Source organism: Suncus etruscus, chromosome 19 (assembly GCF_024139225.1).
Source record: "Suncus etruscus isolate mSunEtr1 chromosome 19, mSunEtr1.pri.cur, whole genome shotgun sequence".
Classification (NCBI taxonomy): Eukaryota; Metazoa; Chordata; class Mammalia; order Eulipotyphla; family Soricidae; genus Suncus; species Suncus etruscus.
In genome coordinates this window covers 843,113-967,932 of record NC_064866.1, presented here as the reverse complement: position 1 = coordinate 967,932, position 124,820 = coordinate 843,113, and the positions used below count along the sequence as shown (strand labels likewise).

Genomic DNA, 124,820 nt, shown 5'->3' with positions numbered 1-124,820 from the left:
AACCTGTTGGGTCACATACCAAGGGCACCGAGCCTGCACCCAGAGGGGGTCTCGGTCCAAAAATTAGCTGCAAGCACCCCCCCTGTCCTGGTCCAGCCCGCCCTCTGGGTGGGGAACACGAGTGCCCGAATTCATATCTGTGGGTATGTGGGTTGTAGGAGCCAGTTAGCAGCGTCAAGAGAGAAAAATGCCAAGGGTGTTCCCACGCAGACATCGAGCAAGGCGAAAAGGCCAAGGGTGTTCCCTGCAGAAGTGGGCACAGCCTGGGAGACTGGAAGTACCTGGGCTGCGGCTTCTGTCATTCCTTCAGCTGCCTTTGGGCTGTCAGGGCAGGGAGACCTGCAGGCCAAACTGGGGTGCACAGGGGCCAAGAGCAGAAGGGCCTCCGAGGCCCTGAGCAAGCACCTTCTCTCCATCTCCCAGCCGCTGCTCCTGGACCTTCAGGCATGTCCTACTTGCCGTATTGTTTTTTTTGTTTTTGTTTTTGTTTTGTCTTACTTTTTTGGGTCACTACCCCAGAGGGCACTTAGGGTTACTCCTGGCTCTGAACTCAGAAAACGCTCCTGGCAGGCTCAGGGGGACCATATGGGATGCCAGAAATCGAACTGGGTCTGTAGAGGTTTGGCTGTGTGCAAGGCCAATACTCTAACCGCTGTGCTATTGTTCCAGCCCCTACTTGCCTCTCTGGAGGCAACAAATTTGGAGATGGTCTTCTTCCTCCAACCAGGACCCCCTGGTTTTTCCAAAAACGGGTCCCAAAAACGGCTGAGGGGGAGAATTGGCCTGGCATCTTTGAGATCTTGGGAATGATCTCTGGAATAAAAACAAAACAAAAAGGGGCCAGAGCCCAGTGGATGAGGTGAGCGTTTGCCTTGCATGTGACCAACCCAGGTTCACTTCCAGACACCCCATAAGGTCCTCTGAGCCCTGCCAGGAGGGAGCCCTGAGCACATGTCAAGCAAAAGCGGACAAAGAGACAACCCTCTGCCAGTTCTTCTCTTGAGAGCTTCTGTCATACCACTAGGGTTCTTGCTTCTCACTCATAATAAAACTCCCCTTGCTTTCCCCTCCTCCTCAAAAATAAAACACTCCCAAAAACCAAGGCATATGGCTGTCTGTGTCTCCACTTTAAGATGTGCACTTTCATACTTTTGGGTGTTGGGCCATACGGGGCGGCGTTCAGGGTTTCCTCCTGGCTCTGCGCTCAGAAATCGTTCCTGGCAGGCTCTGGGGACCATATGGCATGCCGGGATTCAAACCAGGTCTGTCCTGTGTTGGCTACGTGCAAGGCAAACATCCTACCACTGTGGCATCGCTCCGGCCCCACTTTCATACTTTCTACTTCAACTCTAGAATGCATATCTGCTACTTCCACCGCGGAGCTCTCATTTACTTCCCTTTATTGTCCTCATAAACTTGTTATACTTCAAAAGAAAAACAAAAACACAAGAACACAAAACAAATCCAAGAGACCAGAGTCTAAGTATAGCAAATAGAGTGTTTGACTTGCACCTGGCTGATTTTTGGGCTCAATCCCTGGCTGCTTATTGGTCCTCTGAGCACCACCGGGAGTGATTACTGAGGGCAGAAGAGGAGTAAACCCTTAACCCCTCTGGCTGTGGCCTTAAACAAAAAAAAACAACCACATAAAAACAAAGGCGGGCCCCAGGATGTGCTGAGGTGGGCCCATCAATTACTATTATTATTTTGTTGGTTTCTTGGGCACACCTGGCAGTGTTTAGAGGTTACTCATGTCTCATGCTCTACCCAGAGACACGCCTGGTGAGGTTTAGAGGCCCTAAGGTGCTGGAATTGAACTCAGTGACTCCCACACTCTGGTTCCTCTCTGGCCAATTGGTTAGGGGGCTCTTTGGGTTGGACTGGCAGTGCTCAGAGTCCATACCTGCTCAGGAGAGGATCCCTGACAGTGGTGACACATGCAGTCTTGGGGATTAAACAGATTAAAACATGCATGCAAACGCCCTATGGCTGTGCTACCACTCAGGCCCCACGCTATTTTACTTCACTGTCCAGCTCCTCCAGAAATCCTTTTTTTTTTTTTGGTTTTTGGGTCCACACCCCGGCGGTGCTCAGGGCTTACTCTTGGCTGTCTGCTCAGAAATAGCTCCTGGCAGGCACGGGGGACCATATGGGACACCGGGCTTCGAACCAACTACCTTTGGTCCAGGATCGGCTGCTTGCAAGGCAAACGCCGCTGTGCTATCTCTCCGGGCCCGTCCAGAAATCCTTTTCTGCTAAGGTGGGACAATGAACCTAGAAACCTGGACAGAGGGGCTGGAGTGTGTGGCATTTGCCTTGCACGCGCTGACCTAGGACGGATCATGGTTTGATCTCCGGCATTCTATATGTCCCCCAAGCCTGGCAGGAGCGATTTCTGAGCGCAGAGCCAGGTGTGGCCCCAAAACAAAAACAAAAAAGAAAGAAACCCGGGCAGAGGTCAGAACTGATTTTCATTTCTGCAAAGAGCAAATCGCTTGCTGCAGCCTGAATTCCTCTCTCTCCCCAGGAACTGGGAACCAGGACTGAACCCTTCTCTGCAGATCAAGTGACTTCCAGAGGCAGCTTGACTCCGCACAGTGGCCACACTCTGTGAGTGTTCTGACTCACTTTTCTAGCCCTGACCCTCCCAGGCCCTTCCTTAGGGTGCAGCAAGGGGGCAGTATTCTCTATTGGTGTTGTAGGGCTACATCCAGGAGCTTTCAAGGGTTACTCCTAGCATTCAGGGTTCTTTTTCATTTTTTGGGGGGCCACACCCGGCTGTGCTCAGGAATTACTCCTAGTGGTGATGTTGGGGGAACCATATGGGGTGCCGGGAATCGAACCCACATCAGCTACATGCAAGGCAAATGCCCTACCCGCTGTCCTATCACTCCAGCCCCTCAACCAACCAGATGGCCTGGCACTTCTGCTCTGCTCAGATCATAACTTTATGATTTATGACCTCTTCATCTTTATGCAGCTTCTTGAATGGGGCACTCAGAGGTCCTGTGTCAAATTTCTTGCTTCTGCGCCTAATTTTTCCATTACACAGGAGATTACTTACTGTCTTTTGGAAAACCACCCAAACCCCCTAAATGATTTATTTGGCTCTGGGACTTCCTTAATGGGGAGGGTGGGAAGGGCCTCCTGCTTAGCCTTTGGTTTATCTCAGAGACTAGGATAACACCCCTTATTTATTTATTTATATTTATTTATTTATTTATTTATTATGTTTGGGCCACACCTGGTGGCACTCAGGGATTACTCCTGTCTCTGCATCAGAAATCTGCTCCTGGCTCCGGAGACATATGCGATACTGGGGATCAAACTGGGTTCTGTCCCGGGGTAAAGGGGCAAGCGTTGCAAGCCTCAGGGCCATACTCCCCGAGATGCCAGGACCCTAGGATTGAACTCTGGCTCTTACTCCAGTCCTTTGAGCTCATCTTCCTGTATATATATTATATATATTATATATAATATATATATATATATAATATATATATATATAATATTATATATAATATATATATTTGTTTATTTATTTACTTAATTTTGGTTTTTGGGGCCACACCTGGTGATGCTCAGGGTGTTCCTCCTAGCTCTGGCGCTCAGAAATCGCTCCTGGCTTGGGGGGACCATATGGAATGCCAGGGGATTGAACCATGGTCCAACCTAGGCTAGCGCCCGAAAGGCAAACACCTGATGGCTTGTGCCACCATTTCGGCCCCTGTTTCCTATATTTCTGAATAATGTGAGATTCTGGATTCTGGATTTCGTGTTCCCCTCCTGAATGTATCTCTCCCTTTTCAGACTGAATAACCTCTCTGGAAATACTGCACAGGCCCTCCATGAGTGTCAATCGGCTTTGAAGAATCTGAACTAAGCTTGTCTTTTTTTTTTTGGTCACACCCGGCAGCGCTCAGGGGTTACTCCTGGCTCTATGCTCAAAAATCACCCCCAGGGCCCGGAGAGATAGCACAGTGGTGTTTGCCTGGCAAGCAGCCGATCCAGGACCAAAGGTGGTTGGTTCGAGTCCCGGTGTCCCACATGGTCCCCCGTGCCTGCCAGGAGCTATTTCTGAGAAGACAGCCAGGAGTAACCCCTGAGCAACGCTGGGTGTGGCCCCCCCCAAAAAAAATCACCCCCAGCAGGCACAGGGCACCGTATGGGATGCCAGGATTTAGACCACCCGCCCTTCTGCATGCAAAGCAAATGCCTTACTTACCTCCATGCTATCTCTCACGGCCCCCTAAGCTTGTCTTTTCTTGAGAATCTCTCCATGTTGGTTCTTACTCTTCTCCAATCAACCAACCTAGAAAGGTCTGAGGGCAGTATTGTCTTTTTCCCAACACCAAGCAATGCCAATGCGATAGTACAGCAGTAGGGTAGATCAACGCAGTTCCACACCGGACACCCATATGGTTCCCTGCGCACACCAAGAGTGACCCCTAAGTGCAGATAAGGATTAATCCTTGAGCACCACTGGGGTGTGTGTGCAAGGGAGACAAAACAAAACTAAACTAAACTAAACAAAACGGCTGGAGAGATAACCACAGTGATTAGCACAGCGGTTGTAGGGCGCTTTTGTCTTGCATGCAGCTACCCTGGACCGGCCTGGGTTCGATTCCGAGCATTCCCATAACGGTTCCCCAGCTGCCAGGGGCGACTTTCTGAGTACAGAGCCAGGAGTGATCCCTGAGTGCCACTGAGTGTGACCCAAAACAAACAAACAAACAAAACAAAACAAAAAACACAATGGTCTCAATATCTCTTCATCTCTAGAGCCAGAATTCTGTGACTCAGGAACTGGTCTGCAAACTGAGTGGAGAAAGGGGGGCAGGCAACAGTACAGCAGGGAGGGCATTTGCCTACCTCTGGCCAACCAAAGTTTGATCCCTGCATCTCATAATGGTCCCCCAGGTTTGCCAGATCTGATTCCTCAGGAGTAACCATTAAGCACTGCCAGGTGTAACCCAAAGCCGAAAACAAACACAAAACAAAAACCAGAATTGGTCTGTGGGTTATGAAAAGTGGAAATCTCTATGTAGTAAGCTGGCAGATCCAGTGCCTTTACCTCTCAGCAGCTGTATTCTTTCCAGTCCTATAGGTCAGTTCATTTATTTATTTATTTATTTATTTATTATTTATTTATTTTTTGTTTTTTGGGTCACACCCAGCAGCGCTCAGGGGTTACTCCTGGTTCTATGCTCAGAAATTCTCCTGGCAGGCTTGGGGGGGACATATGGGATGCAGGATTCAAACCACGCGACCCTTTGCATGCAAGGCAAACACCTTACCTTCATGCTATCTCTCCAGCCCCAGTTCATTTTTTATTTTGGGGTCATCTCAAACAGCTAACAGGGCTTCCACTTCTTGCCTGCAATGCCTGGACCAGTTCAGTGGCTCTTCGTGCTCTGCATGGGAAATGTATGCCTGTGATGCCAGTGACCTTGGTACGTACTTGTCAAGAAGCCCTGATAGCCCTGACGTGAGAGGGCCCGGAGGCTGTTCTTGTCTCTAAAACTCAGGAGTGACCCCAGCAGTTTGGGGGAAATATTTCAGCATCAACACTTAGGCAAATGAGAAACTTAATCTCTGTGCTATCTCTCTGTAATCTCTATTTTATTTGATAATTAAAGCAGCTGATTTAAGGAATTTAAAGGAGGAGGGCGGAGCAATAGCACCAGCAGGTAAGTTTATTTGCCTTGCACGCATCTGACTGGATTTGATGCCGCATCCTATATGGTTCCTCCGAGCTTCTCGAGGAGGTGGTTTCTGAGTGCAGAGCTAGGAATAAACTCTGAGCAGTGCAGGATGTGACTCCTGACTCCCCAAAAAAAGAATTTAAATGAATGAAGTAATACATAAAACAGATTACATTCGTGATGGCCAAGGCAGTATTCAACATGAAAAAAATCAAAAAAAATAATTTTAAGGGGCCAAGAGATAGCATGGAGGTAAGGGCATTTGCCTTTCATGCCGGAGGTCATTGGTTTAAATCCCATTGTCCATATTGTCCCCTGTGCCTGCCAGGAGCAATTTCTGAGCCTTGGAGCCAGGAATAACCCCTGAGCACTGGTGGGTGTGACCCAAAAACCACAAAAAAAAATTTTTTTTGGGCCAACACCAGTAACGCTCAGGAGTTACTCCTGGCTAAGTGCTCAGAAGTTGCTCCTGGCTTGGGGGACCATATGGGACACCGGGGGATCGAACCGCGGTCCGTCCAAGGCTAGCGCAGGCAAGGCAGGCACCTTACCTTTAGCGCCACCGCCCGGCCCCTCAAAAAAATTTTTTAAGTAAATGAGCAGATATAAACGAGGGGGGCCAGAGAGATAGCATGGAGGTAGGGCATTTGCCTTGCAAGCAGAAGGAAGGTGTTTCAAATCCCAGCATCTTTTTTCTGTTGTTGTTTTTGGGCCACACCTGTTTGACGCTCAGGGGTTACTCCTGGCTATGCACTCAGAAATCACCCCTGGCTTGGGGGGACCATATGGGACTCCGGGGGATCGAACCTCGGTTCGTCCTACGCTAGTGCTTGCAAGGCAGACACCTTACCTCTAGCGCCACCTTCCCGGCCCCAAATCCCAGCATCTTATATGCCCCACCCCCCATGCCTGCCAGGAGCAATTTCTGAGCGTAGAACCAGGAGACCCCTGAGCGCTGCCGGTGTGATCCCAAAATAAAAAATAATATTCTTCTGAGAACACCAAAATTCCATTTATTCTGCCAACCAACCGCCTTCTTTCCTTGATGAAAATTCTGAGTGATCTTTCTATTTTAATTTATTTTGTTTTTTGTTTTTTTTTTTTTTGGTTTTTGGGCCACACCCGGTAACGCTCAGGGGTTACTCCTGGCTATGCGCTCAGAAGTCGCTCCTGGCTTGGGGGACCATATGGGACGCCGGGGGATCGAACCGCGGTCCGTCTCCTAGGCTAGCGCAGGTAAGGCAGGCACCTTACCTCCAGCGCCACCGCCCGGCCCCTATTTTGTTTTTTTTGGGGGGGAGGGGCACACCCAATGACACGCAGGGGTTACTCCTGGCTCTGCACTCAGAAATCACTCCTGCAGGCTCGGGGGACCATATGGAATGCCGTGGATCAAACCCAGGTCTGGGGGCCGGGCAGTGGCGCTAAAGGTAAGGTGCCTGCCTTGCCTGCGCTAGCCTAGGACGGACCGCGGTTCGATCCCCCGGTGTCCCATATGATCCCCCAAAGAAGCCAGGAGCAACTTCTGAGCGCATAGCCAGGAGTAACCCCTGAGCGTCACAGGGTGTGGCCCAAAAACCAACAAAAAAAAAAAACCCAGGTCTGTCCTGGATCTTCCACATGCAAGGGAAATGCCCTGCCATCCACTGTGCTATCACTCCAGTCCCCCAATCCAGTTTATTATTTATTTAATTTAATTTTTTTCAGTTTATTTTTAAATGTATTTTTACTGGGGTGGGGCAATAGCACAGAGGGTAGGTTGTTTGCCTTTCATGAGGCCGACCTAGATTTAATACTGGCATCCCATTATGGTCCCTGAACCTGACAGAAATAATTTCTGTTGTTGTTGTTTTGGTTACACCTGCATCCCTCAGAAGTTACTTCTGGCTCTGCGCTCAGAAGTCGCTCCTGCTAGGCTCAGAGGACCATATGGGATGCCGGGACTTGAATCAGGGTTCTGTCCTATGTTGACTGCATGCAAGGCAAATGCTTACCATTGTGCTATTACTACCGCCCCGAATAGAAATAATTTTCGAGTGCAGAGCCAGGAGTAATCCCAGGAGCCTGCTGTGGTGTGGCCCAAAACAAAAAAAATTGTTTTAAACTTTATTGATTGATTGATTGATTGATTGATTGGTTTTGGGGCCACACCCAGTGGCACTCAGGGATTACTCCTAGCTCAACACTCAGAAATCGCCCCTGGCAGGCTCAGGGACCATATGGGATGTCTGGAATCAAACCAGGTCCACTCCCATTGGCCACATGCAAGGCAAATGCCCTATTAGCTGTGCTATCTCTCTGCCCCCCAAAGTTATTAGTTTTTTTTGGGGGGGTCACACTCAGCAGTGCTCAGAGGTTACTCCTGGCTCTATGCTCAGAAAATCGCTCCCTGCAGGCACGGGGAACCATATGGGGAATTCAGGATTCGAACAATGACCTTCTGCATGAAAGACAACGCCTTACCTCCATGCTAACTCTCCAGCCCCCCAAAATTATTTTTTAATTTTCATTATTTTCTTTGATTGGATCACTTCAGTTCATGAAGTACTTAAATAAGCTCAGGATCTCAGGCACTTGCTTTGTGTATTTTTGGGTGTTTGTTTGGTTTGTTTGTTTGTTTTTGGGCCACACTGGAGGTGCTCAGGAGATTACTCCTGGCTATCTGCTCAGAAATAGCTCCCTGGCAGGCACGGGGGACCATATGGAGATGCCGGGATTCGAACCAACTACCTTAGGTCCTGGGTTTGGCTCCTTGCAAGGCAAACGCAGCTGGTGCTATCATTACGGCCGGCACCGCTTTGTGTATTTTTAAAAGTCATTTAAAAAACCCATTTAAATAGGGGCCAGAGAGATAGCATTGAGATAGGTGTTTGCCTTGGATGCAGAAGGTCAGTGGTTTCGAATCCCAGCATCCCATATGGTCCCCCTGAGCCTGCCAGGAGCAATTTCTGAGCATACAGCCAGGAGGAAAACCCTGAGCGCTGCCGGCTGTGACCCAAAAACCAAAAAACAAAACAAAAACATTTAAATAAAACTTTTATTGAGACCAATGTGAATTCCAAGTCCTTTCACAGTTGTATTTCAGACACACAGTAACAGTAAACCAGCGGCCAATTCCCACCACCATGTTGACCTTCTCTGCCCCTGTTCCCCTGTTCCCAGACCTTAGCTCCCTGGACTGCTACTGTAATGGGTCCATACTGTGTAAAGCTGTTTGCAGTTTGGGCCTCTTGAGTTTTTTGTCGTTGACTTTGGTTTGGATATCTAGGTCTGACCATTCTTTATTTTCCACATCAACGCTGCTGAGACCGCTTGCGCCCCGGATCCCATCCACTTTCCTTTTTTTTCTCAATTTGTAGGAAGACATAGAAATAGAAGCAGAACAAGATGATTCATGTTTTATGGTTCTGTAAAAAAAAAAAAAAAAGGCGGGAGCCCCCATCTAGAAGTTATAAATATAGATAAGTTTAAAAGAAGAAGAAAAGAAAAAAATCTTTTAAATAATGGATGGTGGCAGATGTGGCGAGTTTTTTTTGTTTTTTGTTTTTTTTGTTTTTTTTGCATAGGTGCAATAAAAGTTGGGGAAATTAGAAAGGAAATTCCCTTGGCCTAAGAGATAGAGTGTCTACCCTTGAAGCATATTGTCAGGAGACCCGACTACAAGCTCTGGTAAGAAAAAAAAAAAAAGTTTTATTTTTTGGTTTTTGGGTCACACCCGGCGCACTCATGGGTTACTCCTGGCTCAGAAGTTGCTCCTGCAAGGCTCAGGGATCATAAGGAATGCCAGGATTTGAACACCATATATCCTGGGTTGGCCGCATGCAAGGCAAAACGCCCTAAGCTGCTGTGTTATCTCTCCAAGCCTCCTAAAAAGCTTTTCTTTTTCTTTCTTTCTTTCTTTTTTTTTTTTTAAAAAAAAAAAAGGTTTTTTAGGTTCTTTTAAGTTTTGGAGCCACACCTGGTTGTACTCACATCTTTGGGGCATCAGGGCTCTGAGCAAACACTCCTGATAGCTCGGGGGGACCATATAAGATGCTGGGAACCAGATGGGACCAAATTCATCCAGACAAGCACTCAGGAGCATGTCAGGACTAGCAGACGGGGTTTGAACCTCACGAACTCTTGGACCAGGCATGTGCCAGGGCCACAAACTATCTTCCGGCTCGATGCCAAATTCCTCAGAGGCATAGTTTGTGCAGGGCTGGTGGCCAGGCTCAGCAGATGAGAGGCCAGAGGACTTGAGAACAGACACAGAAATAGCAATTGTGTTTATATTATGGCGATTGCGAAATAAGTCAATGTTATTCATTAGATTGCTGCATGATGAAATACTTGTATGGAGGTGGAAAAGCCCTCAAGTCAGAGTTTACTATGGCATAGTGGTATAATGTTACTTGTAGCTCCCTCCAAAATTCATTCTTCCTTCTTTCTTTGTTTCTTCTTCTTCTTCTTTCTTTCTTTCTTTCCTTTCTCTTCTTCTCTTTCTTTCTTTCTTTTCTTTCTTTCTTTCTTTCTTTCTTTCTTCTTCTTTCTCTTCATTTCTTTCTTTCCTTTCTTTCACTTCCTTCCTTCCTTCCTTCCTCTTCCTTCCTCCTAACTTCCTTCCTTCCTTCCTTCTTTCTTTCTTTCTTTTCTTTCTTTCTTTCTTTCTTTCTTTCTTTCTTTCTTTCTTTTTCTTTCTTTCTTTCATTTCTTTCTTTCTCTATCTTTCTTTCTTTCTTTCTTTCTTTCTTCTTTCTTTCCTCCTTCTCTTTCTCTTTCTTTCTTTCCTTCCTTCCTTCCTCTCTTTCTTTCCTCCTCTTTCTCTTGTAGCATTAAATAATTAACGATGGAGGTGGATGGTGGATGGATGGAGAGATTTTCTTCCTGCTGCCATCCCAGGCCATGTGGCTCCGCACCCCCATCAACCCGCGGGTCTGGGGTCCAGGAAAGCGACAGGTATTGAACTCACTCACAGGCAGGATCAGGAAGCATCAACTTTATTCATGCCCTATTCACCACATGTGTGTGGCCTATATCATAACCTTTCAAGCACAGCCATTCTTAGCTACCCTGCATCTTAACTTCTTTCAGCCATCTTCCCTTTGACCTCCATACTGGCCAAAGACCAAAAGGGCAAAGACCCCAAACAGGCCCGAATCCCCTGGGTCAAAAGCTTTATCTACCTTTTCCAAGACCCCTCCCAGGAATGGGCGGGGTCTTGCAGGTAAGGTCAAGTTACCTAGGGAGAAAGGGTGGAGGATGAGGCTTCATCTCCCCCTTCTCTGAAATATAAAAGAACCTTTTGTAATCCTAACTCCATCTTTAGCCAAAGGTGGGTTAATATTTTCATGCAACAACGTAATAAAGTGAAAATTAACATACTAGCCCTTTTCAAAAACATAACATTTCTACAAAATATACTATACACCTGTAACTTAAAATTTTCTTAATGCTTTTCTACCAAGCACTATTCTGGAACTTTCATGTTCCTATACTTTTAAACTATATTGGGGGAACTTTCTGTTCCTATTAACCTTCCCTACACACAAGTACTACAGCATAAATACATAACATACATTTAAAAAAACAGGCTAAGTACATCAAAATACACCACAGTTAAAACATTTTGCAATGGAAAATATTAACTATGAATACAAAACATTTTAAATTATAAAGGAAAATGACTTAAGACAAAGATGCAGGCGGTTAGAAATCAAATCTTTAAATGGGCTAAACTGTTATTACTCCTTTTTTAAAATGTTTTACACTTATACCTAATTTTTCCCCATTACCAACACCAATTGTGAAATTCCTTCACCCTAAAACCAAATGTCCAGATGATTAATTTGTCCACGCTGTTCTCACCACATGGTTTACTTCCATAGACCCCAGGCCCCCGCAAGATGGTTTGCTCACGCTGTTGTTGACCATGTGTCCCAGGTCCCGCAGCCAGTTCGCTCGTGTTGTTACACCCTTCTGAATTGGTAGGGCGGATCCCAGGCTCGCCGCTTTGGGCCGGAATAGGCACTTTTCGCCCGCTTTTCTGCCACCAGGGTTAGAGTTCTTGGCTGATTGCAGCTGCCTTTTTTCCAGAAAGCACTTTGGAAGCCAGCTCCGCTGCCACAGCTGCTGCAACGCAACTTGTCGCAGCTTTTTCTTTAGGGCGCGTCTGGATGTTAAGAGTTCAAAGTGGTTTAAACTAAAAGTCCAGTCTGAAATTTCCAAAGTCGAAATCCAAATTCAAGTCGAAGGTCATTCTCAGAAAATCAGTCTGCTTGTAGAAGCTTTTTCTTTTCTGAACCTTTCCAATTAAGGCCCTCCATCAGTATTTGAGGAGGCCGAGGTTTTTGGAAAAAGGATTTTCGGCAACAAAGTTTCAGTCCTGAGTCTTGGATGGGAGTGATACAAGTTTTCAACTCCCCTGTTTTACTGATATTTTTGCCCCTAGAAGGGGTCGGGGCCATCTTTGGACATGGCTTCAGGTGGCCAAATACTTTGGGCTGACTCCATCTTGAAAAGAGCCAAAATCAAACAGAAGAGCAGAAATTCACCCATACTCGCTGTTTTCTTGGGTCCAGGTTTCAAGTCACTGTTCGGGCCGCCAGTTGTTGTGTTAAATAATTAACGATGGATCTGGATGAACCTTCATCCTCCACCCTTTCTCCCTAGGTAACTTGACCTTACCTGCAAGACCCCACCCATTCCTGGGAGGGGTCTTGGAAAAGGTAGATAAAGCCTTTGACCCAGGGGATTCGGGCCTTTTTTGGGGTCTTTGCCCTTCTTTGGTCTTTGGCCAGCATGGAGGCTTAAGGGAAGATGGCTGAAAGGAGTTAAGATGCAGGGTGGGGGCCGGAGAGATAGAATGGAGGTAAGGTGTTTGCCTTTCATGCAGGAGGTCATCGGTTTGAATCCCGGCGTCCCATATAGTCCCCTGTGCCTGCCAGGAGCAATTTCTGAGCCAGGAATAACCCCTGAGCACTGCCGGGTATGACCAAAAAACCACAAAAAAAATAAATAAATAAAAAAATAAAGATGCAGGGTGAAGAATGGCTGTGCTTGAAAGGTTATGATATAGGCCACACACATGTGGTGGATAGGGCAATGATATAAAGATGATGCTTCCTGATGCCTGCCTGTGAGTGAGTTCAATACCCGTCGCTTTCCTGGACCCCAGACCCGCAGGCTGATGGGGGATAAAGCCACGTGGCTGGGGCCTAAGGACAAAGGCCTCCATCCACCTCTATCCACCACCATCGCAAAGGCCTCCAATCCTTCTCCATCCAGCACCATTGTTAATTATTTAACGCAACACTCTTTTCTTTCTTTCTCTCTCTCTCTCTCTTCCTTCCTTCCTTCCTTCCTTCCTTCCTTCCTTCCTTCCTTATTCCTTCCTTCCTTCCTTCCTTCCTTCATTCCTTCCTTCCTTCTTGCTTTCTCTTTCTTTCTTTCTTTCTTTCTTTCTATTCTTTCTTTCTTTTCTTTCTTTCTTTCTTTCTTTCTTTCTTTCTTTCTTTCTTTCTTTCTTTCTTCTTTTCCTTTATTTCTTTCTTGGTGGTAAGGTGTTTGCCTTGCATGCAGAAGGTCAGTGGTTCAAATCCCGGCACCCCCATGTGGTCCCCTGAGCCTGTTAGGAGTGATTTCTGAGCTAGAGCCCAGGAGTAACCCTTGAGCACTGCCGGATGTGACCCAAAAAACCAAAAAAAAAATTTTTTTATATTACTGAAACTCAACCACAATCATGTTTGTAATCAAGGTGTTTTAAATAAAGATATTAATTAATAAAAATAAACATATGGGCCGGAGAGATAGCATGGAGGTAGGCATTTGCCTTGCAAGCAGTACAGTGGTTTGAATCCCCTGCATCACATATGGTCCCCCGAGCCTGCCAGGGGCGATTTCTGAGCGTAGAGCTAGGAGGAACCCCTGAGCGCTGCTGGCTGTGACACAAAAAAAAACACAAAATAAATAAATGAATAAAAATAAAATAAAATAGGGGCCGGGAGAGTTAGCGCTAGAGGTAAGGTGTCTGCCCTTGCAAGCACTAGCCAAGGAAGGACCGTGGTTCAATCCCTCAGCGTCCCATATGGTTCCCCCAAGCCAGGGGCGATTTCTGAGCGCTTAGCACGGAGTAACCCCCTGAGCATCAAACTGTTGTGGCCCAAAAATAAAATAAAATAAATAAAATAAAATAAAATAAAATAAAAATAAATGCCTCTAAAAAATATTATGGTGGGGTCCTGAGCAATAGCACAGTGATAGGACACTTGCCTTGCACATGGCCAATACAGGACAGATAGTGGTTTGAATCCAGCATCCCATATGGACCCCAAAGCTTGCCAGGACAACTTCTGAGCACTGAGAGAGGGGGTAACTCCTGAGCACTGCCAGATGTGACCCAAAACCACCCCTCAAAAAAAAAAAAAAAAAAGATTTATTGTGGTGGGTAGGATAGGGTGGTGAGCAGAGACCAGGAGCCCACGCCAAGGTGCTCAGGAGAGCAGTGCACGCCATCTGTCCAGAGGGCTCGTGCATCTGGATGAACTTGAGCCCACAGCCATCTGGGATAAGACACTTCTCGACCCCCATGTCCTGAGACTCATCTGAGTTAAACTTGGTAACCTGGTAAAGCCCCACTCCTTGGTGAGCAGGAAACTTGAACTTGGCCTGATGCAGAGCCTTAATCACATGTTCCATCCTTGCATCACATGGATGTGATGACTTGTCCTATATGGACTCTGGCTACAGTGCTCTGGGACTTGGAGCCCTGAAATTGGGGGCCACTGAGAGCCCATAGGAACACCTATAAAGAAGGAAGGACTCTCTCCAACGTCCCTTATTCAAGCCCATACAAGCCACAAGCTTCATCCACTCCCCAGGAAGCTGCTTCTGTCCGACCTTTACACTCGGGGTCCCCACGGGGCAGAGAGCACAGTAGACTTAATTGGCTGCATTTTTTAAAAATTTGGTTTATTCCTGGCTCTGTGCTCAGAAATCGCTCCTGGCAGGCTCAGGGGACCATGTAGGATGCCAGGAATCGAACCTGGGTCTGCTGTGGTCGGCCACGTGCAATACAATCTCTTGGGCCCCACCAAATTCTCTCTTGCCACTGCCCAACTGGCCACGAGAGGAAGTCAGGAGCCACAGAGCAGCATGTTCGAGCCCTCTAGTGGCCAGTGGAAGCGTGGAGTTTGGCTGGGGGTTCTGCAAAGGAGAGGCCGAACTTGAGATCTAGCCTCAGAGGTAGACCTGCCATGAGACCCAGGCCACCTGGGTGTTGTCTGGGAGTCCTGGGGGACCAGGGCCAGGATGGGAGCTGCAGGGTGCAGATGGCCCTTTTGGGTCCTTTCCGAGTAGCTTGTTTTTGTTTTTGTTTATTTGGGGGTCACACCCGGCAGTGCTCAGGGGTTACTCCTGGCTGTCTGCTCAGAAATAGCTCCTGGCAGGCTGGGGGGGGCGTGGGGACGTGGGACCATATGGGACACCGGGATTTGAACCGACCACCTTTGGTCCTGGATCAGCTGCTTGCAAGGCAAACGCCACTGTGCTATCTCTCCGAGCCTGAGTAGCTCGTTCTTTTGCTTTCCAAGCTGGTGCCTTGAGCCCAGCCTCGATTGCTAGGCTGTGACCTAGATTGCTCTCTGACCTCTGACTCCGGCAGCTTCAGCTTCTGGGTCTGGATGCCAAGCTGGCTTAGAGGAATAGAAAGGAGGGAGGGAGGGAGGGAGAGAGGGAAAGAGGGAGAGGGGGGAGATAGGAAGTTAGAAAGAGAGGGAGAGCAGGGCTAGAGAGCTAGCACAGCTGTAAGGCATTCGCCTTGCACACTGCTGACCCGGCACAGACCGGCATCCCATATGTTCCCTGTGCCTGCCAGGAGTGACTTCTGAGTGCAGAGCTAGGAGTAACCCCTGAGCACTACTGGGTGTGAAAAAGGAAAGAAAGAAAGAAAGAAAGAAAGAAAGAAAGAAAGAAAGAAAGAAAGAAAGAAGAAAGAAAGAAAGAAAAAAGAAAGAAAGAAAGAAAGAAAGAAAGAAGAGAGAGAGAGAGAGAGAGAGAGAGAGGAGAGAGAGAAAGAGAGAGAGAGAAAGAAAGAAGGAAGGAAGGAAGGAAGGAAGGAAGAAGAAAAAAGAAGGAAGGGGCCCGGAGAGATAGCCACAGCGGTGTTTGCCTTGCAAACAGCCGATCTAGGACCAAAGGTGGTTGGTTCAAATCCCGGTGTCCCACATGGTCCCCCATGCCTGCCAAGGAGCTATTTCTTTTTTTTTTTTTTTTTTTCTTTTGGTTTTTGGGCCACACCCGGCGATGCTCAGGGGTTACTCCTGGCTGTCTGTCAGAAATAGCTCCTGGCAGGCACGGGGGACCATATGGGACACCGGGATTCGAACCAACCACCTTTGTCCTGGATTGGCTGCTTGCAAGGCAACCACCGCTGTGCTATCCTCTCCGGTCCCCAGGAGCTATTTCTGAGCAGACAGCCAGAAGTAACCCCTGTGCACTGCTGGGTGTGGCCCAAACCAAAAGAAAGAAAGAAAGAAAAAGAAAGAAAGAAAGAGGGCCGGGCGGGTGGCGCTAGAGGTAAGGTGCCTGCCTTGCCTGCGCTAGCCTAGGACGGACAGCGGTTCGATCCCCCCGGCGTCCCATATGGTCCCCAAGCCAGGAGTGACTTCTGAGCGCATAGCCAGGAGTAACCCCCTGAGCGTCACCGGGTGTGGCCCAAAAACGAAAGAAAGAAAGAAAGAAAGAAAGAAAGAAAGAAAGAAAGAAGAAAGAAAGGAAAGAAAGAAAGAAAGAAAGAGACAAAGAAAAGAAAGAGAAAGAAAGAAAGAAAGAGGGGCCGGAGAGATAGCATGGAGGTAAGGCGTTTGCCTCTCATGCAAAAGGTCATCGGTTCGAATATCCCGGCGTCCCATATGGTCCCACCGTGCTCGCCAGGAGCGACTTCTGACGCATGGAGCCAGGAGTAACTCCTGAGCACTGCCGGGTGAGACCCAAAAACCAAAAAAAAAAAAAAAAAAAAAAGAAAGAAAGAAAGAAAGAAAAGAAAAAGAAAGAAAGAAAAAAGAAAGAAAGAAAAGGAGGAGAGGGTAGAGAAAGAGGGAGAGTGGGAAAGAGAGAAGGAGAGAAAGAGCCGGCTAGAGACAGTAGAGAGAGCCAAGAGTGAGGAGGCCTCTCCTTTTCTCAAGCTAAACTGTCAGGCCTTGGAATCAGGCCTCCAATCTAAGATCTAGATCAGTTTAATTAACATATTAAATACACAAAAAGACTATGGCGAGGCTGGAGAGATAGCACAACATTGGCATTTGCTTTGCCTGTGGCTTACGTCAGGAGGAGCCCGGTTCGATGCCCAGCATCCATATGGTCCCCCCAGCCTACCACACCCCCAAAAAATTGCCTGGTAGGTGATTTCTTGAGCGCTAGGGGTCCCTGAGTGTCACTGAGTGTGGCCCAGAAAACCAATCAATCAATCAATCAATCAAAAAGTTAAAAACAAAACCAAAACTATGACTTCTGTTTTTACCTTTCACCCCAGACCCTTAATTTTATTTGACTTTTTTTGGGGGGATTTTGACTATGTTCAGTAGTACCCAGGCGTTCCTCCTAGTTCTTGCTCTGGGCCAGAATCCAGCTCTCCTAACTCATGATTTCCCCATACATGTGATTTCCTCATGATTTCACATACATGTGAAAACTTGTTTTTTTTTCTTTTTTTCTTTTTGGTTTTTTGGGCCACACCCGGCAGTGCTCAGGGGTACTCCTGGCTGTCTGTTCAGAAATAGATCCTGGCAGGCACAGGGGACCATATGGGACACCGGGATTTCGAACCAACCACCTTTGGTCCTGGATCGGCTGCTTGCAAGGCAAACACCGCTGTGCTAGCTCTCCGGGCCCAGAAGAAACTTTTTTTTTTTTTTTTTAGTTGGGGGCAATACCTGGCAGTGCTCGGGGTTACTCCTGGGCTCTGTGCTCAGGGATCATTCTTGTCAGAGTTTGGGGGGGACCATGTGAGATTCTGGGGATAGAACCTGGCTCAGCCGCATACAAGGCAACTAACAGACCCCTGACAACGTTGGATTTAGGGGTATGTCTTAGTGACATTTGGGTGGAGCTGCTGGGGACAGACTTCAGCTTCTACTTCAGCATTTTCATTTCCTGAAAAAACTGGCACCGTATGATTTCGGAGTTTCATATCTGTTGGCGATTTGTCCTGGGGTTTTGGAGGAAGCAGAGCCAGCTGTGCTCAGTCAGGGCGTTGCTTCTCTTGGGGTTCAGAGGACCATATGGGGTGCTGGGGTTTGAACTCAGGCCAGCTGTGTGCAAGGAAAACGTCTTCCCCGTTCCTGATTCGCGCTTCTTGTCCCCAGACCTGGGACCTGAAGTCGTCTAGGCCGCCATGCTCTGCTGGCCACGCCACACCTCTTTACCGAGTAGGTTTTCTGACCTGGAGACGCTCAAGTTTCACAACTGGCACGACATCCGTGACTGTTCTTCCCAGGAACCTGCCTAGGTGTCTTAATATCTCCTCCTCCAGAAGGCGGCTGCAGTCAGTGATCTGACACTTTAGCAGTCCCTACAGAGGAAGTGACTCAGGCGGTACTGGCACTACTGACTGTCTCCTGACTGTGGGCACCATGGGTGCAGCTGTGCATGTTGGTTGGGGTGCTGGGAGGGCTGGTTGGGTGAAGTGGGTCACAGAGGGTTGCCGTCTTCGGAACTAGCTGACTGACTCCCGAGACCTTTGGCCCTTATCTATCTTCTCTTTAGTGCCTGGGGAGGAGTGCTCTTGCTCTCTTGCTCTCTCTCTCTCTCTCTCTCTCTCTCTCTCTCTCTCTCTCTCTCTCTCTCTCTCTCTCCTCTCTCTCCCCCTCTCTCTTCTCTCTCTCCTCTCTCTCCCCCTCTCTTCTCTCTCTCCCCTCTCTCCTCTTTCTCTCCCCTCTCTGTCTCCCTCTCTCCTCTCTCTCCCCCCTCCTCTCTCTCTCTCTCTTGGTATATCTCTTCTCCTCTCTCTCTCTCTCTCCTCTCTCTCTCTCTCTCTCCTCTCTCTCCCCTCTCTCTTCTCTCTCCTCCTCTCTCTCCCCTCTCTTCTCTCTCTCCCCTCTCTCCTCTCTCTCTCTCCCCTCTCTGTCTCCTCTCTCTCCCTCTCCCCTCTGTCTCCTCTCTGTCTCCCTCTCTCTGGTCTCCTCTCTCCCCCCCCTCCCTCTCTCTCTCTCTCTCTCTCTCTCTCCTCTCTCTCTCTCTCTCTCTCTCTCTCTCTCCTCTCTCTCTCTCTTTCTCTTATCTTTGTTTTTCAGGTTGGGGCTATCTGACTTCTAGCTTCTACCCCAAAGCTTTACCACACAGGCTTTTTTTTTTTTTTTTTTTCCTTTCTGTTTTTGTGTGATAATCAGAACTGTTCTGGGGATACCCCCTGACTCAGTGCTTGCTTCTGAAGGTACTTGGAAGGCCACATGATGTCAGAGAAAGAACTGGAACTCCTGCAGGGCAAAGCATGACTTCTACTAGTCCTTTCAGCTATCTCCTTGGCACTTCCCACTACTTTTTGTTTGTTTGTTTGCTGGCCACACCCAGAGGTGCTCAGGGTTGCTACAGGCTATGAGCTCAGAAATCGCTCCTGGCAGGCAAGGGGACCATATGGGATGCCGGGATTTGAACCACCGTCCTTCTGCATGCAAATCAAACACCCTACTTCCATGCAATGTCTCCGGTCCTAGGTACGGTTTCTGAGCACAAAGCCAAGAGTACCCCGAGTGTTGCTGGGTATGGCCCCCTCTCCAAAAAATTTAACTGGGAGGGCTCCAGTGATAGCCCGGGTCCACCCGAGTTCCACCTCTGGTTCTGCGTCACTGGAGTCCCTGCAACATCCCTGGCTGTGACCTAGTGGTCCCCAGATCTGCGCATCACCGCATTGGCCTACACATGTGTGTTGAATCTCATTGGAAGTGACCCCTGAAGAGCATTGATTGAGGCCCCCCACTCCATGTTAAGTCGCCCCCAGTTTTCCCGAGGAATCATTCAAAAGTGGAAGGGAGAGGCCCAGAGACATAATTCAGTGGGGAGAGCACTTGCTTTGAGTAATCCCTGGCTGACTTGGATTTCATCATCTTTTTTTTTTCTTTTCTTTTTTTTTTTTTTTTTTTTTGGTTTTTGGGCCACACCCTGTGACGCTCAGGGGTTACTCCTGGCTATGTGCTCAGAAGTTGCTCCTGGCTTCTTGGGGGACCATATGGGACGCGGGGGATCGAACCGCTGTCCGTCCTAGGCTAGCGCAGGCAAGGCAGGCACCCTTACCTCCAGCGCCACCGCCCCAGCCCCCTTTTTTTTTTTTTTTTTCTTTTCTTTTGTTTGTTTTTGGGTCACACCCGGCAGCGCTCAGGGGTTCCTCCTGGTTCTGTGCTCAGAAATCGCTCCTGGCAGGCTCAGGGGACCATATGGGATGCCAGGATTCAAACTACAGACCTGCATGCAAGGCAAAACACCTTACTGCCATGCTATCTCTCTGGCCCCCAGGATTTCATCATCTTATATAGTCTCCAAACCTTACCAGGAGTAATTCCTGAGCACAGAGTCAGGAGTAACTCCTGAGCATCACCAGGTGTGGCCCAAAAAACAAACAAAAAAGTGTAGGGGAGGTTTGAAGTGATTGTACAGGGTTAAGATTTCCCTTGCGTGTTGCCAACTTTGATGCATTCATTCCCCAGCACCCTTTTGGTTCCCCGAGTTCTGTCAAGAGCGATCTCTAAGCACAGAACTAGGAATATAAGCCAGAAGAACCTTGGAGAATGGTCCTCAGTGCCTGCCAGGAGCAATTTCTGAGTGCAGAGCTAGGAGTAAACCCTGAGCACCACCGGGTGTGACCCCAAAAAACCAAAACCAAAACCAAAAAAAGAACCTTGGAGGATGGACCCCCTAAGTCCCCCCCATATAATCTGCTAAAAGGCTGCCTGATATGTATGTGGTCTTGGGTTCAATTCTTAAAACCCCAAATAAGCAAATGGGGTGGGACTAAGAGATAGCACAGCAGTAGGGCGCTTGCCTTGCGTGCAGCCCAGCCGATCTAGGATGGAGGGTGATTCAAATCCTGGCATCCCATATGGTCCCCCAAGCCTGCCAGGGGTGATTTCTGAGTGCAGAGCCAGGTGTAACCCCTGAGTGCCACCAGGTGTGATCCAAAAACAAAAACAAATAAACAGAAAGCAAATAGTACCTGCTAGGGGCCACAGGAAGCTTGGAAAACTGCCCAAGAAAAGGCAAGGGGTGGGGTGTGGTGAAGGTGGGACAGTTCAGGTAGGTGGGTCCCAAAGGCACAGGTCTTCTCTTTAGGGCGTGGGGAAGGGACTCCGGAAAGAGGTGGTGGTGAGGAGCCTTTGGAATTGAAAGTCTGCCGGAGGTCACAAAGGACTGGTGAGGCCAGTCCAAGATTATCTGGTAATGAGGGCGCAGTCAGCCTGGGGCCAAGGAAAGAAAGCAGGCCGAGGTTGGTGGACAGAGACTGGCCCGGCCTGAAAACAGACCCTTGGGGCCCGGGCAGCCAGGCAGGGCTGGGGAGGCCACTTTTCCAGAACTAATGAAGTGCTTGCATGTCCTGGCTTTTGCATATGGGACCCCTGGCTGGATTCAATCCAGAAACTGCACTGCACACCCCCCTGTTGGAAGGGACCCCCAGAATTCCACCGGCCGGGCTCAGCAACAACAAAATCAAGACTGCGTAAACAAACTGGAAAGCTTATCATCCTTTGAGGCTTCAAACACCAGTTGTCCAGAATAAACATGCCATAACCAGAGTGGAGGAAAAGCACTTTTTTTTACTGACCATTTCCCTCCTTCTCTCCTGTTCTTGGGGGGGGGGGTGTCTCACAGCCACAGGCACCCCACTCTCCTCCAGCCTAATTCAGCTCCAGGCCAGGAGCTCTTTCTCCCTTGGATTTTTATTTATGAATTCCTAAATAAAGGAAGTGAAGGGCGAATACAAACAATCACAAATTCACCAAATAAAGTGGGGTGTGCGTTTCGGCGCGCGGCCAAGAGGGGGGGGTCCTGGCGCATTTTTGGGGTGCACAAGCATGCTTCTGGGATCAGAGAGCGGGGAGGGAGGGAGAGGAGTCTCCCGCACAGGGACAGGAGGTCCCTGGGGTGTGGGGTCCCCCCGTGGGGCGCTGGAGGGAGTCCCCCACTGGGTGCGCCTTGGGGGCCTGGGAGGGCCGCGCGCTCTAGGCCGGGTTCCGGGGCGGTACATCTGGGCCGGGCCGGTGCGTGCGGGGTCCGGGGCGGTGCTGCAGGCCGGGCCCGGCCGGGGAGGAGGAGGAAGGAGGCGGGCGGAAAGGGGGAGGAGAGGCCGGAGCCTTGCTGGGGGGCCCCAAGCTCGGCGCCCAGACTTGGGAGCAGCGGCCCTGCCCGGCCCGACCACCAGGTGAGTGTCGCCCTGGTCCAGTTCGGGACCCCTGGGGTGCCTTGGGGACCCCTGGGAGCCGGGGATGGGTGCGGCGGGGAGGGCCCCGGGCTGAGTGTCCGGCTGGGCAGGCGCGCATGGCGGCGGCCGGGTGGCAGGGCCGGACCCCAGGGTGCGGCACCCCAGCCTCCCCACTCCCTTGTACTCACCATCAGGGTGAGCAGGTCGGGGTCCAGCAGGTCCCCCGGAGGCCTAGGCCCCGGCACCCTTTGTCTGGGCATGGGGGACTTAGGGGGGGTCTCCAGTGGCACCCCCAAGTCAGGACTCCAGAAGCCCACTTTGTGCGCCCTGGGCCTTTCCGCGTGGCGGGCTGTGGTCCTGGGTCTCCCACCAGGCCGGGTTCTGAAGGCCCCGGCGTGTCTCTATGCTGGTTGGGAAACAAGGGAAGGCCTAGCCTGGCCCCAAAGGGTCCCCAAGGCCCGGCCCGGACCGTTATGGGGTGTGTGTGTGTGTGCATATATGTGTGTGTGTGTGTGTTTGTGTGTGTGTGAGCATGCCCGGCCTTGGAGGGGTTGAAGCTGCTGGTGAAACTGGTTTTTCTGTGTCCCAAATGGGGTAATTAGTGACCCGAGGCTCCTGCTGGCACGTAGTTGGCTGCAGGTGTGTGCGTCTCTGATCTTTAACCTGATTTGGGGGTTCCTCTCCCCAACGGTTAGGCTCCCTCCCCACGCTCCATGCTCAGGTACATCTCCGCTGCACTGCAGGCTCCAGGCACCCTTGGCTGTACTGGGGAAAACCTCCAGCCCGGCCCTCAGATCTGCACCGAGGTTCCCAGCCAGGTTTTGGGGGGCTGGAGATGGGCACCTAGCTCCAAGAGTAATTGCAGAAGCGTCCCGTGGTCCCTTGTCACCTCTGTGTCTCCAGCCCTCCTCTTCCAGGGTTTCTGTGCAGGCCCCTGTGGATGTCCCTGGCTAGGTCTGATTTGGCTGTGGCCTTTCTGCCTTGCCCACCCATCCCCAGGTCCTGTCTTGAATGCGGTGTCAGGAGCAGCAGGGGTCCTTGGTGGGGCCCCCCCCCCAGGCGACCCCATCTTTGGTGTGTCTGTATCCTGTACCCCGACACTCCTCTGGTTGTCACTCTTATTCATTCGCAGGCTGCTGACTGTTGCCTGACAAACTTCTCAACCTGAGAGATTTCAAGCCCACTTCCACTTTATTTTATTTTGTTTTTTGGGTCACACCCAGCAGCGCTCAGGGGTTCCTCCTGGCTCTACAGTCAGAAATCGCTCCTGCAAGGCTTGGGGGACCCTATGGGATGCCGGGATTCCAACCACTATCCTTCTGCATGCAAGGCAAACGCTCTACCTTCATGCTATCTCTCCGGCCCCACGCTTTTTATTTTGGTTTTTAGACCACACTCTGAGGTGCTCAGGGTTACTACTCCTGGCTCCAGAAATCGATCCTGGCAGGCTCGGGGGATCATAGGGATGCCAGGAATCGAACCTGGCTCTGTCCTGTGCAAGGCCAACACCCTGCTGCTGAGCTATCGCTCCTGGTCCCCTCTTTATTATTTGGGAGGGGGGCACATCTGGTGCTGCTCAGGGCTTATTCCTGGCTCTGCACTCAGGGATCATTCATTCCTGGTGAGGTTTGGGGAACCATGTGGTGCCAGGGACTGAACCCACGCAGGTTGAGTGCAAAGGCAAAATTCTATTCTTTAGTCCCTTTTGTGGAGGCTGTGTGCCTGCAGGAATGCCCACACCCCACCCACCCACCCCTCTTTATTTTTTTTTTGGGACACAGACACACACCACCCACCCTTCTTTTTTGGGTTTTGGGTCACACTGGCAGTGCTCAGAAATCACTCCTAGCAGTGCGTAGGCACTACATGGGAATGGGAACCAGAGTCAGTTGTGTAAGGCAACGGTCGCACTGTGGCACAGGCCCCCAGACCCTCGTTTCCACTTTCTGACCCCGTTACAGTGTGGCCTCCAGGCCACGAGCCAAGGGACTGTTAGGGTGTGAGAATCCTTGGCCCAGGCTCCCTTTTAGGCCCTTCCATCCCCATGTGTCTCCACCTGGAAGGTCTGGGACCGAGCATGGGGCTGGCCGGGGCCCCTGCTCACGTTCCCAATGCCCGTGAAATCCATCCGACTCTGCTGGCCCCGCTCCAGCCTCTCCAGTGTCTCTGCCCCCCCCCACCTCTTCTCCCCATTTTCTGTATGTAGTGTGGTATGGTGTGGTGTGGTGTGAGGGAGTGGTTTCTGTGAGTGGAAAATATCTGCCGTGATTTTTTTTTTGCCACCAGAAAGAAAATCAAGTCATTGTTCTTCTGGGCACCAGGGCAGAGAAGCGCAGGGACTGTCTCCCTGGGCCTTTAGTGGGGCCCTTTTTTGTGCCCCAGCCTTTGTTCTGAGATTCCCTTGCTGGGCCTGGCCTTTTGGTGCCAAGGCGCTCCAGGACAGCCACTGAGAGTGCATACCTTGACTGTCTGTGCCCACAGGAGCCCCCCTCTTCCTGATGCTGTTGAGCAGGGGGTGTTAAGTGTTTGCAGCCTCCATCTCTTTGAGCTCTCTCCCCGGCTCTTTCCCAAGTTTGCTGGACAAGAAGAAGGTGGCTAGCTCCTATGGCCAGCAGGTCCGAGAGCTCCCTGTCTGGGGGGCTTGCTCTTGGCCATGCTGGCTTTCTGCCTCCCTCTTTAGGGGTAAAGACAGGCCAGGACGTTCGGGATTTCCACCAGCTCTGAATCTTCACCACCCAAACCCCCTAGTGAAAATCTCCTGTGGCCAGGGTGGGACAGACCAGTAGTGTAGACAACTTTGTCAGTGACTTGAAGCCTGGGGGCTAAACCTCAGGCCTTGTTAGGTTAAGGATACGCAGAAAGAACAGAACTGCAGAGCCCGCATTTCTTTTTTGTTTTGGGGTCACACTCCTGGCTTTGCACTCCTGGCACTCAGAGGACCAGAACTCAGGGATGCTAAGGATGGAACAAAGGTTGGCTGTGTGCAAGGCAAACACCGTGCCCACTGTACCATCGCTCTGGTCCCTGAAGGACCAGCATTTAGGCCTTCGGCTTCCTTGACTTGCTTTCATTCTTTTTTTGCCACACTTGGCAGCGCTCAGAAATCACTCCTGGCGGGGCTCAGGGGCATATGGGGTGCTGAAAGGCAAGCGTCCTACCCGCTGTATTCACTCCAGGCCCTGCTTGTCTCCATTTCTACAACTTTTCACTTGGAAAGTTTGAGTAGGGGAGCTACAGAGACAATACAGAGGGTAGGACACTTACTTTGCATATAGTCAGCCCAGTTCCAATCTCTGGTCTCACTTATGGCCCCTGAAGTCACCAGGGTGCTTCCTCAGAGTCAGGAGAGCCCCTGAGCACTGCCGGGTGTGCCCCCCCCCCCAAAAAATTAAAAATTCTGATGGCAGTGGTGTGGGGCGTTTCCTGTTGGAGAGCCTTGTTTAATGTAGTTCCTTTTGCAAGGTTTCCCATCTCTTCACTGGTTCAATATTGATTCTGGCCGAGTTTGGGGCAGGGGCAGCACTTCAGCAGTGCGGCCTGGAATGTGTGTGTGGGATCTGGGAGAGCTGACCTCTGATTTCATCAACGCTAGGTGGAACAAGAGGGTAAAGTCCTCGAGCTGGAATACAAACCCGTTGACAGACCCAGCGGGATTGCGCAATGCTCCGGGTTGGGGGTAGTGGTGGGTGTTGGTGGAAGAGCAGCTGGAGGGGCCTTCTGCTCTGGCCAAGAGGGGACCCTCACTTTGTGCAGTGTCAGCCTGCTGACCCAACAGTGTGGTGCAGCTGCAGTGGGTGTAGCTCATGCCAGCTGCTGAGGTCCAGGGTGCAGGGCCTGGATAGAAGCCATTGGTTCCACCCAAGCAGATCTTCCCCCTTGGGCAGGTCTGGATCCTCCATCGTTCCGTACAGAGCCATCTCTTGAAAGGCCCCTCACCACCACCCCCCCATCTAAAGTTGAGTTGACCCCCTTCGTAAGAAATCGCTCCTCATCTATCAGACGTCTTGATCTGCCTTGTCATCTTCACCCGTTTTTGGTGTGGAGCCACAGGACATAATCCTGGCTCTGCACGCAGGAACCACGCCTGGCAGGTGTCCGGGAGGCCACCTGTGGTGCTGAGATTTGAAACCTGGGTCAGTGGTGTGACTGATTAGCTAGTCTCCTGCGGGTTGCTGCTTTACTCCTGGATTTTCCTTGGGAACTGATGCCATGGTTCTCCACAGCAACCTGGGCTGTGCAGAGGGATGGAAAGGTTTGCCCAGCAGTGGAGCTTCCGTTCCTAGAAATCTGTTAGAATGTTGGAGCTGCCTTAGAAGAGGGAGTTGACTTGTCACCTCCTTGGATATGTGACTAGGTCCAAACCCATTCTTGGGGTATGGCCCTGCACCTTTGTCGGGCCAAGAACATGCCTGTCTCATGCCCCGTACGTAGTTTGTGATGCCCCCTGACCGTCTCCCCTCTCTTACCACGTCCAGGATGCTCCAGACCTTGTACGATTATTTCTGGTGGGAGCGGCTGTGGCTGCCCGTGAACCTGACGTGGGCCGACTTGGAAGACCGAGATGGCCGCGTCTACGCCAAAGCCTCAGACCTCTACGTCATCCTGCCCCTGGCCTTGCTCTTCCTCATCGTTCGCTATTTCTTCGAGCTGTGAGCACTCACTGCTTCTTCCTCGCCTTGGCTGCCCCTGCCACTGACCTGCTCTCTCGTTGGCTCTGGTGGCCGGACTTCTGCTGCTGTGTGTCCCCGAGTGAAGGCAGCATTGTCCTCCTGCAGTGTTGGCACCCCCAGGCCCTTCCTTGCCATTGTTGTTTGTTCTCACCCTCTGCCCTGCCTGGTCACTAGTGAACACAGGCAGCTTTGTCACAGCAGTGGGCAGCGGGAGGGAAGTCCAGGGAAAACTGAGGCCCAAGCAAGGTTGTCTGAGCTCGTCCGTAGGCCTTTCCCTTCCCGGCTGAGGGGTTCCCACCAAGGTGCCTCGGAGGAGTAAGCTCCTCTTCTCCCTTCCCCAGATACGTGGCCACGCCACTGGCTGCCCTCCTGAACGTGAAGGAGAAGACCTCGGCTTCGGGCCTCTCCCAACCCCACCTTGGAGCACTTCTACCTGAGCATCGGCAAACAGCCTAAGCAGGTGCGAGCTGAGCCGGGCCTGGGGTCAGGAGGGGGAGAGAGGGCTGCGGAGGATTGCAGGGATGCTGCCAGGTTTTGACTAGGAGCGCACACGAGTGCCAGGCAGCGCCCTGTCCCGGGGCTAAAGCGAATGGTCTTCACCACGTCCAGGCCGAGGTGGAGCTCCTGGCCCGGCAGACCGGGCTCTCTGGCCGCCAGGTAGAGCGCTGGTTCCGCCGCCGTCGCAACCAGGACCGGCCCAGTCTCCTGAAGAAGTTCCGAGAAGCCAGGTGGGACAAGTTGGGGGCCAAGGCAACTGGGGGTTGGAGAATATGCCCCCCAGAATTGCTGGGTGGGCCTTAGAGTCTGTATGTCAGCAGAGGTGGACTCTGGCTAAATGGACACCATGACTGCTCTTGAAGGAATGACTAGGTGGTACTTGGGGGCTCTGGGGAAGGCTGTGCCATTCTCCCCATCCTCCAAGCCCCATCTCCCCTTTTCCAGTTGGAGGTTCACATTCTACCTGGTTGCTTTCATCGCTGGCCTGGCTGTCATCATGGACGTGAGTAGGCTAGGAGGTGGAGTATGTTCGCTGGTGAGATGGGTCAAGGCGACGGAGCTAGGATCCCATTAGGGCATTCAGCTTGGTCTCCCATCCCCCAAGACCCTCAAACCTGCCAGGAGTTATTTCTGAGTGCAGAGCCAGGAGAAAGTAACCCCCCGGTCATCACCAAGCGTGGCCCAAAACAAAACAGAAAGGAAAATTAGGATCCCATGTTGTTTGGGGGCCAAGGCTTTACTACTGGATCTGTGATCAGAGCTCACGCCTGGTGGAGCTTGGGGGTCCCTAAGACCTGTCAGGGATGACCCTCAAGCATGTTCCCCACTATAGAATGGCTCCAGCTTGGACCCCTCTTTTAACCTCTCACCTTCTCTGTCTGCAGAAACCATGGTTTTACGACCTGAGGAAAGTCTGGGAGGGCTATCCCATACAGGTATGATGAACACCCCGATTCCTTAAACAGAGGGTGATTTAGGGAATATTACTGTGGGGCAAGGATTTGTCCCAGGAGAGGGCCTGAGATCTATGACACAAGGCAGAGGGTTGAAGCTGGGGCACGACATCAACCTGGACATATAGGCTGGGGTAGAGAAGTGAGGCTCTGGGGTCCTGAACGCCCCTCTCTGCTCTTCCTCAGAGTACCATCCCTTCCCAGTATTGGTATTACATGCTCGAACTTTCCTTCTATTGGTCCCTCCTCTTCAGCATTGCTTCCGATGTCAAGAGAAAGGTAAGTTAGGGAGTGCACCGATCAGCCTTGGAGCCCCAAAGCCAGTCTTGGGATGGAGGGTCCCCGGTTTCTGGGTACTGTGGAATGTGTGAACTGGGACGGGGTACAGGAGTTTCCTGTGACTCTTCTGCAGGATTTTAAAGAACAGGTCATCCATCACACGTGGCCACCATCATCCTCATCAGCTTCTCCTGGTTTGCCAACTACATCCGTGCAGGGACTCTCATCATGGCTCTGCACGACTCCTCCGACTACCTGCTTGAGGTCAGGCTTCTGCACCTCCCACTAAACCTGGGGCCCTGGTGCAGGTTCTCCTGTGGCTTTTTCCTGAGGGATAGAAGCTGGGCTTCCAGCAGGCACACGTATCATCTGTCCCGGACTGTTTTGTGGGTCACCATGGTTTCGGACCGCTGGTCCTGAGGCTTGCATCTGGGGCTCCCGCATGCAAAGATTGTGTTGCATCTGAGCTGTCTCCTCAGACCCCCTCTTTTGCCACCGGGGCTGGGTGTTGGCTGGTGGGGACCGACTAGGGACAGTGCTGGAGGGTCAACGTCCTTGGTGATGGCGGGACTATCTGTGCAGTCAGCCAAGATGTTTAATTACGCGGGATGGAAGAACACCTGCAACAACATCTTCATCGTCTTTGCTGTTGTCTTCATCATCACTCGCCTGGTCATCTTGCCCTTCTGGTAAGTGCGGGGATATCCACTCACCTCTCCATGTGAAACCTTCTGCACTCTTTTTTTGGGGGGGGGCCACACCTGGCAAGTGCTCAGGGGTTCCTCCTGGCTCTGCGCTCAGAAGTCACTCCTGGCAGGCTCGGGGGACCACCGTTCGTCCTAGATCGGCTGTGTGCAAGGCAAGCGCCCTGCTGCTGTGCCATGGCTCTGGCCTGCGTTGACTCGTTTCCTTTCCATCCCCAGGATCATGCACTGCCACCTTGATTTACCCCTTGGACCCTCTATCCCGCCTTCTTTGGTTATTATTTCTTCAATGCCATGTTGGGAGTGCTACAGCTGCTGCATATCTTCTGGGCCTACCTCATTCTGCGCATGGCCCACAAGTTCATAACTGGAAAGGTAAAGCTGTGTCTCCAGATTGCATGTTCACGTGCAACACGACTAGAATTACCACAGGCCCCTGGAAGTCGGGCGGGCAGAGGCGAAGTTCAGGGGTCTCAGGGACGCGCAGTAATGCTGTTTCCCTTTGTACAGCTGGTAGAAGACGAACGCAGTGACCGCGAGGAGACAGAGAGTTCGGAGGGGGAGGAGCCTGTGGCCGGGGGGAAGGCGAAGAACTGGCCCCTCGCCAACGGCCACCCCGTCCTGCACAACAACCACCACAAGAAGGACTGAACCCATCTTCCGGAGGGAAGGAGAAAGCTGAAGATTCCAGGACCGATTGAGTTCTTGGGGCCCCAGCCCTGCCTCTTTGTCACCTAGTTGCCTTTAAGCCAAATGGTAGCCACCCTGTCCCTGGGCAGAGGAGAGGCTGGCTACATCCTGCCACAGGGCGGAGGCCTTGCTGGCCTCTCTCCACCCACTTGTCCTCTATTGCTTTAAGTCTCCCCTGCTCCTGAGGTGAGCTTACAACTGACATTCCTTATTCGAAATTGGCCCAAGCTGTCTGCCTTCAACTCCCCGACTGACTCCAGAGCCAGGATCAAGCCTTACTGTCCCACCCGGGGCCCCATTCTGCCAAAGCTGGACCAAGGCTCACTTCTCTGAGGAGCCCGAAGCTGAGTCGATGCTTCGATGCTAACGAACCAAGGGTAGGAGGGCACGCACGACTGGCCCTGCCCTACCTCTGCCAAACAGTGGGACCTTCGCGGGGACTGTTCATCAGGCCCCCTTCTCTGCCAGCACCCCTGGAACCACGGGCCCAGTAACCCACTGCCTCTTCCTTTGACCACTTCCCCTAGGCTAGCTAGTTTGGAGTAGAGAGGCAACTAGTTTTATTTATTTAAACGTTCGGGGGTTGGGTTTTAAAGCCGGAATGACAACTAGCACCTGGCATTCGGTAGAGGGACCACTTTAGACCAAAACGTATTGTCGACGTTTTTAAAAAAAATTAAAATATATTAAAGATCCAAGAAAAATACGGCAATAAGTGTCCGAAACTCTTAGGAACTGAAAAGGAAGATGAACTAATAAACTGAGTCTTCCTCACGTCTTCCTCACAGTTCTGACATTTTTATTGGTGTGTATGAGAGTGTGAGTGAGATTTTGGGCCACGCCCGCCCCTGGGTGGCTCGGGAGTCATTCTCAGGGATGACGGGGGACCAAACTGTGGCCTCCCACATGCAAAGAAAACACCCAGCCCTCCTGAGCCATCTTTTGGACCTTATATTTCTCGCTTTGTATGCCAATGGGAGAAGAGCAAAGGCAGAGAAGGTCTGAGATGCGTGCCCCACGAGTGAAATGGGAAGTGGGGATGGGCAGGCCCGTCAAGCAGAGGATGGAGCCCAGGGAAAGGAAATCAAAATGAAATCGGTTTTTGTTTTAACATCTTGTTAAAAGACTGAGGAAACAATACAAACCAGGTATAGTAAATGCACAGCCCTCGTTCTAGGATTCGTCTGTGAGACACATGAACACTGGAACAATGGGGATGGAGAGATGAGCAACAGGAGGGCTGTGGGGAAGAAATGTCTCCCCACCTGCCAGCGCTGGGCAGCAAGGAAGGACTCGCCTTCTAGCACCACACTGGAAGAGGTCTCCTGTCCTCGCTACTGGCACTAGGCAAGTAGCGTGACTGGAGACAGGAAGACCCAATTCCTGAGGAAAGGACAGTTCTGGGGGGGTAGAGGAAGACCTGGAAGGAGGTGGGCCCCTAGAGAAGCCGTCCTCTGCACTCGATGGCCCCACAGCAGCAGAGCAGCTCCTTGCCCTCCACACTGCCCACCTCGTAGTTGTAGTCCCACGTAAGTTCTGTGCCAGCTCGAATTCTCCTGAGGAAGGGAAGGAAAGGATGAGTGTGAAAGGGGGTACATCAGCCAGGCCCCCCGGACCCCAGATGCAGGAGGGACCCGGGACTTGCTACCATCCCTGTCCCACGCCAATCCTGGGTCCCTTCTACCCAGTCCCCCATTCCTACTCCCTCTTACTTACTTGCTGGCAAAGAAGGCCACCCAGGGGAAGCGAAGATCATGGGTATCCACGAAGACGTTCTGGACAAACAGGTTAGGGCTGCAACTATGCTGCGGATTTAAGGGCAGGATGGAATAAGAACCAAGGAAACAGAATCTGGCCTGTGGGGTGAGAACTGGAAGGAAAACAAGGGCATCTGATCCTTCCCATCTTAGGAGAGAGTGTGGAAAGAAAGCTAGTTCTTTCCTTGTTGTTGCTTTTTGGGCCACACCCGGTGACGCTCAGGGGTTCCTCCTGGCTATGCACTCAGGAATTGCTCCTGGCTAGGGGAACCATATGGGACGCCGGGATCGAAATGCGGTCCGTCCCAGGTCAGCCACGTGCAAGGCAAATGCCCTACCGCCTGCACCACCGCTCCGGCCCAGAAAAGCTAGCTTTTTTTTTTTTTTTTTTTTTTGGTTTTTGGGCCACACCCGTTGACGCTCAGGGGTTACTCCTGGCTATGCACTCAGAAGTCGCTCCTGGCTTGGGGGACCCATATGGGACACCGGGGGATCGAACCGCGGGTCCTTCCAAGGCTAGCGCAGGCAAGGCAGGCACCTTACCTCTTGCGCCACCGCCTGGCCCCAGAAAGCTAGCTTTTTAAGATTCTTTGAAAAACACGTCTAATATGAAAAAGTGGGTTTCTACAACTGCTAAAAAGAGTCAGAAGCTTGGTGGCCCTGGGAAACCTCAGCAGCTGGTGGGGAGCAAAAGGGTCTCACGTTGAGGTAGCGGCCCAGGTTGCCCTCAAGCTTTGGCGTCGATGATGTAGCAAGATTCCTCGCCGTCGTAGAACTGGCGCGTGTTCTTGCGAACAGGGGTGCTCTCCCCCCTTCTCCGCAGATGCCAGGTTGGTTGATTTGATGGCGATCCCGTGGGTTGACTTCAGAGCGAAACCCCGGGTTGACTTCACCGCCACTTGGCGCTTTGTCTGGCCTGGACAGTCAAGAGAATGGGATCAGGCCTGTTCCCACTCGATTCCGGGTCCAGCCCTCCCACCCCCTGCAGTGCAGAAGCTGGGATTCTGAAGATGAAGCAACTGTACAGTGGGAGTGGTAGGGCCCTTCTTGCATTCAGCTGACCCAGGTTTGATCCCTGGCATCCCGAGCGCCAACTGGTGTGGCCCTAAACGATTGGGAATGTTGCTACGAACAGTACTGGATACGTCAGATAAAGAAACTGAGGGCAAATAGGGAGCTAGGAAGAAGAGCAGATGGGGATTTATGTAAGATGTCGCCAGTCTCGGAGAGCGGCTAGAATGCCACCCAGGCGATGCTCCAGCTGACTCAGATTCCCCTGCCCAATGGCTTCCCAACGTTTGCTCTATCTCTGAGCCACATGCTTGGCCCCCTGACCTACTTCTATGATCCTGAGAAGGACCCTAACCTAGTTTGCCCACCGTTCTTATTCCTAGAAAAATGCGGCCCGTACTACCGGACATGTTCTTCTTGTCCTCAAAGTCCTCCCCTTCGGACCCAGAGGAGATGGTCTGGATGTCATCGCTGTCCACCGCAGTGGCTGAGGTCTGGCCAGTAATCTGTTTTCGGCTGGTTCCACTCTCACCCTCACTTTCTGTGCTGCTGGAAAGTGTCAGAACGTCCTGAGGAAGCAGAAAGGTGAGAAGGAAGAATGAACACGGAGAGGCTCATGGCCTTGCTCTTACCTAGGGCCAGGTAAGAAGGGGTGGGACAGGAGCAGAAGATTCGCTGCTGGATGACAAAGGAAGCAGAGATGCCAATGCAATTAATTACTACGGTGGAGCTAAAGACTGGGAGGTGAAGAAAGGTTCTTTGACTCAGGACTCTGCATAAAGCAACCTGAGAGGGGCCACTCACATCTGGGTGAGACCGAGCAGAGGCCAGGAGCCTTCGGCTCTGGTGCAGGCTCGTCTTACTAGGTGGACGGCGCAGGTCCTTCGGTCTTCAGCGGAGCAGGATTATAACCATAATTTCTAGAGTTCTCAGTAACTCTGGTTAGAGAAGGGGGGGGGGGGGGCAAAGTTACTGTCCTTCTTTTAAGCTTTTTTTTTATAAGTCCAAATGCTGGTTGTAAAAGAGGTAAGAAAGAGACACTTACAAAGACATCTTGCTTCGGTCATCGGGGGTCCTGGGAAAGAGAGCAAGTGAAGGTTTCCATGTTTCAAATAGTTTTCCAGGTCTTGGGCAACAAATGCAGTTATTAGATTTAATCTCAAACGCCCCCACCAAAGATGCCAGCTAGTGAGAAGGACACTAGAGGAAGTGTGGCACATGCAGACATTACCCTGCAATCTGGCAGCAACCATTCCAGTCCCTTCTGGGATTCCTAGGTAGGTGTCCTTTGACTCTTTCTCAAAGACAGGGCATAAACATGCTTGAGGAAAGCACTCGGCAGAATCTTAAAAGGACAAGGAGTCCAACATATTAATAATGATTCAAGTTTAAAAGAAATAATGATAAATTGCATTGACAATTAGGAAAAACAACAACACAACAAAACATCCATAAATCTTTTGCTCCAAAATTAACCGGATATGTCCACCCCCACAAACATCCTTGCTAGGTTGATTTTAAAATGATCTGATTCTTGGGTCAGAGAGTACTTCAGTTTATAAGCTACAAGCCCTTGCACGTGGCTGGCCCCTGAATAATACATACAAACGTACAGTCCCCCAAAATACTGCCAGAAAATGATTTCTGAGCTGTCCAGATAGCAAGCAGTTTAGCCACCCCCTCACTCCCTGCTCAACGCGGTTTTCTTTTTTGGGTTTTGGGGTCATGCCCAGCAGTGCTCAGGGCGTTACTTCTGGCTTTTGTGCTCGAAATTACTCCTAGCAAGGCTCAGGGGAACCAACCATGTGGATGCCTGGGGATCAAACACACGTCGGTCTAGTGTGTGGCAAGAGTCTCTACTCACGAGTGCTCTTTGCTCTGATCCCTTCTAAGCTTTTTCTTTGAGGGGGGACCGCGGGGATGGGAATGGTGTATTACATACATGCTGTGTCTCTCGGTAGGGCTCAGGGGCCCTTGGGTTGGCACAGAGGCAATCATCTACCTGCTGTTCTACCTTCCCGACTCCCAAACTTTTGTTTTATAAGGTTTTTTTTGGCTGAACAGATTTAATCTTCCAGCATACCCATATGGCCCCCAAGAAAGCGGCACCAAAACAAAAAAAGACCGGTGAAGACTCCAAGTGCGATGGTGTCAAGTGTGGTGTCGTAACACACAGTCTACACAAGAGAAAAGACACTGATGTGGGTCTCCTAGCCACTGCTGGCTTACCTCTTTCTTGAATGGCTTGAGGTCTCCGTCATCCTTGAAGACTTTCTCTGCCTCCCCTTTACCTCCCCCGCCTTCACTGGTCTTAAAGGAATGACCGGCTGTCAGAGTCACCGAAGCCACTTTCACTGACATTGTTGCAGCTCAGCCACGAGGCCACCTTGTTCTTCGGAGTGTCTTCGGAAGAAAGGTGGCTTGCAGCCACCTGCAGGAACTGCGGAAGGGATGGGGATATGCGGGGGACCAAGGTCTGGGGGACGGGAGTCCTTGGACATCGTCTCTGACGATCCGTTTTCCTTCTGGCCTCGGGTCTGGCGCCGGGTGGCGTAGCTGCGCCACACCGAGCTGGTGCTGAAATCTTCGTCCTTACAGAAGTTATCATCTGAGCTATCATCGTTGGACTCTTCGGGGATCCTCCGTGCCACTATTGCCATCCTCCTGGTCCTTTAAGTCGACCCCGCTGCTGTCCGAGGAGCAGGGGGCATCGCTCTCGTAGCCTTCCTTGAAGTTCTCTACGCTCTCGATATGGTCCAGGTTGGCGAAGTATTCATCACCTCCATTTCCAGGCCCCTCCTTGTCAGCAAAGTCATCCGTGAGGATTTTACCTAACACGGAAATTACGAAATTCTTTTAAAAATAAGGATTACGGGCCCGGAGAGATAGCACAGCGGCGTTTGCCTTGCAAGCAGCCGATCCAGGACCAAAGGTGGTTGGGTTCGAATCCCGGTGTCCCATATGGTCCCCCGTGCCTGCCAGGAGCTATTTCTGAGCAGACAGCCAGGAGTAACCCCTGAGCACCGCTGGGTGTGGCCCAAAAACCAAAAAAAAAAAAAAAAAAAAAAAAAAAAAAAATAAGGATTACACAGCCAACCACCTCCCTACCAGCCCCAGGCATAATGCCTCTACGGTGGCCTTGACCCCCGCTTCTCTTCCCCAGAGTCTTAACTCTAAGCAGAGAGCTCACTTTTTGTTTTAGGGCCACACCAAGTGATGCTCAGGGATCACTCCTAGCTCTGTACTCGGGTGTCATCCTGGCGGTGCTCGGTAGGGACCATCTGTGGGTGCTAGGGATTGAACCCTGGTTGGCTTATGCAAGGCAAGAGCCCTACCCCCTGTACTACTGCTCTGGCCCTAAGAAATCACACTGTCTCCAGCCCTCTTCTCTTTCTTGTCCTTTCAAACACTCCAGTCCGTTCCTTTCCCACCTGACAGGCATCTCATGTTCTCTAGAGAAGAAAATTTTAGCTTCTTCCTAGTCCTAACTCCCCAGTTCAAGCATTTTATATTTACCCTCTCAGCCTTCTCACCCAACCTGCATAAATTACAGACAAAGGAGCCTTTCGCGATGTCATCCAGGCAGCGGATCCCCCAGCCCCTTGTTCTGCGTCTTGAACAGCTGCAGCCGGACCTGCAGTCCATGCTGCACCAGTCGGTTTGTGCATATGTTTGGAATCGCAGTTGCAGCGCTTGTTGCACTCATAAACTCTGGGAGGTCAGAATAAAATCAACCACGATACGATTATTTATTAAATTCACAGAACTGTGAAAATTCTTAAGACATACATGTTTTTAATGGTAGTAACTTAAGCAATGATCTAAGTAAGCAGACATAGAGAACTATTTCTGTGTTTGATTTGGGAACAAATCAAAGAAAAATAGTTCAGAAGGAGAGAAAGAAGCTAGAGTCCTACGGTTACTGATAATGGATACCAGGCTGCCTAACACAGGAAAGGCCAAGCAAACTAATGCAGACCCATATGAAAGCTCAGTGCTCAGTACTCCACGGCCAATTCCCACAGCACCCCCCTCCCTCCATCAGTGATATGGGCCTATGAAACAAATAAACAAGCAAAAAATAAAGGGACAAGAGACAGGAAGAACTGGTACTCAAGTTCATGAACTCAAGTTTCTTTTGGGAAAGTGGGGTTTTCACTGTTTGGTTTTTTGACCCACATCCGGTTGGTCTTCAGGGTGACTCTCGGTTCAAATGCTGGAGGGCACCTTTGTAGTACTGGGAACTGAACCCAGGCAGCCTGGACCACAGCACACAGCAACCACTTTCTCAGCTAACTTTCTCTCTGGGGGTTTCGGTCACACCCACCAACACTCAGGGGTTACTCCTGGCAGGCACGGGAGACCAAATGGGATGCTGGGGATTGAATCGGGGCCGGCCTGCATGCAACACAAATGTCCTACCCCCTGTGTTTATTGCTCTGGCCTAACAATTATTTTGAAAGTAAACTGATCAGAAAAGTCTAGCCACACATCAATATCAAAGATAAAATTCAGATTAGATGAAAATTCATAAATACTTATACATTATAATAAAAGTATTCCCTTATTTTAATATATCTTAATAAATTTTAATATAAACGTAATATAAATGTATTCACATTAATAACGGGAAAATAAAAAATAAAAAAATATATAAAAACTCAAAAATTTTGTTCATTTTGGTGCCATACCTGGCATTTGCTTAGGGATCACTCCTACCAGCTGTCCTATCTCTTCAGTTCCCTTCCCTCCAGGGCTTCGCTTTTTGGGTTTGTTTTTATTAAATTATTTTGGAGGCTATACCGGGCTCTGCTCAGGAATTACTCCAGACTCTGGCACATACGGATCACTCCCTGGCAGGGCTTGGGAAACTACCCAAGGATGGTTGGGGTGCTGGGAAAAGAATCTGTGGTTAAAAGCTGCAAGTTCCTTATCCATTGAACTACCCCTTGGGCCTCCAGGGCGTGTTTTTATTTATTATTATTATATTTTTTTTTTTTGGTTTTTGGGCCACACCCGGCGGTGCTCAGGGGTTACTCCTGGGTTATCTAATCAGAAATAGCTCCTGGCAGGCACGGGGGACCCTATGGGACGCCGGGATTCGAACCAACCACCTTAGGTCCCTGGATCGGTCTGATTGCAAGGCAAACACCGCTGTGCTATCTCTCCGCGCCCATTTTTTATATTTTTTTTTTTTTGGTTTTTGGGCCCACCCGTTTGAACACTCAGGGGTTACTCCTGCTATGTGCTCAGAAATCGGCCCCTGGCTTGGGGGGACCATATTGGGACGCCGGGGGATCGAACCGCGGTCCTTCCTTGGCTAGCGCTTGCAAGGCAGACACCTTACCTCCAGCGCCACCTACCCGGCCCCTCCATTTTTATATTTTTAAGCTCGAAAATGATCAAATCAAGGTGGAGCTGGAGCACATGCTTTGAAAATGTGAGGCCTGGGGCCCGGAGAGATAGCACAGGTGGTGTTTGCCTTGCAAGCAGCAGATCCAGGGACCAAAGGTGGTTGGTTTCGAATCCTGGTGTCCCATAGGTCCCCCCTTGCCTGCCAGGAGCTATTTCTGAGCAGACAGCCAGGAGTAACCCCTGAGCACCGTTGGGTGTAACCCAAGAGAACCAAAAAGAAAAAAAAAAAAAAAAAAAAAAAGTGAGGCCTGGGGTTTAATATCTGACACCAAGATACGAGGCAACTTCAGGTGCAGTCCATAAAGCCCAGAGGAGGGGCTGGAGCAACAGCATCGTGGGTAGGGGGGCTTTGCCTTGCACACGACAACCAGGGTTTCAATTCCTGTCCTGCCACTTAGTCCCCAAAACCCTGCCAGGAGGTTTTTCCTGAGTGCAGTCAGGAGTAGTCCTTGAGCATTGCCGAGTGTGGCCTAAAGACAAAACAAAGCAAAAATCCAGAAAATAAAACACACACTGAGAAAAGTAGATCACAGATGAGTCTACCCGAATTTCATAGCATTGAACTAGCACAGTGGGTCCCAAGAATCCTCAGGGCTGGGTGAGGAATGTTATCAGCACCACCCGGTTTCATAGCTGATAAAACAGATCAGACTGGGGCTAAGGGATGCGTAGATTAGACGCTAAAGCTCCTGCCTTTCAAGCCCGAGTGCTGGAAGTCTGATGGGTGTTGCTGCCTCCTTTGTCCCTACAGCACTGCAGTCTGAATGAAACCTTGTGGGTGCTAGAGCTACCATGTCTGATGTTCCAACCAACTTTTGCTCTGGCACACAGTAAACAGACGTGAGCTAGGAGGTGCACCATGGCCAGGGACTGTGGCACCTGGTAAGCATAGGTGAGTGTGGAAACACCGCAAGAATAAAAGCCTCACTTGGGGCTGAGAGAGATAGCATGGAAGGGAGGGCATTTGCCTTGCATGCAGAAGGACCGGTGGTTCGAATCCCGGCATCCCATAGGGGTCCCCTGAGCCTGACGGGGGCGATTTCTGATCGTAGAGCCAGGAGTGACCTGAGCGCTGCCGCGTGTGACCTAAAAACCAAAAACCAAAAAAAAAAACCCACAAAAAAAAAAAACCTAAAAAAACCAAACCAAACCAAACCAAACCAAAACAAAAATTGGGCCCGGAGAGATAGCATGGAGGTAAGGCGTTTGCCTTTCATGCAGAGGTCATCAGTTTGAATACCAGCGTCCCATATGGTCCCCTGAGCTGACGGGGGCGATTTTTGAGCGTAGAGCCAGGAGGAACCCCTGAGCGCTGCCGGGTGTGACCCAAAAAACAAACAAACAAACAAACCCAGAAAACCAAAACCAAACCAAAACAAAAATTGGGGCCGGAGAGATAGCATGGAGGTAAGGCATTTGCCTTTCATGCAGAAGGGTCATCGGTTCAAATCCCCAGCGTCCCATATAGTCCCCCATGCCTGCCAGGAGCAATTTCTGAGGCATGGAGCTAGGAATAACCCCTGAGCACTGCCGGATGTGTACCCAAAAAACCACACACACACACACACACACACACACACACAAAAAAAAACCCACAAAGAGAAGAGGCAAAGAAAACAAGAATCCAGGGTCAGAGTGATAGGCACAGCAGGGTAGGGCATTTGCCTTGCACACAGCCAATTGGGTTCAAATCCCTGCCTTCAATATAGTTCCCAGAGGCCTGCCAACAGTGATTTCTAAGTGCAGAGGCCAGGAGTAATCTGGGAGCAACACTGGGGGTGGCTCCCCAAACCAAACCTAATCACCCTTCAAAAACACAAGTATCAAGGTCTACAGATATATCAAGTCACATGCTCTAAAGACAAAACAATGGCCAGAGAAAAATCTAGGGCTTAGAAATGATTTAAAGTGGGGCCCGGAGAGAGAGCACAGCAAGCGTTTGCCTTGCAAGCAGCCGATCCAGGACCAAAGGTGGTTGGTTTGAGTCCCGGGTGTCCCATATGGTCCCCTGTGCCTGCCAGGAGCTATTTCTGAGCAGACAGCCAGGAGTAACCCCTGAGCACGCAGGGTGTTTAAAAGAAAAGAAGATGATTTAAAGTTATTAGAGAAGGTCTCTGTGATGTGAGATTAAAGCTGAGATCTTGCAGTAAAGAAATTACAATGTAAAAAAACAGGGGATGGGGCAGGAACAATAGCACAACGGTAGGGCATTTGCCTTGCACACTGGTTGACCCCAGGATGAACCTGGGTTTGATCCTCAGCGTCCCATAAGGTCCCCCCGAGCCTGCCAGGAGCAATTTCTGAGCACATAGCCGTCAGGTGTGGCCCCAAAACCAAACCAAACAAAAATGATAAAAAAAAAATTAGTAAATGCCAAGATTAAGGTATAGAACAGGACAAAGGCTCTTGAGGGAAGTGTGCAGGCTAACACAGGGTGAACTGGATTTAGGAACTAGAGAGCATAGTGCTAGAACAATTTTGGGGGGCTGGAGAAGATAGCATGGAGTTAAGGCGTTTGCCATCCATGGTCCCCCGAGGCCTGCCAGGGCGTGATTTTCTCAGAGCAGAGCCAGGAGGAACCCCTTAGTGCTGCCAACTGTGACCCCAAAAACTAAAAAAAAAAAAAAAAAAAAAGAACAGTTTTTGGAGGAAGAGGTAAGAAAGAGCCACTTACGGGGCTGGAGTAATAGTACAGTGGGGTAGGTCGTTTGCCATTCACACGTCCAAACGAGGTTCCACCCCCAGTATCCCATATGGTAGATTGAGACCATCAGAGTGATTCCTGAGTGCAGAGCTAGAAGTAACCCCTAAGAGCCACTGGGTGTGACCCAAAACCAAACCCCCCCTCCTAAACAAAAAAGAAAAAAAAAGGGACTCACTTAGGTCTTAATGGCTCAACAATCCAAAACAGGTTTTTGGGCCCTTTTTTTTTCCCTTTAGCTTATAGGTTTTTTTGGTTGGTTTGTTTTGGGCCACACTGCAGTGCTCAGATTTTACTTCTGGCATGTTCAGGGGACCATACATTATGCAGGGGATCAAATCCAGGCCAGCCAGTTGCAAAGCAAGCGCCCTACTGTTTTTACCCCAATTTGAAAATATTCTCACAGAGCAAATACTCTTGGGGAAGTAAGTATTGAACCAAGGAAAGCAATATTGAACCCTGAGCTTTTTTTTTTTTTTACCACTGAGTCACATCCCAAGCCTTTATTTTTTTAGGCTATACCAGGCAAAGCTTGGGGAGACCATGACAGAACTGAGACTCCAGCACAAACTCACACTGCTGTCCTACCCACCATGCCTTCCTCCCTTTTCTGCTTTTTGGTTCTTGTTTTGGGGCCACACCCAGCTACGCTCAACCGCCACTTAGGGCTGGGGAGGGGCACACGCAGTGTTGGAAAACAAACCCAGAGCCTCACAGGCACAGCTACTCTAATAGAGCTCCATTCCTGACCGCAGTTATTTTGTTTTTGCAAGGGGCTGCTCCAGGTGGTGTGGGGTCCCAGGGATCAAGCCCAGGCCTCTCTGGTTTGCAAAGCATGTGCTCAGGTCCGTAGTCATCACTTCAGGGCCTTTCCTTAGTTTACCAGGAGTATCAACAAGAACGGTTTGGGTTCCCCCCATCACAGGCACATAAGGGTTCCTACTAGATCCATCTCCCTCCAGAAGTCCTCCAGGTAGCCAGGCCTACCCTCTCCCACACTGGTTGCTGACAGTCCCCGGTGCTATGGTCACTGGGGATTCTCATGTCAGAATTAGATCCTCTCTAACTGGGTCACTAAACATTCCTCTCTCCTCACCCAAACCTGCCTTCATTTCCACTATCTGAGATTATTCCCTAAAAATGGGAAATGGGCATATCCAAGTATTAATATGATCAACTCAACACTTGCAGGACAACTTGAGCTCAGAACACCAGTTAGAAATCATTTTTCCTTGGCCAGAGATGGCTCAAGAGGCTAGGTACATGCGTGTGGAAATCTCTTGAATGTACCTGAGAGTAACCCCTGGTCACATAGCCTGGAGGAATCCCTGGGTGCTAGCGCCCCAAAATAAACAAAAGAAATCACCTTCTCTGGATTCTGAACAGATCCCTCAACTGCCACTTAAACAGGTTTATTGGTGTCCTTTTTTATGACTGAAAACCCAAGAACAAACATGTTTGTAACCATGGCGCTTAAGTAAAGATACTAATAAAAAAAAAAACCCAAACATTTTATTGGTGGGGCCACACCTACCAGTGCTTAGGCTACGCCTCACTATGCTCCAGGAATCGCTCCTCATGGGCTCAGGGGACCATCTGAGGTAAGCTGGAGGGAAAGGTGAGTGCTCTACCTGCTGTGCTATTTTACCAGACCTTGAAGTCATTTTGGTGTGTGTGAGTGTTTTTGGTTTTTCGGAGCCACACCATTTGATGCTCAAGGGGTTACTCCTGGCTAAGTTGCTCAGAAATTGCCCCTGGCTTGGGGGGGGGACCATATGGGACGCCGGGGGATCGAACCGTGGTCCTTCCTTGGCTAGCACTTGGAAGGCAGACACCTTACCTCTAGGCACTACCTCGCTGGCCCATAATTTTTGTTTTTTCTTATGTTGTCTTTTGATTTTTTTTGTTTATGGCCACACCTGGCGGTGCACAGGGGGTTACTCCTGGCATCTGCACTCAGGAATTGCTCCTGGCAGACTCAAGGGACCCTATGGGATGCTGGGGATAGAACCCATGTCCGACCGATCAGCCATGTGAAAGGCAAACACCCTAACGCTGTGCTATGGCTCTGGCTTCTCTTCTGTCCTCTTAATCTTTCTTTTTGAACTTAGTTCTATATTAAGTTCCTCCTCCTTTCTCTTCTTCTTTCAAATAAACTTTTCTATCGTCTAAAAAAGCGATGCTTGTTTGTTTTTACTTTTTTGGGTCAAACCTGTTGTACTCTGTGCTCAGGCCCTCTCAAGAATCTCTTATTCTATCCTTTTAGACATTGTGGTTTGCGATATTGTTACCGAAGGGATATTATGCCTATCACTTTATCTCCTCTTAGCACTCAGTACTTGCCCAGTGATCATTTCCAAACTATTCATAGCGGTCCCTTCTCTGCCCTTTGTGGCAAGCTTTCTACCATTGGAAGCTTCCTGGCCTTCATTCTATGGGTCTGCTGATTATTAAAACCATGCTACCCTCTTTTGTTTATATCTCACAAATGAGTGCAATCATTCTATGTCTCTCCTTTCCCATATGAACTCATTTTGCTCAGCATAATCATAACTCCATAGTCATCTGTGTGTAGAAAATTTCTTGACTTCTTTTTTCCTAACAGGTATTGTTGTATTCCATTGTGTAGATGCATCCACAATTCCTTAGCCACTCATCTGCTCTCGGGCACTTGGGGTTGTTTCCAGATTCTGGTTATTGTGAGTGGCGCTGCAATGAATGTACTGGTATAGATAGATGCCTTTTCTGAAATGTATTTTTTTGGGTTCCTAGAATATATTCCTAGCAGTGGTACTGCTAGGTCATATAAAAGCTCAATTTCCAGTGGTTTTTTTTTTTTTGGGGGGGGGGGATGTTTTGTTTTTGGGTCACACCCAGTGCCACTCGGGTTATACTTCCTATTTTTTGTTTTTGGTGGCCACACCCGGTAGCACTCAGGGGTTACTCCTGGCGCTGTTGCTAAGAAATTACTCCTGGCAGACTCGGGAGACCACAGGGAAATGCTGGGGAGCGAATCCGGGTCCTGTCCTGGGGTTGGCCATGTGCAAGGCCGCTCAGGGGTTACTCTTGGCTCTGTGCTTAGAAATTACTCCTGGGTAGGACCATGTGGGACGCCGGAGATTGAACCCGGACTAGCTGGTGCGCAAGGCAAAAGCCCTACCTGCTCCAAATTCTAGTGTTTTTGATGAACAGTCCTATGTTTTCTAAAAAGGCGGTACTGGTTCCATCCCCACCAGCAGTAAATGAAGAAAAATGTCTGCCGGAGACAGGCAAAGGAGAGAGCGGGAGGGTAACTGGGAACATTGGTGGTGAGAAATGTGCACTGGTGAAGGGATGGGTGATGGATTATTTGACTGAAACTCAATTATGAACAACTTTCAACTGTGTGGAAAAATAAATAAAAAAAAAGAAAAGTTTCTAAGGAAGGCTGTCCCAGCAAGCCAGGAGTAATTCCTGAGTGCAGAGCTAGGAGTAACCCCTGAGCCATAACCAGATGTGGTTGTGGGGGGATAAAAGAAATCTCTTGATGGGGCGAGGAAGGGACAGGGGTTCAACAGTTTTGCTTTGCATACAGCAGACCAACATCACATAGGGTCTTCAGAGCACCGTGGGAGTAATCCCAGAGCATAAACTCAGGGACAAGTCCTGCACACTGCAAGGAGTGGCCCCAAAAGAATCAGAAAAAGCCTTTAGGGGTCTTTTCCCTCTGTGTGGACACACGATCACATTATGCATTTTAGTGGGGATGTTTTCACTGACTCAGCTGGGACATCAATCAGTCTTCTCAATTAGGAAACTCAACCACTTTGAGGGAGGGAAATTTCTGATCATCTCGTGTGCTTTTCTCCTCCGTTCTGTCCAATTCTGTATCATTCATTATTCATTTATTAACTGGGACTTTGGGTCACTCCTGAGGTCTCCTGAGGAGACCACGTGTGCCGGGATCAAGTCTGGGTTTGCTTGCATGCAAGGCAAGCAGCCCACCTGCTGAACTACCCTGTTCCACAATTAAGTGACTTGAGCAGTGGGTTTGTAGTCGAGTTCACATTTAGGGTGCTGGAACCTAACCTGTCTTAACACAGCAGGTAGGGCATTGTTTACCTTCGATACGGCTGACCCTGGGGGGGTTTTGATCCTTGGCATCCTATATGGTTCCCCAAGTTCTGTCAGGAGTGATTTCTGAGCACAAGAGACAGGAATAACCAGAGAGTTGACGACAGTATGCCCCCAAACAAACAAACAAAAATCCAAAGAGTTCATACTTAACCAATTTATCATGGGATATGTGCCTTTTCATTATTTTCTTCTACTCCTGTCACTTTCCTGGCTTCTTCTGTTGTGTCTGTTTGGTTTGTATTTGGGGCCACACCTGGCAGTAGTGTTAGGGGTTACCCCTGGCTCTGTGCTCAGAAGGTACTCTTGGGCAGGCTCAGGGACCATATGGATGCTAGAGATAGAACATGGCTGGCCACGTGCAAGGCCAACACCTTAGCCACTGTGCTATCACTCCAGTACTGTTCCCTGGCTTCTTTCTCTGGATGAATCATCAGACTTCATCCAGCAGATCGATGTCTCTCTCTCACTGCTGGGTGGGCCGAGTTTACAAGGCCCCCTTCTCTACTAACAGTATTTCTTCGTAGGTGAACTTATTCCAGGCTCTAACACTTCACTGACACTGATGACTAATTTCTATGTCCTTCATTTTTCTGCAGAAACATCACTGACCCATCTCCAGAGCCACACACGGTTCCCAAGAGCACTGCCGGGAGTGAAATCTCTTGACATTTCCACTTCCACTGCCTACTGGCACCTAAAACTTAACCTGTCCAAAACAGAAGAGGCACTTTGCTCAGACCTAGAGCCCCAGTGACATTCCACACCTGTGAAAAGCACCAACATCTACTTTATAAAAAACAGGATGCTGAGCAAATCTCCTGGACTCTCAGTCTCTTTTCATTCCACAAACCCATCCTTCCTGTCTACTACCAACCTCCATCTAATGCAAGACCCAGCAACTACCAGCAGCTTACCTGTTTTTCAGTACTGATTTGGTCTTCCAAATTCTACTTCTGCTGCCTTAAGAACTTCCATATAGGGCCAGAGAGATAATAGCACAGCAGTAGGGCATTTGCCTTGTATAAAGCCGACCTGGGACAGCCATGTTCGATTCCCAGCACCCATATGGTCCCCCAAGCCTGCCAGGAAGAGTAACCCCTAAGCGCTACTGTGGTGTGGCTCAAAAACCGAAAAAAGAACTTCCATATAGAAGCCAACCTTCCAAGGGCAGACCAGATCATTTGCTGAAAATTCCAAGTTTCTATCTTTCCTTCCTTTTTTTTAGTTTTTTGTTTCTGGGTCAAACCAGCGACACACAAGGGGTTACTCCTGGCAGGCTTGGGGGACCCTATGGGATGCTGGATTTGAACCGGGGTCTGTCCTGTATTGGCCGTGTGTGAGGCAAATGCCTTACTGCTGCTACCGCTCTGGCCCCAACTTCCAGGTTTCGTATCAACCCATGAATTTGATTCCAATTTTTATTTTCACCTGCAAAGCTCCATATAACTAGATCCCTGTCTGCATCTCACTTGCAAGAGTAAACACGGTATGAGATCAAGGTCACTCTGGTTTGCAGGCAACCCCCAGGAGCGATGTATCCAGGGGCTGCACACACCGCGCCAGGATCTGAACCAGGTTTGTGGCTTTAGCATCACACTAAGCAAGTGTCCCAATCCTTGCACCATCTCTCTGGTTCACACGTATTTACTATAATAAAAACCTGCTAGATATTACTCTATGATTGTGTCTTCATTTCAGGAAAGCCGACAGAAGGATTATGTTCAGTCAACAGGTTTAACTGATACTGTGATTTTTTTTTTTTTTTTTTGGTTTTTGGGCCACACCCGGTAGTGCTCAGGGGTTACTCCTGGCTATCTGCTCAGAAATTGCTTCTGACAGGCACGGGGGACCATATGGGACACCGGGATTTGAACCAACCACCTTAGGTCCTGAATCGGCTAATTGAAAGGCAGACGCCGCTGTGCTATCTCTCCGGGCCCGATACTGTGATTTTTTTCACTTCTCTATTTTTGGTTATAAGTTTCAGAGCTCTCCCACAAGGATAGGAACACAAACTTGAGCTCTTGGGTCTAAGAGGCTTCATTTATCTCGATGACTTACCCTGTCGGCAGACACTCTTCCAGTCTCTTGTATTGGTAACCAGAATTGGGGTTAACTTGGCCCCCCGGGGTGCAGGCTGTAGCCTGGACAGTTAGCTGGTGGCAGGCACATTTGGACCTGTGTGAGAGAGTAGGTAGGAGGACAGTTAAGGCTGGGAGATGCCCATCATCTTCAAAGTGAATTTTTTGGTCAGATACTTAACTGAAGAGAAAAGACAAAGTAAGAATAAGCCAGTGGGGCCAGAGAGATAGCATGGAGGTAAGGCATTTGCCTTTCATGCAGGAGGTCATCGGTTCGAATCCCGGCGCCCCATATGGTCCCCCGTGCCTGCCAGGAGCAATTTCTGAGCCTGGAGCCAGGAATAACCCCTGAGCACTGCCGGGTGTGACCCAAAAACCACAAAAAAAAAAAAAAAAAAAAAAAAAAAAAAGAATAAGCCAGTGAGAAAGTGATGGGACACAATGAAGTCAGGTGGCAACTGGGAGCACAATTCGGCTTTCCACCTCAGAGCAGGAGCTCTAGCTAGGGCAGGAGAGGGAAGTGGTGAGGGGCAGGAATACAGACGTAGGGTAAACAAAGCAGAAGAGCAGGCAAACCCCAGCGACTGGAGGGAGGGAAGCGCTTCCAACTCACTTGTCGCGGCACCCGTCTTTGCAGTCACAGCCCACCAGAAACTCGGGGCCCGTGTTGATGAAAACGCCCTTGCCGGGAATGCGCTCCTTGCTGTAGGCCACTTGGGGCGGGGGCGTGGAGTCGATCTCGTTGACGCAGGACAGGGGGACATCTTCCTTTCCGTAAGTGATGTCCAGAATGTAGTAGAAAGGCTTATAGGGCTGAAACTTGCGGTCGACCAGGACATAGGGGTCCAGGCAGAACATCTCCAGGAAGAGGAAGTCACAGCCGGTCTCGAAGAGGTAGCGCTCGATCTCCTGCATGGACCGGAGGCAGAGGCCGCAGGGGGTCTTGTAGATGACGTGGAAGCCCATCTTGCGGTTCACGCGGCGCCTCGCTGTCATCCGCCGGAAGTCATAGAGCAGGGGGACCAGCAGGGGGTTCTTGCCCCGGTACTGCTCCTTCCTCATGGGGCGGATTCGAGACAGGCAAGTGTAGCTGCAGACGTGAGGTAAGTAGAAGAGTTTCTCCATGGGGGCCCGGTAGGGGGGCTCGGAGGGGGCCCGGTCCAACATGCCATGGAAGGCAGGGGCTGCGAGAGTTCCTAGTATCCCTGGGGGGCCTCCAGGGACTGTAGGTGCTGCCGGGGCGACGGTCGCCATCAGTGTCACAGGTGCGATCAGTGTAGTTGGTGCAAGTGGCACTGGGGGTGCGGGGCAGAAGGGACTAGGGTGACGAGGGGAACAGGGGTAGAAGAAACTGGGATTGCTGGGATAGAAGGTGCGGTGCCAAGAGGTGACCTGCAAACGAGAGACAAGAGGTCAGCTAAGAAAGTGCAGGCTGGCTGTGACACACGCCCTGAAAGTCACTTCTTTGACCTTCCAAGCAGCTGAGCAGCTCAACAGGCATTACATCTTCCCCTGGCCTTACTAAACCTCGACAGTGAGATGCCTTGATTACTCACCGACAGATGAATCGACCCACATTTTCTTGCCTATGAATTATAATAGTCTTCTACGACTACTATTTGTTCCTTAATGTGTCCTAGAAAGGCACTTCCTAAATCTTGATGCAAGAAATCACAGCGTTTTCTTTTGAATATACCAAAGATGCCGAGATTCAAGGCTGTTTCCACATATGGCAGTGCTCAGGGGTCAAACACGAGGCTCCCGTATACAAAACATGTGTTCCAGTCCAGGCCACTGAACTATCTCTCTGGTCCTCTTCCAGCTAAGATTTTCTTTCTTTTTTCCTCTTGTTGTACTAAGGATTGAAACCTGACATACACAAGGTACTCTATCACGGAGTTATATATATTCCCAGCCCAAATGATGTCCTGACGGCTACCTATTTCTAGGACTGAACTTCAAGTCAAATGACTTTTATGCTGTATTTCCTTGAAGTTTGCGAGATTAGAGATTTCTTTTGAAGTCTAACCACCCTGCCTCACTAGCATACCCTTCAGTCTCTTGAGCCCAGGGACCTCCTTAATTCCAATGACCACAGGTCTATACTCCAACAGCATTTTCTCACCTGTATGTCTGACTGATCCCAGGTTTCCCACCAAGGATGTTCTCACTGAGTGCAGGAGAAGGAGGGGAGGAGTGACCAGAGCCCACAGATCCTGGCCGGAACGACGTGCTCTTTTTCGCTACCTGCTTCCGTGATTGGGCAAGTTGGCTTTCCAAGGATCTAGGATATTAGAAATCATATTTTGAGGGATTAAAAAAGGTAGATATTATTTAAAAAAATAAATAAAGGGCAAAAGAGAAGGACAAGCACTCACTCATTGTCACCTTCTTGGGGGACTGAGGTGGTGGCGGTGCGGCCGGTGGAGTGGCTAGAGTGAGCAAGGCCGCCGGGGCAAGTGGAGCTGTGGGCTGTGGGGACTCCACTAGCTTGAACTGAGAGCCAGGACCAGTAAGGTCTTGGGTATATTGTACCACAGGGCCTTTGCTCCTCACAGCACCTGGAAGGAAAAGGAAAGTCACCACCGAGTAGACAATCGGGTCTATAGACACACACAATCCTCTTACACTAATCTAAAAGCAGCCCCTGCCAGAACAATAGCACAATGGTAGGGCGTTTGCCTTGCATGCTGCCAACCCGAGAGAGACTCAGATTCGATCTCCGGCATCCCAGATGGTCTCCCAGCCTGCCAGGAGCAATTTCTGAGCTCAGAGCCAGAAGGAACCCTGAGTGCTGCCAGGCGTGACCAAAAAAGAAAAAAAAAAAAAAAGTTAAAAAGAAATGGAGGGCCCGGAGAGATAGCACAGCGGCGTTTGCCTTGCAAGCAGCCAATCCAGGACCAAAGGTGGTTGGTTTGAATCCCGGTGTCCCATATGGTCCCCCGTGCCTGCCAGGAGCTATTTCTGAGCAGACAGCCAGGAGTAACCCCTGAGCACTGCCGGGTGTGACCCCAAAAAAAAAAAAAAAAAAGAAATGGAAACACCGAGTAAGTTTAAGACTACCAGTTCCCACGACTTAAGCCCCTGAGCGGAAATGCTGACAGATGCAAACTTCTGCTTAACATCAAAGCTAACTTTAATTTTGTTTTTTTTGGGCCACAGCCAGCAGTGTTCAGGGGATTGCCCCTGCTTGTGGTGCTCAGAAATCACTCCTGGCAGGCTCAGGGGACCAGTATGGGATGCTGGGATTGAACCCAGGTTGGCAGTGTGCAAGGCAAATGCCTACCAGCTGTGCTATTACTCTGGCCCCTAAAGGCTAACTTCGTTTTTTGTTTGTTTGTTTTGGGGCCACACCCAATGGCGTTCAGCGGGCACTCCTGGCTCTATGCTCAGGAAGTGGCTCCTGGCAGGCTCGAGGACCATCTGGGATGCCAGAGACTCGAATCTAGATTTGTGCCTGGGTCGGCTGCATGCAAGCCAAATACCCTACAGCTGTGCTCTGGCCCCTAACGCTAACTTCTCGTCTCATAAAGGTTCAAAAATACACTTCTTTTGATCAACTATTCTGATCTAGAAATAAACATCAGCCTAAAAAAGCGAGCAGTAGCAGGGAACATATTAAGACAAAGTTGGGTAAGTTAAGATCGGAGGCTATGGAGACTGACAATGGTTCAAACCCAGCATTCCAAATAGTTCCCCGAGCCTTCGAAGTCCTAGGGTTGGGCTCTCCCTTCCACAATGGTTTAGTGGCGTTTGCTTGTTTCTTTAAACTAGGGGAAGGGAATTGTACCTAGCACTGCTCAGAGGTACTTTTTCGGTGGGCCATAAGTGCTAGGATCCTACCAGGCCCTCCCACAATCCTCCCATCTCACGCCACTACCTCTCCGAATCAGAAAATGGTTCTCCCCCACAATTTTTTTTGTTGTTGTTCTTGGGTCCCACCCGGCAGCACTCAGGGGTTCCTCCTGGCTCTATGCTCAGAAATCGCTCCTGGCAGGCTCGGGGGACCATATAGGATGCTGGGATTCAAACCACCATCCCTCTGCATGCAAAGCAAAGGCCCCACCTCCATGCTATCTCTCCCACTCCAATTTGAGATTTTTTTTTTTTGTTTTTTGTTTTTGGGCCACACCCGGTGCTCAGGGGTCACTCCTGGCTGTCTGCTCAGAAATAGCTCCTGGCAGGCACGGGGGACCATATGGGACACCGGGATTCGAACCAACCACCTTTGGTCCTGGATCAGCTGCTTGCAAGGCAAACGCCGCTGTGCTATCTCCCCGGGCCCAATTTGAGATTTTTTTTTTTTTTTTTTTTTTTTTTTTTTTTTTTTTTTTTTTTTTTTTTTTTTTTTTGATTTTTGGCCACACCCGGTAAGGCTCAGGGGTTACTCCTGGCTATGTGCTCAGAAGTCGCTCCTGGCTTGGGGGACCATATGGGACACCGGGGGATCGAACCGCGGTCCGTCCAAGGCTAGCGCAGGCAAGGCAGGCACCTTACCTTTAGCGCCACCGCCCGGCCCCCCAATTTGAGATTTTTAACTGGCTTTTTAGAACCAGTTAGAGCCACAGCACAGGAGTGAGTACCTCAAAACCATCAACAAACATTCCTGGAAATAACCCCAGGGCAAACCAAGCTGTCCCCAGGATGGTCAGCAGTGCTGCCTGCAAATATACGAAAGGCACTGTCTTGACGCTTCCCTGCTGAGTGGCCCCACCTCTTTCTTTCTCCCCACCACGTACCCCATATTTGGACGTGTCCTGAGCTGCCCCCCTTGCTTCTTCTCTAGGGCAGAAGCCGATGATGTCTTCATGCTGAACATGGGTTCTAGGACGTGTAGAGCCTCGATAGATCCACTCACACCTTTTGTCATCCTGAGTCATTGGAGAAAGGAAGGTTTGGGTTGGGGGAAAACGAGTTAGATGTCAGAATCTCTCTGTACAAAGAATGTACTAACTGATTCAGGGAATCTCCCAGGTGACCCCAAATTCCCTTTTGAGTCAATAAATTTACATGCCAGCATCAGGAGGATAAAGAGAAACAGCCATTTTATGTTACAAATGAGGGCTGGATTAGAAATTTAGAAATGTGGGCCCGGAGAGATAGCACAGCGGGGCGTTTGCCTTGGCAAGAAGCCGATCCAGGACCTAAGGTTGGTTGGTTCGAATCCCGGTGTCCCCATATGGTCCCCCCGTGCCTGCCAGGAGCTATTTCTGAGCAGACAGCCAGGAGTAACCTGCTGAGCATCGCCGGGCAAGGGCCCAAAAACCAAAAAAAAAAAAAAAAAAAAAAAAAAAAAGAAATGTGGGGTTCAGAGAGGTTGCACAGTGGTAGGGCATTTGCCTCACATGCTACCCAACCTGGGATGGACCCAGGTTCAATTCCTGCAACCCATATGATTCCCCCATAGCCTGGCAGGGAGTAATTTCTGAGCGCAGAGCCCAGGAGTAAACCCTGAGTGTTGCCAGGTGTGTGCCCAAAAACAAAACAAAAAATAAGGAGAACTCAAAAAAGAAATTTTAAAAAATGTATACAGGATCCTAGGGATATACCCTATGAACACAAAAACACAGTACAAAAATGCTTCCTGCATACCTATATTCATTCGCAGCACTATTTATAATACTCAGAATCTGAAAACAACCCCAGATGCCCCAACAAAAAATGAGTGGCTAAAGAAAACTGTGTGGTACTTCTTCTTTTTTTACCATTTTTATTTTTACTTGTTGTGGTGCTAATATGAAGGTTCTACTAGAAAAGTCTTGCTTGGGATAAAAGCTCAGGGTCAAAACCAGGCACAGAGATTGTAGAGCCTGTCATTTTACCTCCAACATGCACCAACAATATACCGACTATGGCATCGTTCCTTTTTGCATAGGCACACTAACATGGGGAAATCTTAGGGTAAAGAAACAAGCCCTTATCTACTAGGGATAGAGAACCCATACATTTTTACAATACAGTAAGCGCCTTACAGCCTTAGGCCCTAGATGACGTCACCTAGGGACCTCATGTGATCGAACAATGACTGTTCAACCCCGAACCCCAGGATCCAACCTTAAAACTGGCACAGTGCCCTGCAGCAGCACCAGGAAGTAAAATCCCCCCTGGGGGAGTCCCTACCAACCTCTCTGGTATCAACTTGCCCCAGGGTAGGGTACATATGACATTCTGTCAGGGCTAGGAGGCGATAGCATAGTGGTAAAGACAGTTTTACCTTGCACGCCGGACTGATCCTGGACCCGACCCCGGGTCGATTCCCAGCTTCCCATACGGTCCCCTGAGCCTGCCAGGAGTGATTTCTGAGTGCAGAGCCAGGGAGTAAGCCCTGAGAGTCACTGGGTATGACGCAAAAAAACAAAACAAAACCCACAAAACTATAGGACACTCCTGTCGTCCAAGGAAACAGCAACAACTTGATCTAAGGGCAGTTGCCCTACATCATCAGAAGGCACTCAGTCCTTTTGACCTGTTGCAAAAACCAAGATCACTAATTACAGAAGACTGCCTACAACAACCATTGACTGAGCAGAACCTCTGGAACCATCAAGAAAGACCAAGATCTTGAATTACAGAGGACTGACTTTGACAACTACGACTAAGCAGGATGTTTCCTGGGCATGATAAAGAAAGACCTTGGGTGTTAGACAATGAACAGTTCTGAAGCCTATAGTTTGGTCTCATGCTTGTATGCTTCAATGGTGGAGACACCCTGCATCTCTTTTTTTTTTTTGGCTTTTGGTTTTTGTGCCACACCCGTTTGACGCTCAGGGGTTACTCCTGGCTATGTGCTCAGAAATCGGTCCTGGCTTGGGGGGACCATATGGGATGCTGGGGGATCGAACCACGGTCCTACACTAGCGCTTGCAAGGCAGACACCTTACCTCTAGCGCCACCTTCCCAGCCCCCACCCTGCATCTCTTAGGTCAAGGGAATTCCCTTTCTAATTCCCCAATGCTTAATGTGCCTATGCAAAAAATCAAGAAACAACAACAAAAACAAAACAAAACACGAAACCACAACCACCACCACCAACAAAACTTACCATACCAAGCCCCCCTTTTTTAAATTTATATTTATAGCTTCTAGACAGGGGCTCCCACCTACTTTTTTTTTTGTTGTTGTTGTTTTGTGTTTTTTTTATCTTTTTTTTTTTTGGGGGCCACACCCGCGGTGCTCAGGGGTTTACTCCTGGGCTGTCTGCTCAGAAAATAGCTCCTGGCAGGCATGGGGGGACCATATGGGACAGCGAAATTCTGAACCAACTACCTTTGGTCCTAGATCGGCTGCTTGCAAGGCAACGATGCTGTGCTATCTCTCCAGGCCCTGCCTTTTTTTTTTTTTTTTTGTTTTTGGGCCCACAACCCGTTAACGCTCCGGGGTTACTCCTGGCTATGTGCTCAGGAAGTTGCTCCTGGCTTGGGGGACCATATGGGACACCAGGGGAGTCGAACGGCGGTCCGTCCAAGGCTAGCGCAGGCAAGGCAGGCACCTTACCTTTAGCGCCACCGCCCGCCCCCCTGCTTTTTTTTTTAAATGAAAGAATATATATATTTTATTTGGATTAACAGAAAAAAGAATTACAAATCAAACTCATTGACTTCTCCAATTAAATAAGATGTTTCCCTGCTTAAGAATTCAGAACATAATATAAAATGGATAAAAATGAATAAAATTTGGGCCGTAGCAGTGGCGCAAGCGGTAAGGGCATCTCTTGCTTGTTGCTAGCCTAGGGCGAACCTGAGTCCCATATGGTCCCCCAAGCCGGGAGCAATTTCTGAGCTCATAGCCAGGAGTAACCCTGAGCATCACTGGGTGTGGCCCCAAAACAAAGGAAAGACTAAATTTTATCATGAAAATGTGACCTAGGGGGGCCGGAGAGATAGCATGGAAGGTAAGGCGTTTGCCTTCCATGCAGGAGGTCATCGGTTCGAATCCCGGGCGTCCCATATGGTCCCCCGTGCATGCCAGGAGCAATTTCTGAGCATGGAGCCAGGAATAACCCCTGAGCACTGCCGGGTGTGACCCAAAAAACAAAAAACAAAAAAAAAAAAAAAGAAAATGTGACCTAGGGGCTGGGCGGTGGCCCTAGAGGTAAGGTGCCTGCCTTGCCTGCGCTAGCCTTGGATGAACCGCGGTTCGATCCCCTCGGTGTCCCATATGGTCCCCCCAAGCCAGGAGTGACTTCTGAGCGCTTAGCCAGGAGTAACCCCTGAGCGATCACCGGGTGTGGCCCAAAAACCAAAAAAAAAAAGAAAAAAAAAGAAAATGTGACCTTAAATAGAGGTCATCAAAATACAGGTCCACCCTCGCTAAGTAAACATTTAAAATCTATTTAAACACTGGTACTTAATCATTTCCTCACTTGCTTTTGTTTTTTAACAGAATCATAGGACATGAAATTTAAGAGTCTGAAGGCCACTTTCTGATGTTATTGTAGACCAACTAGCTCAACTAACCCACTGTGCTGAGGAAGTAAAAGGAAGAAAAGGTTGAAAAAACAGAGACTACTCTGGGACTCCCCATCTTTTATAAGGTTGTGTTTTGCTCCTAGTTATTCATTCATTCATTTCTTTTTTTTTCTTTTGGTTTTTGGGTCATACTCGGCAGCACGCAGGAGTTCCTCCTGGCTCTACGCTCAGAAAATCGTCCAGGGGGCCATATGGGATGCCGGGATTCGAAACCACCGTCCTTTTGCATGCAAGGCAAACGCCTTACCTCCATGCTATCCCATGCTATCTTGCCAGCCGCCCTATTCCTTTTTTTTTTTAATTATCTTTATTTAAACACCGTGATTACAAATATGATTGTAGTTGTATGGTTACAGTCATGTGTAGAACACCCCCCTTCACCAGTGCAAGATTCCCACCACCAATTTCCCAGATCTCCCTCCTCCCTGCCCCATCCACACCTGCACTTGAGACAGGCTTTCTACTTCCCTCATTCATTCACATTGTTATGATAGTTTTCAGTGTAGTTATTTCTCTAACTGCACTCATCACTATGTGGTCAGCTTCATGTCATGAGCTGCACCTACATGGGTAAATGGGGGGAAATAAGGGTTGGGACTGAGGCAGTAAAAGATTAGAAATGGGGGCCGGGGAAGATGGGCGCTAGAGGTATAGGTGTCTGCCTTGCAAGCATTAGTGTAGGACGGACCGCGGTTCGAATCCCCCGGTGTCCCAATATGGTCCCCCCAAGCCAGGGGCGATTTCTGAGTGCATAGTCAGGAGTAACCCCTGAGCGTCAAACGGGTTGTGGCCCAAAAACCAAAAAAAAAAAAAAAAAAAAAGATTAGAAATGAGCTTTGTAGGGCAGTATCAAGGTCACAATACAAGATGGATTATATAGCATATATAAACTATATGCATACAATACTATCAATATATTTTGTATGCATGGGGGCACTAGCCCCCCCATGGTTTTTGGAATGGAGACCAAGGATAATAAATTTCCAGTGACTGTCCCAACATAAACAGTGATAGAACGGCCCGCCCTCCTCCCAAAGTGCATTCCCATTAGTGTAGGGAGAGGTAAGGGGAAAGCCTGATGATCCCTATAGAGTCCACCAGGGAGGGCCTGGAATCCAGGGGCGAAAGAGGGGAACGGCTGGGGGCCTGCGAAGACTCCCAGCACTCCCCAGGCCAGCCTCTATTCCTTCTTCCTTCCTTCCTTCCTTCCTTCCTTCCTTCCTTCCTTCCTTCCTTCCTTCCTTCCTCCTCCTCCCTCCTTCCCTCCCTTCCTTCCTCTCTCTCCCTCCCTTCCTTCTTCCTTCCCTCCCTCCCTTCCTTCCTCTCTCTCCCTTCCTTCCCTCCTCTCTCTCCCTCCCTTCCTTCTTCCTTCCTTCCCTCCCTCTCTTCCTTCCTTCCTCTCTCCCCTTCCTTCTTTCTTCCTTCCTTCCTTCCTTCCTTCCTTCCTTCCTTCCTTCCTTCCCTCCCTCCCTCTTCCTTCCTTCCTTCCTTCCTTCCTTCCTTCCTTCCTTCCTTCCTTCCTTCCTTCCTTCCTTCCTTCCTTCCTTCCTCTTTCTCTCTCTCCCCCCTCCCTCTCCCTCCCTCCCTCCAAAATTAGATATGCTCAGAAATGAGTTACTCCTGGCTCTACACTCAGGTATCACTCCTGGCAAGGTTCAGGGGATCATATGTGGTGCTTGGGACCGGATCCAGGCTGGTGGTATGCAAGGAAGGATCCTTATTCACTGTACTATTACTTTAGCTCACCCTTTGATTCCTTCTATAAGATCTTCCTGGTTCTGTGCTAGAAATAAGTCACTTGCTTGCTTTACATGTAGCAGCCTGGTCAATCTATTGCTCTACATGTGGTTCTCTGAGCACTGCCTAGGATCACTCCTGAGCACAGAACCAGGAACTTGTGCCATCCAGATGTGGCCCAAATTCCAAACAAACAAGGGAGCTGGAGGAGAAATAGCACAAATCGGCAAGGCACCTGCCTTCCTTGCATGCAGCAGACTGAGGTTCGGGCGCAGTATCTGGCTTGCGTTCCCCAAGCCCACCAAGAGTGAACCCTGAGAACAGCCAGGAGTCAGCATCAAGCAGACAGGTGTGGCCCAGAAACTAAAACGAATCAAACAAAACCAAAAGAGGGCCAGAGCTCCAGTAAGGGGAGAAGGGCATTTATCTTGCACGTGCCCACATGGGCTGCATCACTGATACATGTTTTCTGAGCACTGCTGGGTATAGACCGAAACACAAACCAGGCCCGCTCCCCAAACATAATGCAACCAACCAAATACATGCCACTTAAAAGAATGGAAGGGGGATATACTGAATAGCGGACCCCAGCCTTGGAAGCAGCTGACCTCAGCAATCCAGATGGTCCCCTAAGCACTGCCAGGCATAACCTGAGTATTGCTTGGGTGTGATCCCCAAACTGTCCCGTCCTCGTCCCACACATACCAGGAAGAGGATCCGGACCAGGCTTCCGTCCACTTCCTCCACGCGGGACTTCCACCAGGTGCCCTCCCACTCGGTCTTGATGAGCTGCCCGCTCTTGAGCAGCACCATGGGCCGGTTAGGGTAGGCGGTGATGTACTCCTCGATGAAGTCTCTGCAGGAGATGTCTTCGATGTCCTCCCACGTCTTCTTCACTGTCCCGAGGAAGAAGAGTTGAAACAGGATCGACAAGAAGATAGACAAGAAGACAAGAAGACAAGAAGGCTCTGGCGTCTGCTGCTCCTCTCCCCCTCTCACAGCCCTTCAAGATCCAGGGATCGAACCCAAAGGGTCTTCTTGTGGTTTGGGGCATACTTGGCAGCTCTCGGAGCTATTCCTCGTGGTGCTCCAGGATCACACGAGGTGCTGGGGATCATACTAGGGTTGGCTGGGCTGGTGCGATAGTATGGCAGGTAAGGCGCTGGCCTTGCAGACAGCCAACCCAGGCTCAATTCCCGGCACTACATGGGGTCCCACCAAAAGTGCAGAGCCAGGAGTAATCCCAAAGCATCACTGTGTGTGGCTCAAAAAACAAACTGGTTGGCTGTGTGCAAAGCAAGAGCCTTACTCACTCTACTATCTCTTTAGACCCCAAAAGGAACGTCTTGATAGGAAAAATATTCTGTATCAGTTTTTACTTTTTAAGTAAATGACATCAGAAGAAATATACTTCCAGAATGTGAGAGAAGAGAGATGTATTCTGAGATAACATGTGTCTCTCCAGAGCAGTTAAGTTTCTCCATCAGGCTTCAGAGAGTTCTCATTTGCAATTACTATCATGTTAAATAAAACAGAGCAGTGTTGGTTGATCTTTCTAACTTAAAACTAGTTTCTGGGGCATTGCTGGGGCATCTTTGGGGCATTTACTGGGGCAAATAGTTGCTGTGCATACTGATCAGTGGCAGTGATGGACTGCATACTGTAAAGGTTGAGCCAAACAAACTTACTTTAAAGGTTTGATCCCCAGCAACTAAAAAAGGCCAAAGCTGCAAGTATAGAAGTCTAATGGAACTTTTGTAAAAAAGCAATTAGACTAGATTGATACAAATGTTAGATGAAACATGAAACAAGAAAGAAGTAACTTTTCAAGTCTAAATTATTTTGGAATTAAATCAAAACACAGGGGCCGGAGAGATAGCATGGAGATAATGTGTTTGCCTTGTATGCAGAAGGTCAGTGGTCCAAATCCTGGCATCCCATAGGGTCCCATGAGCCTGCCAGGAGTGATTTCTGAGCATAGAGCCAGGAGGAACCCCTGAGTGCTACCCAGGGGTGTGACCACGCCCCCCAAAAAAAAATCCAAACACCAGTAATATTAAGGGTATGCTAAGGGCAGCACATTAGGGCTGGGAATGCCTCATACTCCTGTGGCCACTGGTGTTGAGCCTGTCATTTTTACCCCTAACTGCGCCAATAATATACTATTCCTTTTTGCATAGGCACACTAACATGGGGAAATCTTACGTGTAGAAACAAGTTCTTATCTACCAGGGATAAGAACCCATAAATTTTATAATACAGGGGCGTCTTCCATCTTGAACATAGGTCATGGGGGACTCGACTTAAGACTTCATGTGATCAAACATTGATTGTTCAACCCCGAACTCCAGATCCCAACGTTAGAACTGGCACAATTCCTTGCAGCAGCACCAGGAAGTAAATTCTCCCCTGGGGAGTCCCTGCTACCACTCTAGTATCAACTTGCCCAGGATAGGTACATATGACATCCAGTCGGGGCCAGAGTGATAGCACAGTGTAGGGCATTTGCCTTGCACGAGGCCAACCCTGGACGGACCCAGGTTCGATTCTCAGCAATCCATGTGGGTACCCATATGGTCCCAGATGGCAGGAGTGATTTCTTAGCCTAGAGCCAGGAGTTAACCCTGAGTGCCACAGGTATGGTCCAAAAACAAACGAAAAAACAAAAAGTGTACCACGGACCACTCAAAAACAAAAACAAATATAGTACTCCAAAAGCCATCCACCAGCTCCCAGCATCTCATTTTGGCTACAAAGACCCAGCACTAGTGTAATTTTCTGGGCCGGAGCGATAGTACAACGGGTAGGGCATTTGCTTTGCACACAGCCAACCCACGTCAGATCTCTGGCATCCAGAAGGTTCCCCGAGCACAACCAGGAGTAATTTCCCAGGAGTCACCCTGAGCACTGCCAGGTGTGGCCCCCAAATCAAACCAAACCAAATCTGTCAGGGGCTAGAGAGATAGCATAGATAGATAGACAGACAGACAGACAGACAGATAGATAGATAGATGATAGATAGATAGATAGATAGATAGATAGATAGATAGATAGATAGATAGATAGCACAGAGATAGCCTTGAACGTAGCCAACCCAGGGCAGAGGGTGGTTTGAATCCCAAAATGCCATATGATTCCCAGAGCCTGTCAGGAGCAATTTCTGAGTGTGACCAAAAAAAAAAAAGGCCCACCCCCCAAAAAAAACCCCAATCAATCTGTCTATCCCTTCCCTTCCTCCCTCCTCATGACACCTAAAACTGGCACATCCAAAACATCACAGCCTTCCCAACCATCTGACAATGAAAAGTACAAAGTAGAGAAGGCAAGGGACACAGCAAAAGAAGGGAGGTACACTCACATGGACGGCAAATGGGGTACAGTTCTGGCTGTGTGACGTAAGAAGCATAGCCATCGTCAAAGAAAATGAGAAACCTGCCAGGAAAGAGGGGGAGTCAGTCAGGGTTCAGGACACTTGACATGGCCTATAAAACTCTTATCAGTTACCTCCTGCATTCAAGATCACAACAGGAGGAAAGAATAACAAAAAAAAAATTGGGACCGGAATAATGATGCAGGCCATAAGGTGTCTGCCTTGTGCGTGCCAGCCTAGGACAAACCATGGTTCCATCCCCGGCGTCTCATATGGTCCCCCAAACCAGGAGCGATTTCTGAGCTCATGGCCAGGAGTAACTTGAGCATCACTGGGTGTGGCCAAAAATCAAAAAATCAAAAAAATTAAAATTAAAATTAAGGGACATGAAGAAGACTTGTTCACATGACTCTGTGGCAAGAAAAAGCAGGGTTCTGACTTTTGAGGAAGACCACCAAGGCTGCATGTGAGATCTTACTGTGGCTTGAACGGGACCTGCTCCTCTGCTCCCAACATCCACTCGCTTGCCAGTACCTGAGCTTGTTTTTGATGTTTGGTGTTTCCGCTACGATGCCAGCATAGAGCCAGACCTGATTGCCATCTTTGTATCTGGCCACTACTCGACTGCCCACATACAGCTTTTCAGCGAGAGGATGGTAGTCATAAGCGATATGGTTTCCCGATAATAGACTCTTTCCTTTGTTGTCAAATTTCACCTTGTATTTCTTTCCTGGCCCTGAGTAAAAAGGAAAATAAACACAATTTTTCTAAAAGTCATGAGTTTCTGAATAAATTCGTGCGTGTGTCCGTGTCCGTGTGCGTGTGCGTGTTTTGGGGATGCAATTCAAGACCTGCAGGTTGCCTTTCCCTAATCTTTCCTCTAGTTTCAACATACCAACCATCTGGATGGCAATCAGGGTGCCTTTGTGCCAGGTCTTAGTTCTCTTCTTGCCCAGAATACGCATGCCGACTACCAGGTCGCCATCTTTGCTCAATTCTCCAGTCATTTGATTCAAGGTCCCTAGGGACGAAAGTGAAGATGCTCTATAGAGAAATGGCAGGAACAATAAAAATGTACAGGGAGAAACCAGAAAAATCTGGGTCGTCTCAGCCACTTTCGATGCTCCCTTGGCCACAACTTGGCAGACTCAACTGTCTGTGATAATAGAAAAACTCGGACAATTGCTATCCACATAGGATTCACGTATATCTTGCTTCACATAAACTATCTTTAATTCCATATGCAGCATTTATAAAATATTTTTTTGTCGGATTTCTGTTAACAGTCTCTACAGGCTTCTCTAAGACTGTGAAAGCTAAACCTTCTCATTAATCTCTAGCTCGAAGAAGTGAACATGGAACTACAAAAAGAATTTGGGTGAAATCTGACTTGAAACCTGGCATCAGTGTTAACTGATGTTAATGTTTGGTTAATACCCGATAAACTATTCAATACAATGAACCTGGCATATCTCAACCAGGTAAGACTTAAGTAGACAACAAGGAAAACAAAATACAAAATCTTTCTATTGGGGCCGAAGAGATAGCACGGAGGTAAGGCATTTGCCTTTCATGCGAAGGACAATGGTTCGAATCCCGGCATCGCATATGGTCCCCGGTGCCTGCCAGGGGCAATTTTCTGAGCATGGAGCCAGGAGTAACCCCTGAGTGCTGCTGGGTGTGACCCAAAAACAAAAACAAACAAACAAACAAACAAATCTTTTTATTGACATGCATGGCTTGTGGTGTTAAATGAATCCAAAAGTGCTGGAGAAGTGTCTGAGAAGTTGAATTAAGTGGGGTATCTCTGATATCTCTGTAGAAAGTTACACATTCTTCTCATTCTCCCCACACACCCCCTTATACACAGCGGTCCTAACACTAACCTTTATGTAGATCCTGGGAATTGCTCTTCTTGTTAACAGCATCCATGAATTTCTGGACATCTTGAGCCGACCTTCGTAAGGCAGCCATAGCTTCACGGAGCTGCAAGAAAGAAAATAAGGAAGATGCTTATTTATTTATTTATTTATTCATTCATTTATTTATTTATTTATTTGGACCATACTCTGTGCCTCTCAGGGGTTACTCCGGGCTCTGCGCTCTGAAATCTCTCCTGGTGTGGGGGACAGTACCGGAACTGAACCATGATCCATCCTAGGCTAGCGCCAGCAAGGCAGATGCCTTACCGATATGCGCCGCCACTCAGGCCCCAAGGGAGATGTTTTTTTTTTTTTTTTTGGTTTTTGGGCCACATCCGGTGGTGCTCAGGGGTTACTCCTGGCTGTGTGCTCAGAAATAGCTCCTGGCAGGCACGGGGGACCATCTGGGACACCGGGATTCAAACCAACCACCTTCGGTCCTGGATCGGCTGCTTGCAAGGCAAACGCCACTGTGCTATCTCTCCAGGCCCTTTTTTTTAAATCTACTTTCTTTTGGAGCCAGACCCAGGAGTGCACAAGAAATGCTTCTGATGGTGCTAAGGGGACCATGGTACACTAGGGATTGAACCCAGGCCTTGCTTCTTACATTCTAGCATGCACTAAGGCCTTTGAGCTATCTCTCTGGTTTGGAACACAAGTTTTAAAATAGCAGCAAGGGTTAGAAATAACTTAAAAGGAAAAGAAAAAGAAACAGATTGGGCCAGAGAGGCAGTCCAAGGACTAAGGCACTTGCCTTGTATATGGCTGACCCTGGTTAGATCCCCAACACTGCATCTGGTCCCCAGAGCACTGCTAGGAGTGATCCCTGAGCACCGAGATAGAAATAAACCTTGAGCACCCTTAGATGTAGTCCCAAAACTAAGCAAGAAATGTTAGGCCTCATGATGTAGTTCAATGCCTGGATCCAGCAATGCTTGGACATGTTGGATATCTCAGTTAGCCCTAAGGGGGAAAAGAGTTTTTCTAGCTAGAAAACTTGACTACATTTTCCTAGGTGGATTATTTTGCCTTTTTATCCTTTGGTTTTTGGGCCACATCTGGCAATGCTCAGGGGTTACTCCTGGCTTAGGAATTGTTCCTGGCAGTGCTCAGGGGGCCATTTGGGATGCCAGGGATTGACACAGAATCAGCTGCATGCAAGACAAATGTCCTTCCTATTGCACTATGGCCCCGGCCCCCATTTTACATTCTTTATAACAGATATTAGAGGATTACAATCTATAGATTGATCACACCCTGAAGCTGAATGGAAAGATGATAAAATTTCCTATTTTGATATTTTAGGGGCCATATTCAGCAATGAGTGGGGGTCTGGTAACACTCAGACAAAAACTAAAACAGAAACAAATCAAATGGGGCTGAAGTAATAGGTAAGATGCTTTCTTCGAATAAGACTAACCCTGGCTCTGCAGAGTTCGCAAGGAATGGTCTCTGAGCAGAGCCAGAAATAAGTCCTGGGACCAGAGTGGTGGCGCAAGCAGTAGAGCATTTGCCTTGCATGCACTAACCTAGGACGGACCGTGGTTCGATCCCCCGGCATCCCATATGGTCCACCCCCCCCCAAGCCAGGAGCGATTTCTGAGCGGTATTGGGTGAGACTCCTGAAAAAAAAGTTTTTTTTTTGGGGGGGCCACACCCAGTGACACTCACAGGTTACTACTCCTGGTTATGCACCCAGAAACCGCTCCTGGCTTGGGGGGGACCATATGGGATGCCGGGGGATCAAACCACTCAGGTGTGGCCTCCAAACCCCTGTGCGCCTAAAATCCCCACCACAAAAACAATTGCATGAGACCGAAATGGCAGTACAATGGGCAGAGCGTTCATTTGCCTAGCATGTGCCAACCTGGGTTTGATTTTTTGTTTGTTCGTTTGTTTTGGGGCCACACCCAGTGACACTCAGGGGTTACTCCTGGCTATGCACTCAGAAATCCTTCCTGGCTTGGGGGACCATAGGGAACGCTGGGGGATCGAACCACAATCTGTCCTAGGCTAGCACTTGCAGGACAGACGCCTTACCTCTAACGCCACCGCTCTGGGCCCCCAACCTGGGTTTGATCCAAGCATCCTATATAACCCTTAAAAGCATTGCTGGGATGGCCCAAAACACAGAACAAAAAATATTTTATTTTATATACCATGCAGATATTGTGATAATGACAGGGTTTCTTTCTTTCTTTCTTTTTTTTTTTTTTTTTAAATGATAGGGTCAGAGTTATAGCATAGCAATACGGCGTCTGTACTGCATACTGCTGACCCAGGACGAACCTGCCAGGAGAAACTCCTGAGTGTCGCCGGGTGTGGCTCACAACAAACAAAAAACCTAGCATTTCTTTTCTTTCTTTTTTTTTTTTTTGGGCCACACCCGGTGACGCTCAGGGGTTACTCCTGGCTATGTGCTCAGAAGTCGCTCCTGGCTTGGGGGACCATATGGGATGCCGGGGGATCGAACCGGTCCGTCCAAGGCTAGCGCAGGTAAGGCAGGCACCTTACCTCTAGCGCCACCGCCCGGCCTCTTTTTTTTTTTTTTAAAAGCCATTTCATGTAGGAGAACACAAAGAAATTCTCTCTCTTCAGATCAAGGCAATTTACTTTATCCCAGAAACACAGCCACTAAGCAGATGGAAAAGCCAGCACCCATTTTCATAGCTGTCAGTCAACCTTAACTTACCCACACCAACTCACCTTCTGGTCCTTTGGAGTTCGACTCCCATTATCACCTATGGATTAGAAACACAGTCATGAGCTTGAGATAAGTACACATAACAATTTCTTCTTCATTTTTTTTTGTTTTTGTTTTTCGGCCACACCTGGTGACGCTCAGGGGTTCCTTCTGGCTCTGCGCTCAGAAACTGCTTCTGGTTGGGGGACTATATGGGATGCTGGGGGATCAAACCGCAGTTCCTCCTAGGCTAGCATGGCATGAAAGGTGTCTTACCGCTTGCGCCACCGCTCCAGCCCCCCATAAGAATTTCTAAGTGGGGCCAGAGTAACAGTACAGCAGGCAGGGTGCTTGTCTAGCATGCAGTTAACCTGGGTTCTATCCTAGCATTCCATAGAACTGCTCCAAGCACTGCCAGGAGTAATTCCTGAGTGAAAAGCCAAGAGTAAACCCTGAGCATCAACGGGTATGGCCCCAAGACAAAACAAAACAAGACAAAAATGTAAGAAAAAGTGTTACACCCCACTCAGGAAGAGCACACATCAGAAGTGTTGCACTCCTGAAAAAGAATTATTTGCCAAAAAGGCCCGCGTAGAGTAGTCAAATCAGTTGAGTGGATTGTTTGGCTATAATTCTAAACGTGGCTGTAACTATCTCTCTCTTTATTTTTGACCATTATTAGAAACCAGGCCTCAGTATTTCTAACAAAGAAAATACAGTTGCAAAAGTCTCCTGCTGAGAGCTCCTTTGTGATCTCTCTCTCCCCTCATTTTTTTTTAACGGTATCTGGTTTCCTTTACCAGTCTCTTCATATGCTAATTCTAGCTCTGATCTCATTGGTTCATCCCCTTTCCCTTTTTCCCTGGCTATGCCCCAAATATCCATCTATTTAAGGCCCAATAAAGCCTCTGGCCTCCCTGGCTTCACCTCTTGTTTTCACCATGTAATTCTGTGTGGTCTCATTTATTTCATATTTCATAATTCATATTTCATATTCGCCTCTTCGTGCTCCCGCTTGATTCCCAGTGGGAAAAAGAACCCACTAAGGTTTGCTTAGGGACTTTTTATCTCATTAGGATAAAAGGTCCGCAGCAAAAAAGAAGTCAGACAATTAAGCAAAAGAACTTCTGAGCAGTGCTGTTCAACAGAACTTTCTAACCTGGGAAGAAAACGAACTTATTAGCACATCGGCCCCTAGAACATACATTTCTTTATAGAAAATCTGTCCAAATCATAGCAGAGAAATTGAAAACGAAAACGGTCTGCCGGAGACCTGTGGGATAATGCCAAGCATTTCACAACATATATATTAGGCCCGAGACACCACCATGAGCCTTGCAAGCAGACCCGGGGCTCCATCTCTGGCACTATTTGGTCTCCTGAGTGATGTCCTCACAAGAAGCCAGGAGTTAACCACTGAGAGCGGCCAGGGGTAGCCCAAAGTAAGAATAAGAAAACAGGGCCCGGGGGGCTGGAGTGATAACCTAATGGTAGGGCCTTTGCCTCGAACACAGCCGATTCCGGACAGAATCCCTCCTGAATCCTGGCATCCCATATGGTCTCTGGAGCCTGGCAGCAGCGTTTTCTGAGCTCAGAGCCAGGAGTGCTGCTAGGTGTGGCCAAAGAAAAGGGAGGAGAGGTAAGGTAAAGGGGAGGAGTTAAGGGGAGGGAAGGGGAAGGAAAGGAAGGAAAAGGAAGGAAAAAGAAAAGAAAAAACAAACAAACAAAAAAAGAGAAGGGAAAAGAAAAGAGGGACCTGAGCGATAGCACAGTGAGTAGGGCTGAGTAGGGCATTTGTATGGCACGTGGCAGACCCAGGTTAGATCCCGGCATCCTATATATCCCTGTGTGTCATCCCCCCACCCCACCCCAACCTGCCAGGAATAATTTCTGATGCAGTCAAGAGTAACCCGAGTACCACTGGGTGTGGCTCAAAAATCAAAGCCAAAATAAACAAGCACACACAAAAAATAAGAAAACAAAATATCCAATGGGAATTCCCAAAAGCAAGAGGCGAGAAAAGCTCCGAGAAACGTGGAAAGAGAAAAATACTTTCAAATTTGAGAATATTCAACCTAGAGATCCAGAAAAGTGAAGAAACCTGAGGGGCGAGTAGATCCCAGACCGCAGGGCATGGCCAAATGAACAAACAAGAGCCAAGAGCAAAGACCAAAGTGCCGAAAGGACAGTAATTTTACATTCCAGGCCAAGAGAATCCATTTTTAGATGGACTACAAAAATATTAAGACTGCTCCTCCCTCCCTCCCTCCCTCCTTCCCTTTCGCCTACACCTCTGCCCTTCCCTCCCTCCTTCCTCTCTTCCCATTTCTCCCCTCTCCTTCCTCCCTTCTCCTTCCATTTTATTTCTCCTCCCACCCTTCCTTTCATTCCTTCATTTCCTTCCTCCCTTTCTTCCATTTCTTCATTTCTTGCCTTCCTTCCTCACTTCCTCCCTCCCCAAAAGAAATATTAAAAGACTATCTTTCTGCTGAGAAAATAGATGTTAATGATGGCAACTCAGATCCAGAGAAAGAAATAATGAGTAACGGAAACAGTACCATCTGATATGTATTTTTCTTCCTGTAACTTCTTCTTCTTTTTTTTTTTTTTTTTTTGGGTTTTGGGCCACACCCGGCGGTGCTCAGGGGTTACTCCTGGCTGTCTGCTCAGAAATAGCTCCTGGCAGGCACGGGGGACCATATGGGACACCGGGATTCGAACCAACCACCTTTGGTCCTGCATCGGCTGCTTGCAAGGCAAACACGGCTGTGCTATCTCTCCGGGCCCTCCTGTAACTTCTATAAAGATAAAATTGCTCATGCATTCATTTTAACATGAAACGATCAGTTTGAACATGTATATATTGCATATTTGATAAAACTATCTAAAAGTGAAGCGGAGCTCTATTGGTATCAAGTTACTGACTATACTGACCTGGAAGATAGTCAGCTTTACCTTGCAGTAAAAAATGATCAGATGAACATATAAGCACTTCCAAAACGACTCAGTGGCTCACAGATCTGGAGCACAGGCAAGACCAAAGCTAGAGAACTCCAGAGCACCACTGGGTGTGGCCCAAATCAAACAAAAATAAAATAAATTAAAATTTGCTGAAGAACTGGTTTGGAAGAAGAAACAAATTGTGACAATTTGGGCTTAGGGGCTGGAGTAAGAGCGTGGGCAGGGCACCTGCATTACATACAGAAGACCCAGGTTAGATCCCAACACCACTATGGTCACCTGAGACACCCCAAGAATGATCCCTGAGAGCAGAGCCAAAAATAAGCCCTGAATACAACCAGGTAGGACTCAAAACAAGACAAATCCAACAAATAAAACAAATAAAAAGATTAAATATACAGACTCTTTCTCTGCGCACGCGCGCACACACACACACACACACACACACACACACACACACACACACACACACCCTGGGGGTATGACTCAAAACAAGACAAATCCAACAAATAAAACAAAAAAATTAAATATACAGACTCTCTCTTTCTCTGCACACACACACACACACACACACACACACACACACACACACACACCCCTGGGGGTGGGAACACAAAACAAATAGCCCTCATTAACACAGGTGCAAAAGTTCTTAATAAAATAACAAATATGGGAACCGGAGAGATAGCATGGTGGCAGGGTATTGGCCTTGCATGCAGAAGGACGGGGTTCAAATCCCGGCATCCCATATGGTCCCCGGAGCCTATCAGGAGCGATTTCTGAGTGTAGAGCCAGGAGGAACCTCTGAGTGTTGTCGGATGTGACCCAAAAACCAAAAAAAAAAAAAAAAAACCAAAACAAAATCCAATAGTGACATAAGTGTTTATACATGTGGGGCCAGAGCAGTAGTAAAGTGGGTAGGCATTTGCTTTGTGTGAGGCTGAACCGGGTTTGAACCTCAGCATCTCAGAGGGCCCCCAAGCAGCGCCAAAAGTAGTTCCTGAGTGCAGAACCTGTAACTCTGGAGTACTGCCCGTCGTGGCTCTCCCCGCTCCCCAAAGTGCTTATGTACTAAGGTAAAGGAGATGGGAGTTATTCCGGGAGTGTAAGGTTGGTTTAATAGTCAAAAAATAACTCAACTAGACTCATTCAACCAAGAGATGACAAATAATGGGCATACCAGCCATGCAGCTGGAAGCTGGCAACCTTGGGAGGGGAGGGGAGGGCCATTCCTGCTGCACACATCACCTACAATAACCGCTTTGCCACGGCCTTGCTTCACCACTCCTTGACAGCTCTCTGCAGAGACACCAATCTGACTAAAACTATAGGTTTGCCAGTATTTGGGTTGGGTTGATATCACCAGGACTTTTGTTTGGTTTGGGTTTTTGGGCTTTTTTGGGGCCACACCCAGTGATGCTCAGGGGTTCCTCCTGGCTGTGCTTCAGAAATCGATCCTGGCTTGGGGGACCACATGGGGCACCAGGGGATCAAACTCTGCAAGGCGCAGGGGTCCACTAGGACTTATTTTTGAATGAGTACAGCCACCCTCCCCGGCCTTCTTGTACACCCTTCCCAGCCTTCTTGTACACCCTTCCCAAAAGCAGCAGTATCAGCAACGGTGCGTGGAATTCTGGACAATCCCAATGTCTTTAAATACTGTCATCCCTGTAGGAACACACCGACTTAGATGCCAATGTGCATCTGAAGCCACCTAATGTTCAGAAACAAAAGAATGAACAGTATCAACTAGCAACAAGAGCTCATTATAAAACCTTCTGACAATGACTTAATGATCTCATTGTAACATACAATGATTTTCACAGATTTTCTTGCTGCTATACTGTTCCCCCCTTTCTTTCTTTTTATTTATTTTTTTGGGTCACACCTAGCAGCACTCAGGGGTTCCTCCTGGCTCCATGCTCAGAAATTGCTCCTGGCAGGCTCGGGCGACCATATAGGATGCCGGGATTCGAACCAATGACCTTCTGCATGAAAGGCAAACACCTTACCTTCATGCTATCTCTCTGGCTCCTCTTTTTAAGTAATTTTGCTCTCACTTACCTGGAAACAAATTTATTAAGCTCAACTATGTCAATCATGATACACAATCTTTAAGAAAAATAATTTATATATACAAAAAAGAAAGAAAAATTAATCCATTTAATAGGATAAAGGACAACAGTCATCTGATCATCTACAGATAGAGAAAAAAGAGTTGACACATCGAAATCCATTCCATCTATGGTTAAAAACTTTCAGCAAGAAGAAAAAACAATAACAAAAAGAAATAAAAACACACACACACACACACACACAAAAGAAAAAAAAAGAAACAAAAGAAAAAAAACTTTCAGCAAACTTGGAATAGGAACAACTTTCCTCAATCTTATTTTTTTTTTTTTTTGTTTTTAGGTCACACCAGCAGCACTCAGGGGTTGACTCCTGGCTCTCCGCTCAGAAATCGATCCTGGCAGGCTCAAGGGAGCATATGGGATGCCGGGATTGCATGCAAGGCAAACACCCTACGTCCGTGCTATCTCTCCAGTCCCAACTTTCCTCAATCTTAAGAAAATATCTACTAGAACTAGAGGAATAATCCAATGGATAGGTGTTAGAGGAAGCAGTTTTCAACCAATTCAGGATGTGTTGGCCCCCTTCCCTACCTGTTCCCACCCATGCAGGTGGTCCTACTCTTCCCAATAAAGACCCCGGGTCAGAGAGACTGCTGGCTTGGGTCCACAGCTTGTTGCCTGTCTGCCGTTGGCAGAGAGTTTGTGTGGAATCCCCAAACCTGTTTTATCTCCCGAACCTGTGTGGATTATTTCCTGTGTCGCCATTACTTCCAGACCCACGTATTCCAATCCTCCCAGAATTGGGGTCTGAGGCTTCTTCTACAAACAGGCACATTGCCTTGCAGATAACCAACCGGGGTTCGATCCCTATTTACCCTATGGGGTCCATGGGGTCCTCCAAGGCACTGCCAGGATAATCCCTGAGCACAAAGCTAGGAGTAAGCGCTGAGCACCACTGGGTATGACCCCAAAACAAAAGAAGCAAACAAAAAAAGAAACATCTAAAGCAATGAGAGGAAAGTTCAAGGGTGGGAGTGCATGCTTTCCAGGAAGCAGCTCCTGGGATACTGAATCATTTTTTCCTCAAGTAGTGCAGGTGTGGCTCAAAAACAAAACAAACAAACATTTTCTGCAGGAGCCAGAATAACAGTACTGTGGTTAGGGTGTTTGCCATGCACGCAGCACCAGCAACCTATGATCCTCTAAACACTGCCAGGAGTAAACTCACACCAGATGTGCCCCCAAACCTAAACCCCCCCTACCACCACAAAATTCTGCCAGATCATACCAAAAACCTTAAAACTAAATGCTTTCCCCTTAAGATTAGGGACAAGGAAAGGATGTGTGCTCCCAACAACTTTATCAAAGTGTTTAAAATTCCAGTAAATACAGTAAATCAAGAAAGAGAAATTCAGATTAGAAAGAAAAATGTAAGAGAGAGGCCTTTTTAGTAATCAGGTCAAGGATTTTTTCCATTTTCCCCATTTTTTTGGACCTATGCAAACAACAGCTCTTGCTACTATCACACCTTTACTTTTTTTTTACTTTTATTCTTTAAGGAAAAAAAAATACAACTTACTGAACTTAAAAACAATTGTAGTAGAATGCCTGTCTTGAATACAGGCGAGGGATGGGAAGGGGGAAGGGGGTAATGTTACACTGGTGAAGGGGGTGTTCTGGTTATGACTGTAACCCAAATATGATCATGTTACTTAAAAAATATATTAAAAAGGGCCCGGAGAGGGGCCGGAGAGATAGCATGGAGGTAAGGCGTTTGCCTCTCATGCAGGAGGTCATCGGTTCGAATCCCGGCGTCCCATATATGGTCCTCCCGTGCCTGCCAGGAGCAATTTCTGAGCCTGGAGCCAGGAATAACCCCTGAGCACTGCCGGGTGTGACCCAAAAACCACAAAAAAAAAAAAAAAGGGCCCGGAGAGATAGCACAGCGGCGTTTGCCTTGCAAGCAGCCGATCCAGGACCAAAGGTGGTTGGTTCGAATCCCAGTGTCCCATATGGTCCCCCGTGCCCGTCAGGAGCTATTTCTGAGCAGACAGCCAGGAGTAACCCCTGAGCACCGCCGGGTGTGGCCCAAAAACCAAAACCCCCCCCCCCAAAAAAAAAAAGAAAAAGAAAAAGAAAAAGAAAAAAAAAAAGAAAAAAAAGAATGAATGAGGGAACTGGAAAACCTGTCTAGAGTACAGGTGGGGGGGTGGGATGGAAGGAGATTTGGGACATTGGTAATGGAAATGTTGCACTGGAGATGGGGGGTGTTCTTTACATGACTGAAACCTAATCACAATCATTTGTAATCAAGATGTTTAAATAAATAAAAATATTTAAAAAATAAAGAAAAATGTAAGAGAGACTTTATTTGTAGACATAATCTACTATACAGAAAATGCTTCAAGAGGGGCTGAAGGAGCCGGAGAGATAGCACAATGGTAGGGCGTTTGCCTTGTGCTGGTTCGATCCCCAGCATCCCATATGGTCCCCCCCACCCCCGAGCCTGCCAGGAGTAACCCGAGTGCTGCCAAGTGTAACCAAAAAACCAAAACCAAAACCAAACCAAAGAGGGCTGGAGTGAGTTCAGCGGTATGGCATTTGCCTTGCATGTGGCCAACTCAGGACAAACCCTGGTTCGATCCTGCCCTGGCATTCTATATGGTCCCCCAAGCCTGCCATAAGCAATTTCTGAGCACAAAGCCAAAAGTAACTTGAGTGCCACTGGGTGTGGCCCCCCAAAACAAAAACAAAAAAATCTTAAAAACTCATAAAAAGCTTTGGGGCCGGGAAGGTGGCGGTAGAGGTAAGGTGTCTGCCTTGCAAGCACTAGCGTAGGATGGACTGTGGTTTGATCTCCTAGAGTCCCATATGGTCCCCCCAAGCCAGGAGCTATTTCTGAGCGCAAAGCCAGGAGTAACTAACCCCTGAGCGTCAAATGGGTGTGGCCCAAAAACCCAAAAAAAAACCCAAAAAAAAACCACCTCATAAAAAGCTTCTATAAGTATTATACTTAGTAAATACAAGACCAGCATTCAAACATTAAACCTGATTTTGTATCTTAGCGATGAATAATCTTAAAATGGAATTAAAAAAAAAAAAAAAACTCACTCACATTACCATTAAAAAAATCTCAAAATCTTGGGTCTAGAGCAATCCACAGCAGGACAGCAGGTAGGATGTTTGCCTTGCATCTGGGCCAACCCAAATTCAATCCCTGGCATCCCACATGGTCCCCCAAGTCTGTCAGAAGTGATTTCTGGTAGATTTCAGGAGTAACGCCTGAACATCACTGGGTATGGTCAAAAAACAAAAAAAACAAAAAACCCCAACACTTCAGAGGAGTGCTTGTTCTGTATGTGGCTGGTTCTTTCCTTGGCAAAGCACAAGGTTGCCCCAAGCACTATCAGGGCTCAACACTCCTAAGCAGAGTGAGAAGAGTCCCCGACCCAACAATCTCACCCTACACAGAGAGCAATGCTTGGTTGAGAAAGAGCCAAAAGGGATAGTGCGGATGTACTGCACGCAGAAGACCCAGGCTCGATTCCTAGTGCTGCATGGTCCCTGAAGCAGTATCAGAAGCACCCTCTAGTAACGAAAGGGAGTCGTCTCTGATGAGTGAGAAAATGAGGGAAAAAAAAACAATATACTGCAAATTTCCTCCCCAAAAATTGAATTTTAGATTCAATACAGTTCCTACTAAAATAGTTAGATTAAAACTATTTTGTGGGGCCAGAGCGATGGCGCAGCGGTAGGGTTTTTGCTTTACATGCAGCTGACCTAGGACAGACCGCGGTTCGATCCCCTGGTGTCCCAGATGGTCCCCCAAGCCAGGAGCGATTTCTGAGCGCAGAGCCAGGAGGAACCCCTGAGCATCAGAGGGGGTGACCCAAGAAGGAAAACAAAAACAAAAACAAAAAAAAAAACTATTTTGTTAGAAATTGACAAACTGGAGCTGGAGCGACAGCACAGCGGTAGTGCATTTGCCTTGTATGCGGCCGACCCAGGATGGACCTGGGTTCAATTCTTGGCATCCCATATGGTCCCTCATGTGTGCTAAGAGTGATCCCTGAGTGCTGCCACTGGGTGAGGCCCAAAAACCAAAAAATAAGGAAACTGACAAACTTTTTTTTTTTTTTTGATTTTTGGGTCATACCCGGCGGTGCTCAGGGGTTACTCCTGGCTGTCTGCTCAGAAATAGCTCCTGGCAGGCACGGGGGACCATATGGGACACCAGGATTCGAACCAACGACCTTTGGTCCTGGATCGGCTGCTTGCAGGGCAAACGCCGCTGTGCTATCTCTCCGGGCCCCAAAATTGACAAACTTATTCTAAAATTTATTTCAACTATATGGAAAATGAATTTGGAGGACTTCAATTAATTTATTCTAACATTTTTTTGTAAAAATTCTGCAATTAAAAGTGTTATATATGTAGAGAATAATAATCAAATCAAACCAACCAGCCTCATTAAATTTTATTCCTTAAAAGATAATTTGTGTGTGTGTGTGTGTGTGTGTGGTTTTTGGGTCACACCCAGCAGTCACCTGACAGTGCTCAGGGGTTATTCCTGGCTCCAGGCTCAGAAATTGCTCCTGACAGGCACGGGGGACCATATGGGACGCTGGAACCGATGACCTCCTGCATGAAAGGCAAACACCTTACCTCCATGCTATCTCTCCAGCCCCTAAAAGATAATTTTAAGAGAATAAAAAATATATGACGGGGCCGGGCGGTGGCGCTAAAGGTAAGGTGCCTGCCTTCCCTGCGCTAGCCTTGGACGGACCGAGGTTCGATCCCCCGGTGTCCCATATGGTCCCCCAAGCCAGGAGCAACTTCTGAGTGCATAGCCAGGAGTAACCCCTGAGCGTCACAGGGTGTGGCCCAAAAACCAAAAAAAAAAAAAATGACATCTAGGAGTACTTCTAAACATAGCTGGTAAAGTGACATCTAAATTGTACCTAAACTAAAAGTCTTTGGAATTAATAAAAGGCAATCCAATTTAAAAATAAAGGGAAAAAATTGAGTAGATATTCCCTTTAAGTAAATTAAAAGTGTAAAAAATTAATGTCTTCAGCGAAATGCAAGCCATATCAAAATGTGACTCCACCATACCCCCATACAAAAGGCTTCACATAAGAATGGATAAAATAGGGGCCGGGCGGTGGCGCTAGAGGTAAGGTGTCTGCCTTGCCTGCGCTAGCCTAGGACGGACCACGGTTCGATCCCCCGGCGTCCCATATGGTCCCCCAAGCCAGGAGCGACTTCTGAGCGCATAGCCAGGAGTAACCCCTGAGCGTCACTGGGTGTGGCCCAAAAACCAAAAAAAAAAAAAAAAAAAAGAATGGATAAAATAAAGTTAATAATAGCAAGGCAGGGGGCTGGAGCCACAGCACAGTGGTAAGGCATTTGCCTTGCACGGGGCCAACACAAGACGGTTCAAATCCCGACATTCCATATGGTCCCCAGAGCATGCCAGGAGCGACTTCTGAGTGCAAAGCCAGGAGTAACCCCTGAACACTGTTGGGTGAAAACCAATAAAAAAAAAAAAAGGCAAGGTAATATAAAACAGTACATTCATTTTGGAAAACAGTTTGAGAGTTTCCTGTAAAAATTCTCCCTTCTCGATCCTTTTTGGGAGCGTTGGGTCGCAGCCTCACATATTCACACATGAACGGTGAGTGCTTTATTTATTGTTCAGCTACACACAACCCTGGCCCAGATCAGCAGTTTCTTCTTTATTTGAGGGGACAGGGGAGAGGTGTAAGGCAGTACTTGGGGTTGGTTCTGGATCACTCAGAGAAGTGCTCAAGGGGCCATCCGAGGTGCCAGAGATCAAACTCAGGTCAGCCACAAGCAAGAAAAGTGCCCTACATGCTGTACTATCTCTCTGGTTGTAGAATGGCAGTTTCTTAAAAGTTTAACACTTGGAGCAGGAGAGATAGCCTGGAGGTAACGCGTCTCTGCCTTCCAGGCAGAAGGAAGGTGGTTCAAATCCCAGCATCCCATATAGTCCCCGGTGCCAGCTAGGGGTGATTTCTGAGCATAGAGCCAGGAATAACCCCTGAGCGCTGCCGGGTGTGACCCAAACCCCCCCGCCCCCAAAAAAGTTTAACACTTAGGAAAAGCTCTAGCAATTCCGTCCCTTGGTGGAATGTCCCAAAGACATAAAACACAGGGCTTACAAAAATTCAATAAACAATGGGGCTGGAGAGCAAGTACAGGGGTTAAGGTGCAACTTAAAAAACTATGCATAAGGGGCCGGGGAGATAGCATGGAGGTAAGGCGTTTGCCTTTCATGCAGAAGGTCATCGGTTCGAATCCCGGCGTCCCATATGGTCCCCCGTGCCTGCCAGGAGCAATTTCTGAGCATGGAGCCAGGAGTAACCCCTGAGCACTGCCGGGTGTGACCCAAAAAAAAAACCACAAAAAAAAAAAAAAAAAAAAAAAACAAAACTATGCATAACTGGTGAAGCACGTTGTGCATTGTATGACTGAAACTGAATCATGAATAACTTTCTGTTTATCTCACAGTGATTCAATTAAAGACCTAATAAAAAGTAATAAAACAGGGGCTGGAGCTGTGGCGCAAGGGGTAAGGCATCTATCTGCCTTGCCTATGCTAGCCTAGGACGGATCCCGGTTCGATCCCCAAGCGTCCCATATGGTCCCCCAAGCCAAGAACAATTTCTGAGCACATAGCTAGGAATAACCCCTGAGCATCACTGTGTGTGGCCCCCCAAAAAACAAAAAAATAAACAAGCAGGGGCTGGAGCGGTGGCGCAAGCTAACCTAGGAAGGACTGCGTGTGTCATTCCCTCCCCCCACCCCATATGGTTCCACAAGCCAGGAGCGATTTCTGAGTACATAGCCAGGAGTAACCCCTGAGAGTCTGGGTGTGGCCCAAAACAACAACAAAAAACCATCAAAGAAATAGGGAGAATTGAAGCTCCCTCAAAGTACAAGCAAACAAAAAGAAGCATGCATAAACAAAAGCATACTTTGGAGACATTTACATACAAAGGGCTTGAATTCCGTGAACCACACAACCCTAGCAGCCGCAGCAGCAGCACATCTCCAAGCCTGGGATTCAAGTCAGCCTCCTTGGCCAAAAATTCCTGCAGACTGCCCTGGGGCCCCTTGAGCCTATACACAACGCACAAGTAAAAAGGAGGCCAGACAGCGCTGAGGTTAAGGCACTTGCCTTTGACAACCTAGCCAGCCCAGGGTCCCGCCCAACACCACGCAGGGTTCCCTGAGCCCCACCAGGAACGCCATTCATGACTACAGCAGCAACTGCCACTTGGGATCCAAAAACCAACCAAAGAAAATACAGTAACTCAGAATTGGCATTACATGCAATGTGGAAACACTGAAATTCTCTGAGCACAGAGCCAGGAATGCAAATGGAGGCATTTGTAACACCAACAGTTGTTGAGACACGGATTAAGTCTCACTGGTTTCTCCTTTTTGAAAAATTTTTCACTTTCACTTAGGCATTGTGATGTACAAATGTATCCATAATAGTTTCAGGCCTGCAGTATTTTCATGTCACTCCTATCACCAATGGCAATTTTTCTCCACCCACACCCCCAGATTCTCTCCTAGCCACTTTCTCTCCCGCAATATCTTTCATCTTCAAATTTGGAGGGGAGGGTTGGGGCCACACCCGGCCATGCTCAGGGGTTGTTACTCTGGCTCTCACTCAGAAATCGCTCTTGGCAGACACAGGGGACCATCGGGGATGCCGGGATTTCAACCGCCATTGGCCCTGGGTTGGCCCCCCTCATCTCTAACTTAATCCCGAGACATTTCCCTCAGTCTCTTAATCACCTGAATCAATACTGAGGACATCATCATCTTCATCAGGAATCTCAATGATTTCTGTAGGCCCGGACTCTTCATCGTCAGAACTACTCTCCCGGTACTGTAGTCCAATTTTGGAGTAGAAGTCCTTCACCAGGGACTCACAGTTGATCACGGCCCTAAGATCGGAACACGTGTAGGAAAGGTCAGTTAGCAGAGAGAGCAGGTCTAGGTACACTAGACCTTATATTACCGTCTTTTCCGGCATATAAGACGACTTTTAAAACAAAAAATGTCAACCGAAAATCGGAAGTCGTCTTATACACCAAGTATATCCCGAAAAATGTTTCAATATGCCGCTAAAAGAAAATTGTCACAAAACGAATTTTCCAACTCGATCTGCGCCAATCACTGCCAGGCTGCTCAAACCGCCTCTGACTCAGCCAGTCCAAGCAGACTTTTATACATGCAAATTAGACACTGTTCTGCACCAATCACTGTCAGGCTGCTCGGACCGCCTCTCTGACTCAGCCAATCCAAGCAGGCTTTTGATACATGCAAATAAGACACTGTTCTGGAACCGAATCTACACTGTCAAAAGTCTGCTCAGGTGGGCCAGAGTCCGAGAGGAAGTCTATGACAGTAGAACCTCGGAACCTTTGCTTGTTGTGATTGGCTCACTGTGGTACATACAGTTGCAGCACAGGAACATTCTGTCTGATACAGCGAATAGAGGCCTAAACCTATGTTTTAATTGCAAAATTAGGGGATCGTCTTATACGCCGAAAAATATGGTATATACTTTACTCAATTTAACAAGCCACCATTCACAGGGATTGTTCAGAAGTCTGACACATTTCCCACAGAAAAGTCTTTGGTGGGGCCAGAGTGATAGCACAGTGATTAGGGCATTTGCCTTACAGGCAGCCAACCTGATTTCAATTCCTGGCGTCCCCTACAGCAGGGGTATCAAACTCAATTTACCTGGGGGCCGCAGGAGGGATGAGGCAGGGGTGAGACAGGGCTGCATAAGGGATTTCACAAAAAAAAAAAAAAAAAAGTCCTCAAACGTCATTATTAACAGTTTTTATTATTTCTTCTGAACATGAATAGAACACTGAGTGGAGATCATGAACAGTTCTTCTGAACGTGGCATCTTTTGCCTATTCCTTGCTGCCAGAGACTTGACAGCACTTCTTCTCTCAAATCTGAACCACATTTGGCTTTAGAGAGGAAGCAGTTGAGACCCTCAGTATGGCTTGAAGATGATCATCATTAAGTCTAGACCTGTACTTTGACTTATTGAAGTTCAATGTGGAGAATAACTTTTCACACCAATATGTGCTCCCAAAAAGGCACATGGTGCGCTTGAACATTCAGGAAAGCTCAGGGAAGCTGGGGGGCAATTCTCTCCAAAATTGCCCATGCATGTCTGCTTTCCACTAATCTTCCTGAACTTGGCTTTGAGATCAGAGTTGCATTGCAGGTCAATGAACTCCATTTGAAACACAGGAGGGGCATCTTGCACATCAAAGGAAAAGGGGTCCATAAAAATTTGGAAAGTGGCTCTGTGCTTTTTGAAGTCTGCAAATCTGTAATCAAATTCCTTCTCTAGCTTAAAAATAGCATCAACATATTTCTCACCACTGAATGGTATGCCTGCATCCACAAGTTCCTTGCATGCTGGGAAATGGCAAAGGTTTGTCTGAGAGAGCTGGGATTTCCATAACACAAGTTTTGCGGAGAATGCTCTCACGTTGTCATAGGCAGCACTGATAAGCTGCCCCGGGCCTTGTAACATCTTGTTTAGTACATTCAGCTTATGTCTGATGTCAACAAGAAAAGCTAAGTCCATGAGCCATTTGTGATCACTCAACTCAGAAACAGCATTCCCATCCTTCTCCATGAAGGCTTTCACTTCTCTCAACTCAAAAAATCTTTTCAGGTCATTTCCCCTGCTGAGCCAACGTACCTCGGTGAAATAGAGCACATATCCATATTCTGACTCCATTTCCTCTAAAAAAGCACGGAACCTCCTGTGCTTTAAGCCCCTGGATCTGATTGGTTGATGCATTTTACAACAACAGACATGATACTGTCACACAGCAGGCATTTACTGCAAAGGGCCTGCTGACTGATAATGCAGTGAAGAGCAATGGCCTTCTCTACAAACTCCTCTTCAAGTTTTTTTTGAACAAAGTACCACCTGTCCATTTTTCCCCCCTGTCATCGATGGTGCTCCATCGGTTATTATTCCAACAAACCTCTTCCATGGCAAACCTGCATTCTCAATGGCATCACATAGATGCCGAAAAATCTCATTAGCAGTGGACTGGCCATGCATTGGAATTATTGTGAGCAACTCCTCTGTCAATTCAAAATTGCAATCAACACCACGGACATAAATTCTGAGCTGTGCAGTGTCTATTATATCTGTGCCCTCGTCAAGAGCAACTGAGTATGCATCAAAACATTTGGCTTTCTCACACAGTTGATGATAAATGTCACTTGACATGTCAGAAATGCGCTCTGCCACAGTGTTGGCAGAAAGGCTGATTTTGCTAAACTGACCTTTCTTTTCCGGACAGATAATACTTGCAGCCTGTAACATGCATGTTTTAACGAACTCTCCTTCTCTGAATGGTTTCCCTGCCTTAGCAATCATCTCACTAACCATGTAACTAGCTTCGACTGATGCAACATTCTCTTTGGTTCCTTTCTTGGAAGAAATCTTGTTGCCTCATTAGACATGCTTTAAGACTGGCAACCCGCTTGGCTCTCTCATTTCCTTGATATTTTGCACATTCCTCAGCATGTTTAGTTGAATAATGGCGTTTCAAGTTGTATTCCTTGTGCACTGCAACTTTCTCTGAGCAAATAAGGCATGTGGGGATACCCCGTGCTCAACAAAGAAATACTGTGACTCCCACTTTTCCTGAAATTGTCTGTGCTCGTCATCAATCTTTCTGTTCACTGCAGGCTTTGATAAAGTCATGATGAAGGTATGACAAAATCTAATTCTGTAATAAACTTCTCTCCCTTAGGCCTCCGATAATGCAAGGGACAGCAGGCAAGAGCAGTGGAAATGACGTCTACGCTAGGTGCAAAGTATTCGCAATTATTTACTTACCGAATATTCGCAATAAAAAAATCGCATTAGAAAGACAAAAAATAGGGCCCGGAGAGATAGCACAGCGGCATTTGCCTTGCAAGCAGCCGATCCAGGACCAAAGGTGGTTGGTTCGAATCCTGGTGTCCCATATGGTCCCCCGTGCCTGTCAGGAGCTATTTCTGAGCAGACAGCCAGGAGTATACCCCTGAGCATCGCCGGGTGTGGCCCCCAAAAAAACAAAACAAAACAAAACAAAAAGACAAAAAATCGCATTAAACATTTGCATACCCCAAACGGAACTGCTCGGGGTATGCGAATGTTTAATGCGATTTTTTTCTTACTAATGCGATTTTTATTGCTATTATTCAGTAAGTGAATAATCGCGAATACTGTGATATTTGAAGGCTGGCCGAGGGCCACAAAATGTTGTACAGAGGGCCGCAAATGGCCCGCAGGCCGCAAGTTTGAGACCCCTGCCCTGCAGTCAGTCCCCAGAGCATGCCAGGGGAGATTTCTGAGCGCAGAGCCAGGCAGCGCTCAGGGGTTCCTCCTGGCTCTGTGCCCAGAAATCGCTCCTGGCAGGCTCGGGGGACCATATGGATGCCGGGATTCGAACCACCGTCCTTCTGCATGCGAGGCAAATGCCTTACCTCCATGCTATCTCTCCGGCCCAGAAACAAATCTTTCTGCGGTTTAGAATCCTACTCAAGTGTGATCCCTGGAACCGTGGTGCCCCAAGCACTGCTGGACAGAGCCCTATAAACTTGAGCATCACTAAGGCACATCTTAGTAATGGGACATCTCTGGCATTACCAAGACAGAGCAACACTACATCTCTGGGCTTCCACCGAACCATTAGCACCATAGGCGAAAAATCATCTGGTGGGCTCTGGGGACCCCTGAGCATCTCCTGAGAACCCACCCAAAAACAACTGTCTGTTTTGTTTAGGGTCATGTCCCAAGTGATCAGGCTTACTCCAGGCTCTGTGCTCAGTGCTCACTCCTGGAGTTCAGGAGACAGTATATTGTGCTGAGATGGAACCCGGGTTGGTACAAGCACCTCACTTGTTAAACTCTTCAACTCTTTTGAAGTAGAGTGCAAGAGGACCAATGGGAGGGATGCAAGACACTGTATCTCCAATTGCTTAGGCAGTAGCTTCTAAGAACCCAGAACTCCATACATTAAGTGAGTAAGCCAGATTCTGGAACTCAACCTTTGAGAAAAAATAAGGCCTCTACCTGGTCAAATAAATAACTTGCTTAGAGAAACAAAAAAGGAGTAAAGAAACCAACAATAAAGAAAGAAACAGGAAAAAGAAGCAAACGGGCTAGAACGATACTGCAGTGGTTGGGAGTTTGCCTTGTACAAGGTGGACCCGAGTTCAATCTGGAGCATCGCCAGGAGTGGCTCAAGAAACAAAAAAAGAGGGGCCGGAGAGATAGCATGGAGGGAGGGCGTTTGCCTTGCATGCAGAAACAAGGTGGTTCAAACCCCAGCATCCCATATGGTTCCCCGAGCCTGTCAGGAGCAATTTCTGAGTGCAGAGCCAGGAGGAACCCAAGTGCCATTAGGTGTGACCCAGAAACAAAACAAAAAAGGAAGCCAACAGAACGTGTTTAGCTCAAGGTCAGGTGCAAGGAGCAAAACCTCTCCCGAGAAGAACTCTTACTCGGAGGCGTCGTCGAAGAGCCGGTCCACCCGGGCCACTTCCATCTCCTTCTGGATGACCCACATCTCCAGCTCCTCCAGCTGCTTCTTGCGCCGCTGCACCCACTCCATCTTCTCCAGCTCCTCGTCGATGACCAGCCGCAGGTCCTCCATGGAGATGCCCAGCTCATCCACCACGGCCTGCTGCAGCACTTCCATCTCTTCCAGCTCAGGGGAGCCCCTGGCAGCGCCGGGGTCGAAGCACTCGGGTCCGGCTGACATGGTGCAGCCTGCAGGAACGACAGAGAAGGGGAAAAAGGAGGCATTAGTGGTTAAGAATTAAGAAGATGTGGCACCCCGGGCACTTACCCTCCACCTTCCGTCCCCTGCAAAGGATCCAAGTCATGGGAGGGTCGAGTCAAGACTGGGGAGTCTGGGGGTTCCTCTGGGGGGATCTGGGAAGCTCAGCGACTTTGCCCAAGGCCAAACATGGTCCAGGGGGATGAGGCCTGGAGGATGGGAGTTTTAGGGTGGGAACCCCTCCCCTGCAAAGGATCCAAGTCATGGAGGGTTGAGGTTGGGGAATCTGGGGGCTCCTCTGGGGGGTTCTGGGAATCTCAAGACACTTTGCCCAAGGCAAAGTATGATCCAGGAGGATGAGGCCTGGAGGATGGGGGGTGGTGGTTTGGGGACCCCTCCCCTGCAAAGGATCTAAGTCACAACGGGTGGTCGAGGCTGGGGAGTCTGAGGGGTCCTAGGAAGCTCAGACACTTTGCCCGAGGCAAAGTATGGTCCAGGGGGATGAAGCCTGGAGGATGAGGGGTTTTGGGGACCCCTCCCCTGGGGGATCCTGGCAAGCTCAGACACTTTGCCCAGAGCAAAGTATGGCCCAGGGGAATGAGGCCTGGAGGAAGGGGGGTTCTGGGGACCCCTCCCCTGCAGAGTCCAAACCATGGGGGGTCGAGTCGAGTGTGGGGAGTCTGGGGGTTCCTCTAGTCTAGGGGGTCTTGAGAAGCTCAGAGACTTTGCCCAAGGCAAAGCACGGTCCAGGTGGATGCGGCCTGGAGGATGGGGGGCTTTGGGGACCCCTCCCCAGTTCTGGGGGACTCCTCCTCTGCAAAGGATCCGAGTCATGGGGGATTCGAGTCTGGGGCCCAAGCAGGGGCATGGAGGATGGGGGTTTGGGGGACCCCACCGTGGGGTCCCCAAGTCGAGCTGAGGCTGGCAAGCCAGCTAATGTGCTGTCAGGGGTGCAGCGGGTTCCCCTGGATTCCCTCCCCGGGCTCGCACAAAGGGGTGCGAGGCGCCGCGGGCTCGAGTCCCCGCCCCGGGGCTCCCGATCGCACCCGCACCCCGACCTGGAAGGGCAGCACCTCCTCCGGCGCGTCTCGGCGCCCCCGCTGCAGCCGCACGGCGCCCTCCACCGGGCCCACGTCCCGCGCCCCCGGGGAGGAGCCGAACCGGAAGCGGAAGCGACCCGACCGGAAGGCGGCGGACGTGAAAACAAGCGGTCAGCAAGCGACGCCCGGGCGTCGGGCGCAAGCACTTCCGGGTCACGCGACGGGACCCGCGAAGGGTCAAACGCCGCCGCTCCCGGCCGCTTCGCCCGCCCGATCCCGGAAAGAAGAGAATGAGAATGAGGCCGAGTTGACGACGCATGCGCGCAGCGTCCAAGGCCGGTGGGCGTGGCCGGGCGTGGCTTAGGAAGGAGCTCTGGCTCTTGCCCCACTGGGTGTGGGTGCAACCATTTTCCTTGTTCTTATATTTTTATATTATATTTTTTGTTTTATTACATATTATATATGTTATAAGCATATGTGTACATGTATGATGTATGTTATATGTATATGCACGCATGTGTGTACATGTGTGTTATATAGCATATGTTTTATATGGTATGTTATATAAAACTATAATGTAATTAATGATATGTCATTGATATATAATACATAATATAGTAAAATACGTATGAATCAAGTAAATATGAAAATATTTATAATAGATTTATAATATAAAATTAAATGAATTGAATAAGTAAGTAAATTAAGTGAATGTAAAATATAGAAAATACATTAAAATAAATATAAATTAAATAAATATAAAAAATGCGTAATACAGTGCTCGCTTCAGCAGCACATATACTAAAATTGGAGCGATACAGAGAAGATTAACATGGCCTCTACGCAAGGACGAAACACAAATTTGTGAAGCGTTCCATATTTTTAAAATATATATAATATAAAATTAAATGAATTAAATAAACAAATAAATATTTTCCTATTTTCCAGCGTATAAGACAACCCCCAGTGTTACATATTGATGGAAAAGACTTACTTTGCCATCAAGTTCTACAGGCAATTTCTGTGCAATTTTGGTCTTTTGCCCCAGTACCAGATTCTGCCTTTCCAAGTACCTAGCACTCCAGGATACAGCGGCCTTAAATCCTTTGCCGTTGTCTGGGTTAGATTTGGCCCACTGAAGTGCAAACAACCGTATTTTGTTTCCTGTCACTACTTAACCCTTTTGACGGTGCTCAAGAACCATGCCTGCTACACACTTTCGAGTTCTGGCCAACATGGGGTGCCTCTTCTTAATACACACTTACTTCTTGGCACACTCTTTAATGCATCTTCATTGGCTTTTCCATCTCGGACCCTCTTTTCTGTTACTCCATATTGTCTTGCCACAGCACAGTTATTGTGCTCCTTGGCAAAATTGACAACTTTCAATTTGAAACTGGCTTCAAATTTCTTCTTATTACTGGATCCATGATGGGTTCTTTTCTATCAGCCATTTGTAGTACACCCACTCCGGTCATCTTTTATGCCACTGTATGTGTGGTTATATAGTACTGTAGCTTCAGCTACATACAAAATGTTCTTTTTTTGTTTTTTGTTTTTTTATTTTCTGGGCCACACCCGGCGGTGCTCAGGGGTTACTCCTGGCTGTCTGCTCAGAAATAGCTCCTGGCAGGCACGGGGGACCATATGGGACACCGGGATTCGAACCAACCACCTTTGGTCCTGGATCTGCTGCTTGCAAGGCAAACGCCGCTGTGCTATCTCTCCGGGCCCACAGAATGTTCTATTATGGTACCTTTAAGGTGCTGGAGGTGCTCTACTACAGTCCACTCAGGTACTATGAATGTGTCCTGATACAGCAGCTTTGGCTGCACAGAACGTTCCTGTGCTGCAACTGTATGTCCCACAGTGAGCCAATCCCAACAAGCAAAGGTGCCAAGGTTCTACTGGAATCGACTTCCTCTCTGACTCTGGCCCATCAGAGCAGGCTTTTGACAGTGTAGATTTGGGTGCAGAACATTGTCTCATTTGCATCCGTAAAAAGCCTGCTTGGACTGGCTGAGTCAAAGAGGTGGTCCGAGCAGCCTGGCAGTGATTGGTGCAGAACAGTGTCTCATTTGCATACATCAAAAGCCTGCTTGGATTGGCTGAGTCAGAGAGGCGGTCCGAGCAGCCAGCAGTGATTGGTGCAGAACATTGTCTCATTTGCATGCATCAAAAGGCTGCTTGGATTGGCTAAGTTGAGAGGCGGTCCGAGCAGCCTGGCAGTGATTGGTGCAGGATCGAGTTGGAAAATTTGTTTCGTGACAATATTCAGACAATTTTCGTTGAGCGGCATATCAAAACGTTTTTTGGGATATACTCTGCATATAAGATGACCCCCGATTTTCGGGTGACATTTTCATTTCAAAAGTCATTCCATATGCCAGAAAATACAGTAAACAAGTAAATTAAGTGAATACAAAATATATAAGATTACATTATGATATATTATGTAGTGTATATTTTATGAATCAATGTATGCTAACTATATATTAATATAATATATTGTTTATATTATATAATTATATAATCTGAATATGTTTTTTATAATATATAATATTTTTCCTAATATTTAAGCACCATGATTACAAGCATGATTGTAGTTGGGTTTCAGTCATAAACAGAACACCCCTTTCACCAATGTAACATTCCCACGACCAATGTCCTCCATCTCTCTCCTTTCCCACCTCTCCCTGTCTGTATTCGAGACAGGCATTCTACTCTCACTCACTAAGATTGTCATGCTACTTGTTAGTGTAGTTATTTCCCTAACTTCACTCACTACTCTTTGTGGTAAGCTTCAGATTGTGAGCTGGTCCTTCTGGCCCTCATCTCTATTGTCTCTGGGCATTATTAAAGATGTTCTTAATTTTTTTGTTTTTGTTTTTGTTTTTGGGTCCCACCCGGCAGCACTCAGAGGTTACTCCTGGCTCAATGCTCAGAAATCACTCCTGGAAGGCTCTGGGGACCATATGGCATGCTCGGGTTTGAACCACTGACCTTCTGGATGCAAGGCAAACACCTTATCTCCATGCTATCTCTCAAGCCCCAAATTTTGGGGGGGGGAGTTTTCTTAATAACCCATAGATGAGTGAGACTGTTCTATCTCTCTCTCCCTCTGACTTATTTCACTCAGCATAATAGATTTCATGTACATTCAAGTATAGAAAATTTTCACAACTTCATTTCTCCTGACAGCTGCATAATATTCCATTGTACTACAGTTTCTTTCATTTTTTGGGGGGTCACACCTGGCAGTGCTCAGGGGTTCCTCCTGGCTCTATGCTCAGAAATCGCCCCTGGCAGACACGGGGGACCATATGGGATTCAAACCACTGTCCTTCTGGATGTAAGGCAAACGCCCTATCTCCACGCTAACTCCCCGGCCCTGTTTCTTTAGTCATTCCTCTGTTAAAGGGCATCTTGGTTGTTTCCAGAGTCTGGCTTTTGTAAATAGTGCTGCAATGAATATAGGTGTGAGGAAGGGTTTTTTGAATTTTATTTTTGTGTTCCTAGGGTAAATCCCTAGAAGTGGTATAGCTGGCTCATATGGGAGCTCAATTTGCAGTTTTTTTGAGGAATCTCCATATTGTTTTCCATAAAGGCTGGACTAGACAGCATTCCCACCCGCAGTGAATAAGAGTTCCTTTCTCTCCACATCCCGCCAGCTCTGATTGTTCTTGTTCTTTGTGTTGTGTGCCAGTCTCTGTGGTGTGAGATGGTACCTCATGGTTGTTTTGATTTACATCTCTTCCTGATGATTAGTGATGTGGAACATTTTTCCATGTGCCTTTAACCCATTTGTATTTCTTCTTTGAGGAAGTGTCTGTTCTTTCTTCTCCCCATGGGGAGTTGTGCCCATTTTAACAAGTCTAGATGTAATAAAAACGTGAGCTACGGGGCCAGAGAGATGGCATGGAGGTAAGGCGTTTACCTTTCATGCAGAAGGTCATCGGTTCGAATCCCGGCGTCCCATATGGTCCCCCGTGCCTGCCAGGAGCAGTTTCTGAGCACAGAGCCAGGAAAAACCCCTGAGCACTGCCGGGTGTGACCCAAAAACCACAAAAAAAAAAAAAAAAAAAAAAAAAAACGTGAGCTACCTCTTTTTTTTTTTTTTTTTTTTTTTTTTTGTTTTTTGGGGCAAACCCGGCGGTGCTCAGGGGTTACTCCTGGCTGTCTGCTCAGAAATAGCTCCTGGCAGGCACAGGGGACCATATGGGACACCGGGATTTGAACCAACCACCTTTGGTCCTGGATCGGCTGCTTGCAAGGCAAACACCACTGTGCTATCTCTCCGGGCCCGTGAGCTACCTCTTGCTCCTTCCAGGTGAGACTGACACCCTGCAGTGTTCAGGGGCTCTTCAGGGTCTGTGTTCAGGATATGCCACTTATGTGTCCTGGAATAAATTTGAACCTGGGTCGAGGCCGTGATAGATGCATCAAGGCAGAACTTGACTTTGTAGATGATCTGTGGTCAAAGTATTTTTTTTCTTTTTTCTTTTTTTTTGTAAAGAGTGCTAGAAGTTGATGTCGAGGATACATGGGTGAGGCATGCACTCTACCAATGAGCCACGTTACAACCCCTCCACTCATCTTAATTTCATGGCTTTTTTTTTTTTGGGGGGGGGCTATACCCAGGGTGCTTCAATGGTTACTCCTGGCTCTGCACTCAGAAATCACTCCTGGAGCAGAATAGTCTCACTCATCTATGGATTTTTAAAAAAAAATAAAAGACATTTTTGCAGTAATTCTCAGAGACAAAAGAGAGGAGGGCTGGCTCAGCCCACCAGATGTATCTTCAGATTTTCCTGGTGGGGAGAACTGAAATATACCCCATAGGATTCCTCAAAAGGCCTGCTGTGGACACCTTTTTCCCCTGCGTGGATGGTTGAAGAATTTCCAAAGAGATGCTAAGCATTACATTTTTGTTCATTTTAGCTATCTCTCCTTTGTAAATATCAGGCAAAATTGTGGCCTCTATCAAATAATTTGGCTCAGAAATTCCAGCACCAAAGATTACTAAGAGAACCCCTTTCCTAAATATATATCACCCTAAAAGCAAAGACAATGTTTTTCTGTTTTTCAAATATGTCCTTGCAGCTGAAGTTTCTAGTAAACAAGGGCAGACCCTAGGCTATTGACTCTGCTCAGAAAATAGGAAAACACCTTTTAGGAGATTTGGTTTCTTTCTGTGCTTGACCCCAAAAACAATGGAGCCCAGCTCAGGAAGATCAAGTTTCTAGATATTTCTTACCTCCTCCTAATCCTTGTTTTGCATTTGAGGTTGGTTGTTAAAAGCTGCCCTGAGTATTACCTTTTCTTTTGCAATTAACCTTGCCTTGTTATGGTAAACATCCTTCTCTGCACCTGGGACTGGTTTACCCCTATAAAAACCCCTGTTTGGAAGATAAACTTGTTGTACTCCTGCCAGAAGACATGTTGACCCCACATACTCTGTGTGGTTTCATTGATTTCATATTTCATCTTTTCTGTACGCCGGCCCAGGCAACCAACTCTCCCTGAAGTGAATTCATTGAAATCTCACTTGGCACTGCAAGACAGAAGCCGCTTGCAGCAAGGCATGTACTCTACCAATGGGCCACGTTATGTAAGGTTCGGTAGTCCAGATGCTGCTCCAACATGGAGAAATGAAGAGACAGGCACTCAGGCAAAAGCTCAAGTGGGTTCTTCATTCTGGCCGGCCAGGGTCCAATGCTCGTTCAGAAAAGAACAGAGGCAAAGGACCATGTGGCTTTCTTTGTTCATCCTTATATACCATAAGAAGGGGAGAGGGAAGAGAGGGGCGGGGATGACTTTCTTATAAGGGCATGACCATCCACTAAGGTAATACGAGTTCCCATTTTTTCCTGGTAGTTTTTTTTTTTTTTTTGATGACCATTCTGCTTCATATTTTTCCTAGAGATTTCATCACCCTAGAAGTCATTAAAGGGAATATGGTTGAAGATCAATTTTCTGTAGCTACTTCTGGCTGGCAAGGGACTGTAGTCTTAATTTCTATGTAGGGTGAAATTTCATATTTCCCTAAATGAGCAGTTAACTGGTTTACTTTTGCAGTCTGAACACCTGAAAAGGATCAGATCAATTATACAGGGGAATATTACTTAACCCAATCAGGCCTTGGAGCAGTAAATGGTACAACTTGAATGGCACAGCTGTTCTTATTGTCTGTAATGATAGCACAAATTAAATAGAAAACAAAGCAGTATAGCATTATCAATAAACACAGCTCTGAGTTACTTTAGCAGTTACTTTAGCAGACTAATGTTTGTATTTACAATTTATGATCCGGTTTAGTACAACTAGTAAGAACATTTTTACATAAGTTACTTCAAAGAAGTGAGTTTTAAATTAGGCCCACTAGAATTTTAATTAGCTACAAAAATAGTTTTTCTCTCCACCTTTACCTTGTACTTTACCAGGTATTTAAATAACTTGTTTTTTTCCTTTGCACATATACAGCACTGTTGGAGAAATCTCCACCTGGGGCACCCCCATTACCTACAGAGCTTTTCTGAGGATAGGTTGTAGACACAGCAGGTTTATCATCACAGTCACTCAGGTTTGGCTGATGAGTTGGTCAGTTTAGCGTGATGATCTTGAATGGCTGTGGGCATCTCATCTTCTTGCAGGAACTTCCAGAGGTGGCCTGTCTGTTCCACTTCTCTTCAGATTTGGAAGAGACTGACCTTGAATCCTCTTCTCTTGAGACTGAGGGTGGAGGATGAGAGCAGGGCTGACAGGCTGTGGCCAGTTAGTGCTGCTCTAGAATCTAGGAAATCTTCAATTTCCTTACTCAGGCCATTCATCTCGGTATCTTTCCGGTCTTTACAGCCAAATGCTTAAGGGTGCCTGCTTGTCACACCACCTCAATTCCAATTATTCCTCTGAAAGAGGGCTTTGGGGTCCATTCACCAATTTTAGGATTTCCTGTCTGCATGGGGATTACTCCTCATGCAAAGAGAAAAGCCATCTGCTTGTATCTTGTGCAAAGCAACATGATGCCATGACATAAAATGGTACTGAAAGGTTCTAGGAAAAGAGAAAAGGCAAATATTATTTAACCAAATAAAAAATAGAAGTTTACTTAGTCTTCTGGCCTCGGTTTATAGGCAGAAGGCACCAGCAATTTACATTACACAAATTAATTCTGAATACCAGGAAGAATGCTCACTACTTCTGGCAGATTTAGACTTTTAAAGAATTTATAATTAACAATCACCAATGTTCAAAAACTTTTAAACTGAACCTTAATGATTCTTTTAAATTCTTGACTATTTTTCTTAAAAATAGTTTTTATTGGGGCCGGGCGGTGGCGCTGGAGGTAAGGTGCCTGCTTTGCCTGCACTAGCCTAGGACGGACCGCGGTTCGATCCCCCGGCGTCCCATATGGTCCCCCAAGCCAGGAGCAACTTCTGAGCGCATAGCCAGGAGTAACCCCTGAGTGTCACAGGGTGTGGCCCAAAAACCAAAAAAAAAAAATAGCTTTTATTATTATTATTATTATTTTTAGATGTTCATAAGATTTATTACCCCATTCTTCATTCGGTAGCATGACAACACTATAACATGCTTAAAAACATTTACACTTCTTTTATGTTAACCTAAAGGCATATCAATAATAATCATGAATTTGATTATACAGATTCTCCCTAGTACACATTTTTAAATTTTTCTTTTGCACATTCTTTTTTTTTTTTTTTTTTGTTTTTGGCCACACCCGGCGTTGCTCAGGGGTTACTCCTGGCTGTCTGCTCAGAAATCGCTCCTGGCAGGCACGAGGGACCACATGGGACACTGGGATCGAACCAATCACCTTAGGTCCTGGATTGGCTGCTTGCAAGGCAAATGCCGCTGTGCTATCTCTCCGGGCCCTTTTTTTTTTTTTAACTTCTTCTCCACTCATCCTTTGGGAGTGGTTTTGCTGCTAAAAACTGCCACATGCACCAAACTCAGACTAGAACTTAGCATTAGGGCCCTAGGAACAGAACTTTAAATTGTCTGCTGCCAATTTGGAATTACTTTGCTGAATATTTTTGCACCTAGCAGGACCAGATTTTATTGATTCCTTTTTCTTTAGGTATTCACAACCTAATACCATCAAGATTTTCACATTAAATATACCTTAAAATCCACCATTAAGTTTGGTGAGATAAATTCAACATGGAATTGAGATACTGTAACAATAACATGCATTCACAAAGTTAACAATATTGTTTTAAAAGGCCAACCACAATAATTTGCAACCTTTTTCACCTAATTGTTCATTTTAAGAAACTTTTAGGTTAGAAATTTAAACGCTTAAAAATTTTTTTTCCTGACTTCCAAACCATTAACTTAATTTTTCTTTGATATGTAAAGGACCCACTGGGATTACTTTGCCTACACACACATTTCCCAGCCAGGTGAGTTGGGGAGGACAATAGCCATTGCCCTGGGGGCTCGGTGAATTCCTTCAGGCTGGGGAGTTTAAAAAGCACTTTTTTTTTCTTTTTCAGCTAGCCCCATTTCTTTCTGGCAGGAAAGTTGGGTGATTGCAAAGTCCAGAAATTCTCCAGGGAAAATTTATCCCCTATGGCCATTGAGAAATCTGGCATTTACAACCTCCATCACCCACTGCCATGTCCCTAGAATAACAAAGCCGGTTTAACACACAATTTTTCTGGCCTAAGGAGAGGTAGCATTTTTTTCTTAGAGTTTCCCTCCATGTTTAAATCAGACAAAGAAAACACGGAACACAGAACCACAGACAAAGATCTCCAATGAAAAGAAATAGGGTTCACCAGTCTTCCCGCTGCAGCAAATTTAAGCTCCTGGCACCTCCAGGATCATGACTTATAGTTTTTGAACCCATCAGTTCACTACCACCTGGAAACCACGTCGAGTGGGGACTTCCAAGCCCTCAGTCACACTTCCACCAATCCCCTATTTCTATTTCCAACACACACCAAATAAAAGAAATAGGGTTCACCACGGCAGTTCACTGCAACCCGGAATCCACGTCGAGTGGGGACTTTCAAGCCCTCAGTCAAACTACTATAATTCCCCTATTTCTATTTCCTACATACACCAAATCACGATCAACAACACAAGACACACTGCTAAGAACCCACCAAGTCGATTCACCACTCTGCTCCAGGCATATCAAGGACTCCTGGCTGGGTCATCAAAAATGTAAGGTTCGGTAGTCCAGGTGCTGCTCCCACATGGAGAAATGAAGAGATAGTCACTCAGGCAAAAGCTCAAGTGAGTTCTTTATTCTGGCCGGCCAGGGTCCAATGCTCATTCAGAACTGAACAGAGGCAAAGGACCACGTGGCTTTCTTTGTTCATCCTTATATACCATAAGAAGGGGAGGGGGAGGAGAGGGGCAGGGATGACTTTCTTATAAGGGCATGACATCTGCTAAGGTAATAAGAGTTCCTTTTCAGGACAAGGGTTAGATACAAAAAAGGCAGGTATAAGTGGGGGCTGGTGTAAGTAGTTGTTGACTTCCCTTTTCAGTTACAACCCCTCCACTCATCTTAATTTCATGGGTTTTTTGTTTTTGTTTTTGTTGTTGGGCTATACCCAGGGTGCTTCAAGGGTTACTCCTGGCTCTGCACTCAGAAATCACTCCTAGAGCAGAATAGTCTCACTCATCTATGGGTTTTAAGAAAAATAAAAGACATTTTTGCAGTAATTCTCAGAGACAAAAAAGAGGAGGGTTGGAAGGTCCAGCTCACAACATGAAGTTCACAACAAAGAGTGATGAGTACAGTTAGAAAAATGACTACATTGAGAACTATCCTAACAATGTGAATGAATGAGGGAAGTAGAAGCCTGTCTAGAGTACAGGTGGGGGTGGAGTGGGGAGGAGGGAGATCTGGGACATTGGTGCTGAGAATGTTGCACTGGTGAAGGGTGGTGTTCTTTGCATGACTGAAACCCAACTACAAGCATATTTGTAATCAAGCTGTTTAAATAAAGATATATATTTAAAAAAAAGGTATGAAGGGGTTGCAGGAGTGCCACAGGCTAAGCAAAAATAAAATAAAATAAAATATCTTACCTTTAAATAAAAAAGAAAAGAAATCACTCCTAGCAGACCCAAGGGACCATTTGGGGTGCTGGGGATCAAACCCAGGTAGGCCGTGTGCAGCCACCTATTCATTGTGTTATCACTCAGGTTCTACTAGGGGCATTTTTGTTTTAACTCATGGACAAAGATTGGAATCAATAAAAGGAAAAAAAAGAGGTATTTTTACCATTTGGATAATACATTACTAAGCCATACAGGCCTGCTTTGTTTTATTGTGACTTGACTGCACAAATGGAAGATTTGTGGTAACACTGCTTCAACGATATCTAGTGGTACCATTTTCCCAAGACATTTTTTTTTAAATATTTAGTACTTTTTAGAACTAATATTATCTACTTTTTGTGTTTGTTTGTTTTTTATTTTTGGACCACACCTGGCATTGCTCAGGGTTTACTCCTGGTTCTGCTCTCAGAAGTCGCTCCTGGAAGGCTCTGGGGACCATATAGGATGCCAGGATTTGAACCAATCTCCTTCCTGCGTTGGGCATGTGCAAGGCAAATGCCTTACCACTGTGCTATTACTCCAACCCCAAATAATATTATCTACTTTTTAGACATAATGCTACTGCATACTTAATTGTACACATCATAGCATAACTGTAACTTTTTTATTTGAGGTGCTCATAGCTTATTCCTGGCTCTGTGCTCAGGAATTACTCCTGGGGACCATGTGGGATGTCAGGGATTAAACCTGTGTCGGTCACGTGCAAGGCAAGCACTCTATCCACTGTACTGATCTGGCCTTGCAGTGTTTGTTTCATTGTGGCAGTTTAGAACCAAATCCATGATATCTTTGAGATATTTTTATATTTAGAAGTTTAGTTTTTGATGCCTTTAGATTGTTAGAAATGCCTCCTGTACTCCTAGCTTCTTGACCTTTCTGGTCAAGATCATCTGTGACATGTGTCGCCTCATGGAGGGCTTATGACGGCAGTCCATACCATCACTGCCACCCAGAAGACTGTGGACAGTTCCATGAAAAGCTGTGGTGTGATGGCCAAGACTGCCCAGAATATCATGCTTGCTACAGGCGCAGTTGTTCAGGAGCTGGCTGGGAAGCTGACTCCAAACGTGTGTGTCATGGGTCTAATTTGCCGCCTGGAGAAAGCTTCCATTCATAATGACATTGAGGAGGTGACACAAGCCTCCCTGGGTCCCTCGGGGGGTATCCTGAGCTATATTGAACACTGGGCACCTGCTGTGACTTTAGCAATGACGTCTGCTTTTCCACCTCCCATGCTAGGACTGACTGTCCTGGCCCTCAATGACTGCTTTGTCCAGCTAATTTCCTAGTGTGATAGTGTGTGTGGTGTAACCTGATGGGCCTCCCAGCCTCCCAGGGGAAAGAGCTGGGAACATTGGCCCCACATGGGTAATAGGGTAAGAGAAAGCCTCAGCCACAGGAAGTCCTTCCCAACTCCCAACACACACAAAAAACTCTTGACTCCCATATTTTCATCCCATGAACCCTGAAGAAGGTAGGGATTTGGGGGACTCCACCATGCTATATATCGTTAATAATTACATCATCATCAAAAATTTGGTGGGGGGGCCAGAGAGATAGCACAGTAGCGTTTGCCTTGCAAGCAGCTAATCCAGGACCTAAGGTGGTTGGTTCGAATCCTGGCATTCCACATGGTCCCCCGTGCCTGCCAGGAGCTATTTCTGAGCAGACAGCCAGGAGTAACCCCTGAGCACTGCCGGGTGTGACCCAAAAACCAAAAAAAAAAAAAATTTGGTGGGAGGAGAAATAATACAGCCATGGGGTGTTTGCCTTGTATGATGCCATCCCAGGAGGGACCTGGTTTGATTTCCAGCATCCCATATGGTCCCCCAGCCTGCCAGGGGTGATTTCTAAGTGCAGAGCCAGAAGGACCCCTGAGCTCCGTGGGTGTGGCCCAGAAACCAATCAAACAATAAATCAATCAATAAATAAAGTTAAAAAAATTTGGGGGGGTTATTTTCAGGGCTTTTTCTTGGGGGAAGGAGCCACCAAAAATACTTCTCAGAGGATCGTATATTGACAGATGTTGAATTTAGGGCCTGTAGAGGCAAAGCATGTATTCTGGCCCATTGAGTGACTTTCAGTTTTGGGAACACATGGGTGGTGCTCAGGCTCTCTCCTGCTCTGTGCTCAGTTATTACTTACTCCTGGATCTGCATTCAAGAATTATTTCTGGGGGCCGGGCGGTGGTGCTGGAGGTAAGGTGCCAGCCTTACCTGCGCTAGCCTAGGAGACGGACCGCGGTTCGATCCCCCGGCGTCCCATATGGTCCCCCAAGCCAGGAGCGACTTCTGAGCGCATAGCCAGGAGTAACCCCTGAGCGTTACCGGGTGTGGCCCAAAAACCAAAAAAAAGAAAAAAAAAAAAAGAAAAAAGAATTATTTCTGGTAGATATCAGGGGGATTGTATGGGATGCTGGGGATTGAACATGGGTCAGCTGTGTGCAAGGCACATGGGACGCCTGCGGTTGCACTCTTTCCTTGGCTAGCGCTTGCAAGGCAGACACCTTACCTCTAGCGCCACCTCGCCAGCCCCTCTTCCTTTTTTATTAGGAAAATGAGGCACAGAATGAAATAAATTTCTTAATTTTACAAAGCTAAGAGGTTTGACCCTCCAACTATGTTTTAAAGTTTTATTGGTGGTTTAGGGGAATTATTTTTAGGGCCACCAAGGGTCACACACTTGTGGTACCCAAGATTCTTGTCATATACCTGTAAAACCACCTTTTACTTTTACCTTTTCTGAGTTAATTAGCACAAGTACCCTTAATTATGTCAACCCTGATCCTCAAGTGATTTATGTAAACTTTGGCTAATAAAAGTGGCAGGGATGGGCCGGAGAGATAGCACAGTGGTAGGGTGTTTGCCTTGCACGCAGCTGAACCAGGACAGATGGTAGTTTGAATCCCGGCATCCCATACGGTCCCCCATGCCTGCCAGGAGCAACTTCTGAGTGCAGAGTCAGGAGTAACCCTTGAACACTGCTGGGTGTAACCCAAAAATTAAAAAAAAAGTGGCAGGGAAAGCAGCAGAGAACTAGAAGTGTGGCTGTCTCTATAAGCTGTTCAACAACCCTTGGCTGAAATAGACTTTCTCCTGTGATTCTGCCAGGTTTCTTGTGCATCACTAATTTCTGCCAACCCGTCATTTCAGGGGATCAAGATGAATACCATGAACTGCAAGCTGCTGAAAGCAAGCTGCAGGTGGCAGCTGTCAACCCCAGGAAAACAGCCAACCAGTGAGTCCCAGAATTACCCCCACAGAGATAACAGCCACATTAGGGTGAACCTGAGCGAGATGGGCAGTGCCATTGGATAGGATGCTTATATTGCTTGTGACTGGGTTTGATTCCTGGCACCCCATATGGTCTTCTAAGTGATCCCTGGGTACAGAGTAAGGAGTAAGCTTTGAGCACCTCTTATATGGCAAAACAAAACAAAAAATTTTATTGCATCACCATAATTACAAAATTATATTTATTTATTTATTTATTTTTGGTAAGTACTGCCCATCTCACTCAGGGTCACTATGACACTGCTGTTATCTCAGGTTCTACAGTGTGTGACCCTTGGCCTACCACAACCAAGAATGTGCCAGCCCTGGACATTTCAACAAATGGAAAGAAAAGGGGAAAAACAGGACCAGAGAAAATCACTGTGTAAAAAGTTAAGTTGGGGCCAGAGCACTAGCACTAGTCCAGCAGGTAGGGTGCTTGCTTTCTGACTGACCCGGGTTTAATCCCTGGCATGCCATAAGGTATTCAGGGGACCACTGGAAAGTCAGCTAGGGGACCCCAGAGTCATCTTTTTGGGAAACAGAGTTGAAAGGAGTTGAGGTTAAGTGGTAAACATGTTCTGCTCTGCTGACCTCAAGGAGACAATAGAAGTGAATTGGAATAGGGAAATTGGAGATTTTCTACATGATAGTATCTAGGGTCCTGCTCTTAGCCATGAGAAAAGTTCCAGAGGTCAGAATTCTCCCAGTCCTGGAGAGAGGTGGAACAGGTTCTCTCCTACAGAAGGTGAGACATCCAAGGCCATCCTCATGTTGATCTGACCTCATCTTTACATTGGCCAAGCCTAGGGTGCCCTTATGTAACAGGTAATTAATGCCTTTATTGGTTAAATCACCCACTCTGTTCTTGACCAATTCCCAGGAATCCTCTGTAATTAACAGGGTGCCCCAAATGGAGATTTCTCCAGTCTTTACTGGGATTATACTAAGGAACAAACCAAATTTATTTAATTTAAAGGTGGAGAGAAAAACTATTTTTCTATAGTTGACTGAATTAAATGAATTATAGTGGGCTTAACTTAAAGCGAACCCCTCTTGGATAACCATATTAAAGGGTCCTTGCTGGTTGTAGTAGACTGGGCATGACAGGCTATTGCTAGTCTGAGTAGGATGGTGGAAGCCAGAACTTTACCAGGAAAAATTTAGGCTGAACAGGACATTAGGAGAAGTAACTCAGGGCCATGCTTTATGTGCTGTTACTGAATTTAGTGAGAGTCTTGAGTCTCCTCTCCCTGTAACACTTGTATAGTATTAGAGAGCATATCCTGAGGAAGACTGACTTCATACAGATGCTCAGGGAACGGGTATAGTGCTACGATGCTTTGGTTTTTATTGTTTAACTTTTTTTTTTTTTGAGAGTGAGATAAAATTCAGTTTTATTTTGTCCTCTCTGAAAATTCCATTTACACCATGGCCTCATAAATCAAAGAAGAGGAATAAAACTCTGCCTTGGGGCCGGAGAGATAGCATGGAGGTAAGGTGTTTGCCTTTCATGCAGGAGGTCATCAGTTCAAATCCCCATGTCCCATATGGTCCCCCGTGCCTGCTAGGAGCAATTTCTGAGCCTGGAGCCAGGAATAACCCCTGAGCACTGCTGGGTGTGACCCAAAAACCACACACACACACACACACACACACACACACACACACACACACACACACACACACACACACACACACACACACACACACACACAAACAAACAAAACACCACTATGCCTTATACCATAAAACTCAAGTATTCATGTACTTTAGAGTTGGTAGAACATTTGCTTCTCCAGGTTTTTCGGCTCCAAGAGATTCTACTTTCAATCTCAGTGTAGTGAAGAACTACTGGTAAACTGCTGGAAATGTCTTTTGGATTAACCAGTGTACCATTTCATAAAGTGCTTCTGAAGTTAAAATCTGTCAAGCTGTCAAAAGTGCCCACACTTTTGCAACACAAAGCAGAAAAGAATCCAGTGGGCATGCCATTGAGTCTTTCCCAGCTGGGTCTCATTATTGCCACTGCTGCTTTAACCGCCCAGTCACTGACCCTCACCCCAGGCGAAGCCTCCTGGCCGCTCTTCAGGTAATGGATTATAATTTGGATCTTCATCTGGTGTTTCAAAAACAGCCTTCAAAACAGATGGTGTTTTCAGGGTTCTTATTCCATCAGGCTGATTGAGAAATACATCTTTCAAGAAAAAATATATATGTCCAACAGCTATACCCAAGAGGTCCATAATGATCAAATTCCCCGACAACAAGAAAAAGCTCATGAGCACCCAAGGTAGGAAGGGAGCCTGGGGGCCGGGAAGGTGGCGCTAGAGGTAAGGTGTCTGCCTTGCAAGTGCTAGCTTAGGATGGACAGCGGTTCGATCCCCGGTGTCCCATATGGTCCCCCCAAGCCAGGGGTGATTTCTGAGCACATAGCCAGGAGTAACCCCTGAGCATCAAACAGGTGTGGCCCAAAAACCAAAAGAAAAAAAAAAGGAAGGGAGCCTGGAAGTTGAGAAGGCCGAAGAAGTTCATGCAAACATAAGGATTCCTTTGGCTCCACAAGTAGACGAGCGTTGTTGTAAAGGCCTGGCCCAAGAAAACTAAGCTTACAAACAAACCAAAAAGAGTCATTAAAAATCCACCAAAAAGAAACATAAATACAAAATCTGCTGTCTGACCTCGAAAAGAGCCGCCTTCTAGCATTCGACAGTAACAATATAAAAAAATCATGTTAAATAAAAAATTGAATCCAATTGGTCCAAAAAATAAGAAATTGGTGATTAGCCTCCATATTTGGAAATGTTTAAAGATTAATTCAGGATTGAAGTGTGATCAATTCCAACTGCACAGAGGCGGTTGTGAGGACACAGGCAGTAATATAGGCTTGACTGATGGGTGGGATCTGCAGGTATTCCAGCCGGAGGCTCTGGTATGCCATCTTTCCACTTATTATTATTTTTTTTTGTAAAAAGGGAACATCTTTAATTTAAGAAAAAAATAAAATATTAAAAAGGAACTGGAGCATATCAACTCCTGAAAATAGAATTTCTCATCTTGGTGATCCCAATTATAGCTAGGGCTTGGAGAAAAATTAAAATGCCATTTAGCTTAAAAATATAAGGGCCTGGAGAGATAGCACAATGGTGTTTGCCTTGCAAGCAGCCGATCCAGGACCAAAGGTGGTTGGTTCGAATCCCGGTGTCCCATATTGTCCCCCGTGCCTGCCAGGAGCTATTTCTGAGCAGACAGCCAGGAGTAACCCCTGAGCACTGCCGGGTGTGACCCAAAAACCAAAAAAAAAAAAAAAAAAAAAAAAAGAATTTAAAGGACAGAAGCAGCCATGGCCATTTCTTTATATGAAAATTCACACCATTTTCTCTTTTGCATATCTTCTACATCTATGGAGGCAACCAACCGTATATGGAACACACAGTCTCAGCCAACTCTCAATGAAGGAGCCACGAGAACCACACCATCTCACCGAACAAAGAGCAGCGGGATATTTCATTTAGTTGATTTATAGATCTCTTCATATGTGTTTCTTCATCAATTTCTATAGTGGTCACAGTTTCTTCCACATCTCCCAAAATCATATTCAAATGTTGATCATATGCATGTAGTCTGCCTCGAAGCTCTCGGTCGTTTCTCATTTCCACATAAATTCTCTCATCTAGGCTGAGCCTAATAAGATCCAAGGCTTTTTCCACAGTATTGGTAGTTTGTTGCTGTTCCATATCGTCCGCCATGTTTCAAACTCTTGTGCCCTTTTCCAGTGTCTCGGGAGAGCACCCCCAACTTATTGCTTAACTTCTTGATACCATTTAGAGGAATCTCTTTCCTCCCAAGTATAGATAGGACCATTCAACTGCTTCAGGGCTGATCGGTTCAAGTAATATTCCCCTGATCTAATCTTTTTCAAATGTTGAAACTGCAAAATCAAACTTGTCAATTGTCTCATTAAGAGCTAAGGTAGCATGAGATTTTACCCCTTCTTATAAGTAGGGTCTGCAGTCCTTTGCCAGCTTGAAGAAGTTACAAAAGATGGACCTTCACCTACACTTCCCTTTAATGACTTCTAAATTGGTGAAATCTCTAGGGAAAATGTGAAGGTCAGTTTGAAAGCTGCCAGAGGAGGAGGGGCAAAAGGGGCCACAGGAACTAAAAAAAACCTAGCAGAAATTACAGTATATTCTGAAAAGTATTAGCACCAGGTGTGGGAGGCATTTCTGTCACACCTGGTGGCATTCAGAGATTATTCCTGGCTCTGCATTTAGAACTCGCTCTTGGTAGGCTTGGAGGATCATATTGGATGTGGGGAATTGAACCAGAGTCCATCCAGAGTTAGCCGTATGCAAGGCAAATGTGCTATCATTCTGGTCCCACTACAGATATTTTTTAGAAATAAAAAATAAATAAAGTGAATGTATCACATAGTTGATATAGTTGATCACAATACATTTGTTTCCAAAAAATGGGAACAAAATTATTTTTAAAAAATAGAATAAACAGGGGCTTAGAGATAGCATTGGAGGTAGGGCCTTTGCCTTGCATGCAGAAGGACAGTGGTTCAAATCCCGGCATCCCATATGGTTCCTAGAGCCTGCCAGGAGCGATTTCTGAGCGTAGGACCAGGAGTAACCCCTGAGCGCTGCTGGGTGTGATCCAAAAAATACAAACAAAAAATAGAATAAACAAAGAAATATAAAAAAGAAGGGAGAGGGGAAAAAAAAGTACAGAGACACAGCAAATTTGCGAAATTTGACCATTAAGTGATTTCAGTTACATATTGGCATTTAGATTGGTGTATTCCTAGGGGGATAACAGAATTTGTTGTGTGACAGCATTTGGTTCAGGAATTCAAACCACCATTGCTGATACTGCAGCATTTGTGGGGGGTTGTCCATGCCAGTCAGGTATTCTGGAAGTAAGAGAAGGTGGGGAAGGAGAGGGAGGGTGTCCAGACTCATTCCAAAAACTTCCTGGTGGTATCAGCCTAAAGATTGGCATACCTGGAGTTTTAGTTAGATTTGTGTCTCTGCTGAGATTTGTAGAGAAGTGGTGAAGCAGGGCCATAGGCCATTCATTGGCCTTTTGGGTGAGAGGTGCAACAGACATGGATTCAGCATGGCAGAAACTTGGCCCCATCCTCTCCTCTGGAAACTGCCAAGTTGCAGCAGAGTGGCCGAAGCACCCATGATTTTTCACATCTTGGTTTATATTTCTTTCAAGAATAGAGAGTCCAGGGAGCTGGCTGAGTGCAGACACGATGACTGCATTTCCAAATCACTTTTAGAAAAGTTCTTGTTTTAGGCTTTTCCTTTCCATGTCCCCCATATTTTGGTGGGCCTATGCAAACAATATTCACCACTCTAACACCGTTTTTGACTCTAACCCTTAAAAAAACCTCTTAAACTTTTGATGTTAACTTAAACCAATATTCATGTGCATGAAAATATAAAAAAATACTATGCCTTCAACGTTTAAGGAGTCACATAAATTTCATGGCTTTAGATTGCTTTGTGTACTGCTAAGAAATGTTATAATGTACTACAATCTGGGGACTTGTGGACAAAGTAATTGTACATGGTTCTGCCTTATTTTTCTTTATGTTCTTTAACTGTAAGTTCAATATTTAGGCATCAGCAAGGGGATTTCTTCTGAGAACTCTGTTTATGGGCGATTGTCCCTTCACTGTAACTTTACCTTGTCCTCTTTGCATCATTGTTCTCATAATTAAAAATAAAAAATTAAAAAAATAGAAGAAAAAAAGAAAAGTTCTTGCTTTGTTCTGGAGCCACTGATCATATTCAGGGGTTACTCTTGGCTCTTCTCTTAGGCATTACTCCTGGTGAGATTGGGACCATATAGGATACTGGATCTAGTACCTGGGTTGGCCATGTGCAAGGCAAGTGCCCTACCTGCTGTACTATCTTTCTGGTTCCCTGACCCAATTCACTTTTTTGTTTGTTTATTTTTGGGTCACACCACCTGGTGATGCTCAGGGGTTACTCCTGGCTCTGCACTCAGAAATCACCCCTGGCAGGCTCAGGGAACCATATGGGATGCTGGGAATTGAGCCACCATTTTTAAATTTAAAAAAAAAAAAGAAAAGTTATTGGCTTTTTTTTTTTCCTTTTTGGGTTACACCCGGCAGTACTCAGGGGTTACTCCTGGCTCTGCACTCAGATATTGCCCTGGGCAGGCTCAGGGGACCATATGAGATGCTGGGAATTGACCACCATTGGTCCGGGTCAGCTGCATGCAAGGCAAACACCCTACCACAGTGCAATCTCTTCAGCTCCTCCGATTCACTTTTTTTTTTTTTTTTTTTTGGCTTTTGGGTCACATCCCGGCAGCACTCAGGGTTCCTCCTGGCTCTATGCTGAGAAATCATCCCTGCCAGGCCCGGGGGATCATATGGGATGCCGAAATTCAAACCACCGACCTTCTGCAAGCAAGGCAAATGCCTTACCTCCATGCTATCTTTCTGGCTCCCCATTCACTTTTTTTTTTTTGGTTTTTGGGCCATACCCGGCGGTGCTCAGGGGTTACTCCTGGCTATGCGCTCAGAAATCGCTCCTGGCAGGCACAGGGGACCATATGAAATGCCGGGATTTGAACCAATCACCTTAGGTCCTGGATTGGCTGCTTGCAAGGCAAACACCACTGTGCTATCTCTCCGGCCCCAAGATAATTCTTTTCTTTTAATTAAAAAAATGATATTTAATAAATATAATTTTAATCACTAAGTTCTTCATCACTGAAAACCAAGATAATTCTTAATAATCACATTTGCTATGCACATTTAGACAACCTTTAATATACACATTTATACTTCATTGTGACAGAACTGAATTGAACTAGTACTACAGTTTATTAATTCTAAGATATACCTTAGTTTTATTTTTTAAGGTATCAAAATTAGAAATCATTTTGAAGTCAATATTACAATTATATTTGAAGGAATCTTTCTTTCCCTCCCTCCCTCCCTTTGTCCTTCCCTCCCTCCCTCCTTCCTTCCTTCCTTCCTTCCTTCCTTCCTTCCTTCCTTCCTTCCTTCCTTCCTTCCTTCCTTCCTTCCTTCCTTCCTTCCTTCTTTCCTTCCTTTCTTCCTTCCTTCTTTCCTTCCTTTCTTCCTTCCTTCCTTCTTTCCTTCCTTCCTTTCTTCCTTTTTTCCTTCTTTCCTTCCTCCTTTCTGTTTGTATGGTATCAGAGATGGAAAATAAATTTTCTTGCCTATCCAGCCTTTTCTCTAATGTTCAGCCACGATTCCAGCTTCTGCCAGATCTTTTCATGACTCAGTTCAGAGATACTTCTGTGATTATGGAACTGGCCTCATAAGGACTTCTCACCAACTTAGCACACCGAAAAATCACCATTATTAAGAATAGAATCAGAAGAACGACAAAAGCGATGGCAAAACCTTTGTCTACATCCACACTGGTGGATAAGCTTAAATCTTCCATGAGAACAGCCAGTGCTTCATCTTCCTCCAGGTGTGGCTACCTCCTTAGGGAGACCTTTTATTTTCTCTCTGTCCTAGACAAAAGTGGGTTAAAAAAAAGATAAGATTATTAAGTGATAAAGTTTGTATCGATGACTTTACATGCACAAGCATAAAATAATCAGGTGATCTAAAGCATAATGCACAAGGCACCCCAGAACCCACTTCTCCCACTAACAACATTAAAAAGGAAATAAAGGAGTTGGAGCAATAGCACAGTGGGTAGGGCGTTTGCCTTGCATGAGACTGAACCAGGTTCAATCCCAGCATCCCATATGGTTCCCCAAGCCTGCCAGGAGTGATTTCTGAGTGCAGAGTGAGGAGTAACCCCTGAGCATCACTGGTATGGGCAAAAAACAAAACAGAACGAGAGAGAGAGAGAGAGAGAGAGAGAGAGAGAGAGAGAGAGAGAGAGAGAGAGAGAGAGAGAGAGAGGAAAATTTTTGTTTGTTTTGTTTTGTTTGGGCCATAGCTAGTGGCACTCAGGGTTACTGGTTACTCAAAGTTACTGGTTCTGTGCTCAGAAAATACTCCTGGAAGGCTCAGGGGACAATATGGGATGCTGTGTATTGAACCTGGGTCAGCCACATGCAAAGCAAATGCCCTAGCTACTGTGCTATCACTACAGTCCTGGAAAAGATTAATTTAAACTTTAGGGCCAGAGAGATACTACAGTCCTGGAAAAGATTAATTTAAACTTTAGGGCCAGAGAGATACCACAGGGGGTAGGGTATTTGCCTTGCACACAGTCAACTTGGGACTGACCTGGGTTCAATCCCCAGATCAGATCCCATATGAACCTGCCAGGAGCTATTTTGGAGTGCAAAGCCAAGAGTAACCTCTGTGCTACTGGGTTTGGCAAAAAAAAAAAAAAAAAAAAAAAAAAAAAATCATGCATTGATATTTTTGGGTCACACTCAGTGTTGATCAGGATTTCTTTCTTTTTTTTATTTTTCATTGAAGCACCAGCAGAAAGTTTAGTAAGATTTTCTTTCTTTTTTTAAAAAAAGGATAAGAAATAAAAAAATACAGTGGGCCCGAAAGATAGCATTGAGGTAAGGCTTTTGCCTTGCATGCAGGAGGATGGTGGTTCGAATCCTGGTATCCCATATGGTTCCCTGATCCTGCCAGAACGATTTCTGAGCATAGAGCCAGAAGTAACCTCTGAGCGCTGCGGGGTGTGACCCAAAAACTAAAATAAATAAATAAATAAATAAATAAATAAAATACAGTAAGAACAGTGTGAAAGTGGCAATTTTTTTTTTAATTTTGTTTTTTGGGCCACACCCGGCAGTGCTCAGGGGTTACTCCTGGCTGTTTGCTTAGAAATAGCTCCTGGCAGGCACGGGGGACCATATGGGACACCAGGATTCGAACCAACCACCTTTGGTCCTGGATCAGCTGCTTGCAAGGCAAATGCCACTGTGCTATCTCTCCGGGCCCGAAAGTGGCAATTGTTGTTGTTTGCATAGGCTCAGCAAAATATGGGTAAAATGGAGAAAAAAAATAAAAGCCTTGGCCTAATTACAAGGAGACCTTATCCCTGAAGTTTCCTGGCAAAAGACTGTCTCTGGGTTCCAGGCATACTAGGTTGTCCAACCCCTGAATCATTCTCTGTGGTCATGGTGAAATGGGAAATTACTACATATGCAAATAAGTTCTTATCTAATAGAGATAGGAAAACAAATTTTGTAATGCAGTTAGGCCTTATCCCCTGAACATTGGCATAATGACTTGGCTCAGGCCTCCGAAGAATGGGCATTGCCCATACATCCCTGAACCATTGACCATCTATGGAAACAACCACAATTGTCTACATCACCAGGAGGCAAAATCTACCAGGATTTATTTCTGTCTCTGTACTCAGTGCCCTGAATTGTCACTAAGATCCTCTCAAGCCTTTTTTGTTAGTTTGTTTTTTGTTTATGGGCCACACCTGGTGATGCTCAGGAGTTACTACTGGCAATGCACTCAGAAATTGCTCCTGGCTAGGGGGACCATATGGGATTGAACGGTGGTCCGTCCTAGGCTAATGCAGGCAAGGCACTACCACTCGTGCCACTGCTTCAACCCCCCTCTCAAGCCTTTCTAAAAAGCAAGGAGAGGCCAGAGTAGCACAGTGGTAGGGCATTTGCCTTGCATGCACTGAGCTATGATAGGCTTGAGCTTGATCCCCGGCATCCCATATGGTCCCCTAAGCCTTCCAGGAGCGATATCTGAGTGCAGAGTCAGGAGTAACCCATGAACACTGCTGGGTGTGGCTCAAAGCAAAACAAAACAAAAAGCTGAGGAGAAGCACTTTTCTTTTTTAAAAATATTTTTTATTATTTAAATATGATGGTTACAAAGTTGTTTATAAACTAGGTTCCCACCCAGATAAAGTTGTTCATGATTGAGTTACAGACATACAATGTACAATGAACTTCACCAGTGCACATTTTCCCACCAGTGTTCCAGATTTCCTCTCACCCTCTCTGATGCCTTCTTCCCTCACTTTTCAAATACCACTGATGAGGTCAACATGACCATAATGCCAAAAGAAGACAGGGAAATCACACAAACAGAGAATACCTCTAGTGAATATCAACGTATGAATATCAATATCCCTAATCAATGCAGACACAAAGAGACTCAACAGAATCTTAGTGACCCAAAGCTAGAAATGCATTAGGGCCTGGAGCAGTGGCGCAAGCAGTAGGGCGTTTGCCTTGCACAGGCTAACCTAGGACAGACCGTGATTTGATCCCTTGGCGTCCCATAAGGTCCCCCAAGCCAGGAGCGATTTCTGAGCACATAGCCACAAGTAACCCCTGACATCACCGGTTGTGGCACAAAAAGAAAAAAAATAGAAATACTTTAAACAGAGTATAAAATATGACTAAGTGGGGGAGAGATAGCATGGAAGTAGGGCGTTTGCCTTGCACGCAGAAGGACAGTGGTTCGAATCCTGGCATTCCATATGGTCCACCGAGCCTGCCAGGAGCAATTTCTGAGCACAGAGCCAGGAGTAACCCCTGAACGCCACCGGGTGTGACCCCCCAAATTCTCCCCCCAAAAAGATGGCTAAGTGTGATTAATCTAGGAATGTAAGGATGCTATAACAAAAACAAACCAAATTTATGTAATACACCCACCAATAAAATGCAAGCTAAAGGGGCCAAAGAGATAGCACAGTGGTAGGGTGTTTGCCTTGCATGCAGAAGGACTGTGGTTCAAATCCCGGCATCCCATATGGTCCCCTGAGTCTGCTGGGGGCGATTTCTGAGCGTAGAGCCAGAAAAAAAATTATACCCTTAGCCCTAGAGTATAGTGAGGAGAAGGAAAGAAACTGAGTGGAAGAGGAGGAATACAAATATGAAGGGATAGGGGCCAGGGACCAAGCAGTCTCAGGTACATTGGTGGTGTTAAAAATGAACAGAACTGGGGCCGGAAAGATGGTGATAGAGGTAAGGTGTCTGCCTTGCAAGCGCTAGCGTAGGACGGACCACGGTTCAATCCCCCGGCGTCCCATATGGTCTCCCCTAAGCCAGGGGCGATTTCTGAGCACATAGCCAGGAGTAACCCCTGAGCGTCAAACGGGTGTGGCCCAAAAACCAAAAAAAAAAAAAAAAAAAAAAAAACAGAACTAAATATCCAAGCCAAAGGAACAGCAATAGAATCAAGAGACCCAAACTCTATCAATCTAAACTGTAAATGGGCATGTTATACTGGCCGGTTGGAGGGGAACATGGTGGAGGGAGGTCAACATTGGTGGTGGGATTGGCCCTGATTCATTTTATGTCCAACAATGAAGGACTTTGTAAATTAAAATTATTTCAATAAAATTAAAATAAAATAGGCCTTTCTATAGGAGGCAGCAATTTTAAGATTCTGTTTTTTCCTTTTGGGCCATACCTGGCTATGCTCAGGAGCTACCCCTGGCTTTGCATTTATGGTTCACCATTGGCAGTGGTCAGGGGGCCATATCAGGTTCCAGAGATTGAACCCAGGTCAACTGCATAGAAGGCAAATGCCCAACCTAGTTACTATCACCTTGGCTCCTAAGTATCTATCTGAAGAATATAAAAACACCAATTCAAAAAAGAAATACAGTTGGTCCGAGGGTTGTGTGTTATTGTTAAGCTGTTTAACATTGTCTCCTGCTCAAGCCCAAATTTGACTAACTGGGAGTTTTTGGGCCCGGAGAGATAGCACAGCAGCGTTTGCCTTGCAAGCAGCCGATCCAGGACCAAAGGTGGTTGGTTCGAGTCCCGGTGTCCCATATGGTCCCCCGTGCCTGCCAGGAGCTATTTCTGAGCAGACAGCCAGGAGTAACCCCTGAGCACCACCGGGTGTGACCCAAAAAAATAAAAAATAAATAATAAAAGGAATAGCTGCCCCTATATTCGTGTCAGCCACTACCTACACTAGATAAGATTTGGAAACATCCTAGCACAGAATAACTAATGAGTAGGTAAGGAATCCATGGCACATCTAACAATGGGATATATTACTCAATGAACAGAAATACTGGCTTTTGCTGTAACACTAAGAAACTGAAAACGTCATGCAAAGTGATAAAGACAAACTGCATGCTCTTAGTCACTTGTGGACTGGAGCAGCAAAGCCTCAAATCCTGAACTGAGTTATAAAGGAAAGTGGAGCAGGTAAAAAGGGGACTGAGAGGGACTGACATGATAGTACAGTGGTAGAGCATTTGCCTTGCATGTGGCTGACCCAGGATGGACGTAGGTTTGATCCCCAGCATCCCATATGATCCCCTAAGCCAGGAGCGATTTCTGAGCACATAGCTAGGAGTAACCCCTGAGCATCACTGGGTGTGGCCCCAAAACCAAAATAAATAAATAAATAAATAAAAAGGGGATTGATTGCCAATGATTGTTGTGCCACAACACCGTGTCACTGAAACATAAAAACATTTAGTCCTGTAAACTACAGTACTTCAATTTATAAAAGGCATTTTTTTATAGGAGCACAAAATACTGAAGGTATTTAAAAACGAATCGAGTAGAAGTTGAACAGGACTGGTTTTGAAGAAAATAAGGAAGCCCTCTTTCCCTAAGTGAAGGCTGTATAAGGGGTCCTCCCCTTTGAGAAGGAGGAGCTCCAACGTCTACAGCCCCTTTTAAGCGATTCTCCAACTGTTATTGGCCATAGAGACCAAAATAATCCCTCTGGATTTTGGCTGTATCTTTTGAACTGGTTACCCCTACTTTAAATACTAGTTTCCCCTTTAGCTGGCCTTCAATCTGACTTTACTCTGGTCCCAAATCCAGCTCTCTCTCCCTCTCTTCTCCTCCCAGCATAGGGATTTGTCATATGTCCTCTGGACTTCACTACCTTGTTTTACCTCATATTTCTGCATTTTTATATAAAAGTAAGAAGAAAGGAAAAAAAAAAAAAGGATGGGGCCAGGGGCCAAGTGGTCTCAGGTGCATTGATGGGGAAAAAAGGACAGAAAAACATCCAAGCCAAAGTCAACGACAATGTATTTGAAATTTAACTATGAAGGACTTTGTAGATCACGACGGTTTCAATAAAATAAAATTTATTATTTATTTATTTATTTTTATTTAAGTACCATGATTACAAACATAATTATAGATGGGTTACAGTCACAAACAGAACATCTCCCTTCACCAGTGTAACATTCCCCCCTCCTAATGCTCCCTTCCTCTGTTTCCATCCCCTGCCTGTACTCGAGACAGGCATTCTATTACAATTATTTGTTTTTAAGTTCAGTAAACTGTTTCTTTTCTCTTTTTTTTTTTTTTTTTTTTTGTGGTTTTTGGGTCACACCCGGCAGTGCTCAGGGGTTATTCCTGGCTCCAGGCTCAGAAATTGCTCCTGGCAGGCACGGGAGGACCATATATGGGACGCCGGGATTCGAACCGATGACCTCCTGCATGAGAGGCAAACGCCTTACCTCCATGCTATCTCTCCGGCCCCTGTTTCTTTTCTCTTAAAGGATAAGGGTTAAAGAAAAAAACAGGGGGCCGGGCGGTGGCGCTAAAGGTAAGGTGCCTGCCTTGCCTGCGCTAGCCTTGGACGGACCGCGGTTCGATCCCCCGGTGTCCCATATGGTCCCCCAAGCCAGGAGCAACTTCTGAGCACATAGCCAGGAGTAACCCCTGAGCGTTACCGGGTGTGGCCCAAAAACCAAAAACAAAAAACAAACAAAAAAAAAAAACAACCAATAGTAAAGATGTGACAGTGGCAATCGCCGTTGTTTGCATTGACCCAGAAAAATATGGAGGAAACAGGGGAAAAAAACCTTGGCCTGATTCCAAGAAGGCCTCATCTCCAAAGTTTATTGGCATAAGACCGACTCTGGGCTCCAGGCATACTAGTCTGTCCAATCCAGGTCATTCTCCGTGGTCCCAGTGAAACTTTTTCACACTTTAGCTGTTGTTGGTAACAGGTTCCTATATTTAAAGATTCTGGATTCTATGCATTTCTTTCATTGAAGTCAGGCTGATGTGGAGCGTTCTCTACTTTCAGCACACCATTGGATGTGGAGCGATCTGCCCTGCAAGCAGGCTGTTGCTGAGTCGTCTGGGTGTTGGGAGCACTCTTTGGAGTAAGTCAATGCCAGAGCAGTGGTAGGTCTTCCCTGGTAGAGGTTTGCATCCTGGTAATGTTATAGACAATTGTGGTTGTTTCCACAGATGGTATCCATTGTTCTGGGGTGTATGGGTAATGCCCATTCTTCTGAGGCCTGAGCCAGATCACTATGCTAATGTTCAGGGTATAAGGCCAAACTGCATTACCAAATTTGTGTTCCCATCTCTATTAGATAAGAACTTGTTTGCATATGTATTATTTTCTCATTTTAATGTGCCTATGCAATAGAGAAACAATGCCACAAGATATTGTTGGTGCATCTGGGGGCCAATAAAATTAAATTTTAAAAAATTCTAAAAAATATAATAAAAGGCTTGAAAGTATGTTATCAGAGTCTTGCTTGCAAGGTCCCCACAGATCCTGGTAGCACTGGCCTCTCTCTGGCAGTTGGTGCCCTGAACATGGCTTACCAGATATTTTTTTAACAGGTATGTTTTATTGGATATTAAACTTAATGACGCAATGGATTCAGGAGGATTCAGGAAATAATTCCATCTTGTCTTAAAGTCCTGATCCTACTGTGGTTTAAGTCACTTCTAATGTCTTAGTTCCTGAATAGTATAGATAATGAAGACTACCATAACCTGTTCAATAATCATACTATTAATACCTTGGGATATACACCTTCAATTTACAATAAGGAAAAATCAAAAGATAATAATTGACTTCATAAAGAACATTACTCCTCCAGGGGCCAGAGAGATAGCATGGAGGTAAGTCATTTGCCTTGCATGCAGAAGGACGGTGGTTCAAATTTCGGCATCCCATATAGTCCCCCGTGCCTGCCAGGAGCGATTTCTGAGCATAGAGTCAGGAGTAACTAACCCCTGAGTGCTGCCAGGTGTGACCCAAAAACCAAAAAAAAAAAAAAAAAAAATTACTCCTGCAATTTCTCTTGAGCCCACTCCACCAGTTAAGGAAACAAACCAACACAAAGATAATAAATAGCTAATGATATTTTTACATGACCTCTTCCAAATCCCTATTCATGCTTATAGAAACACCAGAACAAGGGAGAGGAATGTTTCTGGTAGAGACCAGGACTCAATCCATGAACAAAACAAAGCCAGACACAATAATTAACATTAATGATGGTAGCCAAAAAAGACCCACATCTCCCATTTCGTCTCCATCGAGGAAATCTATAGTACCACAGAAGATGAGCCTATGAGCACTACCTACTCACAGTCAGAACCAGAAAACACAACTCCTTTAAGATCAAAACTAGAGACCACCAGAGATAGACCCTGTGAACTGCCCACATAACAAGGACTAAAAATAAACATCCTAAGTAGCTTCAAAAAAGTCTGCACACCGTATGGGGCACCATTCCATATGGCACTGAATACCTGTCAGGCTGGACCAAGGACACACTTTGGACCCCACGGGACTTTCAGGTCGTGGCCAAAGTTTACTTGCCTGTACCTCCCATGGCAAATGTGGCTAAGTGATGAGGCGGAAGCTAAAATGTACAGCCTTGGAAAATCAGGAAGGAGGTTTTAGAGTCAAAATCACGCTGAATATAAGTTAACAGGAAGAGGGTAATGTGAAAAATCTAAAATACAGGCTGTAGCATTAAAGAATTAATGATGGTGGTGGATAGAGGTGGAGGGATTTTTCTCTTCCATCCCAAGCCACGTGGCTCCGCAACCCCCATCCAGCTGGCGGGTCCCAGGTTTAGGTGAACGGCGAAATCACTCATCCAGAGACAGGCATCAGGAAGCATCAGCTTTATTCATGCCCTATTCACCACATATGTCGCCTGTATCATAACCTTTCAAGCACTCAGTCATTCTTAGCTAGGCCTGCATCTTAACTCCTTTCAGCCATCTTCCATTTGACCTCCATGCTGGTCAAAGACCAAAAGCGCAGAAGCCAAAAAGGGCCAAATCCCCTGGGTCAAAGGCTTTATCTACCTTTTCCAAGACCCCTCCCAGGAATGGGCGGGGTCTTGCAGGTAACGTCAAGTTACCTAGGGAGAAAGGGAGGGGGATGAGGCTTCATCTCCCTCTTCTCTGAAATATAAAAGAACCTTTTGTAATCCTAACTCCACCTTTAGCCAAAGGTGGGTTAATATTGTCATGCAACATAATAAAGTGAAAATTAACATACCAGCCCTTTTCAAAAACATAACATTTCTGCAAAATATACTATACACCTGTAACTTAAAATTTTCTTAATGCTTTTCTACCAAGCACTATTCCAGAACTTTCTTTTTTTTTTTTTAAATTTTATTTTATTTTTATTTATTTTTATTTTTTTTTTATTTTTTGGGGGTTTTTTTTGGGTCACACCCGGCAGTGCTCAGGGGTTATTCCTGGCTCCAAGCTCAGAAATTGCTCCTGGCAGGCACGGGGGACCATATGGGGCGCCGGGATTTGAACCGATGACCTCCTGCATGAAAGGAAAACGCCTTACCTCCATGCTATCTCTCCGGCCCCTATTCCAGAACTTTCATGTTCCTATACTTTTAAACTATATTGGGGGAACTTTCTGTTCCTATTGACCTTCCCTACACACAAGTACTACAGCATAAATGCATAACATACATTTTAAAAACAGGCTAAGTACATTAAAATACACACAGGAAAACATTTTGCAATTGAAAATATTAACTATGGAAAACAACACATTTAAATTATAAAGAAAATGACTTAATCAAGACAAAGATGCAGGCAGTTAGAAACCAGATCTTTAAATGGGCTAAACTGTTATTACTCCCTTTTTATTTTTATTTTTTTAAACCACTAACTAACTAAAACTTAACCCATCACCAACTATGAGTAAAATATATGACTACCCGCTTAGTCCCTACACCTAAAACTATAAGTCCAGATGCTGGTTTGTCCCACGCTGATCTCACCACGTGGTTTACTTCCATAGTCCCAGGCCCCCGCAGACGGTTTGCTCGCGCTGTTGACCTTTGTGATCTGGAGGGCGAATTCCAAACTTGCCTTTTTTCTGGAGCAGAGCTGAGCCGAGCCGAGCCGCAGGTGTTGCCGCTTCTGGGCTGATTAGGAGTTTTTCGCTGCTTTTCTGCCACAGGGCCGGGAGTTCTTGGCTGATTGCAGGTGCCTTTTCTCCCCTCTGGGCGGCACTTTGCAAGCAAGTTCTTGGCCACAGCTTTTTTGCAGGGGGCTTTTGGATGTTCAGAGTTCTAAAAGTCCAGTCCGAAATTTTCAAAGTCGAAATCCAAATTCAAGCCAAAGGTTGTTCTCAGAAAATCAGTCCGCTTGTAGAAGCTTTTTCTTTCTGAACCTTTTCCAGTTAAGGCCCTCCATCAGTATCTGAGGAGGCCGAGATTTTTGGAAAAAGGATTTTCGGCAACAAAGTTTCAGTCCTGAGTTTTGGATGGGAGTGATACAAGTTTTGAACTCCCCTGTTTCACTGATATTTTTGCCCCTAGAAGGGGTCACGGCCATCTTTGAACATGGCTTCACATGGCTAAACACTTTGGGCTGACTCCATCTGAAAAGAGCCAAAATCAAACAGAAGAGCAGAAATCTCACCATATTTGCTGTTTTATTGGGTTCAGGATTCAAATCACAGTTCGAGCGCCAGTTGTTGCATTAAATAATTAACGATGGTGGCTGGATGGTGAAGGATGGATTGAAGGATTCTTCCCTGCCATCCCAGGCCACGTGGCTCCGCAACCCCCATACAGCAAAATTGGAAGTAATCCACGTGGTGAGAATAGCGTGGGACAAATTAATCATCTGGACATTTGGTTTTAGGTGAAGGAATTTCACAATTGGTGTTGGTAATGGGAAAAAATTAGGTAGTAGTGTAAAAAAGAAAAGGGAGTAATAATAGTTTAGCCCATTTAAAGATCTGATTTCTAACCGTCTGCATCTTTGTCTTGATTAAGTCATTTTCTTTATAATTTAAATGTGTTTTGTTTTACATAGTTAATATTTTCAATTGCAAAATGTTTTACTGTGTGTATTCAGTATAAATCTAACCACCCTGTATGAACAAGTCAGTGGCTCCATAATGAAATAAAACTAAGAGTGCTTACAAATTTAGTAGATGAATAGTTAAAATAGGGATACATATATCATTTTCTAAATGGAACACTTCTGTCTTTGTTCTACAGAAAAAATAAGGCAAATGACGACTATTGATTGACTTGCGTAATGTTAATGTCACAATGATTCCGATGGAACCCTCCAACCTGGCCTTCCTTCTCCTGTAATGATTACTAGAAATTGGCATCTGGTAGTGATTGACATCAAAGACTTTCTAATCTAAAATATCCCTATTCACCCAGATGACTGTAAATGATTTGCATTCTCTGTCCCTTCTTTAAATCATATGGCACCTATGCACAGAATTTAGTGGCCTATTTTACCCCAGGAAATGACTAACTCAACTATGTGTCAGTATTTTTTTTTTTTTTTTTTTTTTTTTTGGGCCACACCCGGCAGTGCTCAGGGGTTACTCCTGGCTGTCTGCTCAGAAATAGCTCCTGGCAGGCACGGGGGACCATATGGGACACTGGGATTCGAACCAACCACCTTTGATTCTGGATCGGCTGCTTGCAAGGCAAACGCCGCTGTGCTATCTCTCCGGGCCCTATGTGTCAGTATTTTGTTGATTTAGCTCACATCCTTCTCGTACAAGATTTCCTAATGCTTATGTTACACACTACAGGATGATATTTTAATAGCCTTTTTAAATGAGAACTTCAAAGCCTGTATGCGACATTATGATACTTTTTCCAGCAGCTGGATTACAAGGATGTACAGAAAAAATCCAGACGATAAGACCATAGGAATACCTGGATTATATTCTTGAATGCACTATTTTGAATGTCCTCAACATTTTTTAATTGATTAAAAAGATCTTAAAACACTCAATGACTTTCAAAAATTGCTGGGTGGTATCCTCTCTTGGTATTCCTAATTCAGAACTGAATGACCTATTCCTTGCCTCAAAAGAGACTGCCCTGAAGAGACCAAGACAACTGACAATAGAGACTCAGAAGGACTTTTTATGGACCACCTCCTGAAGTCCTATCTTATTCCCTTTACCCCTGGAGAGAACATATGACTATTGCTATTTGCAACACCATAATCGCCAACATCTGCCACTGTTCGATTATCAGTATCTCTGAAATTCATATATCTTCATAACAAACACCAACACACAATCACGTCATACTTAGAAGTAATGGGTAATTTAATTATTAAAAGAAGGTTGTGAATTCATAATTTTATTGGGATATGACCCTGATATCATAATCCTGCCAATACCAAAAAATGAAATTGAATCAATACTTACTACTTTCACTCAGTGAAGTTCTGCAAAGAGCTTTGGCTACCTGTCAGGAGAACTTTTCCACACTATTCAGCAGGAAAAAAATGGGACATTTTAGAAGAACACCTTTTATAATTTCTTCCATCATTCATGTTTTTCCTATTCCAGACATACTTGTGTTTTATACTGATGGATCTTTCTCAGGGAAAGGTGGAATCATTGGTCCATCTCTAACCACAACAGTCGTCTCAAATTTCAAATAAATGAACTGACAACAAGAGAACTTTGGAATAACTTCAAGAGAAACAACATAAGAATCACTGGGGTCTCTGAGAGCCAGGAAGATAAGCCCTCTGACAAATAATGCAATATAGATGTAAAATATTCATAAATTTGGGTCCAGAGCAGGTAGAGTACTTGCCTTATATACAGTGAACTGGGTTTGATCCCTAGTATTCCATCTATTCCTCATGCCCCACCAGAAATATTTTTTTTTTGAGCACAGAATCAGGAGTAAATCCTGAGCACAGACAAATGTAGCCCAAAAATTCCACCTCTACCAAAAAATAAACCTGACAAATTTGACTTTACAGTTAAGAATCATCAAAGGAACAGTATAGTAAATACATAAATCTCAAACTTGAGAAGATAGTTGTCATACATACTGGATTTTTTGTTTTGTTTTGTTTTTGGGGGGCACACCCAGTGACACTTAGCAGTTACTCCTGGCTATGTGCTCAGAAATCACTCCTGGCTAGGAGGACCATATGGGACTGCGGGGGACAGAAACGAGGTCCGTCCCAGGCTAGATGCCTTTACCCCTTGAGCCACCGCTCCAGCCCCTGTCATACATACTTTTAACAATATATTATTACTCAAAAAACTCCAAAATAAACAACCGATAACTCCTCTGACTTAATATGGAAACAGTGATTAGAAAATAAACAAAACATGAATATACAAATATACTAGAGAGACATGAATGAAATCTGAATACAAGAAGAAAGGATTGAAGCAATAGTACAGTGGGTAAGACACTTGCCTTGCACACACTTGAACTGGATTCTATTCCCAGCACCCTATATGATCCCCTGAACTCTGCTAGGAGTGAATCCTGAGCATAGAGTCAGGAGTAAGCCCTGAATATTGCTGGATTGGTAAAACAATAAAACAGAAAAAAGAAAAAAATGAAATGAAGGAAGGAAAGAAAAGAAAGCAAGAAAAAGCAAGCAAGCAAGCAAGTTGATATACAACCCAATCTTTTCCTTCCTTCCTTCCTTCCTTCCTTCCTTCCTTCCTTCCTTCCTTCCTTCCTTCCTTCCTTCCTTCCTTCCTTCCTTCCTTCCTTCCTTCCTTCCTTCCTTCCTTCCTTCCTTCCTTCCTTCCCTCTTTCCCTCCCTCCCTTTCCTTTTTATTTTCTTTCGGTTTTTGGATTTTGAACTATACCTGGCAGTGTTCAAAGCTAATTCCTGGTTCTGCACTTAGGAGTCACTTCTGATATGCTTGGGGGGGACCATACTGGGTGTCAGGGATTAAATCCTCATTGGCTGTGTGCAAGGCAAATGCCTCATCATGCTGCTCATGACTCAAAGCATAAACTTTTGGGGGGAGATTGGGCTCAGTGGTGCTCAGGAATTACTCCCCATACAGTGTTTGGGGAACCATAAAGTGCTCAGATCAAACCCAGGGCTTTCAGCATTTAAAATATGCACTTTTTTAAAAAATATTTTTATTTATACATTGGTCTTACAAATGATAATTTTTTTTTTGTGGTTTTTAGGTCACACCCGGCAGTGCTCGGGGTTACTCCTGGCTCTATGCTCAGAAATTGCTCTAAGCAGGCATGGGGGACCATATGGGACGCTGGGATTCGAACCGATGACCTTCTGCATGAAAGGCAAACGCCTTACCTCCATGCTATCTCTCTGGCCCCACAAATGATAATTTTTAAATGGATAGTTTTATAAGAATGTAAAGCACAAAAATTTGCTAATCATCAGATAAATCATTAGTAAGGTTTCTGTGTAGCCTTCATTAATGCAAATCTTTGTCCATATTATTCCTACTACAGATATTAACTGTGTTTCCAAATAATAAAGCCACATGATTTTATGCAGAGCATTATAAACCATAATACTTATATTGAAAAGCAATTTGGGTAATACAAAAATATGAAAGAATGTGCAGAGCAGGCATTCTGTTGTCAGCTTGTCGAATCTCAGCGTATCTTATTTGATTTGTAGTTTTCTGTCATTACTTTCAAGGAGCACAAAGCACATGCAAGAAGCACAGTAACTATCTCCCTAATTCAAATCTGTTGTTCATAAAACTGGAGCTATTATCATAAAGTAGCATCTGCATAATTAACGAGAAACCAATTACAAATCATTTTGTTAGTGGTATCACACACACAAATGTGTGAGGATGGAAATTTGTATAAACATGTCTTGGTTAAGCTTGCCAACTCCTCAGATATTATAAGCTGACTTCAACCTCTAATCAGATATTTAATGCCTGACGAGTAAAACAAAGCATGCACTTTGATCCTTTGAGCAATCTCTGTGGCCCCAAATATCAGTTGTTCACCAGCTTAATTGGTGCATTTTTTATAATGTAAAAATAGTTTTATTTGGAAATTCTGAGGAAGGGGAGGAAGAGGATAAGAGAGTAATGAGTTCAAGAGAGAATGTGGGATTCTCCAAAGGAAGAGAGAGCCCCATACACAACCCAGCATAAAAGTAGGAAAGTATTCATCTCAAGAGGGGGCCGGAGAGATAGCCTGGAGGTAAGGCATTTGCCTTGCACGCAGAAGGACGGTGGTTCGAATCCCAGCATCCCATAGGGTCCCCCGAGCGATTTCTGAGTGTAGAGCCAGGAGCAATCCCTGAGCGCTGCTGGGTGTGACCCAAAAACAAACAAAAAAATAGTGGGGAGATGCAGGTGACCTGTGCGTGTGAGCACCATAAACATGGGTCCAGGGAGCATATATGTGCCCAGTGAATATTTAGAGCCTAATAATACAAATATAGGCAAGGATGTGATTTTTCTGAAGCTCTGATAGCAATATCAACATGCAAATGAATAAAACCCCTTTTATAGAAAACCATTTAGCATTAACTGCTAAGTGAAAAATACATATTTTGCACAACCATAGTTGTGAAAACATACCGTAGTTTCCATACTGTAGTGGCTATCACATTTGCCTAACAATTCCATTTCTTGTGTAAATATTAGGGAAGCTCTACAATAATGTTTATAATTTTTAGCTTATAAACTATAAAATAATAATATAAAACTATAAAATAATAACTATAAAATAATAAAATAAACTATAAAATAACGTGATTGTAGTTTATAAGTATAGCAACCAACTCAAATAATGCCTGCCTGGAGAGGTGGTGCTAGAGGTAAGGTGTCTGCCTTGCAAGCTAGCCAAGGAAGGACCGCGGTTCAATCTCCCGGCGTCCCATATGATCCCCCCAAGCCAGGGGTGATTTCTGAGTGCTTAGCCAGGAGTAACCCCTGAGCATCAAACGGGTGTGACCCCCCCAAAAAAACACACACACACACACAAAAAAAAAAGGCCTTTCCCATAATGCCTGCCTGGAGAATTCTATTTTATTGTTGTTGTTGTTGTTGTTTATTTTAAGGCCACACCTATAAGTGCTCAAGGGCTGCTTCTGGCATATTGCTCAGAGCTCACTATTGATGGTGTTTTGGGGAAAAATCATGAAAATGGTAAACTTTAGAAACATAAGTGAAGGGGCCGGAGAAATAGTACAGTGGGTAAGGTGTTTGACTTGCTTGGGTCCTTGAGCCCCCCAGGAGTGATTCCTAAGACCAGAGTCAGGAAGAAGCCCTGAACATCACCAGGTGTGGCCTCAAAACAAAAATTTAGAAACATAAGTGATACAGGAAAATTACAGAATATATATATATTTTTAATACTAGTTTCATAAACCTTAAAACAAGCATAATAGGGGCACTGGAAAAGACGGTATAGGAGAGAAGGAGCTTCCTCGGCCCCCTTATTACAATGCACTATTTATGTACTGGCTTGGGGGATTAGAGTGATAGTACAGTGGGTAAGACGCTTGCCTTGCACATGGTCAATCTGGGTTCAATCCCTGACATCCTAGCAGGGATCTCAAACTCGCGGCCCGCAGGCCGCAAACGGCCCCCCATACAACATTTTTTGGCCCTGCCCTAGAGGAATCTTTTTTTGTTTTGTTTTGTTTTAGTTGTTTGGGTCACATCCCCCAATGTTCAAGGCTTACTACTGACTTTGCACTCAAGGATCACCCCGACTTTGCCTCCTGTGGCCCGCAGGTAAATTGAGTTTGAGACCCCTGACTGGATATAGGATGCTTGGGAAATCCCCAAGCCTGCAGGAATGATCCCTGAGCATAGACCCAGGGGTAATCTTTGAGCAGTACTGGGTGTGACTCCAAACAAAAAACAATAAAAAGGGCAGGAAAGATAGCACTGAGGGTAGGGTGTTTTCCTTGCATGCTGCCCACTGGTGTTTGGTGCTCAGTATCCCCCTGAGACTACCAGGAGAGATTTATGAGTGCAGAACCAGGAGTAACCCCTGAGTGCTGCCCAGTATGGCCCAAAAACACAAACAAAAAATCAAAACAAAACCAAAACAAAAGACAACAAAAATAATATCTAGTTATCAAGTGCCTTATCTCCATTCTCTATATGCAGGGAGATCAGTTCCAAGTTTTATTTTATTTATTTTTTTAGTTTTTGGGTCACACTCAACAGTGCTCAGGGGTTACTCCTGGCTCTACGCTCAGAAATTGCTCCTGGCAGGCTCAGGGTACCATATGGGATGCCAGGGGTCGAATCCAGAACCCAGGTCCTTCCTTGGTTGACCTCGTGCAAGGCAAACACCCTACCACTATGCTATCACTCGGCCCCCAAAATCCAAGTTTTATAGGGTATGAAATTTATGTAAATAAGTCTCACTTTTGGGACTGGGGCAATAGCACAGTAGTATTGGTAATAGCACTGGTAAGTGCATTTGTCTTGCATGAGGCCTACCTGGGTTTGACTGTTGGCATCCAGTATGGTCCCCTACGCACCCTAGAAATGACCACTGAATGCAGAGCACTGCTAGAGGTGATCCCTGAGTGAAAAGCCAGGAATAACATTGAGCATTGGTGGGTGTGTGTGCCTCCCACACAAAAGTCATCTGCAATCCTATGTCCTTTGCAGCACTCTTCACAATAACTAAATCACCCAAGAATAGATAACTAGATAAAGAAGCTCTGGTACATATACACAATAGAAAACTACTCGGCTATAAGAAATGATGAAATCATGCTATTGGCTGCTGTAAGGATGGATCTGGAGGGTTAATGCTAAGTGCAATGATTCAGAGGGAGAGGGACAGACACAGAAAGATGTCTTTCATCTACTGGATATAGAGAAAAACAGTAGGGAAATAACTAATGCCCGAAGGCGATAAAAATGAAGGGCAAAGAACAGGCCCTTTGTAGGAATTTTGCTGCTCTGGAAGCAAGGGGGTTAGGTCAGGGAAAGGAGCACTACAACATTGATAGAGGGAAATGGTCACTTGGGACAAGGAAAAAGTGCTGAAAGAAAGTAAAATAAAATGCATAATGCTATTGTAAACCACAGTGTCTAAAAGGAAAAAAGACAAAGAAAAAAGTGTCTGTCGTAGAGGTAGACTTGGGGATGGGAGGAAAACTGGGGACATTGTTGGAGGAAAGCAAGCACTAGTGATAGGATTGGTATTGGAACACTGTACACGTGAAACCGAATCATGTATAACTTTCTAATTCATGGTGAATAAATTAAAAACAAACAGACAATAAAACAAACACACTTTACAAATCTGCAGCAAAGTCAGTTCCTCTTTCATCTCTGACTTTCCCCAAAGGTTGTCACTTCCTTTCCATGTGTTCTCCCACTCTCTGAATTTTTCTCATTTGTTCTTATTTTTTTTTGGGGGGGGGGGTAAAACCTGGCAGTGCTCAGGGGTTACTCCTGGCTCCATGCTCAGAAATTGCTCCTGGCAGGCACGGGGGACCATATGGGACGCTGGGATTCGATTTCCTTCTGCATGAAAGGCAAACGCCTTACCTCCATGCTATCTTTCTAGCTCCTGTTCTTTTTTTTGGGGGGGAGCACACCCGGCGTTGTTCAGGGGTTACTCCTGGCTGTCTGCTCAGAAATAGCTCCTGGCAGGCACGGGGGACCATATGGGACACCGGGATTCGAACCAACCACCTTAGGTCCTGGATCGGCTGCTTGCAAGGCAAACGCCGCTGTGCTCTCTCTCCGGGCCCCTGGCTCCTGTTCTTATTTCTTAAGAACCAAAACTAAAACCAAACCAACAGAACAAATAAATAAAAACAACTACAAATAAAAGCAAAATCTCTTAAAAGTTCTAGCTTCTTTTCTGCTGGTATAAGTTTAGTCTCTAGTGAGAACTGGTGATGAAGACATAAAATGCCACAGCTTTTATTTTGTTTTGGGGCCACATGTGGCAGTGCTCAGGGTTTAAACTCCTGAATCTGTGCTCAGGGATTACCACTCATGAGTTTGGGGACCACATGGGGTGCTGGAGATTGAACCTGTGTGGGCTGTGTGTAAGCCAAGTGCCCTCTCTTCTGTACTATCCCTCTGGCCCCAACAATGAACTTTATTCACTCTAGTTCCTCATACCTGAGCAATTGGCTCTCTGGCTAATAGAACCAACAGGGGCTCCCCAAAGTTACTTCAAAGTGAACCTATGCCAAGTTGGATGAACTGCATACAGGTCACCCAGGCTTGATGCTCAGCATCCACATGGCCTTCCCTCCCCTCAACCCTTGGATATTCTGCCTAAGACATCCCTTTCACATAGTTTCATTTTTCAAAATAAACTCTTTAGATAATACTTCAAGTAGTGCACTTGCCTTGCATGCAGCTAACCCGGGTTCAATTCCTGGTATCTTCTGAGCCTACCAGGAATGATTTCTGAGCACAGAGCCAGGAGTAAGCCCTAAGCACCATTGGGTTGGGCGCCAAACAAAAACAAAGGTCTTGCCTTGGTCATTTTCCTAGTATTCTCTAAATTTGTAGAAAGTGCTATTAAACACAAGCAGTGTAGGATTTTTTTTCTGTAAATATTTCATTCAGCAGGATGGCAACAGGGATGTTTATTGATCTTTGGAGAGGAGCGATTTACCTGTTACTGGCAGTGAGGTTCATCTGCTGGCCAGCTGTCTTTTTATTCAGGCTGATTTCTTCACAGCTCCTGTCTTTCCATCAGTCTCCTCTTGGTAAATAAGTGGGGTTCTCACTCTTCCCCGTGTTCACACTGAACTCAGAAACTCATGAATAATCCCATTTACAACAGGATCTTGTTTCAGACACTGCCACATGAGAAGAAAATGATCCCTTTAGATTAAATCGGAGCCTCTCTCAGTGGAGGAATATTTCCACCATTCTGCTGGGGCTAAGTGGGCAAGGTAAGTATCTCCAACCTGAGCAATAACACAGCTGGTAGGGTGTTTGTCTTGCATGTGGGATTGATCTTTGGCACCCCAGATGGTTCCCCCAGCACCACCAGGAATAATCTCTGGGTGCAGAGCCAGGAGTAAACCTTGAACACAGTAGGTGTGGACCAAAATCTTAAAGAAGAAGAAGAAGAAGAAAAAAAAAACAGAGTGACACCTTAGCTTGAATGCATAAAACACTTTGATGGTTTTGTTTTTGTTTTTGTTTTTATTTTTGGGCCACACCCAGTGACGCTCAGGGGTTACTCCTGGCTATACGCTCAGAAGTTGCTCCTGGCTTGAGGGACCATATGGGATGCCAGGAGATCGAACCGCGGTCCGTCCAAGGCTAGCGCAGGCAAGGCAGGCACCTTACCTCTAGCACCACTTTGATGGTTTTGGTCTCTATTATTTTTTCTTCTTTCTCTCTTTCTTTCTCTCTTTCTCTCTTTCT

The 124,820-nt window shown here is 46.7% G+C and overlaps 4 protein-coding genes, 2 non-coding genes and 2 pseudogenes across 6 annotated transcripts; 2 read left to right on the top strand and 6 right to left on the bottom strand.

Annotated features, from left to right (window-relative positions):
• Positions 1-14,502: 14,502 nt before the first annotated feature.
• LOC125997750 (small nucleolar RNA SNORA70) lies at positions 14,503-14,638 on the bottom strand. Its single transcript, XR_007491772.1, has one exon. It is a non-coding gene; the product is annotated as a small nucleolar RNA SNORA70 (small nucleolar RNA).
• An 11,593-nt stretch (positions 14,639-26,231) lies between these two features.
• Positions 26,232-30,658, top strand: CERS2 (ceramide synthase 2). The gene is given in 14 exon segments (XM_049765977.1): positions 26,232-26,341; positions 26,565-26,738; positions 27,101-27,149; positions 27,151-27,219; positions 27,369-27,487; positions 27,702-27,759; positions 28,142-28,192; positions 28,397-28,489; positions 28,623-28,646; positions 28,649-28,753; positions 29,072-29,178; positions 29,413-29,443; positions 29,446-29,568; positions 29,704-30,658. Coding segments are annotated over 14 exon segments (1,152 nt in total). The 5' UTR covers positions 26,232-26,333; the 3' UTR covers positions 29,845-30,658.
• Positions 30,659-31,170: 512 nt separating this feature from the next.
• Positions 31,171-83,034, bottom strand: SETDB1 (SET domain bifurcated histone lysine methyltransferase 1). The gene is given in 33 exon segments (XM_049765972.1): positions 31,171-31,439; positions 31,600-31,688; positions 32,343-32,375; positions 32,377-32,451; positions 32,453-32,556; positions 33,055-33,220; positions 33,456-33,530; positions 33,532-33,589; positions 33,697-33,726; positions 34,870-34,970; positions 34,972-35,064; positions 35,066-35,287; positions 35,289-35,482; positions 36,190-36,199; positions 36,201-36,251; positions 36,253-36,327; positions 36,329-36,362; positions 46,945-47,061; positions 47,578-48,207; positions 48,318-48,356; positions 49,090-49,248; positions 49,343-49,359; positions 49,362-49,526; positions 51,706-51,792; positions 51,794-51,835; positions 57,875-58,065; positions 60,528-60,601; positions 61,074-61,275; positions 61,435-61,560; positions 62,426-62,525; positions 65,168-65,202; positions 78,014-78,165; positions 82,769-83,034. Coding segments are annotated over 33 exon segments (3,924 nt in total). The 5' UTR covers positions 83,029-83,034; the 3' UTR covers positions 31,171-31,321.
• Positions 65,004-65,111, bottom strand: LOC125997765 (uncharacterized; annotated as a pseudogene).
• Positions 83,035-84,863: 1,829 nt separating the features above from the next.
• LOC125997695 (U6 spliceosomal RNA) lies at positions 84,864-84,970 on the top strand. Its single transcript, XR_007491731.1, has one exon. It is a non-coding gene; the product is annotated as a U6 spliceosomal RNA (small nuclear RNA).
• A 14,493-nt stretch (positions 84,971-99,463) lies between these two features.
• LOC125997509 (derlin-2-like) lies at positions 99,464-100,403 on the bottom strand. Its single transcript, XM_049765949.1, is given in 3 exon segments — positions 99,464-99,768; positions 99,968-100,295; positions 100,297-100,403. Coding segments are annotated over 3 exon segments (693 nt in total). The 3' UTR covers positions 99,464-99,510.
• A 497-nt stretch (positions 100,404-100,900) lies between these two features.
• LOC125997520 (U6 snRNA-associated Sm-like protein LSm3) lies at positions 100,901-101,247 on the bottom strand (annotated as a pseudogene).
• Positions 101,248-104,763: 3,516 nt separating this feature from the next.
• On the bottom strand, positions 104,764-104,931 carry CTXND2 (cortexin domain containing 2). The gene has a single exon (XM_049765969.1). It carries the CDS (start codon positions 104,929-104,931, stop codon positions 104,764-104,766), a length of 168 nt encoding a protein of 55 aa, XP_049621926.1.
• Between the last annotated feature and the right edge of the window lie 19,889 nt (positions 104,932-124,820).

Excerpts from the sequence above, each read along its gene's own strand:
- CTXND2 (XM_049765969.1), bottom strand. The coding sequence starts at position 104,931 with ATGGAAGATTTAAGCTTATCCACCAGTGTGGATGTAGACAAAGGTTTT.